At 40.4% G+C, this 144,179-nt stretch overlaps 2 protein-coding genes across 12 annotated transcripts; both read left to right on the forward strand.

The window, feature by feature from the left end:
• The first annotated feature begins 405 nt into the window (after positions 1-405).
• LOC117410695 (connector enhancer of kinase suppressor of ras 3-like) lies at positions 406-91,207 on the forward strand. Of its 4 annotated transcripts, XM_034017437.3 has the most exons (25): positions 406-809; positions 18,054-18,217; positions 26,572-26,774; positions 27,435-27,522; positions 28,926-28,967; positions 29,960-30,079; positions 31,245-31,304; positions 34,564-34,632; positions 36,053-36,199; positions 37,225-37,349; positions 37,780-37,976; positions 38,339-38,428; positions 40,704-40,960; positions 44,534-44,571; positions 50,432-50,480; positions 64,748-64,801; positions 65,350-65,386; positions 66,002-66,174; positions 67,294-67,367; positions 70,780-70,851; positions 71,958-72,010; positions 74,379-74,476; positions 75,235-75,601; positions 86,094-86,284; positions 87,175-91,207. In XM_034017437.3, the coding sequence occupies exons 1-25, from the start codon at positions 758-760 to the stop codon at positions 87,592-87,594; spliced, it is 3,240 nt and encodes a 1,079-aa protein (XP_033873328.3). In that variant the 5' UTR covers positions 406-757; the 3' UTR covers positions 87,595-91,207. The 4 variants fall into 4 exon arrangements, with proteins under 4 accessions (XP_033873328.3, XP_033873333.3, XP_033873332.3 ...); XM_034017442.3 differs by lacking the exons at positions 65,350-65,386; positions 67,294-67,367; positions 70,780-70,851; ... (3 more) ...; positions 86,094-86,284; positions 87,175-91,207 and having other exon boundaries at positions 410-809; positions 66,002-66,144; XM_034017441.3 differs by lacking the exons at positions 65,350-65,386; positions 66,002-66,174; positions 67,294-67,367; ... (4 more) ...; positions 86,094-86,284; positions 87,175-91,207 and adding an exon at positions 65,230-65,327 and having other exon boundaries at positions 410-809.
• Positions 91,208-97,614: 6,407 nt separating this feature from the next.
• Positions 97,615-134,393, forward strand: LOC117411335 (SR-related and CTD-associated factor 8-like). 8 transcript variants are annotated; one of them, XM_059025902.1, is made up of 21 exons: positions 105,748-105,831; positions 110,250-110,359; positions 114,345-114,389; positions 116,550-116,711; positions 117,366-117,434; positions 117,631-117,787; positions 119,167-119,297; positions 119,441-119,617; positions 119,755-119,834; positions 120,131-120,278; positions 120,500-120,631; positions 120,855-120,964; positions 122,791-122,984; positions 125,850-125,950; positions 126,177-126,290; positions 128,244-128,400; positions 129,681-129,811; positions 130,060-130,198; positions 130,428-130,490; positions 131,533-131,754; positions 132,637-134,393. In XM_059025902.1, exons 6-21 carry the CDS (start codon positions 117,709-117,711, stop codon positions 133,740-133,742), a joined length of 3,084 nt encoding a protein of 1,027 aa, XP_058881885.1. In that variant the 5' UTR covers positions 105,748-105,831; positions 110,250-110,359; positions 114,345-114,389; positions 116,550-116,711; positions 117,366-117,434; positions 117,631-117,708; the 3' UTR covers positions 133,743-134,393. The 8 variants fall into 8 exon arrangements, with proteins under 8 accessions (XP_058881882.1, XP_058881881.1, XP_058881883.1 ...); XM_059025899.1 differs by lacking the exons at positions 110,250-110,359; positions 117,366-117,434 and adding an exon at positions 97,615-97,775 and having other exon boundaries at positions 116,550-116,726; XM_059025898.1 differs by lacking the exons at positions 110,250-110,359; positions 117,366-117,434 and adding an exon at positions 97,615-97,771 and having other exon boundaries at positions 116,550-116,726.
• Positions 134,394-144,179: the final 9,786 nt, after the last annotated feature.

Raw genomic sequence — 144,179 nt, forward strand, 5'->3', positions numbered from 1 at the left:
CTCAAAGCGCTTTAGTGAGTGGGATTAAGCGGTACTGTTGCTTACTGATGTATACTATTGTTTGGGGAAAAATGAAAGCCTTAATCTTCGGCTCTTAAAAGAAAAAACACAAATATATTTAGAGAGAACGAAACTTGTATTGTATTTATAATAGACTAGGGGTACCTGTTGGAGAATGGGGCATTAATAGTAATAATACAGTTGATGGTGCATCTGCACTTTTACAAAGTAGGCCTATTGTGGAGTTTTTGGCAACTTTACACACAATAGACTTATGGGAACATACTAAGAAACACAAGTTATACGTCTGCTAGGAAAACAAAGAACAAAAAGCATTAGAGCAAAGGAAATAGCCGCCTCCCCTTTAAGCATTTGAGCCGCATGAGCTGGAAAAACAGCTGAAACTGCAACCTGATCCTGTGGGAGTTTCTTTTCTTTTATTAACGTTGCTATCCCTTCTCTGCTCTCATGCACTTCACGCTTGCAAACAGACCACGGTGCAAAGGAGTGAGTGAATGAGTGAGTGAGTGAGTGACGGACGGAGGGAGGGAGGGAGCACCGGGGAGACTTTCTACTGTGAAACGGACTTGGAAAACAAAGTGGAGTTTTTTTTAGTGCTTGGGGAAACTCGAACTAAACTGGAATTGGACAAGTTGGATACCGACAGAAAGTGCTGTAATATCGAGCTTCTTTGCAGGGATTCAGGGTTTGTCATTGTCGGTGATTGGAGGTCGCGTGAACACATTACACATTAGCCATGGATCCAATAACGAAGTGGACCCCTAAACACGTTGTGGACTGGATGAAAGGTAAGAGATATGTCGGTATATTGAAAGGTAAGGGTTATGTCGATGTGTTGAAAGGTAAGGGTTATGTCGATGTGTTGAAAGGTAAGGGTTATGTCGATGTGTTGAAAGGTAAGGGTTATGTCGATGTGTTGAAAGGTAAGGGTTATGTCGATGTGTTGAAAGGTAAGGGTTATGTCGATGTGTTGAAAGGTAAGAGATATGTCGATGTATTGAAAGGTAAGGGTTATGTTGAAAGGCAAGGTATATACTGGTATTACATTTTAGGGATAAAGGTGTTAATAAACAGCAATACCAAATAGAACGCACAAAGAAGTACTTCAAGGCAAAAGTTAAGAATTACTTTCGCTGAGTTTCGAGACTTCAATGAAACCAGAAAAACGGGAATTATAACATTTGCCTTCTGTATTATTATTATTATTATTATTATTATTATTATTATTATTATTATTACGTTTTAAATAACGTATGTATATTTCTGTAAATGTCGAACAGTAAAAAGTTCTATAAAGTTAGTCAAGCAAGTTCACCCCGTAATACCATTACTCCTTAACAGCTACTTTGTAATGCTGTAACCTAGTTAAGGATTTGAAGGTAACTTTCAAGCAATGCTGTCTGGTCTGCATTGTTACAATACTGCTACCACTGACTGCACGCACTAGCACATGAGTCTAGGTTAAACCTACTGAGCCGTCCACTAGTACTCTTTAAAAACCTACCAATTCCAGTCGTAATAACTGTGCCTTTTCATTTTCTTTTTCGAATTATTTGACAACACTTCTCAAATTACTGAAGCGAGCTAATAAAATTGGTAAACTTTACTTTTTGAAATGCCATCGTTAGTAAATAAACAAAAGCTGAGAGAAAGGAGGGTTTGGAGTCTCCTGTGTAGCAGCATATAACTGTTTAAACATGTAAGGCAGGCATGTCACTTTGCTGAAATAACATCCTGAGCCAAGTATGCTTAGTGGGGAAAAACGAACACAAAAATATATTTAACATTGGCCAAGTTATATAAAGTCGGCACAAAAATGTTCAGTTCCACCAAAAAATGTGCTACTTCGGGGTCTCTTCTCTTAACCCAAAGGTAGTTTGATGTATTTCTATCCCTTATGGGGAACAACACCTTAGCAATACCAGATAAGACTAGCGCGTGCGCACACACACACACACACACAATGTTTGCAATCCTGTATTTGTGGGGACATCTCATTGACTCTCACTATATTTGTATTTACTATTTCTAACTCCAGTCAGACAAAACTCCACACAGTGACAACAAACTAAATATTTTGGAACTTTTTTTTGGAAGGCATATTTAGTTCTAAAAACGTGTTTTACAGGGGACTTTTCAAGAGTTACTATCTTTCTGGGGACATTTTCTCAAATTGTGTCCGCACATTGACAGTAATACCTGCCCACACACACACACACACACACACACACACTAACACGGCTACAGTAAATCCTGGGATTGAGCACTGCTTGGGTTGTATGTCTTTGCTACCCGCCTCTCTTAACAGAACCGCTGACCTTCAATCCTGCAGAGAAAAGGTATTCATTTCATCATTCTGTGCCAGACTTGAGGGTCGGGAATGTTGCAGTTCACCCACACCTGTGCCATGGTATAGCGAGTTGTCACAGTGTCAGCTAGACTACCAAGAAGTCTCTTAATTTTGCTGAAAATTAGGAGCACAGTCACACAGCCATGCAAGGCCTCCAAGCAAGACCAGTGAGTAAGACTTCAGTATTGGAGAAGCAGAACTAGAACTGCTCAGAGGGAGTTCAAACAAACAGAAAGAGCATCACGACGTGGTTCAGGCTTTCCTTTCTGTGACGTGGTTCAGGCTTTCCTTTCTTGCTTGAGATTCCTGTTTTGAAGTGCTCTAAGCTTTTAATAACTATGCCTTTTGAGAACCTGTGGATTTGCTGCAAAAGTCCTAAGGGAACTGTTAAGTCTGATGTCATATTAGAACTCCGAACTTGTCTGTTTTCCATAAAGGAGCACGTATAGATTTTCCAGCTTAGCAGCCTTAAGCAGTTTCTCACGAGAGCCAGTGGAGCAGTGAATGCAGCTGGTATATGAAAGACTACGTTGGCAGCTTTGACAGTCATTGTGCCTGATCAAACTGCTTGCTGTTTGAGGGATGAAACTCAATATCTTTCTTGTTTTTGTAAGAGATTATTGCTAAATATGCATTTATACTTTTAAACATGTGTATCTTTGGCTGCGTTCCAGACAGCAGCTCATAAAGCCACAACAGCTAACAGATGAACAGGACTTTGTCCAGTAGCCACATTTGCATACGCATTAATGCATTTCCCATCCAGATAATCATGTGTCTTTCAAGGCAGTAACCTCTAATGTTAAATTGGGTCTTCTCAGAAGAGGGGGTTATTTTGACAAGTCACTGTATGTCGTGCCAGCAAAAAGGTATAAATAAATGAAAATTGTATGGTAAAAAAAGGCTGCAGAAATTCCCATTGCATCTGCACACAGGGGCAATGTCTTCCTAAACAATTGCTTTTGTTATCACAGTACTCAATCAGGCAATACCAAACATGTATGCTTGTACTGGACTTTCCCGATATGTTGCTGATGTGCTGTCTCCAGCAGTGTGTTACCGCTTACATGACTGGTATGTGGTGAGGAAGGGCTCTGATCCTGGCCCTGCTTACTCTGCTTGCTTCATATTTGTTTGTGTTTGGATAGATTAATACCATTGACTGACTGTCTACATACTATCAACAGTCTGCGCATCATGACAAAAGTAGACTGCAGTATGTGTGACGGAGGACTGGTAAATGTGGACAGCTAGCTGAAGCCCACTTTCTAACATGAGAAACACCCTGTGACGTTCTTCTACTGTGTGTCGAATGAGGTGTCAACTGGCTCAGGACAGGAGTGCAACATTTACATTTTGTTTGCATTCCCATTTGCATTTTGTCGTTTGACTGTTTAAAATAAACCATGGACTGGGATGCAGTGTGATTCAGTGAGCTGTGCTTTGTTTGTTTGATACTTTGTAGATTGCAATCGAGATGTTGGTAAAGTTAAAACCTTAACAGTAAAATGTTACTGTAGTAAAACTACTACATTGAGGACGTTGTAAATCCATTGTGGTGTCAGTGAAGTAGCAGGAAAACTCCACTTCAGTCTTGAACTGTTGTGTCAGCACAGCCCTGAGGCATTATGATGGGAGAGGAACCCACTCACATGTCCACCATACCAGATGTCTATTGTTTCAATCAATCTTTATTACTTTCACCCTCTTTTAAAATGAGTTGAAATTGCCAGGTCATTAGCCTGCCTTTTTTTTGTTTTTGCAGAATCGTTTCGACGGTTCTAACCTGAAGGCATGTTCCACTGTGTTTCAGTTTCTTTACTGCCTTAATTATGCAATGACCCAGTGAAGCGCTCATGGTTTAATAATTAAGAGCAACTTCACTTCAACAACCTTCTACTGTACACTTAGGACGGTTAGTAAATTTAAACATGTTTTTGTGGATTTATGATTTTGTTCATGATTATAAAACATTTTATTTCTGATCTATGTGTTTGTTTTTTGCTGGCTTGGCCTGTACATGACCAAATGCATAAAGCAATGCATGTAACAAACTGAGAGGGGTTGGGGATGTATTTGTTTGTTACAAACTAACCTAGTGTACCATTCAGCTAGTTCACGCGGGAATCCAAGCTTGCCCTTTCTTTCTGTTCTTGTCAGAGCATTTCAAGCGTAAAAAAATCCTAGAGATAATTTCAATTCAAATATGTAAACCCTTGCAGAACTCAATTAGGAGATCTGGAGCCAGCATTACACTTCAGCCATTAACACCAGACAGAAGGATATCTACATCATCATATGGAAGGAAACGTAAATGGATGGAGACACATATGGATCACATTAGTTTACTGTAAAGCTACGTCTTAGTTGGTGCTTATCTTGGCGAGAGCCGAGTTCAAATCAGCATGAAGTTTTAACATCTACTCTCGTGTAATGGAAATCATAAATCGGTCACTCTAAAATCTTCAACCCCCTTCCTGCATGTATTTAGTTTCATTGCATCCTCCAGTTACCCTCTAATCTGTCATTGTGTTAAAATTGCAAGAGCCACTCATAGCCTTGCTTCTGGCTTTGAAATCTGCACAGGATGGCAGATGTCAATAGGGGTGCTACAGTACCAGTCCGCATCACCAATGTTATATGGATCTCAGACTGCAGTCACAAACCAGATGGAAACGGAAAGAAGGATGTTTAAAATAGACAGAAAGCATGTCTTTGAAGTGTTGGAATTGAAATACAGTGATAATAACCTGTACTGTAGGACTCCTATTGCATCACTCCAGTTCTTCTTTCCAGTTGGCATTGGTTCTGTTGTCAGGATCTCCTCTATTTATTGCTGAACACTAGTTTGGTTTCATATCTAAAGTATTTGTTTATCTTGGCTCAGACACTGTAATCCTGTAAGGGACATGCTGTCCCACAACTTAAATTGCTAACATTCTTATTTTTGCAATCAGGTGCACGAAACAGGGTTTCAAATGTACTGAGGTTGGATCTGGTCATCCAAGATGTCAGTTTCCTTGTGATACTTGAGTCGCTCTCAAATGCATTTTAAGAACCTTCAATTCCTTAAGGGGTTAAGGTTGGCAGGTTTGTTTCATAAAAAAAATGCTGCTGCCTTTTAAAATGTCTCTTACCATCACAGATTGTTCTCCCTGGGCTTTCTCATTGGTTTAGCCCCGTTCTGAGTTTCCAGTATATGAAATTACAGAAGAGCAGTGAAAACGTAGCGGCACACAGCAACCCATCAAGCGCAATACGTAGAAGTATGTATTTGAAAATAATATATAATAAATAGATAGAACAAAATTGTGGGCTGATGTAACTTGTTCATTTTTTTAATTATTATTTGAACCATAATATCAGCATTTACAAAATAAACAGTGGATGTAGTTCCCTTCATTTTGGGTCCATGCTGTGTATGCTTTCTCCGGTATTTTTAAACCCTCTTTAGCTATGTCTGCACTCTTGGGTTATAAGAAGGAGGTGCACCTAGATACTTGTGTTTGTAGACATAAGGTTGTGGCTCGAATATCTGTAAAGAAAGGTTGCTGGTTCAGAATACTTGTCAAGCAAACAACAATGCCCTTGTAAAATAACGCTAGGAAAGTGTAGTTGGAAAACTTCATTCTGTTGGTGTTCATTAACCACACAAACCTCAAGCTGTCCAGCTTTCCTTACTTAAAGTAATTATAATGAAAAGTTGTGCAGCGAGGTAGAATAAGTGTGTTGCACTCTTACCTCGTGCTAATCAAATGTAGACAATTATATGTTTATAGCCAACAATGTTATTCCATTGTACTGAGGCCCTTGTTCTGTAATAATGTTTTGGGGACTGATTTCCACTGAAACGAACGAGTGGTGAATAATAGTCATTGTCATCTGCACCCTAAACAGTTTCCACATGGTAGGGATTGAATCTCAGCCAAGTCCAATTAAGAGAAGTTATCAAGTTCCTTCATGGGAGCCAAGGGCTGCTCAGATCAACCACCTAGTGTGGGAGCAGACATCAGAGCACTCCTTACTGAAGGGAGAGAGCAGGGCTGTGATCATTATTTAAACAAGCTTACCAAAAAAAAAGACAAGAAAAAGGGGGGGAGGCGGAGCCCGTGAAGTTAAACAGTGGGTTTTGTAACTAAATATTTCAGACATGTGATGTAGTCTTGGGACAAACGATGGCTTCTCCGCATTTACCACAGCAAACATACTGGAACATGTGTGAGGAATCAGTGCGTTAGTAACACTGTGCTTGTGCACCATGGCCCGGTGCAGATTGTTATGTGAGGAATCGGTGTGTTAGTAACACTGTGCTTGTGCACCATGACCCGGTGCAGATTGTTATGTGAGGAATCGGTGTGTTAGTAACACTGTGCTTGTGCACCATGGCCCGGTGCAGATTGTTATGTGAGGAATCGGTGTGTTAGTAACACTGTGCTTGTGCACCATGACCCGGTGCAGATTGTTATGTGAGGAATCGGTGTGTTAGTAACACTGTGCTTGTGCACCATGGCCTGGTTTTTGATTTCTGTTTATGATATTGGCACTGACACAGTGTCTCCAGATGAATACAGAGTTGACTGCATTGCTTGAAGTGATCTCTATTGTGGATGGATAGTGATGGAATTGGTTTTTGATTTCTGTTTATGATATTGGCACTGACACAGTGTCTCCAGATGAATACAGAGTTGACTGCATTGCTTGAAGTGATCTCTATTGTGGATGGATAGTGAAGGAATTGGTTTTGATTTCTGTTTATGATATTGGCACTGACACAGTGTCTCCAGATGAATACAGAGTTGACTGCATTGCTTGAAGTGATCTCTATTGTGGATGGATAGTGAAGGAATTGGTTTTGATTTCTGTTTATGATATTGGCACTGACACAGTGTCTCCAGATGAATACAGAGTTGACTGCATTGCTTGAAGTGATCTATATTGTGGATGGATAGTGAAGGAATGAATTGGACGAGCTCAGTTTGGTTTTATGGAAACGAGAGTGTTTTGAAAAGCATTCCACTTCCTGAGCAAGCCCAATACATGCACTGAGCTGGAAAACTCTTTAAGATGGGATCTGTGGAAAATTCACAGGTCAAAGAGCTAAGGGGATTATGACCCATGCTGTGGTAAAGAAAATGGCATTTCAGTTTTTTTAACCTGCTGCTAATGCTTAACATCACCTCTGCTGCGTGAAAACATACAGATTAAAGGGGCCCATCAGTCAGTGTCGGTTTTGCACAAGAGCACAATCACCCAGAGCACATCGTTGGCCTGGCCAGTGGAAATAGATCAGAGATAACCATACCCTCTTCAGTGCACACGCCACACCCCTCAGTGTCAATCCATTTGAAAGCTGTCGTCTCTCAGTGTAAACACGGGGAGGTACAGTGGGGTTCTACTGTTTTTACTGAAACACTGTGTTTGAGCCACATGGCTGCCAGGACACTATTATAAACAAGGAGCTTGCCATGATCATGGTCTGTACCGGCTTCAAACAGAAAAAGCATGTGTGCTCCAGTGCCTGTATTGCAGCGGAGTGCCAGCTTCAAACAGAAAAAGCATGTGTGCTCCAGTGCCTGTATTGCAGCGGAGTGCCAGCTTCAAACAGAAAAAGCATGTGTGCTCCAGTGCCTGTATTGCAGCGGAGTGCCAGCTTCAAACAGAAAAAGCATGTGTGCTCCAGTGCCTGTATTGTAGCGGAGTGCCAGCTTCAAACAGAAAAAGCATGTGTGCTCCAGTGGCTGTATTGTAGCGGAGTGCCAGCTTCAAACAGAAAAAGCATGTGTGCTCCAGTGCCTGTATTGCAGCGGAGTGTCGACTTCATGCAACCATTATAAAACATTTAAACAAGCTCTCTAGTAGCTGGGATTAACCCTGTAATGCCCATTTCTGTATCCCATGTGATCCAATGCTTAGTCACCCCTCTGTATTATCAGTTTTTTAAATCCTTCCTCACAAGCCAGAATTTTTCATATGCAGTACATTATGTGTTGCCGGACAGGAGGAAAAAAAGTGTTTTGTACAAGAAATGGAATCTATTTACACAAATAAAGCAGCTTTTCTCATTTAAGAAATGCTCGGGCATTACAGGGTGTTAATTTTAAAGACTCCTCCGACACACACCTAAGATCTAAGTGGTTCCTTAGCATCTTTTAAACATTGCATTTATTCTGTCACGCACACACAATACAGTGATGCACATATCTGCAGTGTTCAATATGAGCGCTTCATACAGGAAGCATTGTGACTGGTGTGTGCCATGCACACGACAGTGAATTCCATTGGGTCATGACTGTTCAAAGACCTCTCGGACCATATTCAGACACATTGCCCACATATTGGCCCTGCAGTACACCGCATTGCTCAAGACAAGTCAGCCTCATAACATTGCAATGTTATCAGAAGTTGCTGTTCAACAGGTATTGGATTAGCATGATTGTTAGGCGGCTCCCAATCTGATTTCAAATCACTCCACCAAAGACGTATATGCTGTGTTTGACCTGCTAGCAAGGCTGTACTTGCATGTGTCGTAGGGATCAGAACCCTTCTGTTCTATGGATCCGGTGTGCTCTTGACATGTGTAGATGAAATTGCCATCTTATGAAACCTTTTTGTAGAATTGTGTAATTACTTCTTGAAAAACATAGCATCTTAAAATGTTTGACTGAAGGGCAATAAAAAAAGTACTTTCTTTGATTAATTGCTGGGCTTAAAGGACACAATGAGTAGAAGCTACTCCCAGTTTGAGTAGCGTTTCAGGCTGGCTGCATGTCTGAGCGAGCTTGGGTATTTTTAACTCTGGGCAGGTGCAATTACAGATATCATTTCTACAAACGCTAATCTGCTGGATGTGTTCTGTTAATGAGGTTTTAACTTGAACATTGTGTAGGGATCAGAAGCCTTCTGTTTTTAATAGTGCTCTGTGAACTGTCCTTGTACTCAATATAAGCTATAATATGAAAGCTAGTTAAACATACCATGTCTTTGTTTGATCTGAAACCGTGCCTGCATAATTTTTCAGTGGGGGGGGGGGATGTGTTTTGTGTAAAGTAGTCTATTGGCCTACAGTTTCTATAGACATGTTCAGCTATATTAGTATGTATAATCTTTTTTTTTTTTTACAGTGAGGCCCAGTCTTAATTGCCAGATGAGTTTGACACCCCTGTCCTAGATAAATGTACGAGGGTGTATATTAAGTACAATATATATTGCACTTTTTTAATATATACATTTTATATTTAGGGCTAGTGTTCTATTTAATTTAAAATACAATATTATGATGTAAAGGTGATGAGATACAGGGTTTTTTACTGTTTGCCCCTGAAAAGTTGGTGCAGACAGGAGAACAAAACCATTCTGAAATCACGGAAGTATTTTTGTTCAGCTGTGAATGAAGCTGTCCAGACTTGCTTTAAACACAATGCAGGTGTTTTAGAAACTGCGTTTTAATAAGGTTGTGCTGAAACTGTTTTGATCAACGTTTAATTGACTGCTGGAAGACCATCTTACCTCCTTTTATTTAAAGAAACTATAATATTGTTTTCTTTTGTTTACTGTTCTGACAGTTAAGCACTTGATAATGAATGCAGACTGCTTTATTTCTGCATGTCAATATGGAAACCCAGCACTATGGCCATGAATATAGAATAAGGTAAATGGCACCAATTGCTTTAATTGCTGTCGTTTAAAAGTTGTTCTCACCTCTGGGCATCTGACCCTTTGTGCAGAATTACTGCGCTCACACTGTCTGTAAGTAAAGGAAAGTGCCAGGGCTGCACCAGGCTGCTTAATGACCCTACCCCCCGCTGTCTCCCCTGAAGCAAGTGAAGTCTGGTTCACACGGCACAACTCGGGCTCCTCGAGCACCTCTCAAGTTACAAGAGCTAACTCTGCAGCTTCAACGCTGCAGGGAGACTGACTGTGCTTCATTACAAGGGAGCATAAAAAGGAGTTTCCAGTCGATGCTGGATTTACCACTGATAATACAAATGCAGGGTAAACACCTGTGTGTGGGCTTTCCATTCACTCGCATTTATGAGACTGACGTATATTCTATTGTAATGCATACTCTATTGTAATGTGCAGCAGTGTGGAGTAGTGGTTAGGGCTTTGGACTCTTGACCGGAGGGTTGTGGGTTCAATCCCCAGTGGGGGACACTGCTGCTGTACCCTTGAGCAAGGTACTTTACCTAGATTGCTCCAGTAAAAACCCAACTGTATAAATGGGTAATTGTATGTAAAAATAATGTGATATCTTGTAACAATTGTAAGTCGCCCTGGATAAGGGCGTCTGCTAAGAAATAATTAATAATAATAATAAGTAATGTATATAGACAACAGTGTTGCTAGATCCACCCCGCCCACCCAAAAAATAAAAAATTGCCCCTAATACCTCTAGGAAAAAAATAGTTTAGTATGAGGGCTCAAGTTCCTGTTTTTCTAACTGTAAACACAAACAATTGGGCTGGTGAAGTCTTCAATACCTACTGAATTTATTAAGAGACACGAAAATCCTACTTCAGATAATTCCAGAAGCACATCATGTGAAGTCATATTACAGTAGATTCTTGTCGGAAGGTGTCGGTCACACGCACAGTACAATACTGAAACAGGAACACTTTCTTTAACCACTATACTGTACATGTAAAGCGCATTCAGTTTATTGCAGTACTCTCTTTGCATGGATTGCTGTGACGGAGCACACGGACTGTGGTTTAGTGCTGGAGGAGGGGCTTTCTCTTGAGGCTGTCTTGGCAAAGATTAACATTTCCTTCTGATACTCTAGTCTCCGTGTGCTGTACTGTGGTACAGGAAGGGTATATTATTGTTGTTATGACAAGTCAGCTGGATTTCATCAGCATTAGTCAGACTAGCACCAGCCTGGTTATATTCCCTTAAAGACTTTTCCACCTTCTTTAGAACAGTACATTTAATTTGAAGTTTATATGGGTGTATTTCAGCACATACAGTAGTGTTGTGATAAGTGGTTGTTAATTATATCTTTTACTGTACATGATTCACATGCTCGTTCCACTTTATATGTGGTTTCTGTGCAGTTTATTGAGACACGTACAATACGCTTCACTATGCTAAAAGAACAATACTTTTTGGAGCATAATCTATGTGAGAAAGGATGCACAGGACACCTTCATGGTGTTGTCACTGTAAAGATTGAAAATAAGACAGCAAGTGGAACAGGATCATCTCAAGCTATGCCTTGTTTAATGCTTTGTGTAATATTTTTCTTGACACAGGTGCTTCCTGTGCTTGCTTTCTTTCTCATTGTGCTCCACTGAAACTGAGTGGGCGTTGCAGTCATGCTCTAGTCTGTGTGGTGAACAAACCACACTGGGAATTACTATGATTTTGGTTTCTGTTTCCCTGGGGGTAGGGGCGTAAATTCAGGTCTTTTAAGAATGGTTTTGATGTTTTCCATCGATAAGATTTCCTCTGTACCTGTTTCATAGTGAATATGCAGACTGTGTGTCTTTTGTGTTCAGCAGTTTCTTTCTTTTTAGAAAAAGTGGACCTGACCATTAATTTAAATCCATGCGGATTGAAAAGAATTAAAGCAAGAAAATGGTTGTTGTAAGTCTGCTATTGCCAGTATAGCTGCTACCAGACTGGTCCAGTGGAACCGTGGGCAGATTGCCTGTGTTTACCCTGAAAACAACCTCCGCTGTGTGTGTGTGTGTGTGTGTGTGTGTGTGTGTGTATTATTTATATATATATATATATATATATATATGCTTAGAAGATTAGTGTTGGTTGTACAGTAGTTGTGTTTGGAGAGAGAACACTAAGCAGATTAAGGATGCATGTCCAGGTTCCTCTAGGGTTAGAGTTGTGTTTGGAGAGAGAACACTAAGCAGTTTAAGGATGCATGTTCAGGTTCCTCTAGGTTTAGAGTTGTGTTTGGAGAGAGAACACTAAGCAGATTAAGGATGCATGTTCAGGTTCCTCTAGGTTTAGAGTTGTGTTTGGAGAGAGAACACTAAGCAGATTAAGGATGCATGTCCAGGTTCCTCTAGGGTTAGAGTTGTGTTTAGAGAGAGAACACTAAACAGATTAAGGATGCATGTTCAGGTTCCTCTAGGTTTAGAGTTGTGTTTGGAGAGAGAACACTAAGCAGATTAAGGATGCATGTCCAGGTTCCTCTAGGGTTAGAGTTGTGTTTAGAGAGAGAACACTAAGCAGATTAAGGATGCATGTCCAGGTTCCTCTAGGGTTAGAGTTGTGTTTAGAGAAAGAACACAAAGCAGATTAAGGATGCATGTTCAGGTTCCTCTAGGTTTAGAGTTGTGTTTGGAGAGAGAACACTAAGCAGATTAAGGATGCATGTCCAGGTTCCTCTAGGGTTAGAGTTGTGTTTAGAGAGAGAACACTAAGCAGATTAAGGATGCATGTCCAGGTTCCTCTAGGGTTAGAGTTGTGTTTGGAGAGAGAACACTAAGCAGATTAAGGATGCATGTTCAGGTTCCTCTAGGGTTAGAGTTGTGTTTGGAGAGAGAACACTAAGCAGATTAAGGATGCATGTCCAGGTTCCTCTAGGGTTAGAGTTGTGTTTGGAGAGAGAACACTAAGCAGATTAAGGATGCATGTTCAGGTTCCTCTAGGGTTAGAGTTGTGTTTGGAGAGAGAACACTAAGCAGTTTAAGGATGCATGTTCAGGTTCCTCTAGGTTTAGAGTTGTGTTTGGAGAGAGAACACTAAGCAGATTAAGGATGCATGTCCAGGTTCCTCTAGGGTTAGAGTCCTTGCATTTTCAAGTAGTGTTGCAGAGCAGCATCCTTTGTGAAGCTGCGGGGCTCACCTGGAATCTGCTTCATATCACAGTCAACCTTCAACCTGGAGCTTACCCAAGAGGAGATCATGTTTCCATTGCTTTTGTTGTCAGACTGATCTGTTTGTTATTGGATTTATGTATTTGTTTTGTCTACCTAACGTCTCTGTCCACAATAGTGTGCTGTTTTAAATCAAGTACACTTTCACCACGTCTAAGGCAATTGTGAGCTGAAAGAGTGGCATCTTTCAAACCTAGCGATAATGGTCTTCCATTTAGACATGCAGCATGTGTGTAACTGTGTTTTGAGTCTACACTGGAGAGCATTTCCTGCTTGTTTAACCATGCAGCTGCCCCCCATGTCCTGCAGGAATTGGTTAAAAAACACCCGTTTATTTTTACACAGTACAGCCCTCCTACCATGTGTATTTTGGGGTTCCTATGCGTGTGAATACATATGGGAGGATATGTTCCAGTGTTATTGCAGGCGGCTAGTGTCTTTGAGCAGGGGAGGGTGTGTTTGTGTGTGGTCGAGGAGTGGACTGTTTTCCTTGCCATCTGTCAGTAACTTTCAAGCTGTTGTTGTCCAGTCCTGACGGGATCACTTTGGTGGACTTGCTCTGCAGGCAGATTGGCCGAGCTCTCACAGCTGAAGTCTTGAAACAGGGCGATATTGATTTCAAATCGATCCCAGGGAACCTAACTTGCACGTTGAACCTGTTGGAGAAGTCATCCCAAGTGGCTGCAGCTTGTCTGTGAGGTCCTGGTACAACGGGTCAGGTTACCTAGCTGAAAGGCACCGGACCTGTATTACATAGTTGTCCCTTTAGTATTAAGTCATGTTTGTGTGTACATTTAAATCGTGTATTGTTTTTGTGCATTTTATTAAGCTCTACAGTGTTTTTATATTTAATTTGTTGTTTAACTACAGTAAGCACATACTCAATTGATATCATACACATTGAAATGTCCCTTTTTAAAGTTAAAGTATACAGACACCTGAGTGAAAAACACCACCATCTCTGATGTAATCTATAACATTGTAAAGATTTTCATCGTGTCACTTTGGGTCAGCCAGACTGTTTGTAGTTTTGGTTGCATTGTGTTTTGACACTGCTCTGTTAATAAAGGAACATGTGAAAATTCTGTTTTTAAAGTGTAATGTATGCAGTTGTGAGCAGTGCAATTACAGTAGCATCCTCATTCACACAGCAGCATCGGATATCGACACAGGGTGATTTCAATGTGGTATTTCTAGACTATCATTACCATCTTAAAACTTAAACAGTCACCTTGACTGCACCCAACACCACTGTGTGAATACACAAATTGGCTTTCATTAGAAGTCGCTTCTGTTAAGCAACTGTTAAGTGTTTTATAGCACTCTAAGCTCTCTTTGAGTCTATGGGGTACATTCACAAAGCTTTAACCCATGAGTCTTTTTCAAAGCTTGTTTTATGAATACAGTAAAATTTTATATTTACTAAATCCTGTTCTTTCCTGTTGTAAATGAAACCATTAATAATCCAGATCAGTTTCATGGAAAATTAAAGTTGATTGTATTGATAAAGACAGACTTTGAGTTACTTGCTTGCTCTCTTGCTTCTAATATTGGTATTCACTTGTACAATTTGCAGATTCTGTCAGTCCATATACTCCAGGGCATTCACACTTAAATGTAAATTGTCCTTGATTTCAGTAGGAACTTTAAGGTTTCCTTCACACTTTACAACTAGTCTGGTTATGTTTTTATGTTGTACCCTAAAATTCTGGAAAGGGTACAGACCTGCAAATCCTCTACTTTCCATCGACAGGAAGACCTGGGGTTCCTTCCGAAACAGCAGGTTCCAGTCAATTAGTTCCCATTAGTGCAGGCATGTGGGAGATTCTTTATCTGCACACTTTTGTGGTTTGAAGTCCTGGGCACAAAAATGCTCCCAATTAGACAGTGTGCCCTGATAGCACAGCCCTCCAGGAATGCTGCACATGATCTTCAGTTATGTAGCATCTCTGCTGTTCATTGAGTCTCAGCGCATTTACACAAAGAGGAGAATGGTTATGTTTCAACACATGCAAATTGATAGCATTGAAATCTGTTGCTGCTGCACAGATTATTAAGCGTGATATAGAAAACGAGGAATAACAGTTAGACAAGAGCAGATATTCAAGCAGAGAGAACTGAATGAGCAGGGAAGCCTGATGCATTACTGATACCTTGTTTGCCATCACTATCCTTCTCTCCATCCTTGGAGCAGTCTTCTCCAAAATAGCCTGTCACTGTAATTCCACCAAAACCCAAAGGCATTGCCATTTTGGTGCTAAAAGGGGCATTTCAGTTTGTGTAGTTCCTGTCCACATTGGGTTTAATACGGGATTGAGAGAGAACTCTAGCAAGACTCCCTGCTGAACTTCTTTACGCCAGGGAGTAATCAGGGTGTGAGTAAATAGCCAGTCCTGCAAGGTACTTTTTGATATTGAATTTAAAATCCCATGTTAATCTGTGGGTGCCATGTGTATGTGGGCGAGGAGGAGGGCACGGGGTGTGTGTGTGTGTGTGTGTGTGTGTGTGTGTGTGTGTGTGTGTGTGTGTGTGAAGGCAAGCATACCGTCTCAAAGCAGTATTTGAATTGCACATGCTTGCTCGTTCCTTACTTCCTGTATCGGCCGTTGCCGTACACAGCAGTATAGTAGTCAAGTTATAAAGGGGGATTTTTGTCATAATTTGAAAGACTTGCCCCAAAATAAAAATTTTGTGGCATTGCTATCCTTATAGCAGCTTTTAAGAAGCACCAGATACTCAAAAACAAAACACTGCTGTCCAATATTTGTGGAAAGGAAGCTGTATGCCCCGTATTCTCTTCAATTAAAATACTTGTGAGGCTGTGCTGAAGCTGTTCTTTGTGTTCTTGAGAGCTGACAGTGTAATGGTAGCTGATGGAGTCAGATCTGGGAACCCCTGTGTAATTTGAGGAGGCCTCCGGTCTTATCTGATACAGTATCTCCAGTGCCTGCTGAAGGATAATAGCATTGTACAGGAAGTGCAGAGTTAAGCTCTGAGTCAGTATTGGGGAATTTTAAAGGAAAGTTATGGTAGATTTACCACTTCTAACCAACAGACACGTCATCATTGAAGAATGCATGGGGGCTTGTCAATAAGCAGGCTTTATTTCTGGTTCAGGGTTCGTTTTGAAACGTGAACTAGTGAGAAGATCCCTCCTGTCCTGATTGTTTTCCTAAGCTTGGAATGGATCTTGGTAAGGATGACTGACACAAAGAGCAGGCCAGGCCTGAGTTCAAAGGAGTGTAAAACCACTTCAGACATCATGGATGGAAATGTTATTTGCTGGTTAATACTTTGCCAAGTCCCTTGGCTATATAATGATTTAGATTCTAGTATATTAAGCAAACTTGTTAAATTTGCAGACGACACAAAAATAGGAGGAGTGGCAAACGCTGTTGTAGCAGCAAAGGTCATTCAAAATGATCTAGACAGCATTCAGAACTGGGCAGACACATGGCAAATGACATTTAATAGAGAAAAGTGTAAAGTATGCAGGCAATAAAAATGTACATTATAAATATCATATGGGAGATACTGAAATTGAAGAAGAAATCTATGAAAAAGACCTAGGAGTTTATGTTGACTCAGAAATGTCTTCCTCTAGACAATGTGGGGAAGCTATAAAAAAGGCCAACAAGATTCTCGGATATATTGTGAGAAGTGTTGAATTTAAATCAAGGGAAGTAACGTTAAAACTTTACAATGCATTAGTAAGACCTCATCTAGAATATTATGTTCATTTCTGGTCACCTAGTTACAAAAAGGATATTGCTGCTCTAGAAAGAGTGCAAAGAAGAGCAACCAGAATTATCCCGGGTTTAAAAGGCATGTTGTATGCAGACAGGCTAAAATAATTGAATCTATTCAGTCTTGAACAAAAAAGACTACACGGTGATCTGATTCAAGCATTCAAAATCCTAAAAGGTATAGACAATGTCGACCCAGTGGACTTTTTTGACCTGAAAAAGGAAACAAGGACCAGGGGTCACAAATGGAGATTAGATAAAGGGGCATTCAGAACAGAAAATAGGAGGCACTTTTTTACACAGAGAATTGTGAGGGTCTGGAACCAACTCCCCAGTAATGTTGTTGAAGCTGACACCCTGGGAACCTTCAAGAAGCTGCTTGATGAGATTGGCCTCCTCTCGTTTGTAAACTTTCTGATGTTCTTAAAACTTTTTAAAGGGAGTCTTGTTGGGATTTTCTTGTGGAGTTAATAAAGCCCACAGTGTTTACTAACCCTCTTCCAAAAAGACACTTCAGGTTCTATATGTGCCCTTACGAGAAACTCCTAAAACCTGTTTCTGAACAGTCAGTACTGTAATAACATAAAACAGATTTCCAGATTTAAAGCATTGATACCCTTCATACTGTGGAGCTGCTGGGTTAGCTCTCTCCTCCAGTAAGAGAAATGCGTTTCCGCACATTGATGTTAACAACCTTAACATATCTACAGCTTTTCTAAGCATTAACTAGGCACCCAGAACCGTCTCTGTATGCCTTGCCAATATTTAGGGTTATCATTTTGCAGTCTATAGTCATATAGCATTTACAGCACTCTACCATGTGTTAATTTTGGCTTGTACCATGGTGTACTACAGTAAAGATTTAATAAAGGACAGGATGAACAACTTTGGTGTCTTAAAAGTCCTTGAATTTAATTGGAGTAACTTCTCAAAAGTTTGTTTTAATTTTCCCACAAAGCTTTGATAACCCGTCTTTTCCAGAACCTATGCACTCCGTTTGTATTTATTTTTTTGTTTCTAAAAGGAAGTTGAGTTCTGCTTATTAAGGCGCCTTTCTTTCTTTCTTTCTTCTTTCTTTCTTTCTTTTCTTTGCAGGTCTGGATGACTCCCTTCAGCAATACATTTGTAGCTTTGAACGAGAGAAGATAAACGGCGAGCAGCTGTTGAAGATTTCTCACCAGGATCTGGAGGAGCTGGGAGTTGCACGGATTGGGCACCAGGAGCTCGTACTGGAATCGGTGGATCTGCTCTGTGCTCTGGTCAGTTTCATACGATTCCACAGCTTGTGGGAAAGTGCTTCCCATGGCTTAAAAACAGCTTAGAGCAGAACCTGTCGGAGCATCTGAACAAATGAAAGCCAGGGAGTTCAAGGGGCTCCGAAAAATTGAGTAGTCGGGGTAGTCTCTTTTGACAGGTCAAATTAGCTTCATTGTTCAAATTTAAAAAAAAAGGCTGTGATTGGAATGTTCAGTCAGCTATCTGCTTCACTGCTGTTTGAAGCCACGGTATTTAATTCCTTAATGCTATAGTGTGTGGAAAAGTCATGACCTTGAAATCTGAACCCAAATTCACAAACAAGATGGTTTTATTTTAACTTTTTTAGGAAATTAAATACATTTCCGTTGCAGATATTTATTTACTATTTGCACATTAGTTTATCTAAATCATGAAAAGCTATTTGTTACATAGCGACCATGTGTCATTTGAATAGATTCAGTCCCAGCCAGGCATCCCTGAACTGCTGAGATGATGGGAAAGAATGTTAAGTGAATCATGCTGCGTGAAATATCCAGCATTCCATTCCTTACAGCACTTTCTAGAAAATGTTAGCCCAGCTTAATAAGGAAAGGGATCGGGCCAGACAGGGTGCTTGACAACAGCATACACTGTCCATTCAAATGAGGGACAGCATAGCTACAGGGGAAGAGTCATTCAGCTGGTGCCTTTCTTTAATTAAGACAGTGATTGTCCCTCCCTGAATAATAAGTGGCGCTTTTTATTAGAGTTGCAACTATACAAAGACTTCTCAGAAATATGGATTATAAACGCAGCGTCCTAAAAAAAAAAAAAAAAAATGCTTAGTTAAGATGGTATTGCAAAATTTGTTTTATTTGTTTGAGGAAACAAAACTATGAATTGGTTCATAACTGAAGAATAGTAACATTGAATTGTCCCCTTTGTGCAGCCACATGATGCAATAGATCTACAAGTGCAGCATGTGGGTGCAGTTTAATGACAGTCTTTGTGTTCAGCACTACATGGAGCTTTTTTCAGGTTTCTATCAGTAGCATGTCTCTAGCTGCTTCTATAATGATCTGATTCAGCAATCTTTTTGTTTTTCTCCGTAGCATATTTTATTTAAAAAGGTACTTCACCAGTATCAAGCACAGATGAAGGTCTACCTGTAGACTGTAATTAAATATAATATGCAGAGCTTGTTTCAGAAGGTCCTGATGAATCTACCAGCTGAAAATGATGTACTGTTACATAATGCAGTATATGAACATTAAATTAGCTGCATTTGGCAAATGTGGACATGTCACATAATTCAGTAACATGCTAAGTTTTTTTTGTTTTCCCCCTCAGTGCCTAGATTATCACGATTACAGTATTGCAAGCAAGCACTTTTTTAAATTAAAAATTAAATGTAGCTCATGACACTCAAACAATATTAGGATGCATTCATTCACTGGGATGGAGGGGTGTTGGGGCTTGTGAATTTACAACTCTGTTTATAGAGGTATGTATTATCTTATGACAAGGAAGCAGAAAAAGGAGACATGTGCACCTCCCACCTCTCTGGGATATTAAATTAGGGCTTTATTGCTGCATTTCCTCTATGGAATATGTATGTGTTACGCATGTGGGTCATCACTTAACAATACCATGGCAGCCACAGAGCATTGGGTGTGGACATACCGCTCATGCATACAGATTTAATAAACACGAGTGTTGACACTAGGGTACCAGCAATGGTACTCATAGTGTCACATTTAATAAAGAAAACTAAACAAAGCTAAAAAATAAGTGTTTGCCACACAAATGTCCCACTAGCCCCACTAAAAAGAACGTCCCGCTCCAGGAACCTACTATCTATGCAAACCCTCTCTACACTGTTTCAACATCCCCTAAACTGACCTACTTCTGGGATCCCAGAGTCCTGGCATCCTCACAGCGACTCCTGCCTTTTCACATGGCCTCGGCTGGGCAGTGCCTTCACAATGCAGTGAATCTATTCCTGGTGTCCTGGCATCCTCACAGCGACTCCTGCCTTTTCACACAGCCTCGGCTGGGCAATGCCTTCACAATGCAGTGAATCTATTCCTGGTGTCCTGGCATCCTCACAGCGACTCCTGCCTTTTCACACAGCCTCGGCTGGGCAATGCCTTCACAATGCAGTGAATCTATTCCTGGTGCCCTGGCATCCTCACAGCGACTCCTGCCTTTTCACACAGCCTCGGCTGGGCAATGCCTTCACAATGCAGTGAATCTATTCCTGGTGCCCTGGCATCCTCACAGCGACTCCTGCCTTTTCACATTGCCTCGACTGGGCAGTGCCTTCACAGTGTAGTGAATCTATTCCTGGTGCCCTGGCATCCTCACAGCGACTCCTGCCTTTTCACATGGCCTCGGCTGGGCAATGCCTTCACAATGCAGTGAATCTATTCCTGGTGCCCTGGCATCCTCACAGCGACTCCTGCCTTTTCACACTGCCTCGGCTGGGCAGTGCCTTCACAGTGTAGTGAATCTATCTTTCCACGGTTGTCCAGATGGAGTACAGTACATATTGCAACAGATGGACAAGTTTACACTAGGAAGATAAGTTTTAGTCTTTCTGGGTGTAAGATGCCACGTTGTACCTTGTCCCTCATCTGCACTGTATTAAAGGTTATAAAATGAACACTCCAGGGTAGTGCACTGAAGAACAGTTTTAACATCTGTCTGCCCGATGGTGTGTCTCATTATGTAGTTACCAAGTTAATGATTAAGGAGGGTGGAATGTTTGATTTGTTCCTGATGACTAGCTCGGGAGTGCTTTTTGTTTTGACTCAAATTAAACCACACATGTGTACCTCCTAAACTGAAGGGGTTTTGATTTTTGTTTTGGTTTTTCCGCTGTAATTGTTTTCAGTTTATTTATTTATTTTTTAGTAGATTTTGCTAATTTGTTTCTCGACTGCTGAAAAAAATTCTCCTGCTTCCCCCTGTTTTTTTGAGAATTGTTTCCTGACTGTTTTTATGCATCGGTTGAGATTGATGGTGTTTAAGCATCTGGATATTTAATCTATATCGGGTTAACAGTCATCTCTACCTTTTTTGGCAAGCAGTGCAGTAATTGGTGAGTAATGTGAGAAGCCAGGAAATATCCCATTATCACCGTTAACCCTTCAAACAGCAAAATGACCAGACGAATCACAGTGCTCCAGATTACACACTTCCAACAGCAGAAAGACTGGGTGAATCACACTGCGATGCTGAACAGAGCTTGATCAGAGGGGAATTAGTTCTCTGAATTCAGCAGTTTTTAATTTAGGTTTGAACATGCTTATTTTTTAAACCTATTTCTGATCTGTAGATCTTACCAGTGGACCATTCCGATGCACACTTTTGCACTAGCATTGGTGAAAACAGAGATGTGTGTTTAGATAAGAAAGAACCGCAAGTTATATACCCTTCTGTACAATATAATGCAGAACTAAAAATACCCTTCTGTACAGTATAATTATGGCTTCTGATTTTCGGTTTTAACCGATAAAACCCGATAAAATCCCCCCCCCCCCCCCCCCCGATACAAAAAAATTTAATCGGTGGATAGCCAATAAACACCGGAAAACACCGGAAAACACCGGAAAACACCGGAAAAACTGTGGAAATGGTTAATCAATTCACGTTGACTTTACCCTTTCACATTAAAAAAATAAAAATACAACCTACTACAAAAATAATAATAAATACATTTCCCAGTGCTGCTGGGCAATGTCCCGCCTTCCTGACTTGTATCTATCATTGATTAGTTCTGAATACTTTAAGCCCGCCCCAACTACTGAGTGACAGCGCATTCCTACATTTCTATTGGAGACGCTTGTGAGATTTAAAACGAGATTACAATCAGGATGGAGGCTTGTTAGTGGGATTTAAAGCTGTATTAGTTAAGATACGGAGGATTTAAAACAGAATTGTGGTGAAATGTACAAAAATGCCTCCACACAAAACCCCAGAAGAATGTGCCCGTGACCACATGGATGCCGTGGAAGACGGCAAAGGAAAGAAGGTACAATTTAAGTGTGCAAGTACTGTCGAGGTAGTATACATATTTTGCCACACACACACACACACACAAAAAAAGAAATGTTCAAGCATTTTGGAAAGTAACCGAAAACACTAATTTCATACAGTATATCAAAAACGAAAGCCCTGAAAAAAACGATTTGCATAAAACTCAAAAATAGCTAAAAATAAGCACCAAAAAATACAATTAATAAAACCCGAAAAACAGAAGCCCTAAGCATAATGCAGTGTTAAAAATACCCTTCTGTACAGTGTAATGCAGTGCTAAAATACCCTTCTGTACAGTGTAATGCAGTGCTAAAATACCCTTCTGTACAGTGTAATGCAGTGCTAAAATACCCTTCTGTACAGTGTAATGCAGTGCTAAAATACCCTTCTGTACAGTGTAATGCAGTGCTAAAATACCCTTCTGTACAGTGTAATGCAGTGCTAAAATACCCTTCTGTAGTACAATGCAGTGATAAAAATACTTCAGTCTTTGGTGAAACACACACAATGTAAAATGACTGCTCAAGGGGATTTGTTTTCAATCGAGTTCTCAAGATTGACAGGGCCAAAGAACAGGTCGTATGTCTGTTCTTTCAAACCTGTGTGAATGCAGATCTTTGTGGGTTTGTGGCTGAAGCACAATAGTGCTGAAAGTGAGAACTGCCAGAACTGAATGAATCCCATTCTAATAGCCGAGTTGGTCTAAACAAATTCCTTCTGTTACATCATAGGCATTCAACAGTCTGGAGTATTGATGTCTTCATTGTACCCTGAGCTTCTCAAACAACATATTGTATTTTATACTGTAAGACATGTGAATGAATGAATGTTTAGCTTGATTTATGTGATGAAGTCTTTATGCTGCCCAAATGAAAAATGCTACTACGGGTTAGAGGTCTTCAAGTTTGATGCTTTGGCTGGAGATCCAGAAATTAGCTAGAATGTGTTTTTTGAGGTTCCAATCCCTCTGGGGCAGTCCCTGTAGAACAGCCTGCTCCTTGCCTGTCACTGATAGATTCAGTACAGTCTGTGCTCAGTCCCTGTAGAGCAGCCTGCTCCTTGCCTGTCACTGATAGATTCAGTACAGTCTGTGCTCAGTCCCTGTAGAACAGCCTGCTCCTTGTCTGTCACTGATAGGTTCAGTACAGTCTGTGCTCAGTCCCTGTAGAACAGCCTGCTCCTTGTCTGTCACTGATAGATTCAGTACAGTCTGTGCTCAGTCCCTGTAGAACAGCCTGCTCCTTGTCTGTCACTGATAGGTTCAGTACAGTCTGTGCTCAGTCCCTGTAGAACAGCCTGCTCCTTGTCTGTCACTGATAGGTTCAGTGCAGTCTGTGCTCAGTCCCTGTAGAACAGCCTGCTCCTTGCCTGTCACTGATAGATTCAGTACAGTCTGTGCTCAGTCCCTGTAGAACAGCCTGCTCCTTGCCTGTCACTGATAGATTCAGTACAGTCTGTGCTCAGTCCCTGTAGAACAGCCTGCTCCTTGCCTGTCACTGATAGATTCAGTACAGTCTGTGCTCAGTCCCTGTAGAGCAGCCTGCTCCTTGCCTGTCACTGATAGATTCAGTACAGTCTGTGCTCAGTCCCTGTAGAACAGCCTGCTCCTTGCCTGTCACTGATAGATTCAGTACAGTCTGTGCTCAGTCCCTGTAGAGCAGCCTGCTCCTTGCCTGTCACTGATAGATTCAGTACAGTCTGTGCTCAGTCCCTGTAGAACAGCCTGCTCCTTGCCTGTCACTGATAGATTCAGTACAGTCTGTGCTCAGTCCCTGTAGAACAGCCTGCTCCTTGCCTGTCACTGATAGATTCAGTACAGTCTATGCTCAGTCCCTCTAGAGCAGCCTGCTCCTTGCCTGTCACTGATAGATTCAGTACAGTCTGTGCTCAGTCCCTGTAGAACAGCCTGCTCCTTGCCTGTCACTGATAGATTCAGTACAGTCTGTGCTCAGTCCCTGTAGAACAGCCTGCTCCTTGTCTGTCACTGATAGATTCAGTACAGTCTGTGCTCAGTCCCTGTAGAACAGCCTGCTCCTTGCCTGTCACTGATAGATTCAGTACAGTCTATGCTCAGTCCCTCTAGAGCAGCCTGCTCCTTGCCTGTCACTGATAGATTCAGTACAGTCTGTGCTCAGTCCCTGTAGAACAGCCTGCTCCTTGTCTGTGCTTCCTGTTTTGGGACCCTTGAGGCTGAGTGAAATTGAGCCACTCCTGCAAGATCAACATTCCAATCACCTGGTGTCTCTCTGTGAGTAATATTATACGCTGTGCATGCCCCAGACATGGACTAAGGCTATCCTCTAATGCATCTAGTGCATGTAAGAAATACAGCTATGGCCAAACGTTTTGCATCACCCTATAGAATCAACTAATTTTGCTTCATAAAGTCGAATAAAACCTATTGAATAATGTTACGGCAACATGCTGAATTACATACCACTTTGTAGTTTTCCATAGACATGTACTTAACGAAAAACTGACAAATGTAACATTTCAAAGCATGAAATACTGTATGGCTTCCGGTAGACTTTTACAATGTCATTTTGTAGTTTCTTTGATTATACTGTGTTAAATAAAAGTTGTTCATTTTAGTTTTCGTTTTTTTTTTTTGTTATGTCTCAATCCTAAAAAAACTCATGCTAAATATTTGGCCGTAGCTTACATCAGTAAGAATATAGCAGTGTGGGGGCACAGGGTCCTGGTTACACGCTGGTGTACCAGCTGTACCTGGAGATTGGATCTGATTCCTGAGAGCTATACTGAAGCAACAGAAGTGCTTTTAAGAGAAGTGATGACGGAAACGGAAAATGATGCTAAGTGATACCAAACTAGAATACATTAGTTAAGAGTACTCTTTCATTGACATGCAGATCTCAGTTGAACTTTGTTTTCCAATCAGCCTCACATTGTCCAAACCCTCCCCTTTACTGTTTGAGGGTAAAACAAATGTTTTCTGAACCATTTCTGCGAGGTGTGTAAGTAAACACGTGTCAGGCAGGCAGCTGAGAGTTTGGAAAGTTGTGGAATGTGTACTTTGGCCTGTTTCTTTTGAGCAGTAGGTTCTGCATGTTTCTGTGGAGCAGTAGGTTCTGCATGTTTCTGTGGAGCAGTAGGTTCTGCATGTTTCTGTGGAGCAGTAGGTTCTGCATGTTTCTGTGGAGCAGTAGGTTCTGCATGTTTCTGTTGAGCAGTAGGTTCTGCATGTTTCTGTTGGCTGCTAGCTGTACATTTGCTTGTGCTGAATGCCAATAAAAAAGTTTTCTGGGCCTTGATAAGTATGTTTACCATCTGCTATTGTTAACAATTTCAGACACTTGCCCTGTGTGCCCAGTCTGGTTATGTAATGTTAATTGGTGCTGAGCTGCAAAAGTCTACAGTCCCACTAGCTGTTTCATATAAAGCTACTGTAGCTATAGGTAGGTAGGTACTAAGCTGTGTTTTGCATACCAGTAATGCTAAAACCTTTATTAAGGAAACCATAAACCACCTGATTACTGTAAAATGTATGGATATATTTTGGATATATTGTATTCTGGCAGAGCTGTAAACCTCTTTAACCTGATCAGGTGACACATTGTGTTGTGTGTCTTGCTATACAGTAAGTGCAGTATGGCATGTGCATTGCTCTGGAGTCTGGACCCAGAGCAGTGATTGGTTGTTGGTTGGTATAAGCTCAGTGCTTCGTGGTAAATCCAGTCAGATCTTTCAGGGTTTTATTTTACATATTTTTAGGAATGCCAATGGATATGGGCTTGCTTTTGTACTTTGTAGAACCGAAACCTCCACAGGGAAACAGGAGTATAATACATGCTGGGCTTCTGTCTGCCTCTCAGGTGGTTTGGTGTCCCTAGGAATCCGGGTTTGTACCCTGTTCTTGGTAATGATACAGACCATGTACTTGTGTTGTAGGGTTAACCTTGCAGAGAGCTCACATGGGGTAGTCAAGGACCAATGTGCAGTAAAATGCTATTTAAAATAGCAATGCATTAGAAATAAGATGTCCAACTGCACAATAAGGCTATCAAAGCGCTTTGTTTTTTGTTCTTTAAATCCGAGACAAACATCTGTGTAATAAATATTTCATCAAGGTTTAAAAAATCTGCATAATTACATTATATTCCCTGCACAGCATTCAGATACCATGCAGTACGGTACAGTAGTATTAGATTTAATTTTGTTATCTGAATATATATATATGTATATGTGTGTATATATATGTATATGTGTGTATATGTGTGTGTGTGTATATATATATATATATATATATATATATATATATATATATATATATATATATATATATATATATAATTTTTTTTTTTTTTTTTTTTTTCAGAATTATGGCCTTGAAACTGACAACCTGAAGAGTTTAGTTGTGAAGATGCGAGCCTCAATGGGCAAACTCCAGAACTCGATAGCCAGCAGGAGGAAAAATCCCTCGTATGATGGAGGCACATCTCGTAAGCCTACCAATGACTTCCTGACCTCTGTGGTTGAACTTATAGGCGCAGCTAAGGCCTTGCTTGCGTGGCTGGACAGGTAATACGTTAACTAATTAACAATGGTGTGAGTGGCTGATTAAAATGTATAGTTGCAAAACCATAAGTTCTGTAACAGTGACTTGAAAAGATCCCTCTACGTATAGTAATGTGTGTCGGCACCCCCTCTGTAGCTGCTGGCAGCTACAATTTGCACGCTGTCAGCTGTCATGACTGTGCACCGTTCCTACATAACTACAACTGGGGGCTGTCCTAGCAAACCACTGCATGCTGCAATATTGTGAGACACGCCCCAGTCTACCTGATCCAACATCACAGGTGAGCAGGGAAAGCAAACAAGATCTGGAAGACTACCAGAAAAACTACATCAACTAACATATTGCTCATAAACTACAAGTACTGTGTTTTTTAAATGTAACTTTGTCAGAATGTTTGTTTGTTTTATAATGTTGCGCATTCAGTGAAATACTATGTCATTTGTAACCCAAGGATCCTACTATAATTCGGTCAGATGCACAGACACTGAAATTGGCTTGGAAGTACATTCACTTTTTTTTTTTTTTTAAAACCACTTGATTATATTAGTTCATAACTGACACAGCACTGCAAATCTATTTAGGAAACCACTTCCAAAAGCTTGTCTATCTCTCCATGGCTCCAGTGTGTGCCGGTCTAAAAGGACTTTTCTGTTTGGTTACAGGACACCCCTGACTGGGATCAGCGATTTCTCATCAACAAAGAACAAAATCATTCAGCTGTGTCTGGATCTCACAACCACAGTTCAACAGGTCTGCATGCCCTTCTGTCTCTGTCTCCCCCCTCCCCTTCTCTGTGCCTTCCCTGTCCGCTTGCACAGTTCAGCAGGTCTGCATGCCCTTCTGTCTCTGTCTCCCCCTCTCCTTCTCTGTGCCTTCCCTGTCCGCTTGCACAGTTCAGCAGGTCTGCATGCCCTTCTGTCTCTGTCTCCCCCCTCCCCTTCTCTGTGCCTTCCCTGTCCGCTTGCACAGTTCAGCAGGTCTGCATGCCCTTCTGTCTCTGTCTCTGCCACCCCCCCCCCCCTTTCTCCGTGCCTCCCCTGTCTGCTTGCATACTTGCCTTGGGTGTTATTGTTTAATGAGAAGAAGGTATTGAAATGGCAGTTGGTCTGCATGATGTACTCTTGCCCACTGGTGTAAAGACTAGAAATGAGAAGATCCTCTTTCTTAATAACGACCTCAATAAAGGCAAGGAAGTTGGCGTGTGTTGCAATCAGCCTCAACTAGCTCATAGTTTTATTTTCCATTTTACAGCAACATGAAAAAAAGACAATGTATTGTATCGCTGATGGACATCAGGAAACACATTTCCTATATTATACAGTGTATTGAAGATACCCTGTATGTCATTTAACAGACCAACTACAGATTTCCTAAAGAAACACAAACGACAATGAACCCTTTATGAGGAATTCCCTAAGTATTAAAGTATTTTATTAAGTATTATCACCAGATGCTATATTTAAGGCTGTTCTCGTGGGATAGGTTCCATTTTGATGCAAGGGCATGACCAAACAAACAAACAGATTTTATAAGAACAAATGAATTGAACCAAAAAGCTTGCACACATACACATTAGGTGATCTTAATTATCATTTTAATCAGATTGTTTAATGGAAGTTAGTTATATTGGCTTTCACCATTCTAGTATGTAGCACTTTCTCTGGGCCTCACAGCAGCTTGTATGTATGTGTATTTGGATGTGTTCTTGTTCATTGCTGGCACTGTGCTAGGATTTATTACAGAGGGACTGATCCTGGAAGAAAGGGGCAGAATGTACATAGTCTTTGAAGTTGAATTGATTGTCCTGCAGATGTATTCAGTGTCAGCTGCAGTCAGATGGTGCATGGCGGGCCCGCTTCACTATTGCTGCTGTTTGTATTGAATTTGCTGCGCTCATCATACAGGGCCTTCTATTCCAATTCGTTTCTTCTGATTTTAAACCTTTCGATTCTAGTCCTGTATTTTATATAACATGCATGCAGACATGTGCACCGTGTGCCTCGGCCCTAGTCTTTGCAGACATGTCTGGATGACCAATGAACATACTCCATCTGTGATGTTCAGTCTTCCATACACAAAGTCTTTGAAAAAATCTATGTGAAACTGTTCAGTAAGCACCAAATTAACTGTAAAACAAATGTTCTTCGTTTTAGGATTGCACAGTGTTTGAAATGGAGGAGAAAATCCTTGAAGTCGTAAGTATATTCAGAACACAGCATATTTTAATGCATTAGTGGTCATGATAGCAATGTAACAAACACTGGATCAATGGGTTGTAGCAACACCTACAGTATGAAATAATTCTATACCATCTAGCACTGTGAAAAATGCACAAACTACTTGCTCTTCAGGAGCTGAACATTTTTACACTGCATGAAACGGCTGTTTTGACAATGGAGTGAATAAAAGATGGCAGTAGATAAGATAAAATAATACATGTAATGGAAACTAATTTAAAGATGAATTACGTGCACAAAATTTGTTAAAAGCTGGCACAATACCATTCTATGTTTCATATTCTGGCGTCTCATGGTTTTCTGAGGGAAGAATGTGATGATTTTACCCTGTGCTGGGAGGGGTCCTAGACTAGTTGTGACATGTCTTATCGACCAAAGCCTATTAGTTTAGTTAAACCTATTCAGAAAAAAAGACAGCTGAACTGCAGGATTATGAAGCTGTAAGGATCTGCCTTTTCGTTTATTTATAATGCATGCAGCATTTGGCTGCTTTATATAGTGACTGCAAAACTGTAACACCTTTAATTAGCACTTCCTGCTTGTGGCATTAACCAGACCGACTCCATTGCTGGTGGGCTTCCTCTTGCTGACTCTTATAAAAAGCTGCTGGTGGGGGTAGTTTATCTTCTTTAATACAAACAATTGCAGAACTGTATGAAGTTGCATGGACAGAGCTTCAGATCAAATGCTTGCCCAGTCAGCACTTGGAAGAAGTCAGCAGGAATGTTTGATAAACCAGTTCCTTACAGTCACAAAAAAGAACAAGGAATTGACTGACCCGATAAGTCTCCACAGTTATCAGTAAGATAGCAGGTGTGTTTAGTAAAGACAATAACAAGAGTGTCTTGTCACCTAGTGGATTTGGTTAAAAGCAGATCATTTCACAATTACAGGTTTGCCATGTACACTATATTGATCCCTTCCTGCTAACCTGCTTATGTATATTCCAGTCCAAGATTTTGAATGGGATTTGTGACCAGACGATGAGGACCACCTCTGACCCTTTAATGAGTCTGTGCACATGTGTGGAGGAGGTGCAGCTCACACACATCACAGCCGGGGAAGGGCTGGTAAGACATGCCTTTAATGAGTCTGTGCAGCTCACACACATCAGAGCTGGGGAAGGGCTGGTAAGACATGCCTTTAATGAGTCTGTGCAGCTCACACACATCAGAGCTGGTAAGACATGCCTTTAATGAGTCTGTGCAGCTCACACACATCAGAGCTGGTAAGACATGCCTTTAATGAGTCTGTGCAGCTCACACACATCAGAGCTGGTAAGACATGCCTTTAATGAGTCTGTGCAGCTCACACACATCAGAGCTGGTAAGACATGCCTTTAATGAGTCTGTGCAGCTCACACACATAAGAGCTGGTAAGACATGCCGTTAATGAGTCTGTGCAGCTCACACACATCAGAGCTGGTAAGACATGCCTTTAATGAGTCTGTGCAGCTCACACACATCAGAGCTGGTAAGACATGCCTTTAATGAGTCTGTGCAGCTCACACACATCAGAGCTGGTAAGACATGCCGTTAAGGAGTCTGTGCAGCTCACACACATCAGAGCTGATAAGACATGCCTTTAATGAGTCTGTGCAGCTCACACACATCAGAGCTGGTAAGACATGCCTTTAATGAGACTGTGCAGCTCACACACATCAGAGGTTTTATTATTATTATTATTATTATTATTATTATTATTATTATTATATATATATATTATTTTTTTTATTTTTTTTTTTAGCAGACACCCTTATCCAGAGCGACTTGCAAGATATCACATTATACATTATTTCACATTATACAGAGATCACATTATTTTTACATACAATTACCCATTTATACAGTTGGGTTTTTACTGGAGCAGTCTAGGTAAAGTACCTTGCTCAAGGGTACAGCAGCAGTGTCCCACACCTGGGATTGGACCCACAACCCTCCGGTCAAGAGTCCAGAGCCCTAACCACTACTCCACACTGCTGCCCTTTTTATTGAGGGTCCTAGTTTAACAGCCCATTTATATAATTTAACAAAGTTTAGTTAGTTTTAAGGTTGAAAGTTATGGATTCATATTTAATTTACTCCATAGCTTTTTGAATAGTGTGCTTCAAACTTGTATAACTGCTGACATTTACAGTGAATGCTCCTAATTTGTATTTTGACTTTTCTTCCCTAGATTTGGGATACCTAGATCTATGCTATAAAGTTATTGTTGCCTTTTTGTTTTTGTCTTCAGGGCATGTATATCAAATCAACCTATGATGGTCTGCATGTCATCACTGGAACCACAGAAAATGTAAGTAAAAGCTTTCACGCACAATATGCAGGTACAAGGCTTGTTTGTTTTCTTATTAGAAATAGCTAGTGAGACTTTGAAAAGGGGGTGGGGTGACACAGTTTCCTCCAGTTTTTTTATATACAACTTCTTTGGCTTAAAAACATCACACCTTGCATGATTTTATAGTCGTCTAAGTACAAACAGGCTTGCCATTAAATAAAAAGAGGGATAGCAAATCCTTTTTTCAAATCTAATACCGGCTAGTATTTTGTTATCCACAATGATGTTTCTGTTTGCTTTGATGTTGAATGCGTAGCTATTATTATTCTCCTAAACTTTGCTCAGCCTGGTTGTGTTCTGGTTCACCTTTTTACCTGTATAATTAGCTATTGGTAATTTCAGTTTGGTTTTTATTTTTGAGCATCTATCATTTTGGTTCCAAATGTAATTTCCATTAAAGTAGTAACTGAGTAATATCGTCGTCGCGGTGAATTAAGTTGTTTTTTTTTTGCTGTTGTAAGGTTAATCATACTTGCCTACAAAATATATATATATATATATATATATATATATATATATATATATATATATATATATATATATATATACAGTACTGTGCAAAAGTTTTAGGCAGGTGTGAAAAAATGCTGTAAAGTAAGAATGCGTTCAAAAAAAGACATGTTAATAGTTTATATTTATCAATTAACAAAATGCAAAGTGAGTGAACAGAAGAAAAATCTACATCAAATCAATATTTGGTGTGACCACCCTTTGCCTTCAAAACAGCATCAATTCTTCTAGGCCACTTGCACACAGTTTTTGAAGGAACTCGGCAGGTAGGTTGGCCCAAACATCTTGGAGAACTAACCACAGTTGTTCTGTGGATTTAGGCAGCCTCAGTTGCTTCTCTCTCTTCATGTAATCCCAGACAGACTCGATGATGTTGATCAGGGCTCTGTGGGGGCCATACCATCACTTCCAGGACTCCTCCTTGTTCTTTACGCTGAAGATAGTTCTTAATGACTTTCGCTGTATGTTTGGGGTTGTTGTCATGCTGCAGAATAAATTTGGGGCCAATCAGATGCCTCCCTGATGGTACTGCATGATGGATAAGTATCTGCCTGTACTTCTCAGCATTGAGGAGACCATTAATTCTGACCAAATCCCCAACTCCATTTGCAGAAATGCAGCCCCAAACTTGCAAGAAACCTCCACCATTCTTCACTGTTGCCTGCAGACACTCATTTGTATACAGCTCTCCAGCCCTTCAGCGAACAAACTGCCTTCTGCTACAGCCAAATATTTCAAATTTTGACTCATCAGTCCAGAGCACCTGCTGCCATTTTCCTGTACCCCAGTTCCTGTGTTTTCGTGCATAGTTGAGTCGCTTGGCCTTGTTTCCACGTCAGAGGTATGGCTTTTTGGCCGCAAGTCTTCCATGAAGGCCACTTCTGACCAGACTTCTTCGGACAGTAGATGGGTGTACCAGGGTCCCACTGTTTTCTGCCAATTCTGAGCTGATGGCACTGCTGGACATCTTCCGATTGCGAAGGGAAGTAAGCATGATGTGTCTTTCATCTGCTGCAGTAAGTTTCCTTGGCCGACCACTGCGTCTACGGTCCTCAACGTTGCCCGTTTCTTTGTGCTTCTTCAAAAGAGCTTGGACAGCACATCTGGAAACCCCTGTCTGCCTTGAAATTTCTGCCTGGGAGAGACCTTGCTGATGCAGTATAAATACCTTGTGTCTTGTTGCTGTGCTCAGTCTTGCCATGGTGTATGACTTTTGACAGTAAACTGTCTTTAGCAATCTCACCTTGTTAGCTGAGTTTGGCTGTTCCTCACCCAGTTTTATTCCTCCTACACAGCTGTTTGTTTCAGTTAATGATTGTGTTTCAACCTACATATTGAATTGATGATCATTAGCACCTGTTTGGTATAATTGTTTAATCATACACCTGACTATATGCCTACAAAATCCCTGACTTTGTGCAAGTGTACCTAGAAGAATTGATGCTGTTTTGAAGGCAAAGGGTGGTCACACCAAATATGGATTTGATTTAGATTTTTCTTCTGTTTCACTCACTTTGCATTTAGTTAATTGATAACTATAATCTATTAACATGTCTATTTTTGAAAGCATTCTTACTTTACAGCATTTTTTCAGACCTGCCTAAAACTTTTACACAGTACTGTATATTTGAAAATGTATCAAGAAGGGAGCCTTGTGTTCTGTGGCCCGTAGCAGATTATTTTTGGGATGTCATTTTTAAAGCTATGAATCAGAAAATTAGAATATCACTTAACTACACAGAAACAACAACAAAAATTCAGATGCAGTTAACATTTTCTTGAAGCATATTGTTTCCTCCTTGACGAAAGTGTAGCCTTAAGAATATATGGTACCAAACAATGCTATTTGACTACTTTTTAAACATTACTTTTTTAATAGAAATTGACAAAAAATAGACTGAAAATAAACAAGGCTGCCCTTTGCTTTGTGCCAGAAACCTTCCATGGCCAGTATATTGCCATGGTAACAATGAATGAAAGTGCTGTAATTAGGGTTAATCTCCGCTAGTCATTTAAAAAGTAGGGGTTATTAATGCCTGAGACTGCTTAAGTAAACCAATCTCTGTGGTCTCTTAAACAGAGTATACTGAGTTCAATGGCTAATGGCTGAAGGTCTGTTCTGAGCTGGTAGTTGCATTGCACAACCCTGTTTTAAAGCTACAGTGTTGCAGACATGATCTTTTGTGTTAAATGTGTTCCATCAAGTTCCATCATTGATTTTCAAAGGTTGATGTTGACTGCGCCACTCCTGGTCTGTCTATACTCACGACTAGTTTAATGACGAGGCATTCCTATGTGTGATTTACATAGAGGCATCCATTCCTCTCTTACATTCCTATGTGTGATTTACATAGAAGCATGCAGTATATTTTCTCTTTTCAATGACGTGCTTGTTGTCCCTGCCAGCGATGTACTGTATATCAGCCTGCCAGCAATGTACTGTATATCAGCCTGCCAGCGACAGTTGCAATAGTCTGTGTACCAGCGAGCCACAATTAAAGCTCCTGGTAATATGGTGTTGGAGGGAGTTCCAGAGTTGTTCATTCTTCTAGAGTTGTTCATTCTTCTAGAGTTGTTCATTCTTCTAGAGTTGTTCATTCTTCCAGAGTTGTTCATTCTTCCAGAGTTGTTCATTCTTCCAGAGTTGTTCATTCTTCCAGAGTTGTTCATTCTTCCAGAGTTGTTCATTCTTCCTGTTTGTTTTCAGTCTCCTGCTGACAGAACACACAAGATCCATGCTGGGGATGAGGTGATACAAGTCAATCACCAGACTGTGGTAAGCACTGCAACTGCGCTGTCCCTTCATAACTTAGAGCAACTCGGTACAGGGATTAAATATAATGGTGATCTGCATCTCATCCTCATGACTTTTCAGAACTCCGAAGGTTAAAGCACCCCTGTGGCCTTAGAGTGTAACCATTCATCTGCCCCCCTGCAATACTAGCCTGTCCCCCTGCAATACTAGGCTGTCCCCCTGCAATACTAGGCTGTCCCCTTGCAATACTAGCATGTCCGCTTGCAATACTAGCCTGTCCCCTTGCAATACTAGCCTGTCCCCCTGCAATACTAGCCTGTCCCCCTGCAATACTAGCCTGTCCCTCTGCAATACTGGCCACATTTATTGGATGTGATATTTCTTGCATCCACCAGAGGCAGTGTTGCAGGGTGACAGGGTTGCACTCTGATGTACCAGCTGTCCTTAGAGATTAAGCATGTTTGAGAGTTCTGTTGAAACAGAAAAAGAATACAATGTGAATGTAAACACGAACAATACATTAGTTAAGATAACTGGCATTTCATACCCATGCCAAGGTGCTCCTTAAAGAATAATGGAGAACCTCTATAACGTTTGATAATGCAGACTTTGGTTTTTCTTGAAGTTGCATTGACAAGGGTTCTGCTTTAGCAAGATTATTCTAGTTGCCAGCACAAGTTAGGTCCTAAACCGAAGAGGCATATTATGCTGTTTTTTTCCCAATAACTGGCTTTGCAAACTGAATGGTAAAATGTTAATTTTAAATCCTGTTGGCACACACTGTACTAATGTAGCTAATCTCTAAACTATAGTAACCCTACTGAAATATGAGAGATACAAATGTGTATGCTGTTACTCATGCTAAATTGCATCACAGAGTATTTCAGCCAGTCTTGCAAGCTAAGAGGGTGTGCATGAACCCTTTAGCATGTTAATCAGCAGGTACACCTCAGTTATCAGGCCCTGTGAAAACCAGGGGTTCATTAGTGCTGGATCCAAGATCTGGTACCTTTTTAATTAGAGAATTGAACCGTTTTCAAACGATAAACCGAAGGGAAAAAAAAAAAAAGATTGTAAAACAGGGCTGGGCAAAGGTGTGCATGCAACTACCCACACCTGCAATAAAGCACAGAGTCCTGATCCACAAGCAGATAAAAACTTGAAGCATATGTGGGAGCTGCTGCAATTCGAGGTCAGTACATTAGGTCTAAAAACAAAAATGCTATCCCTCTTCCTTAGTTCTAATATCCGGTACCTTTTTGTTTACAAATGGACCCCTGTTGAAGGCAATACCATAACATGAAGGGGGCAGAAAAGCCCTTTGGCTTGTTAGGCACAGCAGTGAAAAGCCACGGCTTCCTCTGAGCGATTTCTATACCATCATGCAATGCTTTCAGGGCTCTTTGTGTTTAACTCTTGGATCTTCCTGCTTTTGAAACAGGTTGGCTGGCAGTTAAAGAACCTCGTTGGCAAGCTCCGTGAAGATCCTTCTGGTGTTGTGCTTCTCCTGAAGAAAAGACCCACGGGCAGCTCCAACTTTACCCCTGCGCCACTGAAAAACATGCGCTGGAAGCCTCCTCTCGCACAGGTAACTGCTGTTTATGACTGGGGACCAATTGCATTTACACAAGGACTGGATTAGGACAATGCACTAGGGAAGTTATGGTCGTGATTCATCACAATTTGGCTCACATTAGCTAGCTTCGTGTAAACATTACACCTGACAGCTTGGAGTTTTAATTGCCACTTGCCAGCTGGGGCATGTTTAAAAACCACACCGATACTGCTGGGAGGGAAATGTGTACAATAACAAGTAATCTTTTCACATGAGTTATAATTTTAGATACTCATTTACAACTTCAACTTCAGTTTTTTGTACTGTACTTTTTCTTTCTGCCTGTATTATTTTTAGAATTGTCTGCTAAGAAATCAATAATAATAATAATTTTTGTAACAAAAAAAAAAAAAAAACCTTCTTTGAAAAGTAGAGAGTTGATCACCCAGCAGTCTGCTAGCCAGTTTGGCATTAGCCAGACCAGTACAGAGAGCTGATAACCCAGCAGTCTGGTAGCCAGTTTGGCATTAGCCAGACCAGTACAGAGAGTTGATTACCCAACAGTCTGATAGCCAGTTTGTCAGTTTGGGGTTTGCAGCTCTAGAAGGGTTCATAACTGGCAACGTTTTAAATATTATATTCAGTAATGATTGAACAGATTTGAGCTTTTCTTGAGACATGACTTGCAAAGCTACTGTTTGTTATTTTGTATGTTTATTTAAACAGCATTGCCAGTACATAGCATACATATCAGTACATGGTCCCCTAACTGTACACTGTCATGTTTGTACCAATATTAGATGTCGAAACTAAACTTTCATTGAAGTATCACAAAGTAAAAACATGGTGAAAATGGAAAATAAAAAATGAATCCCAAGCAGCAGCCAATACATTCAATGTGCTTTATAATTTAATTTCAGTGTAAAGTTGCTCTTATGGGTGAAAAGCAGTTGATTAGAGGCCCTTTGCCTATAACATTACAATAGCCCTCTTGAAAGATATTGAGGGCTTTGGTACTAAATGTTAAGATTTTCTAAACTGCCTTTTCCTTGTTTCAGACCAGTCCTTCTCAAAGCTCAGCTCAGTCCCCGAGCAGCACAATGGACACCTCCATGAAGAAAGAGAAGCCAGCTATTCTGGATCTCTACATCCCTCCACCGCCTGCTGTTCCATACACCCCACGGTATGCAGATTCCCACAGAGCAGCTCACAAAGGCTCATTTATACACACTTAGCTGCAGTCGGCACACAATGTAAGACCTAGTGAAATTAATGTGGGTGGGTGAGTTTTGAATTGGTTATGGGGATGCATAAACTATCGATGGTACTGTGTTAAAGTTTATATTGAGCAAACTGGCCAAACAAACGTTAGCTGTAATGAATGTAGGCATGTGTGTTAGTTTTTGTTTTTTGACTCTTTGCCAAAATATGCTGTTACAAATATAATGTAATATAATATATAGTTCTTACTTATTCATCAGCCCAAAACCCACTGAGAAATGGTAACCCCATAGAAACAGAACCTGTATTATAAAAACTTTTTTTCTTTTTTTTCAAATGCTGTGGTAATCAGATGTTTGTTTGTTTGTTTGTTTGTTTGTTTGTTTTTGAAGAGATGGGAAAGGTGGTCTTCACTTCTCTGGAGTGTATAAGAGTCCTTTAAAGCCAAAAGGCTCGGAGTCGCCCAATTCCTTTCTGGATCAAGAAAGCAGACGCCGGTTCACCATCGCTGATTATGATCACCTGGGCGTCTCCCCTATCGAAGCAAGTGTGCTGCCCACAAAGATGAGGGGAAGAAGCCAGTGCCACGGTTAGTCCTGTATAAAGTCTCAGTGGAGCTGCAGTACATTGAGAGGAGGCTGGCACAAAGCAGTCTCCATTGGTTCCTAATCTGTACATAAACAGAGACCCTTTGTTATCAGTGCTTTTCAATAGACTTTAATGCATAACACAATAAATCTGGAAAGAGCATTCGACAACTGGTGAACACCCCTGACCTTTACAATTTTGCTATTAACTGTTGCAGCCTCCTGGGTACAACGTATTGTTGCAGATTTATTTTTAAATGTAATTGCAATACAAATACATTTGAAACCATATAATAGAAGGCAGCTGAAATGAAAGACCAAGGGGTGTTTCCTAACACATTAAAATAATGTTGATATTCTGTAGGAAAGCCTCGTCCTCTCTCAATGCCTGTTGATGGAAGCTGGTTGGGGGCAGTCGATTCTTTTTCAAAGCCATGGACACAAGGAAGAAAAGGTATGTTACACAATACATGATGTGATCCAGGCAGCAGGGAACAGCAAATGTGGAAATAAATGCCTGAGAAGTATCAAGAGATACATAACCAAGCTGTAGTGAGTCTCTAGCATGGGGCTTTCCAAGATGTAGTGAGTCTCTAGCATGGGGCTTTTCTATGCTGTAGTGAGTTTGCAGCGTGCATGGGGCTTTTCCAATTATATATCGGTACAGATTTAAAAAGGCTTGTTAGTAGGTACTGTAAACGAGCTGCTTCCACTCGGGTTCGTTGCCCCTAACTGACCCAGACACAGGAATTGCAGTTTTAGCGCGGTTGCGCACTTTTATTCAAACACAAATAAACAAAAACAAAAATAAACACCTAGCTCTCACGAGCACTAATTAAAACACACAGGAACACACTCAACTATAAAACAGGACAGCTAAGCTGTTTACCTGCCAAAACAAAAAGCAAACAAAAACAAAACACACAGTTTTTCAACAAATAACACGATTCACAAACAAAAGGCTTCCACACAGTACCTTTCTCTTTATACGCTTGCACACACTAGCGGGCTCTCCACACAGCAGCCCCAAGCAGACTGGCTGCTTCCTTTACATACCCTGCACCTGGCTCTAATTTACAATGATTGCCAGGTGCAGGGGATAATTAATAGTAAAACAATTAACAAATTAGTTTTACAGGGAGATTTTAACACTCTCCCTGCCACAAACACACATTTTCCCTGCGCAGGGCTAGTTGCCCTGCCACAGTACATATAAATGTTTGACTTTCCAGGCTGTGCTATTGGAAGTGGCAGTGGCTATACACTTAAGTCTAAACAGTCCCTAAGCGGGACAGTGGCTCTGTCTGTGATAGGGTTACCATGTGGCTCCAGATTAACCGGACGCTGTGAGACAGAACGGGATTTCAAACTTGCCCCTAAATTGAAATAAATGAAGGTGTAAATGAACCATCCTTAGCTACAATTAAGAATGATGCTTAAATACCCGCATGCGCATCAAATAATTGTATTAAACTAAGAATGAATTGCAGCCAGTCGCTATTTTTTTCTGTTTGTTAAAATTCAGTCGCCCATATTATTCTGCAAATACAATCTCGTTGCTCTATCGATAAATTAGCTATTCATTCATTAAGATCTGATCAGAAGCAGCTGATCAGTGTGACTTGTTTGCTGCGCCCAAGCAATTCCACCACAGCAGGATTAATCTCAGCAAAGGTGGAGCTCATTTATACGTGAATTACTTTCAATTTAGGGGGAATTTTGAAATCCCGGTCTGTCTCAAAGCGTCCGGTTAATCTGGAGCCATATGGTAACCCTACTCTGTGATAACAGTCCTGGAACTATATAGCTTACAGGGCACCTGCACTTGTACTGTCATGCCTGTAAGTACCATCCATAACTATTACACACGCAATAGTGCTTCATTTAGAAATACTGAAAGAAACCTAAATTCAATGACAAAAGCTTTGACTAGAAGTCAATGTCTTCTATAAAAAGGCTTCTGGTCGAAACTTTGTCTTTGAATATTAAGTTTCGGTTAGTATTTCTAAATGTCTATGATTATACCTAGTAATGGACCTGGAGTTGACTAGAGGATCGATGTAGAATACAAGTTGAGGTATATAAATGCATTAACTAGTGGTGCCTCTCTGTCATGAGGAAGGAGGTTGGAAGCAGAGCAGCTGTCCTCTTGAGAGCTCCAGGGTGTGGATGGAACATGGCTTATTGTTCTAGATATTACAGCACAAAAAGAGGCTTCTTCTAGGAAACAGCTGTTTGCAGCTGTTAGATAGAAACGATCCAGTAGCTTGCAAAAAGTTTTTAGGGCTAGCTTATTAAACAGTAGAAATCTGAATTTCACTTGGTTACTGTCAGCAAGTTTTGTCAGCATGACCATAGCTATACCATACCTACTGTAGTTGGATCTCAAGTTTATAAGTGGGTCAAATCAGTAACAACAATCAATTAGAATGTTCATAAAACAACCTGAAACTTGGTACATACTCATAAACAACTAATGAGGTACAGAACCCTATTGAAAACCATTGGATCGTAAGTGAGGTCATTTCACAGGAACACACTCATTGACATGCTGTTGTTTAATCCCCCCTTGGATTTTTTGCTTGGGTATTTAATGTTTATTAACCAGCTTTACCAAGCAGTGTTTGCTGGTTTCTGAGTATGGACAGGGCAAGAAATGGAGGGCAACTTCTTTAGGAATCTGTGGTTCATTGCCTTAAAATGAAGTCAAGCCATTGGTTGTATTTCAGGAGAGGACGTCTTGTACAGAAACATGAGCAACGAGTGGATCCCAACGATTATGGAAGAAAGTCCCTCCATGCAGCAGCTCCACAGATCTGTGACTGAAAGGAATTTCATGCGAGGCGTGGATCACATCAGAGGCAGCAGATACTTTGTGAGTTCAGACCTGCACAGCAGCGCCACCATCCCCTACCAGGAAGAGACAGCCCGAAAGACTCCCGTCACCCCTCCCACCAAAACCGCCGCCGCGGAGCCCTCGTTACTGGTCAGTTGGATCACAAGGCTTAAGCTATTGACGCAGTGATTGTGTTGCTTGTGGGACGTCCCTTTCAGTCTCCAAGCTGCTTTGTTCTCCTGTCCCAGTTGTCTTTCTGCACCTTCAGTGTTAAGCTGTTGTGCTGGACTGTTCCTTCAGACTAGTCATTACCCAATGCCTGAAACATATCCGTGCTGCACAGGACTGTGTTGCTTTACCTTGATGGGGGGGGGACTGGCTGCTGTTGCTTCAACAAGTGTCTTGCTTTTGACTGGCTGCCAGTGTATTGCACATGTTTTCACAGGTGAAATAATTCTGATCCAGGACTCATCGACCTTGGTTACTGAAGTTAGCTTTAAGGTGTATACTTATTAACTTAATAAAAAAACTGTCAGGGGCCTTACTGTACAGCTGTGTTGATTTTCACTTGCCAAAGTGTTAAAACAGTTTGTTACATTTCAGTTGGTAGTTTGAAAGCACAGCTGTACACAGAAGTTTTATAATTTAGGATTTAACATGTTGTAAAACAAATTTACAAACTTTGTTTTCAAACTACTTTTTTATATTTAAATATAGTTATGTTTTTTGTTTTGTATTTGTGTGAGGTTTTTTATATTTTTATTTTTTAAAAAATGTTCAAACTGCCAATTGTTGCCTCTAGCACTATGCATTAAGGAAAACATTACTGTTACATTAATCATTTGCAACTGTTTTTCATCTTTTGATCCACTAAATTTCGGATTACAGACAGTTCCACTTTTTATAATATGGGTTACCGTTGTGGTCGTGTGCAGGGGTAGGTGCTCCAGTGCAGGGACGGGTTGTGGTCGTGTGCAGGGATGGGTTGTGGTCGTGTGCAGGGGTAGGTGCTCCAGTGCAGGGACGGGTTGTGGTCGTCTGCAGGGATGGGTTGTGGTCGTGTGCAGGGGTAGGTGCTCCAGTGCAGGGACGGGTTGTGGTCGTCTGCAGGGATGGGTTGTGGTCATGTGCAGGGGTAGGTGCTCCAGTGCAGGGACGGGTTGTGGTCGTCTGCAGGGATGGGTTGTGGTCGTGTGCAGGGGTAGGTGCTCCAGTGCAGGGACGGGTTGTGGTCGTGTGCAGAGGTAGGTGCTCCAGGGGTTAGTGCTGGCTCAGTCGCTTTAGCTCCCATGTTAGTACTCGTTTTGTTCTGTGTTGCAGACAAAACAAAACAAAAACACAGCAGCGTTCGGGGCCGTAAGGGTGTGTACTTGCGTAGCTGCGTCCCCTTTGTACTGCAAAACTCCTCCCTGTGATCAGTGTGGAGCAGCACTCTATCCAATCACCGCACGCAACACAGCTGATCACAATAGAGCTGTTCAGTAGTCTTATAGCTACAGCCTTTTCCCAAGATGGGCGACTTCCGGTTCCGTCCTACTATCGAGTCGGCCCATCCCTGTGAAGGCGTACCACCAACCTTACTTAGCGCCCTTCCTGGTCGGGAGGTAGATTTGCAGCTCGGATTCCTTCTCTGCCGTTCACACCACACTACAGAGATTGGGGGTGCTGCAGTTGGATTTGTTCGATTTAGGTGTTTATTTGCACCTCATGTGCCTTGTTAACCTCAGGGTAATCATCATCTCAATAATACCAAGGAAAAGAAAATGTCTTTTGTTAAACCACACAAATAATTGTCTTCTAAGATATATTCGAATTTGACACGGTATTGCAATCTTGCTGTTAAACTGTATTATACTGATACGCGAGGTGTACCTGAGCTTTCTTTGTAACAAAGCTGAAAATGGTTTATTAAAGGTGCTGTTGATTTACAATGAAGTTTCCTTGTTTTATTAAAAAAAAAATGCTCATCTTAAAAATGTTTACTCAATTTACATGGTATTCTGACTATACAGCGCCATATGTTCTTTCTGTTTTAAGAGCAGTGGGGTTGTGCTTGGGTTACTGTAGTGATCCCTGCAGGCTCTCTGGGGTCAGTAATACTCTTTCTGTACACCAGGTAGTCACAATACGTCTTCAGAGGCCAAGCCGAGGAAATATAAGCACTAGAGTCCTGACATTTGCTGGATTTTCTTTGACCTTCTGAAATGAATTGGGGTCCAAGTGTTCTACCAGATGGTGAAATTGGATATCCATACTGTGGTTGCCTTCTCCTGCTGACTCTAACTTTTTCCATTATTCACATAATGAATATCTGCAAAGATAAAGTCTCTCCTACTTTTTAAACATTAACTTGTGTGACTGTTGCGTAAAAGACTCTGATAGAGCCTGTATGATATATTATATATTTACTTAATAATTAATAATAGTTGAACTAGGCACCTGAACTAGGGTTCTGAACAGGTTTCCCTGCAGCTTAGAAAGTCACTCTCTCTCCACAGTCCTTATTTATGCGACACGGCACACACATACCACGCACATTCCACGGGGGTGGGTAAATCGTCTTCTCATGCTAAAAAGCTGTACAATTGGCAAAAAAACAGTTCTTTATTTTTATGTATTTATTAATTTATTTATTTTGCATGGAAACATGTCCGGAAGTCGTACATTATGCTTCCGAGACTTCGGCAGTGCAAATCTTGTTTGTGATGTAACCTCGCGCAACTTTCTACTATACGTAATGCTAAAGGCTGTACCACCAAGCAATCCTTTATTATCTGAGAGCTGCTGGAATTAGCCATGGGAAGGTTCTGGTGAATAGGAACACATACGCATACAGTAGAAGGGGTTTGGATACCTCTTCATTCAGAATTTTTTTTATGTGACATTTTATTCAAAGAAGCCCTTTACACTTACTTTTGTTATCTTTTTGATTGGTCACTGGATAGCTATTGCTTTAGCCTAGACTGTTCTGTCCCTTAGCAATAAGATGCAATTCATTGTACACTAGCTTTAAGTAGCAAAAAAAAAAAAAAAAGTCACATTTGTACTAAAATATGTATGTTGGCATAGCTGTATTTGTTGAAATCGTATGGACTACCGATATACTGCTGGTTCATCTAACAACAATAGCTATATACCAGTTTCTACTGGCGAGAGCCTTGCACTGTCACTGCGGGATTCAGATTCAAGTATTTATTGTTATTGTAGCATTTTGCAAGAGGCAGAAAAAAGGAGAGACGATTGGTTTCTTTCAATGCTTTTTATTAGCACACTCTCTCTCACACCAGAGTCCACAGCTCTGTCAGCAACGCAGGATACAAGACAGTGACACAGAATGCCGGACACAGCCCCTTTTTATACACTTAGCTCCGCCCCCATATATAAATCAGGGCGCAGATCCTACACACATCCTATTCCATTTACTGACATGTCTTTCACTTTTCTGCCGCAATGGCCCAGGATTTCAATTGTTAAATACATTACATGAAAATAATGTTTTTCCACTAATATTTTAGATCTTCTTCTTATGATTTTCTGGCATTTCAGACAGTTTAGTGTGTTTTTATAACACCTTATATTATTTTGCTGCTTTTGTTCCTAATTTGCAGTGAAATTTATAAGCATTTTACAAAGAATTAAATAAACACACATGGTGAATCTGTCTCACTCCTCACATTTATTTGGCTCTGATGTTGTGTTGAGATTTTCTTTTGTGTCTTGCAGGTGCTCAGAAGAATCCCCAATGCCACGCTCAGAAACGGGTGGGTAAACTTTAATTTGCTTTTGATGATTTCATTTGTAATTATATTGAAATGTCTACCACTTGCTGTAAATTGAAATAACAATGTTTTAATGATCTCTAAATACAAGCTATGTAGTACGGTTTGTAAGTGGTATCCATGCTTGAGTGTACTTGTCATGCTTGCTTCTTGTACTTCGGTAACATTGAAAGGAAATAAATTGGTTACAGATCCAGCATACAGTAAAAACAGATTTATAAAGTATTTGAGAAAGAACACGTGGTGTTGTAGATATTATATACTCTGCCCTGGAACTCATTAAGTCCAATACAGACCCCTTCTGTAATATGGACTGGGTCCTCTGTGTGTTATCTTGCACTACTTCAGACAAGATTTGCATTTGAACTGTGTCCTTATTCTTCGAGGCATCTGTGCAGCTTTTGACGGCATTGATCAGAATATCATTGGGGGTCATCTGGAGTCTGCGGTGGGCTGATCAGTCACTGCCCTTACCTGGTCTCGCCAGATGGTTATTCATTCTGCACTAGTCTTATGTACTCAGAGCTGCCTCAGAGATTCCTATTGATTTTCAGTACTGATGCCAGCGGCTGGTGTGGGTTTCATCAGCAGTCCTGCAGTCCCCAAACTGTCTCTGTGCTCCCTTATCTGTGAGTCACACAACATTCTGCAACTGAAGCAAGTCTGTGGTCTTGCTGCTTGTCTCTGTGCTAATTTAAAGGCATATCACACATCCTACTGTGGTATCTGTTGGTCATAAACTCCTCTAACACTGGCTGTCAGGGACCCAGGAGACACCATCGATCCATCATGTGATGTTCAAGTGTGATCTGTCTCCTGTTACCATCTTCTCATTCTATTCCAGAAGTGCACAGAGAGCCTAATCTATTTCTGCTCTGGCCTTTTTTTTTTTTTTTTTTTTAAAGGGGCTAATCTGTCAATTCAACATTCACGTGCATTTCCTAAATGACACATTTAAAGAGATACTTGGCTTGGATCCAGATCATTATGAATCATTTGATTATAGGCAATGGAATGCACACAACTCTCAAATGACACGATATGTTGAGCTTCAGTGGATCCACATATGGACAAAGAGCTACACCTCTGAGAAATGACTGGCAGATGGTGGAGTAGGGTTTTATCCATATGTGAGGCAACCCTATTTCCCTGTGCGTTGGTCCCTCATATTCTCTATTAGGATATTGTCTTACCTGTTCTGTAAATAAATAACTTGGCAGCTAGAGCACTAACTCTGAAGTAGGGAGGTTCTAGTTGGGCTTCATGGGGTTACAATGCCACATATAAAACGAAAAATCATTACAAAGCAAACAGAATGACATTTTTTTAATTGTGAGGTTTATACAAAAAATACTTTAAATAAATACTTGCAATCGTAGTTGTGAAGGCTTAGCCGTTACCATAGATACGGTCTGAAGTGAAACGGAAGCTCTGACTAGTACTTGCGCAGATGTATAGTGTGGAGCGAGTCGTTTGGGAATTCAGATTGTGATGGAAGAGAAGAGATGTTTGTTTCTAAAATGCCTGAACCGCGCATAGCAATTAAACAACGCTGCAAAGAATTTCTTCTGACGTCTCTTGGCCATATGTTTAATCCAATGGAGAAGCCACTCGGGCATCAGTGAATACAAATATGTTGTAGGAATGTATTGTGAACGTGCCGCTGCTGAAGTGGAAATACGTTATTTTGTGTTGTGGTACAGTGTGAAAGATGCAGTTCTGAATGATTTTGACGCTCTGTAGATATTATTAACGTGCTGTCTGTGCGCATGCACCAGAATGCCAGCTTATCCAATAGCGTGATTTCTTGTCTCATGTACCCTCTGGGCTCCGTTGACTGTGAACGTATTCCCTGATTGTAAGTGACAGATGACAAACCATGAAAAAAGAAAACGTAGAGTTGTGTTGTATGCTTGCGTTTAATTTTTTTATTTAAATATTTGCACTAGATTGAAGCTCCTTATGAACACATGCGTAAAATATCCAAATTCTTTCAGTAACCTGCTTTTTGAGTTTATGCAGATTTGTACAACATTCTGAAATGAGCCATTTTTTGTGTTTGTTGATTTAATATCCTTCATGCTGATTTGATTTCCATTGTGCAGTAATAAAAGTATTTTTGCATTTTTATTTGACCTTATTGGAGTTTTACAGAGGGCATGGGCAGTAGTTACTGTAAATAGGCAGTTAATTAAAAATAGTGGGGGTACATTACCGCTACTGCCCCTAATGAGAAATGATTGTAACTAAATTTATTTTTCTGTGCTAGGTCTGTTTATGTCAAAATAATTTTAAAAAACTGATAATGTTTAATAAAAAATATGTATGTAGTTAAAACATGATGTATACTTTGTATTTATATACATCTATTTGAGTTATTTTATTAATGTGTATCTAATAAAATGAAACAAAACAACTTTTTTAGTAGATAAAATGAAATAAAATGAAATTTGTGAAATAAAACTTAATTATAAAAAATAAAAAGGATTTCATGGGGCTTTTATATTTATATACTCATATATATATACAAATTATGGCCATTTCTTAAAAGTGAAAGTTCATAATAAGAAACACGGTGGATCAGACTGCTGATGTATTCGGTGAAATGTTTTTCTAGTTTTAAGAGGAAAATCATTTGATGCCCTTTTGATTTTGACTCTGGTGTTTAAATGATAGATATTTCCAGTAAGACACTTTCCACCACACAAAATGTTTTTGTCATTGTCTCAGGCTGTGTGGCAGGCTTGTTTCAATCGAGATTTTTTATGCTAAATAAAGACTGAAATACATTGGTGTCTTATGTACAATTTATCCATGCGCTCAAACATTTAGCTCAGCTGATCCTGAACGGAATGTGTACTGAGCAACAGGTGAGGCTAATTCATGTAAGAGTCAAGCCATTTAAAGCATCCCCGTTACTGGAGGTGGAACAGTAATACTGGAGATGAGTTGCCCAGACAAATCTAGTTTTCTCAACACCTCTCTCCTCAACACCTCTCTCCTCTCTGCCCTCTGCCTTCAAACAAGCCTCTATCGACCCCATCTCCCTCCAGAACTACCATCCTGTCTCCCTTCCCTTTCTCTCTAAAACCCTTGAGCGGGCAGTACACCGCCAGCTCTCTGCTTTCCTGTCTAACCACTCTCTGCTCGACCCGCTCCAAGCTGGTTTCTGCTCTACTCACTCCACTGAAACTGCTCTCCTGTCTGTCACTAACTCGCTAAACTCTGCCCGTGCTGCCTCTCTCTCCTCTATCCTAATTCTCCTCGATCTCTCTGCTGCCTCTGACACTGTCGATCACTCTATTCTCCTATCCTCTTTCACTGACCTGGGAATCTCTGGCACTGTTCTGGCCTGGTTCACCTCCTTCCTCTCCAACCGCATTTACCGGGTAACCTGGCGTGGAGCAACCTCCACACCTCGCCCTCTCTCAACAAGAGTCCCCCAAGGATCAGTCTTGGGTCCTCTCCTGTTCTCTCTCTACACCTGCTCCCTTGGCCCCCTCATCGCATCCAATGGTTTCTCATACCATTTCTATGCTGATGATGCTCAGATCTTCCTCTCCTCCCCCCCCCGACCTCACCATCCCCTCCCGTATCTCTACCTCCTTTTCTTCCCCTCCTCATCTTCCCCTCCTCTGATCTCTCTATCTCTATTCCTCTGGAATCTACCACACTCTCTCCTTCTCAGCCAAGAACCTCGGAGTAACCCTGGACCCCTGCCTCTCCTACTCCCAGCATATCTCCACTCTAGCATGCACCTGCCAATTCTTCCTGAGCAACATACGAAGAATCCGACCCTTCCTCACTAACTACTCCACGCAACTTCTCGTCCAGGCCCTGGTATTCTCCTGCCTAGACTACTGCATATCCCTCCTGGCCGACCTCCCTGTGTCCGCCGCCCGTCCGCTCCAGCTCATCCAGAACTCCGCTGCTCGCCTGGTGTTCTCTCTGCCTCGCTTCTCCCACGCAACTCCACTGCTCCGCGCACTCCACTGGCTCCCGATCACCGCTCGCATCCAGTTCAAGACTCGCCTACCGATGCCTTGACCAGACTGCAACCAGCTACCTCCAGACCCTCATCTCTCCCTACACCCCCACCCGACCTCTCCGCTCCGCCTGCACTAGAAGACTGGCTGTATCTCCTCTACGCTCCCCTGCCTCCAGAGCCCGCTCCTTCTCCACCCTCGCCCCACAGTGGTGGAGCGACCTTCCTACAGATGTCAGGACTGCCCAGTCCCTGACCACCTTCCAGCGCCTCCTCAAGACACACCTCTTCAGACAACATCTGTAAAACTCAACTCTTCCCTTCTGGACAATATAGCACTCTGCCTTTAATGCACTTTAACTTGCACTTATCTGCTCCCTATTTTACTGTAATTATTCCTGCACTTAATCCAATCTGTAGTATTTAGTATTTCACTTGCACTCGTATCTAACCCTGATGTAACTATCAACACTGTTATCAGCTCTTGAACTGCCCCGATATCAAATCGTACTGTGTTTTGTATTTGCTCTTATTAGGACTGAAGTCATTGCATTTTGTATCTTGCTCTTAATTGTACTGTAATTCTTGAAACAAATCTGAAGATGTTGGTTTAAAAAAAAAAAAAATTGAATATTATAATAAGTGTGTGTTAGACTTTGTGTAAGGGGTGCATTTAAAAACCATGTGGCCGCTAAAGATGAGCTCTTTACTATTTTTGAGCTATTTCTATTGTTGTTATGGTCACTATTTCACTGAAAGCTCTATTAAGTTTCGTTGGTTGTAATTGGCATACAAAATGTTACATGGTTTTGCCATTGACCCAGAAAAAAAAAGTTTCACACAGAAAACTATTCGTATAAAATGAATGCGTGCGCTTAATTGAGTGAGCTAGCCTTGCAGATTAAAAAACTGTATGGTTCTTACTTTGAGCAATATTAATTATAATAATAACACTAAATCTGTAGATGTTTGTGTTCTTTAAGTGCCTAGACAAGGATCCTGGGAGGCAACACAATGTCTGATTCTGCTGGCAAGGAATCTGAGGAAATGAGGTGCAGCAAAATAAGACAAGCTAATTAAACCAGCATTGAAACTGCAGGGTGTGCAGCATTGTATAGCTTCAGTAATGAACACACCACTCTGCACATCCTTACTGTGTAGCTGAACTGCAGTCTTTATAATGTCCCACTGCATTGTGTATTCTACCCCATCATTATTACAATAGCATCACAATTCTGAGACTGTTCTTGAAGCCCATGTTTCCTGCAGTATGTGAGAAAATCCTGCAAATGAGGTGCACCTCATTGTGTGCAGCAGGCTAGGGTGTCCCCTGTAAACACAGTCTGTATCTGTAAACAATCTGGATTGTTTGGGCCAAATCACAGTGGCAACATTTTAGATGTTGACATATCTGTGGTATCACAACAGTGGGGACCAATAAACAGTCCCATTGTAACACTGACATTGGGAACATCTGTTCCAAAGCCATTGTCTTTTCAGCAATGTGTGGTCATTATGGGCCAAAGATTCTCACAGCAATTTACTGTGATGCAGCAACAGGAAAGTGTTTTTTTTGCTGGTCCAAAGAATATTTGGATAGCAAGTAAATCTACTCGCATATTGTTTTTAACTACTAACTACTACTCTCTTTTATGTTTATATGTTAGGTATTGAACCCAGTAGGCCTGGGGTCCCCTGTGGAATATAACAAGGGGCTAACCCTATGTCTAACCTTTTCCTAAGCCAATGCATCATTTCACTGTATATTTAGTAAAATAAATATTTGCAGCAATTTACTGAAATCACAGCTTATTTGAGTAGCATTGACCTGACTTCTCTTTCTCTTTCTCTGCACAGATACAGCTACCCAATGAGACTCGGGGCCTCTTCTGCTTATCTAGAGCAGGTGAGTGACTTCGCTGTTGGTTCCCTTTGCTCTGTGTGAGAGCTTCTTGCAGCTGCTCCACTCTTGTGGAATTGTGTCACACCTTAAGATTTTCATCAGTTTCCCCGCACACCAATGCTCAGGAATGCAATTGGTTTATCAGCTTTATGGAATGTGACTGGTGTTTTACTGCTTTGAGTTTTTTATGTTCAGTTAATTTGCTCTCTCATGATCAATTCTGTAAGTACACACTCTGGACAGTATGGTTTATGAGAAGGCTTCCAAAAAGGACATGCATCCAGTTGGTTTAATAAATGACAGCTTCAGAATGAGGTTAACTTAATAAGTACTAGTTACGTTGCCATTGGTATTGATAGCATTATCTGTTTCTATTAACAGATCCCTCTTCTGCAGCTTGTGATTACTGAAGCCCTTCTGACTTTCAGTAATTATTAGATGGAAATCAATGGCTTGAGTATGAAATCAACAGACGTGTGGTTCCAAAGAGAACATGTGCTCAGTTTGTGGTTTAGTAGTGCAACATACTGCAACAGCCTTTCACTGTACAGATGTAATGGGTATCCATTCAACAGATTTCAGTTTGAAGATTTGCAAATGCATTGAAAACACACAAGGATTAAGTAAAAATGCTTAGAAAACATGAAAAATAATGTTGAATTAAAAGAAGTTTATATTTTGATGTTCTGACTTTATTTTGACTTTGACTCTGGTGAAGCCAAACCACTCTTCAACGCTCGTGCTACAGGCGATAAGACCTCATCTGGTCTTTAGCCAAGTTCCATAAGGGGGTCCCTGTTCACTGCAACACAACATGGGAAGGGGAGAGGACAGGAAGTACTCCCAGCAAACAGAGCCACATGAGCATGTTAAAAGGTCTTCGCCAGTCGAGATAAAGTCTCAAAAATATAATATAAAAGCAGACCAGAGAGGGAATTGTGGTACGGAAAGCCTTGGCTACCCTTAGAATTGATTTGAGCCATCACTATATTTGTGTGTACCCTAATACACATCACAGGTGTTGTTTTACTGGGGAACAAGCTGGGTTTGTGTTTTACTTTCTTTCTCTTACTCTCTTTTTGTATTTATTTTTTGCTGACTGGCTCAACAGTCTGTAAGCACCAAGCACTTCGTATTACCCAAGAGCTCCTATTAGCACTTCGTATTACCCAAGAGCTCCTATTAGCACTTCGTATTACCCAAGAGCTCCTATTAGCACTTCGTATTACCCAAGAGCTCCTATTAGCACTTCGTATTACCCAAGAGCTCCTATTAGCACTTCGTATTACCCAAGAGCTCCTATTAGCACTTCGTATTACCCAAGAGCTCCTATTAGCACTTCGTATTACCCAAGAGCTCCTATTAGCACTTCGTATTACCCAAGAGCTCCTATTATTATTATTATTATTTATTTCTTAGCAGACGCCCTTATCCAGGGCGACTTACAATTGTTACAAGATATCACATTATACATTATTTCACATTACATACAATTACCCATTTATACAGTTGGGTGTTTACTGGAGCAATCTAGGTAAAGTACCTTGCTCAAGGGTACAGCAGCAGTGTCCCCCACTGGGGATTGAACCCACGACCCTCCGGTCCAGAGTCCAGAGCCCTAACCACTACTCCACACTGCTGCCCTAACCACTACTCCACACTTCGTATTACCCAAGAGCTCCTATTAGCACTTCGTATTACCCAAGAGCTCCTATTAGCACTTCGTATTACCCAAGAGCTCCTATTAGCACTTAGTATTACCCAAGAGCTCCTATTAGCACTTCGTATTACCCAAGAGCTCCTATTAGCTCTTGCAATGCCTTAGTGTGCAGTCTAATTTCAACAGCTCAGCTTTAAATGACATTACATTGGAAGTGAGTAATTTCGACCTACAATTTCAACCAGCCCTGGTTAATTTTCAATAAAAGACCCAGGTGGTTAGTAACACATTTCCCTTGCCTCAGTATTGCACTTTAACATTATTGAAGGCAATTTGACTGTGTTTAAAGAATCCCTCAAGTTTATTCCTGGATTTGTCGTTCCACTGTCTCGTATAGAAGTGTGGTATCGTATTCCCTGTCTTTTACTTTATTCCAGGATTAGTCGTTCCACTGTCTCATATAGAAGTGTGGTGTCGTAGTCCCTGTCTTTTACTTTATTCACTGTAGACGCAGCGTATAGACCTTTGGTAAAGATTTATTTACACCCTACAAAGAGTGGGAATGTCAAGAGTCTGTATTGGTAAGACTTCTTTTCATTTGTTAATCAAGGATTAAGAAAGGTGATTTAATATGAAGAAAATATTCTTGGAATGGAGAGCGCTGCACGACCATCTCTCACCCGGCTCTGCTCCCAGATAACAGCATTGGTTTTTAAATAAATAAACAAAATAGTTTTTGTTCACATTGCAAAATAACAACAAAAAAACACAATGTGATCATCTTGAAGGACTAATGCCAGCGATACCTCAGTGATATTCATTCCTGGACACGGCTAGAAATCCAGGATTGGAGTTGTCAGTAAAGTGAAGAAGAGTCGCCTCCATATATACCCCCAGAATCTCATCCTCTCAAACATTTGTGTTAAAAATATTCAAAGCAAGGGCTCCTGAGTGGCGCATCCAGTAAAGGCACTCCGTGTTGAGTGCAGGATGCGCCTTATAGCCTGGAGATCACAGGTCCGACCGTGACCGGGAGTTCCTAGGGGGCGGCGCACAATTGGCTGAGCACCGCCCGGGTAGGGAGGGATTAGGTCGGCAGGGCAATCCACGGTTCACCACGCACCAGTGACCCCTGTGGCCGATAGGGCGCCTGCAGTTCTGCAGTGGAGCCATTCAGATCTGTGTTGTCCCGCGCCACTATAGGTCTGGTGGCCTCGCTGTGGATCTGCAGCGCGAAAAATGACAGATTGGCAAGAGTACGTTTCGGAGGACGTGTGTTCCAGCCTCCGTTTCCCAAGTTGCCAGGAGGTTGCAGGGGTGAACCGGGATCAAATAATAATTGGGCATTCCAAAATGGGGAGAAAACTGGGGTAAAAAAACATTGGAGACGACTAAATTTTATATTAAAAACAAAACAAACAAAAAAAAGTCCAAACCAGATTTCATCACAATTGAATAAGTGATTCTCTAGATATGTGTAAAACTGGTAGTGTGTTATACATGCATTCAATGTGTTATACATGCATACAATGTGGTATATATGCATACAGTACATTTCATGCTGGCTATGTGTCGGAACTGATTGTCAGGAAAATAGAAATTTAGTTTAAGAAAAAAAACAAGAAATGCTTCAGGGCATGCAAGTGCTTATTGAAAACAGACTGCATGAATATCCCTAGTCTGTCCAAATCACAAAGCTGCTATGATTCCTGTTCAGCTCGGGTGGTTTCAACACATGCTTCTACCAATTCTTTGCAGGATTTAAGTATTTACAGCACAATCTCCCTTCTTATTTTCTATCTGAATGTAGCAACACATGACACATGCCTTGGTACGACACATGCCTTGGGTCTAAAAGCTCATTAGTTATTCCTTCAGCAAGTTTAGGGGATATTTGAAGTACAACTGGAAAACCTATTTCCAGCAACAACAAAAACAAGCTCAAACTGAGCAGCCAAGCAATCTAATATGAGAGATGTATCGGGGAGGCCAAAGGTGACTATTGAGTTACTGCACAACCACATTTAAAATGCTTGAGTGACGAGGGTCAGCCTGCAAAAGTGGAATTTGCGATGGCATTATTGACAGCAGAGAGAGCTTGAAAGGTTATTAATGTGTGGTAGTCTCAGATGTGGTTTTATGCCGCTGCCAGCACACTACACTCATTCTGGGTATTTGGACCCGTCTTTGAATGTTTGTTTTGGGTATCGTGAGCCTAATAGAAGTGTTTGTCACTTGGCAAGTTCCATCTTCCTTTTGAACTTCTCAACAGGGACAAATTATGTCAATTATTGCAAAAGAATCCCACGAGCTTATCAATACAGTGGCTGGGATTTGTAAATGGTTCCACTTGATCAGTTTATAGCAAGTGCTTGAGTGCTAGTGTTGGATGCCATATAGCAATGTATTTCTGTCTAATCCGATCCCATCAGCAGAGTAGACTAGAGAATGGCCCGGTTGCTTCATTCCTGCTAATCTCAAGAATCGCTGTGTGCTCTTTATTAAGAGAAGGCTTTCAACCCCTTTAATAATGTAGAGGCAGCATACTGAATAGGTTTGCACGTTGCAAGTGTATGAGAAGGTGTGAGCCAGTGTCTGAGTGCTCCTACAGTATGAGTTTAATGTAGCGGCAGCATACTGAATAGGCTTGCACATTGCAAGTGTATGAGAAGGTGTGAGCCAGTGTCTGAGAGCTCCTACAGTATGAGTACGAGGGCTTGTGGCAGGCTTCCTTTTGGCACTATGAATTTCAACAGCACCCCACTGGATTGGAATGGAAGCAAAGACACATTCGAAACTAGTCCCAGTCAGCATGTCATTCCACTCATGTGATCCCACTGAAAAGGAATAACAAAAATGTATCCCACACTAGATATATGCCGCTTGTGGTATTAATACTGTTTAAAATACTGTTCTTTTTTTAATATGTTGATAAAACAGTATAATTAAAGTGAATAAAATAAGTCAGAAATATGAAAGCCATCAGTAACACATTACAGTGGTCAGTCATAAACACAAGACAAACAGAAAAGGGAGTGTACTATCTGTCAAAACACTGTGTGTGTGTGTGTGTATGTATGTGTATATATATATATATATATATATATATATACATATATATATATATATATATATATATATATATATATAAATCAATGTGATGCTGCTTTCCGCTTGGCCAATCTACAACAATCACTAATTTGTGCAAGAATTTCCTGTGACATCTGACATGCTCTTATTAGTCTGTGGAGCTGTGTGGAGTTGCTGCTTGTGCAAATTACTGGGTATGTGATCTCAACTATTTCCAGCAGCTGCATTGTGTCTTGTGGTTCTGTGGTATGTGAAGGGGAAATTGTTATGCTGTTGGGTTTGATTATTGTTTTTATTATTTAGTTCTTTTGTGAAGTTCTGATCTCTTTTATAATTAGGAGCTGCCGGCGTATTGTTCAGTTCCTTAAAACTACAGTATAAGGGAAGTGAGTAAATGCTGGTGAAAGCATGATTAAACGTAATGAGGTTGTATCCAATAGCGATGAATGTACAGTGCTATGTCATGTTATTAGGAGATGGCAAGGAGTGCACAGTATTAAGGAGCATAGGGGACATCATTTACTCGCACACTGAAGAAGGACGTAAAGGTTCATTTGGGCTGGGTTGCCCTGACGGGGTCAGGCAGGAAGAGAAATCAAGCCTGTTCGCTGCAATAATCTACCTCTTTTATTCTGGTGGGACTGGGAAGATGCAGAGTCAGAAGAGAAATGAAGCCTGTTCGGTACAGTAATCTACCTCTTTTATTCTGGTGGGACTGGGAAGATGCAGTGAATGAGAGGGTGTGTGTGGGAGGGCACTGAGTTGAGCAGAGGGTCACATCAGTGGCGGAGGAAGAGGAAGATGGGCCCCGGTGCAGGACCTTATTGTGGGCCCCTCTCCCCAAACGTTAATTTAACCTTTATTTATAAACATCAAACATACCAATTCAAGTGTTCGATATTGAACTACATTTAATTGTCAGAATGTTTTCTACTCACCTACTTTCATTTTATTTTGCGTACATCTTAACATCCAACACAACACTATTGTTAATCATAAACAAACAGGTTTAATCACCAACCCTACCAGGATTCCCCAATTCTGCGATCACAGAAATGATTACAGAATTCACAATTCTGCACAGACATTTGCAGAAATTGTCTCACATAGGAAACCGTTTCATTATTATTATTATTATTATTATTATTATTATTATTATTATTATTATTATTATTATTATTATTATTATTATTAAATCAGAAATGCAGGCATGTTGATTTGCTGTAGTTTATTTTGGTGCCCGCAGCAGCACCCAGCAGCTTCTGTCTAAACTACAGGATGAATCGCACACGCAGAATATAACTGCACATGTCTGTGCTGAATACTACCCCAAAACCTTCCATGAAGACGTCCCTCGTACCAGCCTTCGGGGGGAAAAAAGTTAGGATAATTAAGACGGTAGCGATACCTGTTGAAATGAGGGAAGATACAATCTGAATTACTGGCACCGCACACCAGCAGCTACAGTGATACAAATGTGTAACATCTGCAAATATAAATGTGAAGGATAGTATCGTTGTTTAAAAAAACTTTGAACCCGTCCGGGGCCCTCTGAGTGCGTGGGCCCGAGCGCAGATGCACCTGCTGCACCTGCTGCTGCTCCGCCACTGGGTCACATCCAATTAGTGAAGGACAGAAGCGGGTGTGATGCAAGGAATGAATTACAAAGATGTATGCACTGTAAAAGGATTGTTTCACCAAAATGAAATAGATAGATAGCAGTAAACCATGCTTTATAAACTCAGAAAGAATATTATACACCATTGGGGTGTCTCTTATTGTATACAAGATCTCATGCAGTCTGGGTGAGAGGACTACAAAGTGGATCTGGCTGCTGAAACTGTGTGTAAAATATGTCTCTTATAATAAGAAAAGCCCTGCACACAGGACTTTAACTGATTACAAATCCTTGTACTCAAAAAAAGAGTTGTGTTTTTAACTTTCGACATGGATGCAGTGTGTTCTGCACACAGGTTACACGCTGCACTGGGATTCTTACTAATCTGGAACAAAGATTTGTGGATTTTGTGTACTGTAGAGCATGCTTCTGAAATGGTCTTGATTACTTTGTGATCTGGATTTGAATGTCATCTTTGTGTGTGCGGTGGTTAAAAACCCAAGACACGCACACCCTGAGAGTCTAACGCTGCTTCACTCTCACTTCTCTCAACATGTGTTGTGTTGCCTAGGCTGCAGTGTTTGAGTGGAGAGCCCTGCTAAATAAAAAAGGAACCAGGACCAATGTGACAGCCGCCATTGTAGGGTAGGGCTGTGAAATGGGATATGAAATGCCTTACACCTTTATTATTATTATTATTATTATTATTATTATTATTTATTTCTTAGCAGACACTCTTACCCAGGGCGACTTACACAGCTGTATACAAAAAATACATATCAAGAATTGCAGTAGAATTAAGAGCAAGACACAAAGTACAATAACTTCAGTCCTAATAAGAGCAAATACAAAACACAGTACGATTTGATAGTATATTTAGCTTCTTTCCTCAGGTTTGTGTCTCCTGTGTTGCTCATCCATAAATCTCTTGAGCAAACATTAGCTAAATCGTCTTGTATTCTTTCCTTCAATTCTTTCATGTAAACCAACAGAAATGCAGAAGGGTGATGTGTCTCAGAAACACTTTGAAGCACAGTTCATGGAAATGTATCTGTTAACTACTGGACAAGAGTAAGACAGTGTTCATGATATTCACAAAGTGTTGATAGTTACATCAGGGTTAGAGACAAGTGCAAGTGAAATACAAGATACTACAGACTGGGTTAAGTGCAGGATTAAATACAGTAAAATAGGGAGCAGATAAGTGCAAGTTAAGTGCATTAAAGGCAGAGTGCTATATTGTCCAGAAGGGAAGGGTTGAGTTTTACAGGCGTTGTCTGAAGAGGTGTGTCTTGAGGAGGTGCCGGAAGGTGGTCAGGGACTGGTTAGTCCTGACATATGTAAGAAGGAGAAGGAGCGGGGCTCTGGAGGCAGGGGAGCGTAGAGGAGGTACAGCCAGTCTTTTACTGCAGGCATAGCGGAGAGGTTGGGTGGGGGTGTAGGGAGAGATGAGGGTCTGGAGGTAGCTGGGTGCAGTCTGGTCAAGGCATCCATAGGCGAGTATAAGAGTCTTGAACTGGATGCGAGCGGTGATCGGGAACCAGTGGAGTGAGCAGAGTAGTGGAGTAGCGTGGGAGAAGCGAGGCACAGAGAGAACACCATAGTCTAGGTGGGGAGAGTACCAGGGCCTGGACGAGGAGTTGCGTGGAGTAGTTGGTGAGGAAGGGTCGGATACTTCGTATGTTGCTCAGGAAGAATTGGCAGGTGTGTGCTAGAGTGAAGATGTGCTGGGAGTAGGAGAGGCAGAGGTCCAGGGTTACTCCAAGGTTCTTGGCTGAGGAGGAGGGAGAGAGCATGGTAGATTCCAGAGGGATGGAGATAGAAAGATCAGAGGAGGGGGAAGATGAGAAGGGGAAGAAAAGGAGGTTAGATTTAGAGAGGTTGAGTTTGAGGTGATGCGAGTGCATCCAGGAGGAGATAGCAGACAGACAGGTACAGATATGGGAGAGGATGGTGGGGTCAGAGGGGGTAAGAGAGGAAGATCTGAGCATCTTCAGCATAGAAATGATATGAGAAACCATAGGATGCGATGAGGGGGCCCAGGGAGCGAGTGTAGAGAGAGAACAGGAGAGGAGAATTAGGACAGAGGAGAGAGAGGCAGCACAGGCAGAGTTTAGCGAGTTAGTGACAGATAGGAGAGCTGTTTCAGTGGAGTGAGCAGAGCGTAAACCAGATTGGAGAGGGCTGAGTAGAGAGTGGTTAGACAGGAAAGCAGAGAGCTGGCGCTGTACTGCCTGCTGAAGGGTTTTAGAGAGGAAGGGTAAGAGGGAGACAGGACGGTAGTTCTGGAGGGAGGTGGGGTTGAGGGTAGGTTTTTTGAGTAGAGCAGCAGCTTGAAAGATGTGTGTGGGGAGGGGGTCCAGGGTGCACATGGTGGGAGAGGTCAGAGTCTGAGAGGGGAGAGAAGGAGGATGAGTTAGTAGGGGAGACAGAGGGTGTTGGGGTTGAAGCGGGAGGGGGAGGGAGAGGTGTTAAAGAGTATGAGGATATCAGAGATTTTAGAAGAGAAGTAAGAGGCAAAGTCGTCAGAGGAGCTAGAGGAGGGAGGAGAAGGTAGAGAATAGTTTCTGGGGGTTGTTAGTGGAGGTGGTGAGGGGAGGTGAGGGAGGAGAAGAGGGTGGAGATATCAGAGTCTACAGAGAGTTGGGAGAAGAAGTTGATAGAAGGGAGGTGAGAGAGAGCGGTGGAGGCAAGGACAGAGGGGGAGAGAGAGCAGAGGTTACGACGAGAGGTGACAGTGGAGCTAGGTGGAGTGGGGAGAGACAGAGAAAAAGAGATGAAATTGTGATCAGAGAGGTCCAGAGGGGTAACAGAGAGGGTGGAGGGGCAGCAGGCCCTGGAGAAGAATGAGGTCCAGTTGACGGACAGCTTTGTGGTTAGGAGAGGATGGATAGAGAGAGAAGTTGAAGGAGTGAAGGAGAGGAAGGAATCCAGCAGAGTGGGTGGGGTTGGAGAGATGGATATTGAAATCACCTAACAGGACAGTTGGTGTAGACACAGAGGGGAGGGAGGAGAGGAGATAGTCGAGTTCATCGAGAAAGTGAATGAGATGTCCAGGGGGACAGTACAGTACAAATAGCAGGAGTTGACAGGGAGAGGTTAGTTGGACAGCATGAAATTCCAACGTGTTGACAGAGAGTGAGGAGAGGTCAGAGGGGACAGAAAAGAGTAAGGAGGGAGAGAGGAGGAGACCAGTCCCACCTCCCCGTCCAGTGAGACGCAGAGTATGGGACAGGACGTAGAGAGAGGACAGGGCAGCAGGAGTTACAGTGTTATCAGGAGAGAGCCAGGTTTCAGTGAGAGCAAGGAAATCGAGACAGCGGTGGGAGGCAAAGGCAGAGATGAAATCAGCTTTGTTAGCAGAGGAGTGACAGTTCCAGAGGGCACCAGAGAGAGTGCGGGAGGGGAGAGAGTGGGAGGGGGGGGAGAGGCAGAGGGATGAGATTAGAGGGGTTAAGGGAACAGCGGCAGAAAGAGGACAGAGAACGGGAGTGAGAGGACAGAATAACAGGGATGTGAGAGACGGTCATAGCAGGACAGGTGAGACAGATAGGTACAGTCGTGTGGGAGCAGGAGCGGGTACAGACCTGTCTAGTAGTTGGCGTCTTCCAGAGCGCTGCTAGGTTCAGAATTTCTCCAACAGCCTCTCCTCGCTGGGTATAGTCAATAGGGTAGGGCTGTGAAATGGGATATGAAATGTCTTACACCTTACACCTTTTTTAATATAGCATTAGCACTAAAGGGTCAGGCCACAACTATAAAACACTATAGAAATACCAAAATATTTTTTTCAAAGAATTTTACTAGTTTATTTTGGACATTTATATAACCACCCTTTAACACTGGTAAGAACTTCGAAAGTCCATTGTGTATTGTTACTCATAAGACAAACAGTGATGCAAAATTATACCATATTTATTTCATGCTGTTCTATACTGTCCACATTCATTCCATCCTCAGTAAATCTCCTAGGGATGTAATCACCTGTTTGTAGGATATAGTGAGGATAGGAGCCAGGGTATGTTAGCCATAAGTGAGAAAAGGTGCGTTACATGAAGCTGTATCAGTGACTGTTGCAAAAACAACAACAGGGGTTATTACGTTTTTTCCACAGCATTTTATAGCCCTAGAAACTGCATTCTTCTGTTTCAAGAGGCAAAAATGTGGTATTAATTAAAGGGAAGGATGCGTGTCAGACACAAGTAGATCTGCTTTTGAAAAGAATGACTTTTTAAGGATTTATATGCCAGACTAGACACGTGTAATAATAAGACTCCCAGTACCTGGAGGACTGCTGTTCCATATATATGTATAATAGAAGGACTGCAGGGAATTACAAGGATGGAATTCAATCAAGGGGTTCTGGTGACATTGCCACAATTAATGTATTCAAGAAAAATGCATTTTTGTAATATTGACAGGAAAGCTCATGTACCAGAAGACTGTATGACCTAATTGTAGTCCCGGGAGCATTGCTTCCTCTGGCCAGTATTCCTATCAATCAGCACTAGTTACCTCTGTTTGAAGAGCATTCCAGTTACGCACTCCAGGGAGAATGCCACTATTTCATTTCACAACACTCAATGCAATTCATAACTCCTGGAAAGCTGACCCAAGAGCAGGGTTTTACACACTACAGTATGACATCTTCAGCTCAGATATGCAAAGCACTGTTATGCATATCTAACATTCTTTCCGGGTTGGTTGTCATTTTTTCCATTCACAGACACGAAATGCCATATAAAGGTAAGCAAAAACCACGAAGCGCATTTGAAAAAGGATTATGTCTAATTATGACAAGTAGTTCAGTATAGTTATCTCCAGAGAGCGTGACATACCAGACACACTCCTTGACCCAACAGCACAACAACATGTTAAAAACAAAGGGCCAGTATAAGTATCAGTATGGGGTCATTACTGTGATATTTGACATGCTGCGCTCTCATCACTTCTTATGAAATAAGTAAAGGGGTATCCATTTATATTGTGAAGAGGGGTGGGGGGGATTGTCCAGCAGCCCTGTAGGTTTGTGTAAAACGTCACCACTGGGAGTGTGATTGAGCAGAAACTCTGTGTGAGACGCTTGTCTTGATGCTGGCAAAAAAAAAAAAAGCTTAGGCAACACCCTTTTATTCTTCATGGGAATCGTGTGGTTTAGTGTTGAGCATAATTGTGGTTCCAACTTCCTGTTCTTCATATGAACCCCACACAGTATCATGGGTTGGTGGTCTAGTGCTGCGTTTCCCAAAGTGGGTTTCTGACGGGTCGCCAAACAATCTACAAAATAGGACATTCAGTGCACACTATTAAGATTGTGCTTCACTATACAACTTCTTGTGCTTATATTTAAAATAAATGTAATCTGCATACAAATCATTAGCAGTAATTATGTAAACAATATGTTTTTGTTTTTTTATCACCAGTCTTCTGCTTTAAATATGAACTGGAAATAAAGCATAAGAGGACATTTTATATGCGCTTACTTGTGATTTTGAAAACAGGTGTTAAAGTGTATCCAAAATGAAAAATGTCAACTCCTACTTGCAGCTCAAAGAAACAAAAAAGTCTCGCAATTGCCAACCTTCTTATATTAACTTGGGTTTTTCTTCCATTGGAAACAAGGATGACCCACGTCCTCAGTGTGTCATTTGTTGTGTAGTACTGGCTCATGAAAGCCTTAAGCGGCATCTTGAGACACCGTATCCAGATTGCATTAGAAAAGGACACGAGTTTTGCCAGAAGAAAGCTGATCAGTTAGCTAAACGCCAAGATGTTCTTAAAAAAAAATCAGTCACTGTCTCTGAGAAGGTGATGAATGCATTCTACCTGGTTGCAATGTATATTGCAAAAAACAAAAAAACTGCACACAATTGCTGAGGAACTAATATTAGCAGCAGGAATCGACATGTGCAGTGAAATCCTGGGTGGCAGTGCTGCAGAAAAGTTCAAAATAATTCCACTGCTTTCTACACCGTGGAGCTCTGACCTGTACATGCCTGATGAGCTTCATGATGTTTTAAATGCAGCAGTTAAGGTTGTGAACTATATTGAGACCGGTGCTTTACATGCACGTTGCTTTTAGGATTTGTACTGTGAATTAGGAGCCGATCACGAACAGCTATTAATGCACGCTGAAATACACTGGCTTTCCGGTGGGAAGATGCAGCAGCGTCTGTTTGAGCTTCGAGAAGAGGTGTGTTCCTTCCTCGCTGAAAAAAGCACCCCCTTGCTGATTTTATTGACGATAATAATTGCCGCCTTTAGCTGGCATACCTTGCAGATGTATTCACTTACCTACACAAATTACATTTAGCAATTCAGGGGAAAGATGATAATATTTTTGAGCAGCACTGCAAAACTGAGGCATTCAAAGTAAAGCTGCAACTGTGGCAGAAATGAATGACAGAATGCCGTTATGAAATGTTCCCACTTCTGTCTGAATTTCTTGAAAAGAACGTGGAGTTTGATGTCTCCATTACCAAACGGGTAATTGACCAGCATTTAAAAACCCTTTATGATAAGTTTCAGGACTGCTTTCCTAGAAACCCAGCTGGGCTGCTGATCCTTTTGCTGTGGATGTAGCAAATCTCTCTTTGCCACACCAACTGGAGTCACAGCTTATCGATCTGTCATGTGACCGCTCAATAAAAGGTACATTTAACAATTTACCTCTGAAGAAGTTGTGGCTGCTTGCTGTAGGCAAATACCCAGAACTCGCTGGTAAGGGAATTTCAGTTTTAATTCCATTCACCACCACCTGTAATGTAGTACGTGTCACTAGTGACTGGCCTAATCATTGACAGTATGTTTGCAATGCTTGATGTTGAATTGAACATTAAAACTGGTATTCGGTGTGTTGCAACATCATTTTAAATTGATATGTTAGTTTAATACCATTTTGTACTAATAATTAATTTGATAAAAGCAAACATTTTATCAACCTGTAAAACTATCAAAGCCTGAATGCTTATATAGTGTAGTTACAAATAAATGAAACGTCGCTTTATCATTGGTAAAGTATTTAAGTTAAAATACCGAATAGTGAATCATTTTGGGTCACGAGTTCATTATTCTTGTGTTCATTTGGGTTGCCAATCAAAAAGTTTGGGAAACACTGCTCTAGTGGTTAGAGAAAGGGGCTTGGTATCAGGAGGTTCCCCATTCAATCCCAGCTCAGCCACTGACTCACTGTGTGCGAGCCTGGGAAGGTCACTAAACCTCCTTGTGCTCCATCCTTCGGATGAGACGTAAAAACCGAGGTCCTATTGCAGCAGTTGTGATGCATAGTTCACCCCCTAGTCTCTGTAAGTCGCTCTGGATAAAAGCATCTGCTAAATGACTAAATAATAAGAAGAATTTATTAATAGTAACAGTAGTAAGGTCCTTCCTTAATACTTGATTTGTATATGAATGGTGTAAAAACCAGTCCTTCAGAAATATTATTGCTGTTTAGTTTTTAAAACAAATGGTGCAAGCTGTGTATCCGTCTATCCCTACACGACAGATTCACTTTCTGTCAGGCCGTATTAAACAAGGTATTTATTTTATTTTAGAACTAAGCAGTCTACAGGAAAGATGCTTGTTTTTTGTTCAACCCCTTGTTGGTTACACACTTGTAGACTTTACCCTGCAACGTTAGAAGTGAAACTAAATATACTCTATCTTGGTGTGTGCGTTTCCAAATGAAAACATTTGCTTGTCTGTGACATCACTTCCTTCCACAAAGCTGACCACAGTTGGCTTCATGTTTAGCAGGACCAGCCAATGAACCAAACCTTCAAAGCAGATAAAAAAAGAAATATAGAAGGATACTGGTTTCATCTTCATCATCATCATCATCATCATCATAATAATAATAAGCAGGTATAGTTTTTCATTTTAAAGCATTGTTGTTTCTTTCAGTCTGCTTTTCCCCTCTCTCTGGTGACCCCGATGGCAGCTGATTCCTACAACCCTGTAAGTAGATGTGATGTTCTCTATCTTATCATCCTTAACATCACAGTTCTGCAGTGTTCTTAGAAGCCAGCCTATCGGAATGCTGTAGCTGGAAATCTGAAAACTGGGGAGAAATGTGGCTCCCTAACAGTCAGCCCCCTAACCCATGTAGGAAATGTATTACTCCACTTCTCCATCTGCTGAGCTGCTCTATGCTGGGTCAGCAATCATAATTATCTGGAAATGAGTGTGGCTTGTTACTTTAAAACATTCAATCTGCAATGTCTGCTTAAAATAGACATTTTATTTTAACTGCAGAGCTCTGTTTTGAAGTTATAAACAGTGGTGTGAAACAGGATGTTCCAGTAAAACCCCCAAATCAACTTTGTGTGTCAGTGGCTGACAACAGATCTAACTTATAGACTGTGTGCACACGCTTGCTGCTACAGTGTGCCTGGATTGGCTGTGAGCTCTGATGTCAGGGTTTTCCTGGCTGCACATCATCTATCCATCCATCCATCCATCCATCCATCCATCATCCCACAGCCTGCATCTTCTCCCTCTCACAGGTCTCCTTGCGTAACAAGTCGAAGAAGAAAAGTCGAGGTAAGATACAGTGAGCATGCTCTCAATGTGCTCAAGGATACGCCGTTTGAAGCCGTTGTTTTGGTGTGAGGTTTTGGGGTCAAACTGTGAACAGCTTAAAATAGAATGCAGGTCTTAGTTGCAATACACGACTGTACTGGTGTTCTGAAGTCATTTGGAATGTGAGGGTGAGTTTTATATATATACTCTGTTCATTTGATAGTATGGAATGGGTCATATAGTTGTGTGTGTATGCACCATTTTTTGACTGTTGACAAAAATGCAATTTTTTTTTTTTAGCTAAAAAAAGATGCATTTTCAGTGAATTGACATTTTAGAACCGGGAATAAACAGCTCAGCATGCTAATTTTAATGTGTACCTAAATTTGTTCCTAACAATTGTTTTCTGTTTATAATAAGAGCTTGTTCTTAGAATACAGATTTGTCAAACCCTACCCTCCCTAGCATACTTTTTGTTTTATTGTTCCTCATATATCCCCTTGGTTTCACTATGTCTATGATGTACGTGAATGTTCTGCCGCTCAGTTCTGTTGTGTGTTAAACGTTTGCACAGTGGTAGGTTTCTGACTCTGTCGTATCCACTGTATGTTGATTACTGTGCTTGTGTGGCTGCAGGGGATGCTGTAACAATGAGCAGGCGGAGGATATCGTGTAAGGAACTGGGACATGTGGACTGCCAGGGGTGGCTCTATAGGAAGAGAGAAACCAAGGGCTTCATAGGAATCAAATGGAAAAAGTACTGGTTTGTGCTAAAGAGAACCTCTCTGTACTGGTACAGCAGCCAGATGGTGAGTAAACTGCTGGATTAACATGTAGATGTAAGTGTTTACTAGGATACAGGTATGAATGTCAAGTCTTTTCCAGCCATGAAGAGCGAGATCACTTTTTCTGACAACTGTTAAAGAAACGTGTAAAAAACAACCAAGACTGTCTTCTACGTGTGTAAATCAGACAAGGGTTACCTTTTGTCTTAATGCATTTGAATAGGGTTTGGTGTTGTTAACTAGCATAACAGACTGGTAATAAGCATGTCATTGTGTCGTTCTCCATACACAGCAGAACACAATATATTCCACCTTCCTCCTTTCTGCAGCGATTTTATTTTAGAACTACTGGTTTTGTGTTTTTTAGAGAAATGGAACATGGTGTTTATTCCTTCAGTAATGGGCTGTTCCTTTTTAATTTTTTTTAAATAATAAAAAACATCATGCTGTTAAATTAATATGAAACAACTTAAATATCAAATGAGATGTGTGAGTTGGTTGTGTATAGTTTTGTAACTTTATTGCTTGTGTTATTCCTTTCTGAAAAACAATATATACTAGGATAAGAAAAACGCTTGAGAATGTAGCCCAATATTATTATTACATTTTTATTTATTTTATTTTTAAATCACACATACATCAATTGTTATATTCAGGCCATTAGATGGAAAATCAAAATCTATAACCATAACAGGCAGCAATGTAGGTAACAATGGAAACTCCCCTGTCTAAATGTTTGAATATACATTTACTAAATTAAAGTAGCATTGAGAAAGCAAACATTGTGATGCTTTGCATGCAACAATAACCAAACATTAATTATAATACATTTGCATTAAATGGTTTTGATAACGATATGAAAAGTGCATTGTTGCTGTCAGTTCAGTAGCTTATTTTGCGATGGCTTTAGATTATATTTCCTGTTATTTTTTGTATAATTGTCGTTGCTTTCATGAAAGCCCTTTTTGGGTTCTACTTACTCTCACATTACTCACAGGGTGTTAATGAAGCAGGTGCTTCTTCGCTATGCAGTTCACACATCATTGCAAAGTGCACTTTAATCTTGTAGCCACACATGCTCATTCTTCAGTAAGGTAAATGCTGTCTAAGCGAATGTTAATAATCTGTATATTTTTATTACAGGCAGAGAAAGCAGAAGGGTTCATAAACTTGGCTGATTTTACAGTGGAGCGGGCAACAGAATGCAAAAAAAAGAAGTAAGTGTTTTGTTTGGTTTTTTTTTCTCATGAAAATGGAGTCCTCTTCATCTTGTCATAGCGAGAGCCCAAAGTTTCACACCAGGGTCTTCAAGGCTTGCGTTGTCATGGGAAAGCTCTTCCTTATCTTGTTATGCGGTCCTTAGGGGATAGCAGCTGACCTGTCACAGGTAATGATAATGGATGTCTTTACTGAGAGGTCAAGGGTCACGTGATCAGTGAGGCGCGAGTGATTATCTCAGCTCTTGGCGAGTTTTCCTTCAAGGCCAGGATGGAAGCTTGTTTGTGGGGCATTATGGGAAGGTTTGTGCTTGGCTCTTGTGATTGGCTCACAGCAAGCAGTCTGCTATCAATGGGTATGACACATGATGTGATAAATAACTGAGCTTACATGCAAGCTTTGTGCAACATGTTTCAGTGACAGGGCTGCTGTTTATACCAACTGCAGCAGACAGGAGTGCGAACTATGAAAGAGCATATTGCAGCAGACAAGAGGCTGAACTGTGAAAGAGCATACTGCAGCAGACAGGAGGGCGAACTGTGAAAGAGCATACTGCAGCAGACAGGAGGGCGAACTGTGAAAGAGCATATTGCAGCAGACAGGAGGGTGAACTGTGAAAGAGCATACTGCAGCAGGCAGGAGGGCGAACTGTGAAAGAGCATACTGCAGCAGACAGGAGGGTGAACTGTGAAAGAGCATACTGCAGCAGACAGGAGGACGAACTGTGAAAGAGCATACTGCAGCAGACAGGAGGGTGAACTGTGAAAGAGCATATTGCAGCAGACAGGAGGGTGAACTGTGAAAGAGCATACTGCAGCAGACAGGAGGGCGAACTGTGAAAGAGCATACTGCAGCAGTCAGGAGGGTGAACTGTGAAAGAGCATACTGCAGCAGTCAGGAGGGTGAACTGTGAAAGAGCATACTGCCTCAGGCTAAGTGCATCCTGTTTATATCATTTATCCATGACATCCATGGTACTTTTGATCTTTTGTTTTCCTTCTGCATGTCGCAACAGGCTGATGTTCAGGGCACTCTACACTGCAAATCTGCAGAACTAAATATGCCAGTGACCTTCAGTATGGGTCTGGTAACACAAATGCAACACAAGATTGACTTTGTTTAAACCAGGCAACATGCCGTGCAGCACATGAATTCACGTTACTTGTTCAAAATGAATTTGTTCTGAGCATTACACAATTCGATATGCTAGTAAACTGGTAGGTACCACCGGAAAGCAACATGCTTCTGTTGTATATACTGCATGGAAAATAATGATCACTATGGGGAGATTTCAACACCCCACCCACCTCCCTTTCTGACCTGATATTTCAAGTGCAGTTCTCAATCGCTGGAGGAATGTGATTAGAATTACCCTAATAACCACAGATATGGTTAAGTTAGTCTCCCTACTAAAGATTGAGATAGAGACAGATTTACTAAGATTCACTTTTGTAAAGTTTTTATGGTTTTTTTTTTTTGTTTTTTTATAAAAGTGGAGCAAACTTTGCACTCATTAGTGAGATTACCCACTTCTCATTTGGGGAAAATGCCATTATTATTATTATTATTATTATTTATTTCTTAGCAGACGCCCTTATCCAGGGCGACTTACAATTGTTACAAGGTATCACATTATTTTTACATACAATTACATTATTTTCTTTACACATTATTTTTACATACAATTACCCATTTATACAGTTGGGTTTTTACTGGAGCAATCTAGGTAAAGTACCTTGCTCAAGGGTACAGCAGCAGTGTCCTCACCGGGGATTGAACCCACAACCCTCTGGTTAAGAGTCCAGAGCCCTAACCGCTACTCCACACTGCTGCCAGTTTCCTGTGATAAGCAAATCCTGCCTATATCAAGGGTTAAAGCCCAGGCATATTCCATTTTAACTTTAAACCAACAATCCTGCACGATCACAACAATGGGGCATCTCTGCTTAAGGGCTTCTCTGCACAGCCTTGGGGTGACCATGCCACTGCCTGGTCGGGAACACCAACACAGATCGCTTACCCACTTCATTATTCACCACCACACCACTGGGAACTCCTGCTAAAGCTAAGTAAATCTGTCCCACAATGTTTTGACTAATGCCTTTTGATGCAGTTTATTACTAAACAGGTTAAAGAAAACCTGAAGAGAAAAGCCGAGTTCTGAAAGTACTCTTGTGTTTAAAACAAGCTATGGACAATGAAGGGACCCTGTTGCCACAGTAGACTGACTTGTGTAGACTCCAGTACCCAGCATATACCAGCTGCTCTACATGGAGCTGAAAGAGAAGGCCCAGCTAGCTAGTGTACTGCCTACAACACTGATCACTGAATTCCAATGAATCTGCTTCCCCTGAAACGTTACCTGTGATCCAGTTTCCGAGTGGACTGGACTAAACACCAGAACTCCTGCGCTCTATTGAAACCCTTACTGGCTGCAGGCTGTTGTTCACAGCAGATTCTTCACATTCGTTCTTTGGTTTAGTGTTGTGGAAAATACTGAGTCTGCCAGGATTGTGTTAAGTAATTTACCTTGAATATGAGTTGTAAGCACTCTGGTCTCCAGAGGCAGGCTAAAAATGCTACAGTTGCTTCATATAGAGTCTTAAAATGATCAAGGTTGAAGACCGATTGTACTCAGGGTGTATTATTTAGTACCTGAGTTACAGCTTTAAAACAGGCCAGTATTATACAGATCATGTGTTGACACAGAGGTTCAGAGTGCTGTGCTTGCTACTGTGTGAGCAGCTTTATGCAAATAGCTGTTCCTTTTGTAACAGGAAATACCGGGGTAACAAGCTGCTGAACAAACACATTGCACTTCCTGGTATTGGTTTTTTAAGCAGAAAAAACAGACTTTCATATAAAAGTAAGTCGCTCAAATAAATAACATACATTTGTATTTGAAATGCTGGATGGTTACATTATTATAGCATCTTCATTTCCACCAGTACAGTTTAGCAAGTACAAGAGCAGTTAAAGCACATGTAAAGCACATAAAGCACTGGTCATTACTGCACATGCAAATCATTACAAACATAGAAAGTTACTCTAAGACCAGTTCTCTATGTTACTACAACATATTATTTGATTCATTTAAAAAAAAAATCTGAATTCAAGTCAAACTTCAGGATAAACAGACCTATTTTGAAACAAGTACAAAGGCAAATTTTCCAAAAGGAATAAAATACCTTTTACAGTGAACTCTAACACTAGCAAGGAACTACAGAGGGCAATCATAACTGCTCTTTCTAGTACGGAAACAACAGATATATAAAAACAATACCATCTCAGTACTTGTCTTCCTCATTTTAGATGGATTTGTTTCTTTGTCTGCATGTCATTGAAACAGTCCTGTTTCATTTCTCAACTTTGTTTTATTAATGTATGTGTGTATATATGTTTGTTGTTTAGTGCGATAAAGGCCAGACACCCTCAGATCAGGACATTCTATTTTGCAGCTGAGTCTCCTGAAGAAATGAACAAGTAAGTAACAGACATCCAGCCTGGTCTCAGAAAGCTCTGCTGCTTTAACTGCATGTTTTGTGGTCTGGTTTCAAGTGGTTTGAGATTTAAGAACAGAAAAGAACAAAACCCCTTTTTGAAAAGAAAATAAAACATGCAGATATCAACTAACTACATGAGCCATTGTGGTAATCCTAAAGTATTGATATTGGTCGTTTGGTACCTGCCAGGTTTCACTGCACTGCTGTGGATCATTTGGCAAATACAGCAACACAGAGAGAGTTGGGAGTACTTCAGACTTCACACATTCTGTAGTTATATAACCATCATGTGTTAGTTTTGGTTGTTTTTTGTTGAACATTATGGCAAATCCCATTAAAGTATTGTGGTTTTTTTCAGTCTTTGATTTACAAAACTGTGTGCCAAATTTCCTGTGTTTGCAGTGTTCTGCAACATGAAAAGGAACCCATTAGAAAGAGACTTTCAGTTTGAAATAAGAGTATTTGTTAAAACTTTTACTTGTGTAGTGTTACTATGCTATTACTTAGTGTCCCATACAAAAAATATATACTGTAGCACCATTACCGCAGTGTTTGCCAATTACACATATTATTCAGGCTGTACTTCATGCATTAAAAATAGAGCATTACTGCAGTATATTTATATAAGGGGTAGATTTTGAAGTCCTTAAATTATTTTTGAGTTTCTTGTGTCTGGAAGCTGTACCGCTTTGGCTGATTATAGTGTTTGATGGGTTAAGTCAAACACAGTGTCCAGGTAAAACTAACAGACTTCTGTTAACTCTAATCATATCTCTTTGATTTCAAATGAAATTGTCTAAAAGTTAGTATAGTATGTATAGTAGATGTATAACATTTAGTTATTCATTGCTCTCAAATGGTATACTCCTGGAAAGTACTATTCTACTATATGAAAAAGCACATGCAAATCATTACAAACACAGATTAGCTTCTAATACTAGCAGGTGATGCAAGGAAAACTATGATCTACACTACAGTATGATAAGTATTCAAAACATGAAGCGAGTGTCAATTTATATGTAGGACACCTTTTCATTGAAAGGATTTTTTTGATTAAAATGATCTTGGTCCTTTTCCTCCACACAGATGGCTTAATAAACTTGGACTGGCTTCAAATGGGTGTGAGTCGCCAGCTGAAGGTAAAGTCTTTAGAACAGGAAGACGGTCAATACGGCCTGGTCAATACGGCCTGATCAATAAGAAATGTTATTTCTAGAAAACTCAATAACCATTCGATGCTTGTCTACACATATTTTCTGTAGCATATCGTCAGCTGTCAATTACCTCACAGTTTTCCAGAATATCATTAATTAAGCCAGCCTTGGCCCAAAAAAGGCCTGATTGACGCCTTTGTTTTTATATTCTTTACATACACTAGCGTGGCCCTTACTCATAAAGCATCAGCATGTTAAATGCATAGCATTGCAATGCACTGGTTCTGTGTACATCCTACCCAATGCACTGGTTCTGTATACATCCTACCCAATGCACTGGTTCTGTATACATCCTACCCAATGCACTGGTTCCGTATACATCCTACCCAATGCACTGGTTCTGTATACATCCTACCCAATGCACTGGTTCTGTGTACATCCTACCCAATGCACTGGTTCCATATACATCATACCCAATGCACTGGTTCTGTATACATCCTACCCAATGCACTGGTTCTGTGTACATCCTACCCAATGCACTGGTTCCGTATACATCCTACCCAATGCACTGGTTCTGTATACATCCTACCCAATGCACTGGTTCTGTGTACATCCTACCCAATGCACTGGTTCTGTGTACATCCTACCCAATGCACTAGTTCTGTGTACATCCTACCCAATGCACTGGTTCTGTATGCATCCTACCCAATGCACTGGTTATGTGTACATCCTACCCAATGCACTGGTTCTGTATGCATCCTACCCAATGCACTGGTTCTGTGTACATCCTACCCAATGCACTGGTTCTGTGTACATCCTACCCAGTGCATTTGATTAAAGGGTTAATTGTGTCAGCTGGAGAGTGTTTGGCTGTTGACTCAGCCAGCTGGTAGCATACAGGTTCAAATACTGCTTTGGTTCTCCAGTGGGAGTGTGTTGCAATAATACTAGATGATAAGCATAATGTATTGTGTCCTGGAATAATTCACTGTATAGAGATGGGTAGAAAACACTGCCTGCCTGTGTTACTACAGCTACAATTAACTTCTGAACAAGTGTCTTCTGTAAATGTTAGATGTACTGTACAGTATCTGGGTGTGTTGTGTAAATATTGGTTATTTAAATAGCCTTCTTTCCTGCCTTGGTTGCTGACATGAATAACCCATTAAGATCTTCTATTCTGTAAGTATATGACGGTTAAAAACACTGAGCACTTTCCATGTACATTTTGGCATCCATCAGTTTAGAGATTTTAGAACTGTCCTTTTTTCTGTTAATTTATTTTGGAGAAAAAACTTACTTTTAATTAAAAAACAAGAAACAGTGAAACCTCTCTATTAAGAGAAGGAACCAACTAAACTTAATACACCTAATACTACTGGAGGGACATATACTTTCTTGTAACAAATTATTACCAAGATTCTGACATCTTTAAAAAAAAAATAATAATAAAACAAAGTGTTATTAGTTTAGCCAAATTATGAAACTCGTTAAATGAATGCAAAGTGTTCTAATGTACTGTTTTAGTCTGTTTTCAGTTTCAATTCCCAAGAGGTTGGTAGTTTACAGCATGCGGATTGATCAGAGTGTTAACTCTACAGAGTTTGATATGCTTAGGATGACTTTACATTATCACCAAGAGCATGCAAAGAAAGTGGCCTTAATTGTGAACGGGGTTCAGGCAAATACAGCGTTCCATGCCCCCACGTGTTGCTACAACTGTTTACATAACGGGCCTGTCGTTGTTCTTTTCATTGTCAACATCCTGACAACGTTTTACACTTAGAACTTTAAAGTCTGTTTCAAAGCTGTTTTCAAAATGGCCGTGCACTGGGGTTTGAGATCTGTCCTCTAAATCACTGATTTAAATAAAATAAAATAAAATAAATAAGCATAACAAGTGTTGTGGTTTTTCTGTTACGTACCACATCATGGATCAGTATTGCTGTGTCACCTGTTTGACAATGTAGGCAATAATCCTGACACTAAAGTTCTAAGTGTAAAAAACTGTCCGGATGTTTACAGTGAAGAGAGAAATGACATCATGTTGTATTAACAGGTGGGGATGTGGAGCGCGATGTTTCCTGAACCTCGCTGCTTCCTCTTTACATAAGGCTTTCCTGTACCTTGACATCACATGCACAGATAGTCTCAATTATGAATGAAGAAATGATATAATCCTTCACTAGGGACACTTTTGTGGTATTTCTACTGTGTGCTTTTGGTAACTTCTGTCAACGTTAAAGCTGATCGATTTGAGCCAATTACAATACAATAAATGAGTGTAATACATCCAATAAATGAGTGTAATACATCCTGACAGGCCCGGGGCTAACTAATGTTGTATTTTCAGTGAGTCAAGACTGCTGGAGTGAAAGTGATCATGAAGAGTCAGACCTGACAGTTGACACGCCACCCCCACCCTATTCAATGCACTCTGCAGTTAAACCTGTATGTATTTTCTTTCTGTTTGGTTAAGCTTTGTGGTCTTCATTGGACTTCTGGGGATAGCTGCATAGAGCTTTCTATCATTACAGTGAGCACCCGGCAGAATGACATTCCTATAATACCTGCTGTATAAACGAATATCCTGCCCTCCAAGGCAATATACACAATACACTACATTGGGTCAGATGTATTAATGTCTTTACCACAAAGCTCAATTCGCCACATTATTAATAAAGGGAAAACAAACTGTTATATTGTATTACTTGTATTGTAACACTTGAAATGTATTTGCTTACGATTGTAAGTCGCCCTGGATAAGGGCGTCTGCTAAGAAATAAATAATAATAATAATAATAAAACTAGTATGAAACTGCATAGACACACTTTTCAGCTCTTCTGAAGTGCGTGTTTATATATATATATATATATATATATATATATACACACATATAAATTTCATTAAAAAATGCAATGGCACTTTAGAGTAAAGACCTTTATGAATCACCCTGTGTCATGAATACACACCTTTCATCAACTTGTTATTATTTGTAATTGTTAGATGTACATTTAAATAAATACATTTCCCACCTACTGTTTCACAATAGACACACATGCCAATACTGCTAGCCAGAGATAATCATACAGCCCTAACATGTTTTTGAGGAAACTGTGAAATCGTGCTTCAGCTTCATATGTGTGTTACTGAGTGGAGCAAGTGCTTTTGCATTGACTACAAGTATCTGTGTACTTTGTGCAAACAGGAGGAAACCCTCCCGCCCCCGTATTCCTCAACTCCTCCCGGTGCAGCCCCCGGCCTCACTGCCTCCCCCAGCAGCACCCTCACATCTCAGGGGTCTGACGCTTCTGTCTCTAAAGCAGTCTGTGAGGATCGCCAGTCATGGCTTGACATCATTAACAGCTCACAAGCCTCCAGTGCTGGGCAGTCGCTCACCTGCTCTGTGCAGATTCACTCCAAACACCCTCAGCCTGACAGCAGTGATCCCGCGGGGGACTCTTCACTAAATCCAATAAGCGGATCTCGGGACTCTATCCATGAAGAGCTGCTCAACCCCACCAGCTGTGCAGACCCTGAGAAGGAGGTCTCTTTGCCTGGATCTGTGGAAAGTGGTAAGCATGTCTATTTTGAATAAAAGCATCTACCTCTTAGATACTGGTCTGCTTGGGACATCTTAATCCAGCATTTCCTCATTCTGTATCTGTGTTGCCTTCAGAAATAATGCAAACGCCACATACAAGGGTGGTCAGCTTTGTAACTGATACAGTTCATTCATATGTTCACATTATTACAACTCAAAAACAGTGACACCTTCACATTCTTCACATAAGTAACATACTAGGGCAGTGTTGTCATGAAGTTAGCTTCGTATAACTCTTAACAATACAGACCTGTATACATGTCTACAAAAGAGAACTCCCCTCAACACTGCAGAGCGCTCTAGTAGTACAGGAAATAGAACTCAAGTCAACACTGCAGAGCGCTCTAGTAGTATAGGAAAGAGAACTACAGTTAACAAATCTAAATATACAATAGCTTATATGTGCCCATTTTTACTTTATCTTCACATATAAGACACTAATTAGCTGTCCTAGGCTGGTCTTTTGGTAAACTTGCTTAGTGCCTAAAGAGTTCAAAAGGTTTGTGAGGCATGATAGAGATAGACTGTGGGCTTGGTATTTTAACTTCTGTGGTAGGTCATATATTATACCACCCACGTTTTTTCACATCTACACATAGAAACCAAGATAATAGCTGTAGGTGCAAGATAGTCTGGTGAGAAATATACAGCAAGCAACAGATTTAGATTTTATATTTCCTGGGAAATGGGTCAAGATTTGTAAAAACTGTCACACAACTTGACAACATTTCAATATGTCTTTTTTTATTGTTACTAAAGCAAGGTGCTTTTTGAAACTTTTTCATGGTAGACCAAGGGCCTTTGTCTGTCTGGTTTGTGAATAATCCTGTGGCTCAGTTTACCAGTAAGCTTTGCTTGTTTCAGAGGGCTGTATAACTATTTCTGATCCTAGTTTGATCTTTTACTATGACACACCACTTGGTGACAGACTGGTTCATTGGGAGTGGGGCATGCCTCCAGATGAGGGTTTCATTAGGGCCACCCTCCTTCTGCTTTGTGTCACCCTACATATATATATATATATATATATATATATATATATATATATATATATATATATATATATATATATATATATATACTGTTGCAGTATTGTCCTCATTTGTTTAATTCTTCTTTTAAACTGTCCTTTCAAACACCCATGCCCCTCATTGGGAGCAATTCCAGAGCGTAGAGCTTTCATATTCCTGTCTCCTCAAAGCCACCTGAGCGGAGTCATTTACAATGAAGCACCAACCCAGTTTGGGTCGCAAACCTGGAAAGGTGTTGGAGGGAAGTTAATTTGATAGCTGTTCAGACTGTGGACAGGGATATTGGGTTGTCAAAAAAAAGCACAAATAAAATAGACGTTCACTCCCCTAAGACATGGAGACAACGTCTCCATTCATTGAACTCACAATTTGTGCCTCTTTCTTTATGTTGTAACGATGTCTTTAACAGACATGTTCAGACACAACCCCACCACAGATCTGTGTAGCCTGGCCCATAAATTCATATTGATAAACAGGTTTGGTACCAAAAAACAGCAAGAGAATCTGTTCACAAGGTGTGGTCTGTATGCCACAATGTATGACACTGCCACTTTAATACAGCTTTCAAAAAGGAATAACTTGTACATTGCATTAAAACCTTTTCAAAACATTTCTCTGTGGTGCTATATCAAACACACAGATGTCAATTAATAACAATAAAACATGTTACCAACAAATTATAGTAACATAGAAACTATACACGTCTTCCTCCTTCAACACAGATCGCCAGCCCCTTTCACTTTACAATAGTTTGAGGGTCTACTTCTAGACTCAGCAGATAGAGAGATGCAGTCCCACAGTCTGGGGCTATGTGAGAGGGGTGGAGCAGCACTGTGAATGCAGGATCTACTAGACTCAGCAGATAGAGAGGTGCAGAGGTATGGCTATTGTATGGCAGTCCATGTGAAGATGACTTTGGGGTCTTTGTTAATGATCTAAGCAGCAGTAGATCTAGATATCACTATGCAACCACTACCACATACAGCACAAATACAATGACAAAAAAGGCTGCAGAGAAACAGCTTGTTAAATTGGTATTCAAATCTGCCACTGTATAGATCATTAAATTAGACCCCTTTATGTCTGACTGCTGCCGCCACCTAGGAATCTATACTGCAGGAGAGGTGCCCACCTGTGTATTGCAGTGCAGTGTTAGGGACAGGACATGTGTGGACAGTTTGGAAGGTGCTATGAACACCTTCAGTCTATTGCACTCCTGCAGTAGGTGACATCAATTACATTGTGTCCGGAAGTTTATCGGTTTTCTTTGTTTGCTGCATTTGTATATTAATAGAATTACACAATACAGAGAAGGGAAGTGCAGAGACCACACTTCCTGCAGCCAGTCTGGCTAAGGTCAGATTTCACTAAAAACAAAATAATAATTTCAGAAATCAGTAAACAGAGATAGGTTTGACCATTTCACTTGGAGCTGCAGAGCTGTCAAGTGGAATGTGAGCTTGCTTAGTAGTGCAGGAGTGATCTCTTTCCAGGCAGTGGGGAGGCAGACAGAACACTCGACTCAGTGTGGGTATTTTTGGCTCCAGGCTTTTCTGTTAACGATGGAAAGTTTGCTCCTATTACTCATTACTTACTGTTCATTCACTATGGTAGCAGCCAAAATAAATGTGTGCATGTGACATTGCTGCTTGATAGCTGTGGTTCTGTGATTCCCTTTTACACAGCCATTGACCAGGCCTGAACCCAGATCTCTATCTTAAAACAGTTTGCAATTAGGACCTGAAAGCAACCCTTATTGCTGCTTATGTTATTAGAGTCAACTAAATTAGCCCTCGATTACAAAAATTGATATGTAAGGTTTTTCTGTAAACACTAGATCTACGTTTTGCCAAAAGGTTTGGTAATTATAGGGTTTTGAAAAACTGTAAAGGAAAAAGCTTTGAAGGCTAAACATACACCTTTAAGGAGGTCTGCAGTAAAACTCCAGGCAGCTTTTTCTCTGGTCTACACGACTCACAGTTCCAGTTCTTATCGGAGTGGCTTTGAAGTTGCTGGAGCTGTAGTCTCAAAACAAGGTCCTCTTTTCACATCCTGGCTGATGCATCATAACTGTGGGGACCTGTACAAGCCAGCATACTGTATTAATTACATTTCAACCAATTTACTGAAATATTATTTCTTACATAGTCAGATGAACTCCACACACTGACTGAACTTCCAGTCTCCATGTTGTTTGGGTCAAACCGATCTCTTTCCCAGAGATCCTCAAATAATCCTTGTTGGAGACAGAATATTGTCCCTCCTCCATAAAAACCTGCCCCGTTTAGTAACATTGTGCAATTTTCTCCTGCGTAGCCTGGGTACGAACTCATTTTATAGTTTCGCGCTCGCACTATTTTCCTTTAAATCCCTTTATTTTGTTGTTTTTGTCAAAGTAGCTAGTTAGCTAGTTATTCACTTTTGTTTTTCGTGTTTATTGCACACATGGCCTCTGTCTGTTCTCAGTGTGGGTCACCCCTCTCCCTGTCTTGTGGTAGAGGTTTGTATTGTATGTGTGTTCACATGTCTGACGCACTTACACAAGGTGGTGGGACTCCTTCACCTCTTATACCTCATTCTGATTAATCTTGTGGTTCATCTAAAAGACCAGCACGTCTCCCCCGAGAAAAAGATCTAGCAAATCTTCTCATTCTCACGACAGTAGAAAGAAAGAGGCACCAACCAAAACACTGGCAACCATTGCTGAAACTTCCACAGTGAACGCGCAGCCGACTCCTGCACAGGTGATGATGCCCTCTGACTAGACAGTCTAGACAGGCTATGCATCCACAGCGGGCCCCAGCGAAGGCTTCCGGTACTACAATACAAGAGAGTTTTTATCCTCCAGAAACAGAGTTTTGAAGATGATGATGTCATGGACCCCGCCCCTGATGATGACGTTCCAGTGGTTGGTGAAGATACTGCACCAGTTCATACTAATGCAGAAGGAGTATTAAGAAGGCTGTCCAGAGTTTTGAAGACGATGACATCATGGACTCCACCCTCTGATGATGATGTTCCAGTGGTTGATGAAGGTACTGCACCACTTTATACTAATCCAAAAGCAGTATTAACAAGGATTTCATCCTCCCTTAATGTAATTACCCAGACTTCAAAGGATGAGGATGATTTCTTGTGCATCATCAATGCCAAGGATAATAACGCCTTTGAATGGTTCCCCTTCCATGAGGCAGTCTGGAGGCCCGTTCTGGCTTTGTGGCAGAAACCTGCTAATACTGCACCATGTCTCCCAAGGGCAGATATATTTTACAGAGTTCCTTCAAACCATAAAGACTGTCTTTTTAAGCAGCCTAAATTGGATACCATCATGGCTGTTCCAGCTGCTGGTACGTCCTCTAAAGTTTCTGTTCCTGATCGGGCAGGCAAAAAGATTGATACCTTTTTAAAGAAGGACTATTCTGCCTCTACTTGCAGCATGCACATTACTATTTACCAAATATATGCTGCAAAATACCAACACAAGCTGTGGAGCCAGGTGTCTGATTCCCTGCAGTCCCTTACAGCTGAAAGTATACAACTCGCCATGCAAGAAGGTGCCTACAGTTCAGGTCATCACCTTTAACTCCTGATGCACAGACACAAATAACGGAGTTACCCTTCCAGGATCTGAACGTAAAGATTCCCTTTCACACGTGAGAGAGGCAAGACAGGCTATCACATCTTGCTCTAGAGGAAGAAGGGGTGCATTCCCCTGTATAGGTTACTTTAATAGATAGATATCGGCCAGACATCAGCCATTCAAATCATCCTATGGAGGGTAGGGCCATTTCCAATGAGGTCAAAGCTCCAGATCACATGGGTTTCCCCGGGGTTACAGTAGAGGTGGAGGTAAACCATCATCTACTTCTTGACTGTGTCTTCCCACTTCCTCACCTTTGTTAGTAGGGGGGAAGAGTCTCCAATTTTTTTGAAAACTGGCAGCAGATAACATCATATCCCAGGGTCCTAGGGGTAATACAACAGGGCTACAAAATACCTTTCCGACATCTCCCACCATCAACAGGTGCTGTTTGGACTTCACTGGACTGGTCAGGCCCACAGTGCGTCTTCCTACAGGAGGAGATCAAATCAATGCTCCTTTCTCTCACTACAGAACTGGTCCCTTCATCTTCTCAAAACCAGGGCCACTGGTCCAGTTATTTCTTAATTCCCAAAAAGAACAGGAAGCTCAGACCCATCTAGACAGGTGTCTAAACAAGTACATTCTAACAGAGATGTTCAAGATGGTGTCTCTGCCCAACGTCATCAAGGCAGTTCAACCAGGAGATTGGCTGGTTTCTGTAGACATTAAAAATGCCTATTTCCATTTTCCCATACATCAAGACTACAGAAATTCATCATAATTTCTGGGAGAGTATATCTCAAAGAAGAGAGGGTGACCACCATTCATCGACTGGCAGGTCAGTTCAGCATAGGTGCCAGACCAACAGCACACTCCTTTCAACAGTTTCTAGGGCACATGGCTGCAGCAGTCTCGCTGGTAAGGGACACACGATTACATGTGAGACACACTCAGACGTGTCTCTTTTCTTCTTGCAACTAGGGATGCACCGAATCCAAGTTTTGGGGATTTGGCCGAAAACTGAATCAATCTCAAAAGATTCAGCTGAATACGGAGCTGAATACCGAATCTACAAAAACAGTCAAGAAAACTGAAGGAAACTGTTGAATGAAAAACAGCTACGAACAAGGGACGCGCAGAACTGTTTGCTGTAACTTTACAAGAAAGGAGAGCTGCATCTTTACCACAACCCACTATTTTCTTTAATGACGTTTCAACCTGTGTCACCTGACACGGTTGCCAACAGGCTCCAGAATCTCGGGACACTTTAAGGAAAGTCAGGTTTTGTAACTCGCCTCTCTAAACTGCAATGTATTCAGTGAAGTGAGTGTGAATTGTGCGAACTGTCGCTAAATTAATTGAATTGTTTTACTTAGTTGTTACCAAAAGCACACACATGCCTGCCAGGATCGTTTCCAGCAATCAGACCTATACAGCAGCTGACTGGCTTTCTGAGTCTCTGACTGGGCAGGACTGTGTGAAGCAAGAAATATTAAACAAATAGAAACTTTACCTGCTGTCACAAGGTTAAATGAAAGAGTGCAGGTGAGTGCGAAGTTATCTATAATAATGGTGTTACGCTGTTTTGATAGATATTATTTACTGTATAAAAAAATTCAAGCAATATGATTAATCATGGTTACGAGGCTCACCGGATAGAATCGCCACCACAATTAAACAATTAAATACATTTACTAATGTGCTCAAGCAATTCACACTCACTTTACATGTCAAATACATTGCAGTTTAGAGTGGAGCCTGTTGACAACACTATCTGAGAGCTATGAGGAAAACATTACCGTGATGAGTGACCTGAATCTGCCTGCGAAATAAAACCGACGTTGATTTAAATGCACTGTGTGTGTAACACATATCAAATAGGCTACAAAATAGTTATAGTTTATTAAAATTATTTTAATAAAACACAGCAGTTCCCAAATGGTTTAACTTGTATTGGCACATTATAGTTACATAAAATGTAATATACTAAAGCATATTGTTCAACAATGTCTTGCACAGATTATTATTATTTTTTTCTCTCAGTATGATCTCTAGAACACGTCTCAGACAAAGCAACAAAACACAAAAGTCTACAACAGTTTGCCGTTACTATATATTACAGGTTTACTGCATAACTTTACTCCATGAAAAGTGTGATGTGATGTGCTGCTGCATACGGGGGTATGTTTGCATTCAGCAGCTGCGTGTGTTTAGCGCATGCGCCACCAGTAATAGGTAGTTGAGAGCCGCGACAGAGTTCATCAAACGTGTTCTTGTTATTAAATATAACAGTTACATTCAATACTGGATTTGTGTCTTTTATTTAAAGAAGAACCACACACATTGGACGGATATATTAAAATGGATGTGCGTCTGGGTGGATCTAGGTTTCTGATTTGGTTCACTGAATCCTAAGTATTCGGCCGAATTGCTGCAACAGAGAATGCTCAGAAGGAAGAAATGTCAACAGACGGTCTGTCCATTTCATGGTCAACCACATTGATGTATGCATTCCCTCCCATACCTCTAATTCCAGCGGTACTCAGGAAAGTGAAGAGGGACAGGGCCATTATCATTCTAGTAGCCCCTTATTGGACCAAGAGGTTATCGGAGATTCAGGAACTAGCAGAAGTGGGACCTTTGCATCTACCAGCAAGGTGCAATCTGCTGTCTCAGAACAAGGGAAGGATGTTGCACAACAACCCTTCATGGTTACAACCAACTGCCTGGAGATTGAACGGCAACAATTAATAAGTCAAGGATTATCAGAACAAGTAGTCAACATCTTACTTGCACCTAAGAAGCTGCCTACTTTTTTTTAACCTATTCAGGGAAATGGAGAGAAATTGTTCTTTGGTGTAACGCCAAACAACTGGATCACACAGATATCTCTCTAGCTACTTTTCTTACTTACCGTAGCCACTTATTCCACAAAGGTCTGTCACTATCGTCTATCAAAGTGCATGTAGTTGCAATATCTAGCATTTTACCCAGATGGGAAAATCAATCTGTGGGCTCCCATCCTGCGGTGTCAACCACTTAAGACCCTCGAAGTGACATATCACTCCTCATTCAGCTCTCGTTCCCGCAGCATCCTCTGAGGAGCCTTGTGAAGAGCTCTATCCCCAGTATTGCAGCTCTCGTTCCCGCAGCATCCTCCGAGGAGCCTTGTGAAGAGCTCTATCCCCAGTATTGCAGCTCTCGTTCCCACAGCATCCTCCGAGGAGCCTTGTGAAGAGCTCTATCCCCAGTATTGCAGCTCTCGTTCCCACAGCATCCTCCGAGGAGCCTTGTGAAGAGCTCTATCCCCAGTATTGCAGCTCTCTTTCCCGCAGCATCCTCCGAGGAGCCTTGTGAAGAGCTCTATCCCCAGTATTGCAGCTCTCGTTCCCGCAGCATCCTCCGAGGAGCCTTGTGAAGAGCTCTATCCCCAGTATTGCAGCTCTCGTTCCCGCAGCATCCTCCGAGGAGCCTTGTGAAGAGCTCTATCCCCAGTATTGCAGCTCTCGTTCCCGCAGCATCCTCCGAGGAGCCTTGTGAAGAGCTCTATCCCCAGTATTGCAGCTCTCGTTCCCGCAGCATCCTCCGAGGAGCCTTGTGAAGAGCTCTATCCCCAGTATTGCAGCTCTCGTTCCCGCAGCATCCTCCGAGGAGCCTTGTGAAGAGCTCTATCCCCAGTATTGCAGCTCTCGTTCCCGCAGCATCCTCCGAGGAGCCTTGTGAAGAGCTCTATCCCCAGTATTGCAGCTCTCGTTCCCACAGCATCCTCCGAGGAGCCTTGTGAAGAGCTCTATCCCCAGTATTGCAGCTCTTGTTTCCCACAGCATCCTGAGAACCCTTGTGAAGAGCTCTAGTGTACAGTATTGCAGCTCTCGTTCCCACAGCATCCTCCGAGGAGCCTTGTGAAGAGCTCTAGTGTACAGTATTGCAGCTCTCGTTCCCACAGCATCCTCCGAGGAGCCTTGTGAAGAGCTCTATCCCCAGTATTGCAGCTCTCGTTCCCACAGCATCCTCCGAGGAGCCTTGTGAAGAGCTCTATCCCCAGTATTGCAGCTCTCGTTCCCACAGCATCCTCCGAGGAGCCTTGTGCAGAGCTCCATCTAGTGGATAGACCAGTGGCACTGTTGATTCTGAATTAAGACTGCTGTCCAATGGCTGCACACTGTGAGGTGGCCCTTTTGAATCAATCACTGGATTACTTGATATTTCCATGTAAGGAGCTTATTACAATTCCACTAAATCCTTCCACTTCCAGACGGTTTGGATATATTTATTTGATTTATGAATTTATTTAACCATGAGTTTTACCCACTGAGACCAAGGCCTTGTTTACAAAGGGGGTCCTAGAATACTTTATATCCCTTTGTGAACTTTGAAAATACTGCTATATACTCTTCATCAGTAGTTGTGTTCTAATATGAAAGTTTGAGATTCTTTATTAAATCTTAGCGAGTAAGTAGTGGGGTGCCGACAAATACAGCGTTATACATCTGCATGTGTTGCTACAACTGTTTAAATAACGTACCTGTAATTTTTCTTTTCTTTGTTCACATCCTGACAACTTTTTACACTTCAACGTTAAAGTCTGTTTCAAAGCTCTTTTCAAAATGGCCGCTGTAGTGCACTGGGGTTTGAGATCTGTCCTCTAAATCAGTGCTGTTTTTTCTGTTCTGTATCACATCATGGATCGTTATCGCTGTGTTACCTGTTTGACAATGTGGGCAATAATCTGCACACTATGAGTGCACTAGAGTGGACATTTTGAAAAGAGCTTTGAAACAGACTTTAAAGTTAAAGTGTAAAAAGTTGTCAGGATGTGAACAATAAAAAGGAAAATTACAGGTACGTTATTTAAACAGCTGTAGCAACCTGTGGGGACGAGTAACGCTGTATGTTTTGGAACCTCACTACTTACTCTTTAAGGTTTAAAGTGTTTTTTTTTCACTTAAACACTAAATAAAATATGACTCTTACCTCTCATAAAATTCATTGTAATCTGCATAATAATAATAATAATAATAATAATAATCATTGTTAAGATGTATTTCTCTTCCAACTATTAAAATGTCTCTTGGAGTTTCTGTGCTGCAAAGTGCTTTTGGATGTTGCTGTTTTAAATGAGTAATGTCATCTGTTATATAAGCCCTAACAATCAGTGCTACATACTACTTAACTAACATGTGTTAAAGTTTCCTGCCTGCTGTTAATTTGTAGAACAGATTGAAAGTACTAATTAGATCATCATGCTATCTACCTTTGCTTTTGATTGTATTCTCCTCCCTTTTAGATGCTCTTGGTTTCACAGGGCTGCAATTTGTGAGATATTACAGTAGATAGGGAGCCTGTCCTAAACAGTGGTTAGTGTTAAATTGATAGAAAGGTCTGCCAAAGCCACATGTGATAATCACATAAGGATTCCCTAGTGTACAGTGAAATGCGTTGGCTGCTGTGAAAAAGCATACATTACATTCAAGTAGAAATCCAAACAGACTCAACCACTCCACCAGGGATTTCACCAGAGATGTGTTATTCACCATGCAACTGCTGTAAGAGGAAAAGAGTTTAACAGGAGATGTTTTTTTAATGGACAAAAACGATTTGATAGCAGGTAATAAATAACATGAAGTCCTAGCATTGTTTTTAATGGTGAAACTATTCCTTTAAATGGTAATGTAATGTAATATGTTCATCTCAGCCAGGCCTGAATGAACGTGGTGAGGGTGAATGAACTGCATGCTGGTGAATAAAACCCTTGATCCTGTAAATACCCTCCCAATGTGTTTAATGCCACTGTGGTAACAATGCTGTTCACCTGTGTGCTGCATATTAATGGGGTGCATTCTATACAGTTCCAGAATCAGCCTCTTCGGATGAAATGGAAAAACTGTACAAGTCCTTGGAACAAGCAAGCTTGTCTCCAATTGGTGCACGCAAGCCTTCAACCCGGAAGGAGTTTAGGAAGTCTTTTATTAAGCGCTGCAAAAACCAAGCTGTCAACGATAAGCTGCACCAGATCAGGACCCTCAACAGTACTCTAAAGGTGGGTAGGTGTGTTACTTCAGGTATCTATATAATCCACTGTGTTAGGCATGGATGAGACTGCTTTGTTAAGTTAGGGCTGGAGGACCCTGAGGGCCACAATGATTTAAGGGGGGCCGCAGCACAGACACAAATATCCTCTACCGAATGAACTGACGCAATATTCCCCCAGTTTATTTATGAGCGCTGTTGCTGTGATCAGGGTTCATTTGAAAGTAACACTTCTGCTACCTTGACACCACCTGTATTGTGCATTTCTAATCTTCATTTCCTGGGCTAGCACTAGCAGCATGTACCATGCAACAACATGCGGTCCATTGCGAGGAGGACTTCATTCCTCGTTCCAATGGATTCTGTTATTGTTATTGATTCTGTTGTTACAACAGTATTCCTGAGTCCAGACAAGGTGGGTGTCTATGGTGTGTTTTACAGTGTTTTGCCCCTAGGTGGCAGCACAACCTAAAACATAGAACAGGGGTGGCAGTATTGAGTTTCACTTCCTGTAATTTAAATAACATTCAATGTGGAAGTGGTGACAGTCTCAAATGGGAATAGTAGAAGTGCTGTTTCTGACATTCATTAAACTGTTCCAGGCTCGTGTTTTCCTTTTGTTGTTTATAGCTGAAAGTTGTTACAGGGAAACTGAGATATCTTGCAAAGATGAAGCAGCAATACTTGCATGCTTGCAGCTGCCTTAATCCCAATCCTCTAGCATGTGCAATGTAGCCAACCAGGAATGAACAGTAAACGTGTGGGAATTGGCCATAAACGCTGAACTGGGCCATTCACATATATCCCCTCAACAAAGAAAAACTGTGCAGTGGCTCAGGGGATTGACTGGCAGACATGCTTTGTTGCTTACCTTTCTGCTTTTCTTTCTCTACGATAAAGGCCAGAGAAGCTGATTTAATGACGATTGCGCAGGTTTTGGAGAAGCCCAGTCTGACAGCACAGGAGTATCGGGAGTGGAAGGAAATCAATCTGCTGTTACTGCAGGAGATCTGTCAGAACTACCAGCCTCACACTGAGGGAGAACCCAAAGCTCCAGACACACAGCCTCAGACCTGCCCTGAGGGAGAACCCAAAGCTCCAGACACACAGCCTCAGACCTGCCCTGAGGGAGAACCCAAAGCTCCAGACACACAGCCTCCACACCAGCATCAAACTGAGGGAGAACCCAAAGCTCCAGACACACAGCCTCAGACCTGCCCTGAGGGAGAACCGAAAGCTCCAGACACACAGCCTCAGACCTGCCCTGAGGGAGAACCCAAAGCTCCAGACACTTCACACTACATAGAAACCAATGTCTAAATGCCCCAGACCCTCCACAATACATTCTGGGCCCTTGATGTTGTTTCACTTTGTGGAGAAACAAAGCGGATGCCGTTTTTGAGAACTTCATCTGAACATTTGTGACAAAAATATTGAGCGCTGGCCTGGATAATCTTAAAATAACTAGTTTAGCCAAATGTTTTTTTTTTTTTTTTTAATTTACGTTTATGCTTTTTTTGTTCTTCATCTTATTTTTAAGTTCTGAAGTTGTCATACAGCTTTATTGGATCAGTGTGGACTATTTCATTAAAATCCCATGCATTCAGTGAGAGAATATTCAAATAGCACATGTGTCTTGGTGACTAGGCTGTGTGGCATTGCACAGACAGCATGCATGCAAGGGTTGTTTGAGCAGCAGATGTTTTCTTATTTCAAACTGTTGTCATATAATCTTCCTTGACATAATAACTTATTGTTGCTTTGTATGTTTTCATTTAGAACAAAAAGAATAATGCATTTAGTGACTTGGGCTAAGTCTTGTTAATTTAGTGCTGCAAAGGTTAGGGGGGGGGGGGGAAGTAGGGCTACCAGACATCCCAGGAAAATTGCATCACAGTCAGAACAGTAAATTGTTACATCATCCCGGTTTTGCTATTATATTTACATTATTTCTAAGTACAAAACTGTAGCAGTGTTCTCAGCAAGTTGACAGTAGAGTAATTTATTATACAAAAACAAAATAAAGAAACGTATAGATTACTGGTTTAATAATTCTGATTATGTGTTTAATAATTAATATTCTGTTTAACTTCCTGGACCATGGCTATTTTTATTTATTTAAAATAATATGCCACCACCCAAGTTAGCATTTTAAGTTAGTCCCTGTTGGGTTTTGATTAACACAGCCATTTTCTTTACCTGCCATTCCGTCATTACCATAAGAGTGTGCTGTGATGAATGTCCACTGGGGGGCAACATTGAAACCACCAGGATATATGTTAATAAATAAGCACTACAGAGCCCTTGAGATGTTGTTCCTGAAAACGTATGTGCCATAAAAGTGAATGTATCTGGCACTGTGCTCGCAGGATCAAACGCCACTGTGCGATGTGTACAATGTGTTTTCTCAGAAGGAAAGCTGTTTCTGCTAAATGTGGAGTACAGCTGTTCTTAAGTTCATAGAAAATGGTGTGTTGAAGTATTGGTAGATGGTATAGATGGGCTTCTACTGGTATTGATAAACAATAAGACCATTTTATTACTTCTTAGCTTTTGGATAGTACTCCCTTTTTTATTATATAATACTCAAAAACCTGTCTAATCCAGACCCTCTACATACCTGCATTCTGTAGAATTCGGACTGATTTTTGTGTTCCAACTAATGACTGGAGTGCTCCCCTCTACAATCCCTATTGAAATGAATGGTGTGCTCCCCTCTACAATCCCTATTGAAATGAATGGTGTGATCTCCTCTACAATCCCTATTGAAATGAATGGTGTGCTCCCCTCTACAATCCCTATTGAAATGAATGGTGTGCTCCCCTCTACAATCCCTATTGAAATGAATGGTGTGCTCCCCTCTACAATCCCTATTGAAATGAATGGTGTGCTCCCCTCTACAATCCCTATTGAAATGAATGGTGTGCTCCCCTCTACAATCCCTATTGAAATGAATGGTGTGCTCCCCTCTACAATCCCTATTGAAATGAATGGTGTGCTCCCCTCTACAATCCCTATTGAAATGAATGGTGTGCTCCCCTCTACAATCCCTATTGAAATGAATGGTGTGCTCCCCTCTACAATCCCTATTGAAATGAATGGTGTGCTCCCCTCTACAATCCCTATTGAAATGAATGGTGTGCTCCCCTCTACAATCCCTATTGAAATGAATGGTGTGCTCCCCTCTACAATCCCTATTGAAATGAATGGTGTGCTCCCCTCTACAATCCCTATTGAAATGAATGGAGTGCTCCCCTCTACAATCCCTATTGAAATGAATGGTGTGATCTCCTCTACAATCCCTATTGAAATGAATGGTGTGCTCCCCTCTACAATCCCTATTGAAATGAATGGTGTGATCCTGTCACAAAGACGGCCGGAGTGGGTGGCATCAGACCAGAAGCAGGGAGTAAACAGACAGAGACTTGGGGTTTTGGTGGAGCTGAGCGAATGGTTTCGCTCAGCATTTAATAAAACAGCACAGAAAATAAAAGGTTTGAACAGACAAAAACACGGGACACGGCACTACACGCCAAAATAAACAGACATACAAAACGACTAAACACTTAACAAACGGTGCACGGAGACAAACAAACACGGTGAGTGAAAACACTTATCTTTACGCTTTTGCTTTCTTTTACTTTCTCCTTCTCTCTCTCCCGTTCTCCACTCACCGAACACCAACCTCGACTGAGTGAAAATGTGCATCTATATATACTGTTGTGCTGGGATTCAATTACTAATTAATTATTCACTTGAATCCCAGCACGTGAATTAATTCTGTGCAACCCCGTGCTCACATATTACATTTAACCAGCACGTGAAGTGATTTGTGCTCTCCTCGTGCCTAAATACAAATCTACACTTTAAATACACGTGAAACACAGACCCGTTTATATCCCGTGTACCAATCTATACACCAACATTTACACACGCAACATACAACACATAACACAAATGCACACAGGGCCGGGGCGCTTTGCCACAGATCCCCTCTACAATCCCTATTGAAATGAATGGTGTGATCCTCTCTACAATCCCTATTGAAATGAATGGTGTGCTCCCCTCTACAATCCCTATTGAAATGAATGGTGTGCTCCCCTCTACAATCCCTATTGAAATGAATGGAGTGCTCCCCTCTACAATCCCTATTGAAATGAATGGTGTGATCTCCTCTACAATCCCTATTGAAATGAATGGTGTGATCCCCTCTACAATCCCTATTGAAATGAATGGTGTGCTCCCCTCTACAATCCCTATTGAAATGAATGGAGTGCTCCCCTCTACAATCCCTATTGAAATGAATGGTGTGATCTCCTCTACAATCCCTATTGAAATGAATGGTGTGCTCCCCTCTACAATCCCTATTGAAATGAATGGTGTGCTCCCCTCTACAATCCCTATTGAAATGAATTAAAAGCAACACGGAGAAACCCTGAGTGCAGCAGAAAGCACCTGAATCTGCTTGCAGGTTCAGTACTAATGCGCGACCAAGTCTTTCCAGGGAATGGGTTAAACGGCTTATGCGAGTAACAGCTCGAGATTGTGTTGCGCTGTTATTATGTTTAAAATTTGCTGATGCAATATTGTGTTTTATCATACTCTATCTACAGTAATACATTTATTTTTAAAGCCTTCAGATAATTGCCACTTTACCTTTTTTAGGTACAGTATTAGATTTTTTACAGGAGCTCTCAAATCCAGCACACTGTCTAATCCGGCACACTTTTAAAGTCTAAACGATGCCAAGTTTTACCGTACTGCGTGATAAAATTGTAATACTAATAGTGTTTGTTTATTGTACAGCTGTAAAAACATTTCTCTGTAAATATTGTAGGTGTTATGCCCTTGTGTGTGTACATTTACTATCTGCAACATGTAAGGGCCTTAAATGAAACAAAAAACCAAAAATCCAATAAATGCAATAATAGTTTTTTTTGTGTTTTTTTAATGTCGAGATCTTTTTTTTCTACAAAAAAATGTCTAATTGAAATGCAGCTGTGGAAGACTATTTCATAATTATTGAGAAAACAACACATGCAGATATTTATAAATACGACCCATGATGTTATACAACAACCACTACCTACCAGTTCTGTTACGTTCAACACCACTGATTTACCTTGAAAAATGTCAATGACTGGCTTATGAATACTTATGCATTTATGTAATTCATAGAAAACAACCAATTGACGCTTGTAAAACTGCACCTGAAACACGGGCCAGCATCCTTGCTTTAACATGAGTCCAATGAAGAAAGAAACGTCCATCCAGACCCTGAAGGAGATTCATTATTTTAACATGGGTCCAATGAAGAAAGAAACGTCCATCCAGACCCTGAAGGAGATTCATTATTTTAACATGGGTCCAATGAAGAAGGAAACGTCTATCCAGACCCTGAAGGAGATTCATTATTTTAACATGGCTCCAATGAAGAAAGAAACGTCCATCCAGACCCTGAAGGAGATTCATTATTTTAACATGGGTCCAATGAAGAAAGAAACGTCCATCCAGACCCTGAAGGCGATTCATTATTTTAACATGGGTCCAATGAAGAAAGAAACATCCATCCAGACCCTGAAGGAGATTCATTATTTTAACATGGCTCCAATGAAGAAAGAAACATCCATCCAGACCCTGAAGGAGATTCATTATTTTAACATGGCTCCAATGAAGAAAGAAACATCCATCCAGACCCTGAAGGAGATTCATTATTTTAACATGAGTCCAATGAAGAAAGAAACGTCCATCCAGACCCTGAAGGAGATTCATTATTTTAACATGGGTCCAATGAAGAAAGAAACGTCTATCCAGACCCTGAAGGAGATTCATTATTTTAACATGAGTCCAATGAAGAAAGAAACATCCATCCAGACCCTGAAGGAGATTCATTATTTTAACATGGCTCCAATGAAGAAAGAAACGTCCATCCAGACCCTGAAGGAGATTCATTATTTTAACATGGCTCCAATGAAGAAAGAAGCGTCCATCCAGACCCTGAAGGAGATTCATTATTTTAACATGGCTCCAATGAAGAAAGAAGCGTCCATCCAGACCCTGAAGGAGATTCATTATTTTAACATGGGTCCAATGAAGAAAGAAACGTCTATCCAGACCCTGAAGGAGATTCATTATTTTAACATGAGTCCAATGAAGAAAGAAACATCCATCCAGACCCTGAAGGAGATTCATTATTTTAACATGGCTCCAATGAAGAAAGAAACGTCCATCCAGACCCTGAAGGAGATTCATTATTTTAACATGGCTCCAATGAAGAAAGAAGCGTCCATCCAGACCCTGAAGGAGATTCATTATTTTAACATGGCTCCAATGAAGAAAGAAGCGTCCATCCAGACCCTGAAGGAGATTCATTATTTTAACATGAGTCCAATGAAGAAAGAAACGTCCATCCAGACCCTGAAGGAGATTCATTATTTTAACATGGGTCCAATGAAGAAAGAAACGTCTATCCAGACCCTGAAGGAGATTCATTATTTTAACATGAGTCCAATGAAGAAAGAAACATCCATCCAGACCCTGAAGGAGATTCATTATTTTAACATGGCTCCAATGAAGAAAGAAACGTCCATCCAGACCCTGAAGGAGATTCATTATTTTAACATGGCTCCAATGAAGAAAGAAACGTCCATCCAGACCCTGAAGGAGATTCATTATTTTAACATGGCTCCAATGAAGAAAGAAGCGTCCATCCAGACCCTGAAGGAGATTCATTATTTTAACATGGCTCCAATGAAGAAAGAAGCGTCCATCCAGACCCTGAAGGAGATTCATTATTTTAACATGAGTCCAATGAAGAAAGAAACGTCCATCCAGACCCTGAAGGAGATTCATTATTTTAACATGGCTCCAATGAAGAAAGAAACGTCCATCCAGACCCTGAAGGAGATTCATTATTTTAACATGGCTCCAATGAAGAAAGAAGCGTCCATCCAGACCCTGAAGGAGATTCATTATTTTAACATGAGTCCAATGAAGAAAGAAACGTCTATCCAGACCCTGAAGGAGATTCATTATTTTAACATGGGTCCAATGAAGAAAGATAGTAATTAACAGACAGAGAGGTTTGTAATCCAGTTGGAAATGGTTTATTTTATAATCCAGGTCTGGTGACCAAATAATAATCCCCGGCAATACACAACAACGTGTAGAGCACGGAGTAAATAATAACAGGGTTGCAGTCCCAAATAAAACACAAATATCTGTCCCACAATATACTAACACCAGTCCTGGGTGCGTGCAGTAGTGCTCGTGGTGGGTGATACAGGTTTATAAGTGACAGTAGTGCAGTGCTGTTCCGGGTTTTGTGCTGGCCCTTGGCGACAGTTCCGGAACGTGTTAGCCATCTAATAATAACAAGAACAATTATAGACAAACAAACAAACACTCACGATACTTTCTATCACTGGTTCTCTCACGGGTCCTTTCAGGTTCAATCTCATTAACCGAAGCGAAGGAACAGATTGCGTCTCTCCGTCCCCTTTTATGCCATCACACATGACCTCTTGGTAAACGAGTGCAGCCACCCCTCCAATCCGCGACTGCCACATCGTTTCCCTTCCGGGTCGATGAGTTAATGCACTGGAGTTCCGCCCCCTTTCTAGCTGGCCGACTTCCCTTGAACCCTGGGCAAGAACTGTCGGGCCAGCCCGTCCAAGGTACTCGCTGCTTAGCGCCCTCACAGGTCGGGACGGAGATTTACTACCAAGAATCATTGTATTTCTGTCACAATCCACAATAGCAATCCTTCGTGCACTACACTCTCTAAACGGGGGGATGGTGGTGCATGCCTGTGCTGTGCAGTGAGGAGAGTGCTCAGGGGTTTGTGTTGGCTCTGTGGCGGCAGCTCCCGTCTCCCAGTCTTCCTCTGCAATCATGGCTGTAACTAGCTATGACGACACAGAGGTCGTGTCCTTGGTTGTTTTTTTGCATCATCAATGCTGATGCTCATGTAAAAATTCTGGTAAAGTAAAAAGGACTCCTTAATTTTCTCTTTTGGTTTGCCATATAACATAGATTTGGAGGTTGAATAGTAAATACCAAGCAGTCATATAAATACTGCCAGCTTGAAACCTACGTGTGACCTCAGTAGAATGTCAGCTCCTGGTTATGACGCTGTGTGCAATACAAGACAAACAAAACAAAACCATACAGCTCCGGCTGGTTAGTTACGTTTTAGCGTCAGGGGGCAGTATTCACGTAGCTGCGTCCCATTTGTACTACCAAACTCCTCCCTGTGATCAGCCCGGCGACGCAGGGTATCCAATCGCTGCATGACGTGCAGCTGACCACAATGGAGTTCTTTAGTAACCTCGTAGCTACGCGCTCTCTCCAAAATGGCTGATTTTCGGTTGCCACCTACCATGATTCGGTCCGTCTATGGGAAAGCATACCACCAACCTTACACAGCAACACTTTCTGGTCGGGAGGGAGGTTTACAGCTCAGATTCTGTCAAGTGGTCCAATCTGGAAAAAGTGTCCATCCAGACCCTGAAGGAGATTAATTATTTTTGTCATCTTCTGTTCTAACAGACACTTGTACACACACATACACTCTCACACATGCCAGAAATCTGTTATGCCTTGTGGGCATTTTTTGTTCAAGGAAACAAAGAAGGAAAAACAGTTTTTTGGCTTTTTTGGCAAAATTACAACAAACTAATAAAAATGAAATACAATTCATCCACCCTCACAGTTTGCAAAAACAGCATCGGCGTGCTGAACTCATACAGAGCTAGATCAGGGTTTCTGTGAGACCCTTAAAGCAAACCAGCCATATATATATATATATATATATATATAATTTTATTTTGCAGACGCCTTTATCCAAGGCGACTTACAGAGACTAGGGTGTGTGAACTATGCATCAGCTGCAGAGTCACTTACAATTACGTCTCACCCGAAAGACGGAGCACAAGGAGGTTAAGTGACTTGCTCAGGGTCACACAATGAGTCAGTGGCTGAGGTGGGATTTGAACCGGGGACCTCCTGGTTACAAGCCCTTTTCTGTAACCACTGGACCACACAGCCTCCTCCTATATATAGTAGCAATCCTGGGGGGAGGGGAAAGAATCAGGGTGTAAAGGGTGTGTGTGTGTGTGCAGGGGTTACATGCTGTGTGTGTGCAGGGGTTGCATAGTGGGTGTGTATGCGTGTAGGGGTTACGTGATGTGTGTGGAGGGGAATTGGGGTGCAGGTTTGGCTCGAAAGATGGGGGTGGGGGAAGCGAGGACATATAAAGGGGGTGCAGGGAAAAGACATGTCTTTCAGATCCACTGTTGTAAACCAGTCGCCAGGCCAGACAGAATGGAGGATGTGGCAATGTGTGACCATCTGGAAGCTCCTCTCCCTTAAGAACGTGTTGAGGTATCTCAGGTCTAGGATGGGGCAAAGGCCGTCATGCTTTTTTGGCACCAAGAAGTATCTCGAGTAGAATCCCTCTCTTTGAGAGGTGTGTTCTATGAGACGGATGGCTTGTTTTAGAAGTAGTGTTTCTACTTCTTGTTTGAGAGCCAAGACCTGGAGAGGGTCATTCACGCATGTGACCGTGATCCCTCGAAAGGCAGGAGGTCCCGAGTGGAATTGCAGTGCAATCTAGCCGGTGTGTATGGTGGCGAGCACCCAAGAGTCTGAGATGCAATTGCGCCAGTATTGGTGTTGTGCAAATGGGTGGGTCTGAGGCCAGAAGCCTTCAGGGCCCTTGCTGAAGCTGCCTTGGAGGCTGCCAGGGGTGGTTCCATTGGAACGGTCTCCCTGAGCGCTGGTGCGCTGGGGCCCCACGTCCGGCTTTTCCCTGTCCTTGCTGACGGTCCCATGTGTTAGCTGCCGCGAAGGCCTGGAGGCGGTGCCTCAGGTTGCCCCATGGCGCTGTGGGGATTGGAACAGTCTGGATTACCGTAGTAACTACCGGACGCCGTCACCTCCCCCTCCCCATGCAGAGGCATGGGAGGGGAGCATTGCAGCCACCTGATGAGATGTCTCTCGCTCTCTGTGAGAGCGTTGCAATATCTCCTCTACCACTGGTCCAAAAGTATGACCAGGGGAGAAAGGCGCATCCAGTAAGGCGGACTTGTCCGCATCTGCGACCCTCGCAAGAGACAGCCACAGCTGAGACAGACGTGCATGGGTGAAAGCCCAACATTGAGGCTGACAAACGGCAAAGCGTCGATGCTCCAGAGCGTCAGAGCCGAAGCACTGAGGCACTGAAAACTTCGAGGGAATAGAGCGTGCTGATGCAATAAGTGATTTGGGACTGAGGGCGTCGATGCACTGAGGGTTCACCGAGGGTTCAAAGCACCAAGGCTCCGGGGTACTGAAATCACTGAGGACATCGCTGCAGGGAGCTGTGAAGCACCAAAGGCATCGAAGCACCGAGGCGTCGAGTCCTCAAGGCACCGAGGTTGTCGAAACACTGAGGTACCGAGGCTATGGAGCACCAGGGACCCGAGGGTCTCGAAGGTACTGGAGCACAAGCTTAAAAGCCTCGAAGCATCAAAGCACTGAGGCGTATAGTCCTCAAGGCACCGAGGTACCGAGGCTATGGAGCGCAAGGGCACGGAGGGTGCCGCTGCACAGGGCTCAAAAAGCCTTGAGGCTAAAGCACCAAGGCACTGAGCTGTGTGTCTTTGTCTGGGCTGCTTGCAGTCACACAACCAGGAATAAGCGCGTCGCTTGCAACGGTGTGGAATGTAGCCTTCAGACAGTTACAGTGCAGCCACACCACCAGTGCAGCATGAAGCTTACTGTGGAGTGGAGCACCTCAGTTGGCGTCTGGATCGCTTGCAGCACACGGCCGGTGCAGCGCGTAGCTTGCAGCGGGGTGGCACAGCCTACAGACAGGAGAAAAAAAAGACAGAAGAGAGAGAGACTCTACACACTGCTTTTATGGGTGAGTGGTTTGAATGTGCATAGGGTCTGCTCAACAGTAGGACCAGGCCTAATGGAGGAAGCATGCAGTTTTTTTTTTTTTTTAAACTGCAAGGCAGTAGCACAGACAGACACTCAACAGCAAGCTGCAGTGTAAGGGTCTGTTTTTTTGTTTTTGTTTTTACTGTAAGCAATAATGATAAAACAATAGTAATTCACAACCTGTAGGGGCACTAGGCCGCGCACAGCGAGTGGGCGTGCCAAGGGCTCCCAGAGTCTTCGAGTCAACAGCAGCGTGCAGCGGAGCAGGGGTCTCCAACCCTAGTCCTGGAGAGCCCCTATCCAGCAGGTTTTATAGGTGTCTTTACATCATCAGTGGCTAAAAATCTGGAACACCTGCTAATCTTGACTAATTAAGCCAACAATTTGTTCAATTAAGTAACTGAGAGATTGGTTGAAATGAAAACCAGCAGCCACAGTAGCTCTCCAGGACCAGGGTTGGAGCAGGTTCTCCCTTCTCTTAATTATACTTTTCAAAAGAGCTGAGGAAAAGATAGAAAACGCAAGCAGCAAGCCTCGGGGTTAGTGAAGCAGACTACAATCGCCAGGCGACGTAGGTTGTTGAAAGTTTTGTTTTTTTTAAACGAAACGCAGGGGTAGCATTAGCTCAGTCTTAGTTCAGCTGCCGAGTGGCAAGCCGACTTCCAGCAATAAAATTGCAAGGGAACTACCGACGAACTCGATAGAGAGAGCTCTTAAGAGTCAATCACACAACTGGAGAAGGGTAGTTTATACTTACCTTTTTTACTCACCTGTTCGTGAAAGGCAAAAGAGACTGAAGTCTCCGTGCAGTGACCGAAGACGTCACTCCACGGAGGGGCCTATCGGCAGCTTTGATATAAAATGCTCAGTAAATACCCGACAAACAGGCATATCCCAAAAATATTGTTGTGGCAGTCATCTTCGAATTGAAAGGGAACCATAAGATCGCTGTTGAAATGACAAGTTCATAAGTTATCTAAGATCCTAACATTTATTTCATTATTTTAAAATGATGTGGCATGATTATTTTGTTGTATTTGTTTGTTTTAAACTATGGGTATAATATTACTTGCAAAAAATGTATTGGTAGAACGCTAGGTGGTGCGCGCTTGGGCAAATCCTAAACTGCTGCTGTTGGTGTCCGTCCCGCTTCAACGCAAACAGTAGAGTTTCTGCGGTGGAGACGGGACTGTATTTGATTCTGTTCGCTGGGCTTTGGTTGGAAAACACGTAGAAACAAAATGTTATTTTTTTATATAGAACTGTAATTTAATGGATATTAAAAAAAAAAAAAAAAAAAAAAAAAAAACTTTCACGTCCCATAGTAGGAACGTGTTTTTGTCACAACGGATTTAAAATAAAAACACATTCTTGTACTGTTTATTATTTGACTTGTCTTAATCTGGTTTACCATGAAATCTACAGAGATATAATGCTGTGTGTTAGTGGTGACGCTGTGGGGCGGACAGAGTGCAGTGGCTGTGCCTCGTCGCTTGGTTCCGCTGTGTACGACACAGCACTCGGTCCTGTCTTTCTTTCCAGTGACGGGCCGCCATATTGGCTGCGTCGTCCCCCATCTCGCATTGCAACCGATTCAGACCATGCAGCAAACCGGGCAATGAAGCCAACATCGTTACCTTGAAATCACCATTGCACGGCCAAATACAGCAGCATGGAGGCCGTCAAAGCCTTTAACAGCGAGGTCTGTATCTTTTATTGTTTTATTTAACCCCACTAGAAGTCTGCTAGGTGGTACCAGCACTTAATTTTCCGATTCTGAATGAGAAAGGAGAGAAAGTGCTCTCTGGGCCTGCCTTTCTGTGCAACAACAAACAAACAGGGGAACATTGTAATACAAAATAATAATAATAAACATCGCACAGAAGGACCTTTAATAAAGCCCCCATTGGCGAGTTAGCATGTTTTTAGAACAGCGAGGATTTTGATGTTGCATAAAGGAAAGAAACTACAAAAGTTAGAAAGTGTAAAGTTGAGTGCGAACGCTGACCGATCTTGTGTGTGTGTGTGTTTGTGTGTAGGCAGCGCAGCACTGTGTAGCAAAATACAGACTGAGTGAGTGTAAATTGCAAGGTTTAAGAGCCAAAAGTGGAGGTTGTACAAAACATGCACTGCAAAGATATCATTTTTTTACAAATTAGTATTGTACTGTCAGGGTTATCGTAACAGGAGCCAGTTTAAACAAAAGATAATTGACCGGTCCTGCAGTAAAATAAAACCACCTACGTACGACGCACAGAAGAGCATCATAAAGACGTCATAAACCGGCATGACTAGAGCTATACAGATTTAAAAAAAAATGTCAATCGGCATTAGAAATATATGCAAACACTTGTACTGCATTTTATTGAATATTTTAAGCAGCACGTTTACTACTAGTAAAATAGGTGAGCCGCCATAACATGGTGCCTTATTATTGCCACATGTTTGATAGGCCTGTGTCTGAAATAATTAAGGGGGCACTGGGGTGTTGAAACTAGTCATTTCGTAAACATATATACAGAGCACATTTGCAGACACCTTTATTTTCTTAAATAGTCAATGCTCGTAAATGCTTAACTACTGCAATAGATTGAAGTTGCTGCTTACAGTATATCATATACAATATTTTGGAATAAGATTTCCTTTTAAATAAAGAATGAAAGCATGTAGACCTTGTAATGTTCTTTTTAAATAGTTTAAGAGTGAAATAAAACATCATGGTGAGTATCTAGTTGCTTTATTGAGAAAATAAAACATATTTATAATTCTGTGTAAGAGATTATCAGAGAAAATCATTGGGTATCCCAGAGAAGTTGCTGTGCCCTGCAATCATTTTACACTTAAAGTAAATACAATTCACTTTTTTTATGTTGCTGTATTCCTCCATAGTTTACTCTTCTATTCACTGTACATCAAAAACCAGACCTTGCTAGCTTTCATACTACTTTGAAGCCTTTCTGGTCTCTGTGAACTTAGTTATTTGACTTCCAATTCATACAGTACAATAAACCTGTAGGGATGCTGTGTGAAGAGCATTGCTTGTGGCTGCCACTTGCATTTCCTGGGACATTTGGAGTTGATGGCGGTAGTGTGGAATACTCGGACTGTCTGCACAAAACAGTATCAGCATTCGCATACTTGAGGAGCACGCTACACTGTATGAGGTCCGCTGCTACTTGCAGAAAGAGAAGCGTGACCTGCAAGCACTCACAGCTCGGGGAAGCAGCATACGCATAAGTGTATACAAAGGAAAAGAGCAGATCTGTACCCCAAAGTTCTTTAAAAATAAATACATGATTGGGGGTTCAATCAGATTCAAGTGCACTGGCCATTCAGATTAGCACCTTATATTAAGTTTGACTTCCAGATATAAAAGTTTAAGCAAAATGTATTTTATTTAATATTACTGAGTTGTGGATGGTACTGATACTTTTACAGTTTTTAGGTAGGAGATCAGTAAATTACAGGAGACATTTCTAAAGAAAAACACATTTCCGAGGACATTTTAAAACTTATTTTTTATATTCAAACTAGGTAATCGTAGGATATTTTATCGTAGAGTGAGTGTTATTCTCTTATTCTTCTGATTCTCAGCTGTTTCGAAAGGTAGGATGTTTGTCAGCATACACAGGCCGAAAGTCATGTTGTCAGTCAGACCTCAAACAGGTAGAATGTTCACTGGAGCGGAAGGGTTGAACGGTCGACTGAACTTTAGGGCATGTGTCAGACCAAATATCTACTTAAAGTATACAATATTATACATTTCTAAAAAGCTGTTCTTTAGATAACTAAATAAATAATGGTTTCATTCTATGGTCACATATACCCTGCGCTGACCCAGTTTGAATGTGAAAAAAAAAGTTTAAAAATGTATTTCTTTAGAAATGTCCATATAAATGTACTTTACTGATCTTGTACTTAAAATATGTAAAGTTATCAGTGGTATCTACAAACCACAGGAACTAGAATTTGAAACAATTTATTTTAGAGCTTATTATGCAAGCTAGTGTATCTATACATTTAAAGCATATTGTTATACCTTTTTGAAAAGCTGAGTGTCTCTAGAACCTGAAAATACCAAGGGTTACACTCTGACATTAAGTACAATTTAAATTTACCCAATTAGAAAGAAAAAATGAAAGCAGAAAAAAATGCACAATTATTTTTTTTAAATTGCTTTAGAAATATGAATTCATAAAAAATATCATCAGTATACTTGTGCACATATAGTTGTAATAAACAGATTATATACCCCAATGGAAATTTTATAATTTCTAGAAATTTCTCAAACAAAGAATTTTAGGAAAAGTCTTTTGTGGCAAAAGTTTTGCTTTTGTGGAAAGTTACAAGAAATAGATTTCTACAATTATGATCTATTTCAGCAATATTTTTTGCAAAACTCAAAAAATACTAATTCAGAAGTGCTCATACCCTTTCAATATGATAATGCAGAACCTAATTATAGAAAAGTAGAAAATGCTGGATTGTAGGTTAACATTCTTAGAGTATAAAAGGGATAGGTATAGGATGATTGCTGTCATTACCAATAAGTCAATATGGGGAAAAAGTAAAGAGCCATCTGAAGACCTTAGGCAAAAAATGATTTATTGTCATAAAACTGGAGAAGGATACAAGAAGATTTCCAAGCATTTGAGTATCCCAATTTCAACTATTGTTTCTATTATCAAGAAGTACAACACTCATGGTACTGTCACAACGCTCCTTCAGTCTGGAAGAAAGAGGGTTCCCTTTCAAATAGGGAATATTAACTTGTTAAGCTTAAATTATATATATATATTTTAGAATATTATTTGAAAATATATTATTTAATAATTGTCTAATTATTAACTTACAGTATTATTTACCGTGTGTTTTGCTTTGCGTTTTGGTTGTGTGTGTATTTCTTACAGGAGGTAAGTATTGAAACCCGAGCAGCTACTGTGTGCGTTCCTACTTATCCAGCTGCACTATTATAAAGGCTTGTTCGCAAGAAAGCTATTTCTAGTCTCGCGTTTGTACTGACTAAGAAATTAGCGAGTGGGCATCCCTGCTACCCGCTACATAACAGTAACTAGCGACCTGTTACCCCCGATCCTAAGGGACCGAGGTTACTGTTCCGGTGCAGGCTACTGCTAGTCTCATGTTTGTACTGACTAGTAGTTTAGCCAGTGGCTGACTTGCAGGTGGCTAACATGCCACTAGCAGTGACTGCGTGGACTGCGGCCACTCAAGGACATTTACTTTTTTGTTCCTTAGCCACTCCAATGTAGCTTTGGCTGTGTGCTTTGGTTCCTTTTCATGCTAAAAGGTGAACTTCCGTCCCAGTTTCAGCTTTCTTGCAGAGGGCAGCAGGTTTTTCTGTACTTTGCTCCATTCATTTTCCCTTCTATCCTGACAAGTGCCCCAGTCCCTGCCGATGAGAAACATCCCCATAACATGATGCTGCCACTACCATGCTTCACAGTAGGGATGGCGTTCTTTGGGTGATGCACTGTGTTGGGTTTGTGCCAAACATAACGCTTTGCATTTAGGCCAAAATGTTCCATTTTAGTTTCGTTAGTCCACAAAACTTTTTGCCACATGGCTACAGAATCTCCTGAGTGTTTTTCTGCATACTTCAAACGGGATTCAAGGTGGACTTTCTTGAGTAATGGCTTCCTTCTTGTCACCCTACCATACAGGCCAGATTTGTGGAGTGCTTGGGATATTGTTGTCACATGCACACTTTAACCAGTCTTGGCCATGAAAGCCTGTAGCTCTTGCAAAGTTGCCATTGGCCTCTTGGTAGCCTCTCTGATCAGTCTCCTTGCTCGGTCATCCAGTTTTGAGGGACGGCCTGATCTAGGCTGGGTCTTGGTGGTGCCATACACCTTTCACTTCTTAATAATCGTCTTGACCGTGCTCCAAGGGGTATTCAAGACCGTTGATTTTTTTTTTTTATACCCATCCCCTGATCTGTGCCTTTCAACAACTTTGTCCTGGAGTTCTTTTGAAAGCACCTTGGTGCTCATGGTTGAGTCTTTGCTTTGAAATGCACTACCCAGCAACTATTTTAATGCATTTTAATTCCAGGCTATAAGGCAACAAAAGGTGAACATTTTGAAAGGGGGTGTAAACTTTCTATAGGCACTGTAAATAATGTACCCAATCCGAAACGAGTGTATAACTTGCCTGAATATTAAAGTAAAACATAAGTATTTTAAAACTAGCAAGAAATGACTTGCTGCACTAGCAGCAGTTACATTATTGTTTTACATTATTGTTTTGCCCTATGGACCATATTTAGAAGCAAGCGCAAAGGCACAAATTCTTAGAGCAATAAGAACACCATTTTAATGGTGTAAAACAAGAAACAACTCTTGACTGGTCCTTCCTGCAACTAAGTTTATACTGTTGAAATTGTTTTCAGCAAAAAAAAGAGGTTATTTTGCATTTGCTTCAGAGAAGTCTTTTTTTTTTATATAGTAAAACAGTGCTTTTGACATGGCAAGTATTTTGAACTGCCTTACTTGGGGAATAATTACCTTCTAAAGAACAGTACTTGCTTTCTTTGTTTAACACTTTCCTTTAATAAACTACATGTGGGAATTTTAGGTGTAGCTCTGTGCAGAGACTTGCATGTATTTGTATTTAATGCGTGCTCAGTAAATACATTTTATGGTGAAACATCTACCCAATTTTGTAGGTTTGCAATTACTAAAACTAACTTCACAACAGCAAGGTTTGCTTGGTTTCTTAAGCTTAATTGTAAAATAAAAAATTGCTTCTCTACACTCAGCAGTTTGCCCCCCTACTGTTTAACAGTTAGGCGCCTTTGATTGAGACACACAGTTCTTTGACCATTGCTTCTGACATTGATTAAAACACTGAATTGCTGTACTGCTTTTAGAATGAAACACTCACCTATAGATAACAAAACTGACTTGGGTTACAGAATAAGAAAGGTTACTGGTCCAGAGCTTATCTATAAAAGTGACTATAATTTAGATTTTTGTTATTATACAGTTAAATAAACAGTTAATGCAAAAACTTTATTTTTTACAGTTGGTTATTAGTTATCAACATAAAAAATGATGCCAAACTCAGTAACTGTATGAACCCTGTATTTACAATATCTGATTGAGTTAAGCAGAGATTGTATATGATTTTTGCGGCTGTGAATAACATGTGAATTGGGCATACATGTAAAAGGTTTGATCGGTAACATTTCAAAAACGTTAGCTAGCTAGGAAATTTATCAGGTTGATCCATCTGGTAAAATGACAAGTTGTAAGTGAAGTCATTTTAGAATCTCTTTTTCTACAGTCAGGTTCAAATTTGCTTCTGAAAGTGGTCCAGAATGGCTGAGAATGCATCTGAGAGCACGTACAACCCCAGAGCTTCGGGGAGGGGGGAGGGAATGGTTTTGCCCCAGGAGTTTCAGTCAAAATGATCATTTGCAACTTTCACTCATGAATATAAATAATGCCTGAGCAACAGCAAACATACAAAAACAAATTCACATTTTAACAAGTTTTTTTTTTTCAGGAAAATGTTTAAGTGCACTTTGTCTAAAATATTTAAACCCCTTTTCAATATAAATAAATTCTACTTTCTAATAACTAATGTAATAGCTATACAAGTAATATACTACATTGGACCACATTCATAAATGAGAAAATGAAAAAGGAGACAATAATATAAAAACAATAACAGTTAACACTAACAGCAAAGTTAACTGATGCATTATGTAAGTGTAACACTAAACAATGCTACCATGTACTATCCTTATACACATTAGTGTGCTGTCAGGTCATTCTTTTTCAACGAATCACAGCGTTGTGTGCAATTACGTCACCAGACGAATTCATCTGAAATTATAATGGGCCGTCTGCAAAGGGTTAATACAGTTTTGGTTTCCTATGTGGCCATTCCATAAAGAGAAATCATTTTGTTTTGTAGTCGTTTCAGTGGGCGTTGTGCTGTCGGTCTTGCAGCCCAAAGTTGTATTAAAAATAATTGTCAGTAGTTTCACAAACCTACTGCCAACCACCCGATTTTTAAGTAGTTTTTAAAAAAAGAAATAAATACATTGTTAAACCGTTGCATATAAAATAGTTTAAAGGTTTTTGTCATTTTTATTATGTTAAATATTCTTCAAGCTGGTGGTCAAACTTTACTGAGCTCCTACTGTATATAAAGGCAAGGTAATATTGTTGCATTCATTTAAATATGTTTGCTACTGTGTGCGAGGTGAGGGTTTGTGAATTAAAAGGATATGTGTATTTGTGTACTCTGGGATATATTCTTGCTTTGAGGTTTAGAGGTACGGAAGTTTGATTTATTTATTTATTTTTCATTTGTATGTGCAAGGCAGTTGAGTTTTCAGGACCTTGTGTCTAGCAACAGAATGTGTTGATATTCATCTTTGATCTTTGAGACAATGGACCATAATAAATGTGTGTGCGTGTAAACTGTATATTATGAAGTAACATTAAAATTCCAATATGTTTTTATTTTTTTATTTACAAAAACATGAATCAATTTTTCCTTTTCTTTTTCTTGCAGTTGTACTCGTTGAATGACTACAAACCACCAATCTCCAAAGCTAAAATGACCCAGATCACAAAGTTAGCCATTAAAGCTATAAAGGTAAGTGATTAAAGAACAGCCAGAAGTTATTTTGGGATGCGATTCAAAACTAGGCTCAAAATGTTAGTCTAATTTCACACCGGGTTGGCTGATTTTTAAATCAAATTGATTTTAAATCATGATTTAAAAAAATATTAATTTGTCTAATTCGTTTTTTCATTTATTACCTATTTTATATAGTTTCTCAAGGAAAAGACAAAGTGTGTTTTAAAAACCTTTTATTAACACAATCATCTTAAACTAACTTGTCTATAAACTAAAACTCTTAGGGCTGTATTCTGATCCCAGCGCAAATGCGAGTGCCAGCGCAATCGGCGCTTGCCCCCCATTCTGTGACGCATAAATGGAGCGAAGATGTAAAAAAAAACTGCGCTGAAATGATATTCTGAAGACATCTCTTGCCCCGTTCTAGTGCGCCTGCATTATTATTTAAATCAAATCCGAATCTTAAAAAAAAAAAAAAAAACCCGCCAACCCTAAAGCTGCACACAATGCTGCAAGTTACTGTTAGCACTGTCGCAGGATTTTACTTTCTTCTCTTATTTTTCTTTCATTTCTGGAAAAGGTAATTACCAGGAATAAAATAACACAATATTTTGGAATTGTAAAGAGCACTGTGACTGATGTTAAAAAGTCTGCCTCAGAGATTTAAAAGTTTGCGGTATTTGATAGTAGGGGTGGGATTTTTTAGATCAATTGTTTGAGACGAGTACTTGAGCATTACAATTTCTGAGTACTTGAATCAAACGCCACTCTCCTCTGCATACTGTACTAGTCTACATAAACCACCCAGACAGTGCCACAAGTCCTATTTTAAATGCCAAATTAACACACAATCAAGTAACATTAAGTAATTAATGTAATGTTTGCCTTCTTGTGCAGTTAATTGTATATGGTCAGGTATTACAAAATAACATAAAGTATTCAGATTCACGTATCCACACAACTTTACATTAAATTGTAATAAGAGATGCCTGGCCTACCTGTTTGAAGTGTGTCTCACGGGGTCCTTTACTTTAGAGCAGTAGTTCCAACATACAAATAAAAACTGTACTAAACATAAACGACCGTTCGGTCCAAAAGCTTACAGAACAATTTCAAGTGAAAAAAGCCTTCCACCTATGGGAAGATTGGGGAATGGGGTCCTCGAGTCTGTGGTAATTGCAACTTTTTCTCCCTTTTGAAAGTTTTGTCTGAACAGCTGCAGCACGATTTTCTTTAAGTTTTTCCAGCCTCGCTGTTATTGTTTTATGGGTCGGCACAGTATTGGGATAATCTTACATCGATTTCAAAACTGCAGCATTCACGATTCACACACACTGTCCTCATAGGGGATAACGTGATCACGCCCTGTTCGGCCAAATCTATAGCAAATGTTATGGAGGTTTGCTTTTTATTGCCATCAGTAACTCCATCCACAATAATTCTGAATGTTTTCTTTTCAAACTGTAAAACATTGAACTTGTGTTTTTGTGGTATAGCAATTTTGTTTGGCATTTATTATTATTTATTATTATTTATTATTTTCTTGTCCGGTTCCTCAAAATACTTCCAAATGTGGCTTCCTTTGTTTAGAGATGCCATTTTAAATATAGAACAAACTCTGAAAAAACGCTGGTCATTAACGTTATTACCCTGCTGTGGAATTGATACCATACCACGCCTACTACAGGCATTAACATACACACACAGAGCACCAATGAAACGCCAGATCCACCGAGAATAAAACCCGCCCCAGTGTCAATCTTTCTGTTGCACCAATTAGAAAAGCTACTTGGAGGCAATTGCCAAACCCCTTCCTTTTTATAATATCCGCCCTTACTGTGGCACTAGAGCAGTCTGATACGAGACGGACTACCGATGATAAATTACTAAAATGAGTGCTTAAAAAAATATGCGTTTGGTGACATTTGTCACGTGACCGGTTATACGTGTAGCATATTATTAAACGTTTAACCACTTCTTTAGAGTTCATACCTTTAAACGTTTAAAATTCTCATCCCTAGGAGATATGTCAAAGGCAGCTAACTGCACTGTAGCCAATGATTATCTTTCTGCTTGAGAGGAGAGTCTGGATCCAGAAAGCACATTCAAGTCATCCAATCATCTGGTTCACAGTGGTTCAGCCAAAATGTGATTTGTATGTCTTTTTTTTTTTTTTTTTTTTTTTTTTTGAGCCGGTGAAGACAAGAAATCTAGAACATCTTGCAGACTGCTATAAAAATGCATCATGCATTCTTTTTTCAAATATTTAAAAATATATATTTTATACATTTTTAATTAAGCAATATAATGAATATTGTTATGCGGAAATAATGACCGGTCGTATCAGCATTGAAAAGATTAGAATAAACAAATTTTGTGAAAAAGCCTGAACCTGTTGACATCAAAGTGGGATGTACCCAAGCCTGTTTGCCTCATGAGAACTTCAATATAAATACAGGGACCGTAAATAGAATTGTAGTTGTCGTAGACCGAGAGCAAGGAGCAGGGAAATTCGAGTTGCATAAAGGAAGTGAAAGTAAAGATGTAGGTACAATGAACCATATAGGAAACACTGTAGAGTTAAAGCAGGTTTTTTCCATTTCTTTTTTCGCTACTTAAACATTCAAGCTGGTTGCCAAAGTCAACTTATTACTTGTGTTTAATTACCTTTTCCCTTCCCTCAGCAGCTCTCGAAAAGCAGTGAAAGTGAAGCAGGAGGAGGGGAGTGAGAGTATCTATCAGGGAGATAAGAGAGTCCTAACCAGCTTAGGTAGGCGATGGGCTGTTTCAAAGGCAGATAGAGAGGAAGTTTGAGAATTCACTTAGTGTTAGATGCAAAATACTCAATACAGATCTTTCTTTTTTTTTCTGGCAGAAAACTTTTTCGTTTCTGGCAGACCTAAATACCTGAGGGCAGCGTTTCTTGTTCAGATGTAGTTGGGTGATGGTAGAGAATTTGAAAAAAATTTTGGTTTTTTTAATATTTAGTTTAATTGGGTTGCTACTACGAAAATAAAACAGTGTTTCCTCTAATACAGTTTTTAACTTGTTCCTTTTCTCCGGTTAATGACTTATTATTTCTGTTCTGATTTGTTCTAGACGGTCTGCAACAATTGATTTAAAAAAAAAAAAAAAACACCCAAAGGAGTTCTATTGAAGTTCTGAGAGTAGCTCACTGTATTGCAAAATAAATCTATTTGCTATAACTTAACAGCCATTTGTTCTGTTGTTTTGGGGTGTTTGGTGTTTCGTGGAACCAGTACTGTGTGCAGTGGAATTCAGTTGTGGAGTGCAATGTTTCAGCATCTTTGTTGCTGGTTTAGATGTGCTGAATCTTGATGTAGTGACTAAGCCAAAATGAAATTAATTACAGATTTAAGTATTATAGGATTTTATTCTGTATTAGGATGTCAGGGTTCTCCCCAGGAATTCTTTATAGCCGGGACGGCAGAACATTATAGCCGGGAGCACTTTTAACGGAAAAATAAACTTGCCTTCCCTTAAATATATAATACGACAAAGAATTTGAATAATGTGTCGTCTTTGGTTGACTCTATCTGGTTGCATTTTTCTTTCTTTTTCATTTCTGTTTTTTATTATGGTAAATTATCGTGCTTATTTAGGCACTCAATTATAGAGCTTATTGCTTCATTTAAATGGTTTTCTTTATGTTAAGTTTTCAGGGCATTTTGTTAATGCACGTCTATTTTTGTTTTTTGCTGTTCTGCATTTTTTGAACGCAACTGTTCATTTTAACCTTTTTTTTTTTTTACACAACAGTACTCGCACACGTTTGGTCACCATCATAACTGTTGCATGAAACCGGAGTGTAACAATCCAGCACCTCTGCCCTTAAGCATTTGTATGTCAGCTGACAAGTGTTCAGCTGATATCCCATCATGCCTTTCTTCTTAAAGGCGTACAACCTCTATACATGAACTCCCAATATCTCTCACAAGCACCTCAGTACATATTATTACGATATCACAACAAAAGGAATATGCTTTTTTTTGTTTGTTTGTTTATTTTGCTGCATATGTATAGCTATTATGTACATTACAGTACAATAATATGACAAAAAGGGGACTGAATGATAATACCCGAAAATAATCTTAATATTTTTATAATAAAGTATCCGGCGCAAATATAGTATTAGGCGGTGGATTGTGCTGATCGCCGGCTTATTTTGACCCCCTGCGTTCATTGTCACTATTTTTGCTTTGAAAATAATTGGTTATTTTTTAGCAGTCATTTTTAACGTTTTAGCCTCTCGAAGTGCTTAACACAGAAAACCCGCCCCTTCAACTCTCTGATTGGTTAAATGTTGTGTCAAGACGTAACACAGCTGTCATGTGGTTCCAAGATTTTTTTTCACCCAGCAACGCACAGGTGATCTAGTCTTCTAGAAGTGAAATCAATCCTTATTGTTAAAGGCACAGGAGCATCTGCAAGACGGGCGGATCGGGTTTTTCAGCTGGGCGGTGACAGCTACTTTGCCGGGCAGCCTGGGGAGAACCCTGTAGAACAAGGAAACCAAACTTAGGTAACATTGAAATTAGAAAGCTAATTTAAATTTGATTTAATACAAAGACATACTAAATGCTAAGCAGAACAATGCAGCGACTAATAAGAAAAAGCAAGATACTTAAAGAAGTTATTTTTAAACGCTGGACTGCAGTTCAGTGTAAAACATCTACTGTTGACTGTCGTTATAGAATTCCAGCCATGGGTAAATCTTCAGCCCACCTGCCTGAAAATCCATCTTTTTGTTTTTTATTTTGTTTTGTTTTTTAACTTTCCTTTCACTGACATGACTTATTTGTGCTGCTGTATCTAAGCCTCTTGTCTAATCTATGTATTAGTCAGTAGTGTGTGACCGAGTTTAGTAAAGAAAACCCTGAATATTTATGCTTTGCCAAATTACCCTTTGTGTTTTTCCATTCTGAAAGTTTGTTGTTTTTTAAATTTGATTTTTTTATCCATTTTATTTGTAAACTGGAAAAGTGGCCTCCCATTTTTGTAACAATTAGTGTGTGAATCACTCAGAAAACATTGATTTGTGTTTATTTGAATTAAAGTTAACATTATAGGCTCTCTATTTCTTTTTAGTTGTTTTATGAATGAGTATGAAATCGCCTTGGTGCCCTTATGTTGGATTTATGTTTTGTCTTTCTGCTCCCTAGAACTGCCTTGGTGCCCCTGAATCTTTACGCCCAGCGAAGGCAGCATTGCCTTGCCCTTCATGACCTTAAAGTCATGCCCTGCTGCTAACATGCGCGATTAAATAGTGAAAAATTTAAGCATTAGAAAGTTAAGCATTAGATTTAATGCTACATTTCTAAAACAAACGGGGCACTAATGTAGATGCCTTCCTCTTACGTGCTCTTAGAACAGAATTCTGTTTAAGCGTATTGAAGCCAAATGTCTCTGTCAAAACAACGTCCCAGTGCACCTATAAGAGTATAAGATATTTTACCAGCGAGAGGAGGCCATGTGGCCCATCGTGCTCGTTTAAGTCTTGCAAAAAAAGTAAATTATTCAAAAGACAACCATTGTGGCTACTGTAATAAACTGTAAGTGCTTTTTATTGCGTTCCTGCTGAACCTGCAGCTGTCTACGTTGGCAGACATTTTCAGTGTGACTTGGAAGCTTCTAAAGGTCCTGCGCTTTCCTCTGCAGGTGAAGTGTCACATTGATCTGTTATCTGCAGGGAAACTGATATGCTGGCAATGAAGTCTGTTCATCCTTTCCACTGCTAATGCATACAATTCAAAACACAGGAGTTTCACAGCTATCACATTACATATCCCTAAAATACTGATTACCACAAAATCCAAAGAATAGAAAAACGTTGCTAACATTTGACATACGGTAGATTTTTCATGACAAATGTCTGCAAAGTGAATTTTTACAGCAGATGCACTGTAATGACGAAATAAACAAACATCCTTGAACTCCCTTTTGATAAGCTGCTCGCACATTCCTCTATTATTTATCTTTTTTTAAAGAAGTAATACGCACTGGGGATTCACTTAAACTAAAAAAAACTGAAGAAACTACAGTAAAAGAAAAAAGTAAACTTCGGCAAAGATCAGGGTGGCGACCTGAAAGATGCTTCAATAAATTGTTGGTGTTTCCACCCTTGTTTTTCACTTCTTTAAAACACTTTTGCCATTTTGCCTGTCCTCCTTCAACCGGATTGCCGTTGTCACCTGGTTGAAATCCAGAACAGTTCCACACCAAGCTTCTTTCTCCGGCATTCGCCATGACTGCTGCAGTAATCGAATTTCCTCAGAGCGTGCAGGGTAGTTTGTCATTTCCGCTAAGAGGAAATGAGTAAGCTTAGTTCATATTGTTTTTAAAGCACACAATTACAGAGTTTTGTTTTAAAAGCTCAAATAACAATAATAATAATAATAATAATGGTTTTTGAAAAACTGCGTTACTTGTATATTTTTATTTTTCCTCTATATTAGGTATCGTAGGATTTTGGTGTCGTGATATACCATAGGTTTCGATATACCGCCGAACACTACTTGTTACTGTGCCTGGCGTTATACTCCGGGGCTAAGAATTCAATAAGATGTTTAATGTTTACAACCTCATATTGAATATGGATATTAACTAGAATTGCTACAAATCACAAATTTAGTTTGACACAATCATTGTCAAATAATGGCATAATATAGATTGGGTAAAAAAAAATCAAGCTACTCTTGCCTATGTTTTGGTTTGTCTTGTCCTGTGTCGTTGTGCATCGTTTGCATATGGGTACGTGGAAATAGGGATGTAACGATATGTATCACAATATGCAGGTCACAATACGAAGAAATGGGTTAAGGAGAGTATGTATTCATACTGACTATAAAACACACAAGTGTTCATTCAAGAACCACTTTGTGAACTACAATGAGCTATGCTGTGCTTTTGATCTTGTATCAAGATGCAAACAATACCTCTATTGCGATATATCACGTAAAGACAAAACACAATGAATTGTTACACCCCTATTTGGAAACAAGTACAAAGTAGTTAAGTACATGCAAGTGGATACGAAACTGGTTAAAATGCAGGAAGCAGAGAGTACTTATTCAACTGGGGCAGTGTACTCAGTGGGGTGCCACAGATCTCTGTTCTTGGTCCACTCGTGTTTATCTACATCAGCAATTTAGATCGAGGGATAATTAGTAAACTTGCCAAATTCTCAGACAACGCAAAGCTCAGGTGACAGACATGCTTACAACCATCCAGGAAATCCAAAAAGACGCTGGTCACAAAAATGTATAATCCAATCAAAAAGGCAAACCGAGTGCTTGCGTATATAGCCAAAAGTGTGGAGTACCAAAGAGGTTGTGAAGAGGTTATATAATGCACTAGTGAGACCGCACTTGAATACTGTGTCCAATTGTGGTCGCCATAGCACCAAAGGGACAGGTGCCCTGGAGAGAGTCCAAAGAAGAGCAACCAGACTAATCCCAGGACTTAAAGGACTGAGCCATGAAGAAAGGGTGAGAGAATAAATTCGTAGCCCAGAACAAAGAATTAGGGAGGAACATGATTGTGAAGTCTTTACAATCTTAAAATGAGGTGACATGGTTAACCCATACCATTACTTCAAGTGCAGTACAGACACCATGACCAGAGGACACAGTTGGAAATGAAGTTGATATAGACACGGCAGAGAGGAGACGACACTTCTTCACACAGTGGTATGGAATGCCCTACCTAGTCATGTTTTTGAGGCAGAAACACTTGGATCTTTTAAGACCCAACTTGACAAAGTTCCGAGATCAGTCAGCTGCAGTACTAGGAACCGGACGAGCTTAGATGGGCAGGAGGACCTCCACTCGTTTATACATTTTTAAAAATGTTTATTATGTTCCAAGTCATATGAATACTTGTCCTTCGACCAGCAATCCCAGTTAATGTACAGTACCAGTCAGTTGCAGGACAGTTCTGCACTTTGTTTTTAGTTAAATAATGGTAATACTTGATACAATGAACTGGAGATTAATAACAGCTGGTAAATAATACATAATTCCAAATGATAGATGATATAGAACTGTATAGAAACAATTACAAAAAAAGAATAAAATAATAATCCAATAAGAAATGCTTTGAAGATAATTATTTAAAATGATTGTCTGTCAGTCATGGCACTACAGCAGAACCTAATGGGCAGGGCCTGGTGAGCTCAAGGGGGCCCTTCAGGGCTGGACTGGCCTTTGTCCTACGAAGGCTGGTAGCTCACTGACCTCCACTGTGGAGCTGCTGGGTGTAAAGAAGTGATTGGCACGGTCGTGGGGTCGGAGGACGTGCAGTAACCTTCAGCTCACTGTCTGCTGTGGTGAGGGAGCCGAGTTGAAGTTCTCAATTGCAGAGCAAATTGGATCAAATCTGCCACCATTCAATGTACATGATGACCCTGGGATGCTTCGGTTTGTTCTCGCGCAGTGATTAGTAGTAGAACTTGGACTGGCTTTGTGTGTAAAAATCTGTTTTTAATTTCACATCTTTTTCTCTTTCAGTTTTACAAGCATGTTGTACAGAGTGTGGAGAAGTTCGTTCAGAAAGTAAGTAAATGGAATATTTATTCCATCATAGCAAGGATTTTTCTTGTAAATCTCGATTTTAGTTTCATATTTGTTTAATAGTTTTTTATTAACTTGATTTTTTGAATGTTGTTTAAGCAGGCCCAAGTCAGTTTGCTCTGTTTAGTGGTAGTATGTGTTTTATTATTTATTATGTTATATGCAAAATGTAACTCATATTTTCTATAGATATAGTAGTCTGTGCCAATCCTGTCTGTTGCCTTAATTTCTTCTAAAGGCTCTGATGCAATTAGCAAACAATATAGCAAGACAGTGTAGTATGATGTACAAAGTGGCATTTTTCAAAGTAGTACATGTGCCACAGACAACACAAATCAGGTGAACTATACTGTTCTGTTGCACACAAACAAACATCTTGTATGTATTCTTTGAAAAATGTAGGAATTTGAAAATTAAAAATGAATGTAATGCCAGGAAATGGATCTAGTCACTTCTCTCCCCACTGGACTCATTCATGTTTGAATACTGTACTATTAGGCTGGCAGAAATTTTATCTACAGTGTTGGTGTTTTATTATATATATATATATATATATATATATATATATATATACACACACACACATACATACACATGATATAAATTACGGGTGTACCGATAAGATTTTCTTGGCCGATGGTTGTCTACCCATGTCGTCTGATACAGATAATAGATGCAGGTAATCTATTGTAAACTACTACAAGGCATAGGGCCCATATTTAAACTGTTTTATACTTAGAAATGTAAAAAAAAACAAAAAAAAAAACAGGTATTGTTTACTTGTTGCATTTACTTCAGAAAGTGAATACAAACAATAACGTAGTATTGTATTATGTGCTTGACAGTAATTTCTACATTTGTTTTACAACAGTCACACAAATAACATTTTGCGTTTGTACTAGTAAACACACTTCTGTAGAAAAAAAATATGTAATGTGACATTAACTTTTATAGCCACTTGCTGTCAAACATTGCGCATTATAACTTCTACCTGTACAGTAGAAAAGAAAAATGTAACCTACACAATGTCAGTTACAACGTTTGTGAGTTTTATTTTAAGCATGCACTGCTTAAAAATGCAACACAGCTTAAATTGGTCACTTGAACCAAAAAAAAAAGTCCAGTTACAAAATTCAGTCGAACTTGATTTTGTTACTTAACAAAAGACAGCACAGTAATCAATTCCTGCTTCAAAATGCCGCCAAATACACCTGCAACCAATAAGCAAGAGTAAACAAAAATTACAAAAGGCCATTTTGAAGTACGTTGTGTAATAATAATAATAATGTAACAACGTGGCAGTCTGCACTAACTAAGAGGACATTTGTTCCATGTGATTACTTAAACTATTAGTAATGTATTTAAAATGTGAACATTTGGTATTATATATGAGATGAGACTTTTAAAACCTCAAAACACATCTCAAAATAATGCAACATTCAGCATGACACCGTACTTAATAGCTTTAAATGTGTCGTGTATTAGAGAAGATTAAATTACTTTTGGATTGGCTAGTCTGCGCAGTGAAGTACAGTATATAAATATTTCAGTTTTGAGGTAGCTGATGGCATGGAATAGTAAAACAATATAACAAGACCTTGTTTTTCTCCATGGATATTAAGATACTAAGTTAAAGTAAGTTATTGCTTTTCTTATATAAATATCTGTTAACATCTATATTATGTATGTTTCATATTAAATTGTGTCATTAGTTTTGTTTTTGGAAGACTTCGAAGACATATCGTATATGCCATATTATATATTATATATATATAATATGGCATTTATATCGCAAAACTATACATACTGTATATGCCAGAATGACATACGTGATCTAAAGCTTTGCTGTTGAAGCACAGTGTTGTATGTTCATTTTGAAAAAAGATAACATTTCAGAGATGCATCATGCCAAAAGGTGCAGTCCCTGTAAATCGGGGCTCTCCAACCCTGGTCCTGGAGAGCTGCTGTGGCTGCTGGTTTTCATTTCAACCAATCTCTGTTACTTAATTGAACCAATTATTGTCTTAATCAGTCAAGATTAACAGGTGTTAAAGACACCTATAAAACCTGCTGGATAGGGCCTGGAGACCCCTGCTGTAAATGATAATGATTCACATGCAACTTGTGTTCATGTCTTAACAGTGCAAACCAGAGTACAAAGTTCCAGGGTTATATGTCATCGACTCCATTGTACGTCAGTCACGCCATCAGTTTGGCCAAGAAAAGGACGTGTTTGCTCCACGATTCAGCAAGAACATTATCAACACCTTCCAGAACTTGTATCGATGTCCTACTGATGACAAGGTACTGACTGAGAAAGTAGGTGTTATTCCTTTAAGAGTAAGCATTGGAATGTGAATTGTGGTGGATCAGCAAACGGGGGTGCAGGTCTAGTCACTGAGGATTTTTGCACTATATACATAAATGTGGTAAATATTGTATGTTTAATAAAAAATGTGTTTGGCAGCAGATACAATTCATTTAATATTGTCTTTAGATTACTATGAAGTTGGTAAATAATACATCAATAAAAAGCTACTGTTTGTGACTGTGTCTGTTATGCTGCCCGTTTCAGTCTGTTGGGGAGGTGAGATGATTTTGACTGAGGTGAAAATTGCTTTTTAACCTTTTGAATAAAATATATTTGTAATTTCCATATACCATGCACAGTTTATGGTAGTTTACAAATAAATGCCAAGAAATCCCCACCCCAGTGAAGATATGTGTTTAGTGTGTATCGAGTAAGGTCTTGAGTCCAGCAGCAAAGGTAGGTGAGCTATCTTGAGAGGATACTGTTTCTAGCCAGGAAATGCAGGGGATATAGCCTCTATAGCCTTTGCCCTGACCACCTGATAGAGTACAACCATCACCTTTTTTTACAGTACGTTTTTACTTTCTTTCACTTCTGGATTAATTCCTCTGATGTTTTGAATTGGTTTTCTTTGAACTTCGCTTTAGGAAGATCCTGTTTTCGTGTTTGATAGTCTTTGGCCTCATTGACGATCTCTGACTTGCACCTGTGAAAATGTAAGCATTGTGGGAGTAGCCTCCCTAGTTCAGTACCGTCACGTGGGCTAGTTTTGTTTTTTCTTTCTGACCACATTCTGATTTTTCTCACCGTGTTTATTGCTCGACTTCAGGGATAGTACTGTATATTTCCATGTAATTTTAAATGTTATTTGCAAAAAACAAAAACTAATACATATTGTATTTGTTCTTTTAGAGTAAAATTGTCAGAGTGTTAAATCTGTGGCAGAAGAATAATGTTTTTAAGAGCGACATTATTCAGCCTCTGTTGGACATGGCAGCGGGGCTCCCTCCTCCCAGCCTGACTCCTGTCATTGCCAGCACTGCAGCCACTGTCAGCAGCAACACACCAGGTAAGAGCAGAGGACACCACTGAATGGGCCAGGGGAATGAAAACTGTTGGGGCTGTTTAGTTTTCATGGATACATTTTAAATTGGTGAAAACAAACATAAAATCCACTAAATGAGGTTTGCTTGCACTCAATATTGTTTGTTGCCTTTTTACATCCCTTGGGTTATATTGACTGGTGGCGAAAGGTGCTAAAATGGGTAAAGTGGCAGTTTCTGTATCAAAACAGTTTGGGTGCTAATAGGTTTAGTGCTGCAACTTTCGAAGAGTAAAATCACTGAATAATCTATACATTTTAATACTTAGATTATTCGATATAATCGAAATATTTACTCATTTACAGCAGATATTGCTTGGTCACAGTACTCCTACCATCAGTAATTTTGTAATGTAAGATTTAACACCTTCACATAATGTAAATAAGACAGATTCAGTTTGATTTTGTTTTTAAATTTATTTTTGGTTGGAATATATATATATATATATATATATAGTTTTTTTTGTTTGTTTTTTTGTTTAAATGTATGCACATCAATAAAAAACACATTTTTTCGTTTTTAATATAGTTTTATAGTAAATAGTAAGTGCCGGAGACTACTGTCTAACATGGAGCCGTCACAATGAAAATGCTGAACATTTTATCAATCGAGTATGGGGCAGTCTGTTATCTACCATACATATTTAAAATGTATTTTTGTTTTTGGAATATAATTATGCACGGTTCAAATGTGTGTCGATCAGCTGGTGAGGGGGAAGAAGGGTTGCACAAAAGCACACACTGGCAGCGCATTCCAGTTTGTCTTCCCCTAAACACACACACACACACACACACACACACGTGGTATATATATAGTATATGTATATTATTATTATTTGTGTAGTATATGTATACAGTTGTAGTCTACAGAAAAAAGAGGTTTCAAATGTTTCAATTTTAACAGAACCGATGAAAAGTAAAACCTGTAAGGTCTTCCTTGCCCGACTCGGCCTTCTGCGCTGCAGGCAAACATGTAGGTGGGCCGACAACAAGCTTGTGCTATTGTGATGAAGTTCTTTTTTGCGTATTTTGCAAGACACCCTTTCATTCAAGGTATTTGTAAAGTAATCCCACGCCTTTTTGAGGTTTTATTTCTGATTTTGCTGCGTTCAGCTAAACCCTGTATGTGCATCATCCGCCATCTTGAAAATATGGCAAATACTCGATTCATAACATTTTATTAAACTTTTTTTTTTCAATCAGGTATTCGAATACTTTGAATAACTGTTGCAGCACTAAATGAGTTATTTGTGTTTTTACACGCTGTGGGGAGCATCGTTGTTTCAAAACTGGGTTCATTGTGTGTGCTTCTGTGTTTTACATAGAGCCTCTCTTCTATTCCATAGGAACTCCAGTCACCCCTGCTACCCCTGCTAACACTGTCCAAGGCTTGCCTGATTCCTGGGCCTCTCAGATCTCCAACACAGATACCATTGCTGCCGTTGCACAGCTCCTGCAAAGTCCTCAGGGTCAACAGGTAAGATGGGTTACCTGTGAATTTCACTTTTATAATGTATGTAAAAAAAGGTTGCTGTTCTTTTCTTGTGTGCAGCCCATTTTTAATTTTTTTCAAGGCTTCAAACATTAAATACTGAAGTGAAATGTTTTTTTTGTCCATAGCTACAGCAGTTAGTACAGACCCTGCAGATGCAGCAACAGAAGCCCCAGCCTTCCTTACTCCAGGCCCTAGACGCAGGGCTCGTCGTTCAGCTGCAGGCTCTCACAGCACAACTCACAGCTGCGGCTGCTGCTGCCAATACACTCAATCCACTAGAACAGCGCGTCTCCTTCAATAAGGTAATGAAGCTTTCACTGCTGCATTGAGGGCTGTATCTTGTGAACTGTTCACCTGAAATTGTATACAAGTATTGGTGTATGTAATATAAGCTGATGTATAAGGATTTCAAGTGTTTTTTGTTTTTTTTTCTTTCTAGAAGTTGTTGGACCAGTTTGATTTTGGGGAAGAATCTGAACACACTGATGAATCCATAAAGGATGCTCCTTCATCTCAGCTGTAAGATCCAGTCCATGAATTCACGCTTTCAACCTCCTTGGCATTTTGTGCGGCTCTCATGTCCCTAAATCTGTTACACACTTTGGTGTGTATTGTTTTTCTGCTCTGTGGGTCTGCAATACAGTGTATTGAAGGTTAAACTTGACTGATCATTTAGTGTAGTGGTATCATTCAGTGTAGTGGTGTCATTCAGTGTAGTGGTGTCATTCAGTGTAGTGGTGTCATTCAGTGTAGTGGTGTCATTCAGTGTAGTTGTATTACTGGTAAATGTAATGATCCTGATACTCTTTTTCCAGGCCTAGTGTAACCGAGTCCATAAACAACTCGATTTTCCATCAGCTGGCAGAGCAGCTGCAGCAGCAGAATCTGGAGCAGTTCCAGAAACAGCTGCTAGAACACCACCACCAGCAGCAGCAGCAGCAGCAGCAGCAGCAGCAGCAACAGGTATGAACTGCTGCCCTCTGGTGGGTACTTCAGAAAAATAAAATGTTAATGGTGTAGGAAATCTTTCCAAATAATGGGGAAGGGGAATGGGGTTTTTTTTCAGAGAAAATAGGTCAGAATTACTTATTTTGCTTCTTTAGTAGTAATATCTAAAGTTTATATTTACATTAAAAGCCTTGCTAAAATAACCTAATACTTTTTTCCTTTTTTTTCTATTGAAGGCAATATTGCTGGAGAGCCAAGAAGGGATTTTTGGTTCAGAGAACTCTGCCACACCCTCACAGGGCAGTTGTCAGCAGCAGCTCCTGGAGACTGACACTAAACTGGATGATTCAATTGATAATCAACAGCAGGTAAGAGAAACGGTGGGAGAAAACATAGTAAAAGCACCTTCCCTTACAATGAAACACATCTTTGAGGGGCGGGGGCTGTGTAAAGTCTTCCCACACTGACCAGTCAGGCAGACCCAATCCAGTAGTAAAGCTAATTCTAAAAAAGATTATATTCCTCGCTATGGATATTTTTCGGATTTTAAATAAAATAAATAAGTGAGATTAAGCTGTATTTCTTTCTCAGGACATGGAAATTGATGAAGGACAGGACATGGCTGATGGAGATATTTTTGAACCTCAGGAGCCACAGCCTGTCGAATCAAGGTCAAGAACCCGATCCAAATCCCGTTCAAGGTTAGATTAAATGTCTGTGTGTATATATTAGGGGTGGGCACCAATATCGATATTCTGATACGATTTCGATATCGATAATTTCCATATCACGATATCGTGGGATTAAAGAAATTCACGCTAAAAATATAAATGCAGAATAATCCAGTTTATTTTATATTAAGATACAACAAACTCTATACATACCAATCAAAACACCACACATTAAAGTATTATTTAACCCAGGGGTCTCAAACTCAATTTACATGAGGTCCAATGTCAATCCTGATGGTGTTTGTTAAAAAAAAAAAAACTTCTTTCATTAAGTATTAAACTGAACTGTCTTAGAACTTTTTTACAATTTGGGTTTGCCAGAGAGTTCTCAACGTTTGCCAGACACCTGGCAACGCTTCAGTTTTGTGAGTCTGTTGATGTTTGGCCTCAGTGACTGAGCAGTTGAAACCTTCAGTATTGCAGTAAGGTGTGTATCAGATCATTTTGTTCTGTACTTTGATTTGTTTATATTCATAGTGGAGAAAAGTTTCTCACAAATGTATGTGCTGCCGAACAGAGCCGTGGTTTTTCTGAAGCTTTTGCAAAGCTGTGGGAAAGATGATGGCAGCTGCTTGAAAAACTGTGTGACATCTCCTTGGGTTTCCTTGAATTTATTCCATGAGCTCCATCTGTAAATCATGTTGTGCTGTTTCCACATCAACTGAAAATGGATCACGAAACAACTGGAAGCTTGCTCTTTGCTTTCTGAAATCTGCAAACCGCTGATCAAATTCTTCCAAAAGCAGGTCAAGTTTAGCAGCATATTCAGCACCACTGAACTGCATCTCAATGTCCAACACTTAACCCTTTCCAGTCCTATGTCGGACCAGGTCCGACATTACAATTCTCCCTTTCCGGTCCGATGTCGGACCCTGTCCGACATCATCAAAAAGACATAAAGCACAGGTTAGTCGTTTTTTCTCCGGAAAAAGCAGAGAAAACCATTCAATGGCAGAGTGAGACCGATAGGAGTCGAGAAAAGCCGAAAAAAAAGGGTGCGGATCTGAGCAATACACATAGCCCCGACACCACAGAGATAACATGGCCATAAACAAACAAGATAGCTGCTTCCGCATCCAGGGTGATCAGGAGGTGATTTTTCAGTATGCACGGGGCGGGGCTGGAGATGCAGTACTGAGTGTCCTGTTGATATGCAGGGCCTTTTAAACCTGTTTTACTGTGAAAGAAAATACTTTTAAACAGCGCGTGTAAAATAAACTGCGCATGTGAAAATAATTTGGACCCGACGCGCCCGACACGCAGTGAATAAATGGACCGCAAAGGTTTAAGTGACCTGCATGATGGGTGAGATTTACTCCTGAGAAATCTGATTTCTCCACAGTTTGTTTAGTTGTGAATGCTTCCACATCATCAGACACTGTTGTCACAAGCTGACCATGACCTTGTAGCGTCAGGTTTAGGTTTTTCAACTCTTGGGTGATGTCAAGAAGGAAAGCAAGATCTATCATCCATTGTGTGTCTTCAAACTGGCAGGGGCATATTAATCTCCTCCAAAAGTGTCTGTGCTGCAAGCCTCTGGAGAGAGTGGAGTTCACCCATTTCACAACAACGGACATGACATTGTCAAACTTCAAAGATTTAGTGCACAGTGCCTGCTGGTGAATGATGCAGTGTAATGCTACTGGTTGCTCTGCGTTTTGTTATTCCATCTTTTTTTGCACAAGCACCACCAACCCGTTCTTTTTCCCAATCAATGTTGGGGCTCCATCTGTTGTTATATATATATATGTTTTAATTATTTATTTATTTATTTATTTATTTTTTACCACCTGCAGATCACCAAGGAAAAGAAGATCCCGTTCTCGTTCTGGCTCGCGGAAACGTAAACACAGGAAGCGCTCTCGCTCCAGATCGAGGGACAGGAAGAGGAAGTCTTCACGCTCGTACTCCAGTGAGAGGCGAGCCAGGGAACGAGAGAAGGAGCGCCAGAAAAAAGGATTGCCTCCAATACGATCAAAAACACTGAGCGGTGAGACCAAGTGGCATCCGCATGCTCAGGGATTGGAATTAGTGGTCAACAGGTCCACATGAGGACTCGAATTTGAAATGCAGACATAGTAAAGTAAATACATTGAATATACATACATACATACATACAATTCTCATGGTGCAATATGAGAACTATATCTATCCATCTGTCTCTGCCTGTGTGGCGGCCGGTGTCCCAAAAAATGGGGAGGCAAAAAAAATGCAGAGGGCTCGAGGTCCTCTTAAGCTGCTGCTGCTGCTGCTGCCTCTTCATATATTTAAATACAGTATATTTTACAGTAGGTGTAAATAATACTCATAAAATGCAATAGGCTGTAACAAGTTAGGATTACAAGAGGTTTATCTTCAATGACATAATAGTAGTGCAAGGATAGTGCATTAGCTGAGGATCCAGTAAAGTGCGTAGATCAGGGAAGTCCAGTGAATAGTTGAAGAGGTAGATCAGAGGTCTGCAAGTGCAGTCTAAACAGGTTTACCCCAATTTGGTTGTGAAACCAAATATTCTCCACTAGCCAACAGAGAAAAGAAAACAGTAGCACATCCTAGTTTATTCTAATATACTTAACTGGTGTACGCTGTCAGTGTGCAAGTTTAAAAATGCACTGTATACAACATTGATATGGCCGTTCAATTTCAAGACCATGTCACTAACATACTTTACATAAAACAAAGTTGTTATGGCAGGAGAAAGGTAGACAAAAATCAAGCACATCCTATATAAACTTAATTTGTTAAACTTAAATAAATGACCAACAAAATTATTATATGCTGTACCGGGTGAAAGAGTTTACCTGCGCTGGGGAAAATAAACAAACCCTGCTGGGGAAGGGCTAGAATAATACAAATACAACTTCCAACAAACACTAATAGAGAAACACAACACTAGCAACTAGATTAGTTCCCAGAGAAAGGGAGAGGTATCCTAATATGAAACTTAAAGTATCTCACTTAACTGACTCTTCTGGTGTGGCAATGCAATGGGCATACGGGCACGGAGTGTCTTCTGGGAATAGTAGTTTATCTGGGACACGTTGAAAGGTGTTTCCAATCAGCAGAAATGCAGAGAAAAACTACAACTCCCATCATCCATGCATGTCAACAACATGCTGGCTTCATAATTAAATTCCTGTCAAGTTTAATTTGGCCTACCGTTGTGCTGGATACTTTTTTTTTTTTCTGGTCAATTTTTTAAAAAATTGAATACGAAACCAAATTACGTAATTTCCATTATTCAACACTTCACTCATAATCAAGCAAACAATAGTAGTGCTTCAGCAGGGGACGGGAGGCTATGATCTGCTCCTCCAACTAAAACCAGGGCCCAGACTACATCACCTGTCATTGCTAGTACTGTGGTTATAGAGATAGGAGTTTATAACGGCATGTCTCCTCTGCTGGGCTCCTCCAATTAAAACCTGTGCTCAGATCACGTGATCTGCTACTGCTAGTACTGTGGTTATCGAGATAGGTGTTTGTAACGGAGACGCCTCCTCAGAGGAGCCAGAACTGCTGTTAATATAGGAATGATGAATCTAGGGTTTTGGTTAATATCATTTTTTTCTTGAATTTTAGACAGTTTTTGTTTTATTGAACATTATTATATATTATAATGCTATATCTATCTATCTGTCTGTCTATCTGTGTATCTGTCTGTCTTTCTATCTTTGTAATCCAGGACTGGCAGTGGCATGTGAAACAAGCAGTGTGATTGGTCAAGCAAGGTTCCAGCTGTCCGTATGGGTACGAGCAGTTGGAGCCTTGTCACATATTCTAAATCACTGCGCTGCCTAACAGAATTTACAGTATCGGATGGTAGCCGTCTTGCTTTTACAGTTAAAGATGTACAGCTGTAACTATGAAACTGAGTGACCAATTACCTGCAAAAAATTCCATAGTACGTAGACATGCTGATTTGGATGAAGAACAATTAAATGAACTGGAAGATGGCAAAAAAAAAAAAAAAAAATTGCTGTCTTTTTTACTTAGTAACCACGACTATTTTTAGCGGTTTGTAAACATTACAGAAAAATAGACACTTGGCACATTGTCCACCCCTCTCAGACACATACCTTGAAATAGTATTGAAATACGAGACGTCGTTGTATTTATTTTTATTCCTCCCGTCTGTTCTGCTCAAACAGTGTGTCTGCACTGTCAGTGATGGGGAAAAAAAACTCAGTGGCGTCTCATCTCCACCCCCTGGTGTATCTTTTCAATGGCAATGTCCACAAAATCAAAAATACAGATGTACTTTCTTTTGCAATAAAATTAATTTACTCTTAACTTGGTGTGTAGTTCAAAGTTAGAAATGGGACTACTTTATTGGCGTAAGGATATTTAATAACAAAAATCATTGTTATGCTTTTTTTCCTTCAATTCCACTGTTTGACCTGGATTATAAATGCAATAAGGCCCTTCAGGCTGTATATTCAACGTATATGGACAGCCTGCTGCTTGCATATATATCAGTGGATGCTCCTTAGAGGAGGCAAGGAAGGCAGTACCTCCTTAATTTCAAAGTGAAATACAAAATTATATAATATATATATAGTGTGTGTATGAAATCGTGTTTTCAAAACCATTACAATTGATCCATTTTAGTGATGTTATCTGACATTTTCCTTTGAGCTGGACTGATTGCCATTTCAGAATTAAATAATTTTTTATGGGGAAAAAAATGATGTATAATGCCATATTACAGTAATGAAATCTCAAAAAGGAGAAAGGAGTGAAACGCTCTTCTGTTTGTTTTGGAATTCATTCATGCACTAGTCATCTTTTGCATCCCCATTTTTTTGTCTGTTCTATGACATATGGTCTCATGTGTCAATACATTTCTTTTCAGTGTGCAGTACAACACTCTGGGTGGGGCAAGTGGATAAAAAGGCCACACAACAAGATCTTACGAACCTGTTTGAAGAATTTGGACAAATTGAATCAATAAATGTAAGTGAACTTCATTTTTGTTCAAGATAGTTATGGTCTGAGTTTTCAGTTTAAACAGTTTCATTTTATTTATTTTTTTCTATCATATGATGTATTTTGAAACCTATACGTGAAATATAGATATTTACAAAGTTCAGTTTAATGTGCTTGAATTTAAATGTATGAATTATTTTCTGTTGCTACATAGGATTTAACGGAAGAGAATATTTCTTGTATACTTTTACAGATGATCCCTCCTCGAGGCTGTGCATACATTTGCATGGTTCATCGACAGGATGCGTATCGTGCCCGGCAGAAACTCAGTACCGGATCTTGCAAAATTGGCTCTAAAGTCATTAAGGTGTGTGTGTGTGTGTGTGTGTGTGTGTGTGTGTGTATATATACAGTGCCTTGCAAAAGTATTCGGCCCCCTTGAACTTTGCGACCTTTTGCCACATTTCAGGCTTCAAACATAAAGATATGAAACTGTAATTTTTTGTGAAGAATCAACAAGAAGTGGGACACAATCATGAAGTGGAACGAAATTTATTGGATATTTCAAACTTTTTTAAAAAATAAAAAACTGAAAAATTGGCCGTGCAAAATTATTCAGCCCCCTTAAGTTAATACTTTGTAGCGCCACCTTTTGCTGTGATTACAGCTGTAAGTCGCTTGGGGTATGTCTCTATCAGTTTTGCACATCGAGAGACTGAAATTTTTGCCCATTCCTCCTTGCAAAACAGCTCGAGCTCAGTGAGGTTGGATGGAGAGCATTTGTGAACAGCAGTTTTCAGTTCTTTCCACAGATTCTCGATTGGATTCAGGTCTGGACTTTGACTTGGCCATTCTAACACCTGGATATGTTTATTTGTGAACCATTCCATTGTAGATTTTGCTTTATGTTTTGGATCATTGTCTTGTTGGAAGACAAATCTCCGTCCCAGTCTCAGGTCTTTTGCAGACTCCATCAGGTTTTCTTCCAGAATGGTCCTGTATTTGGCTCCATCCATCTTCCCATCAATTTTAACCATCTTCCCTGTCCCTGCTGAAGAAAAGCAGGCCCAAACCATGATGCTGCCACCACCATGTTTGACAGTGGGGATGGTGTGTTCAGGGTGATGAGCTGTGTTGCTTTTACGCCAAACATAACGTTTTGCATTGTTGCCAAAAAGTTCGATTTTGGTTTCATCTGACCAGAGCACCTTCTTCCACATGTTTGGTGTGTCTCCCAGGTGGCTTGTTGCAAACAATAAACGACACTTTTTATGGATATCTTTAAGAAATGGCTTTCTTCTTGCCACTCTTCCATAAAGGCCAGACTTGTGCAGTATACGACTGATTGTTGTCCTATGGACAGAGTCTCCCACCTCAGCTGTAGATCTCTGCAGTTCATCCAGAGTGATCATGGGCCTCTTGGCTGCATCTCTGATCAGTCTTCTCCTTGTATGAGCTGAAAGTTTAGAGGGACGGCCAGGTCTTGGTAGATTTGCAGTGGTCTGATACTCCTTCCATTTCAATATTATCGCTTGCACAGTGCTCCTTGGGATGTTTAAAGCTTGGGAAATCTTTTTGTATCCAAATCCGGCTTTAAACTTCTCCACAACAGTATCTCGGACCTGCGTGGTGTGTTCCTTGTTCTTCATGATGCTCTTTGCGCTTTAAACGGACCTCTGAGACTATCACAGTGCAGGTGCATTTATACAGAGACTTGATTACACACAGGTGGATTCTATTTATCATCATTAGTCATTTAGGTCAACATTGGATCATTCAGAGATCCTCACTGAACTTCTGGAGAGAGTTTGCTGCACTGAAAGTAAAGGGGCTGAATAATTTTGCACGCCCAGTTTTTCAGTTTTTTATTTGTTAAAAAAGTTTGAAATATCCAATAAATTTCGTTCCACTTCATGATTGTGTCCCACTTGTTGTTGATTCTTCACAAAAAATTACAGTTTCATATCTTTATGTTTGAAGCCTGAAATGTGGCAAAAGGTCACAAAGTTCAAGGGGGCCGAATACTTTCGCAAGGCACTGTAATATATATATATATATATATATATATATATATATATATATATATATATATATATATATATATATATATATATATATAATGTGTGTGTGTATATGTGTGAATAATATATATATATATATATATATATTAGTGTGTGTATGAACCTTGTTCATTACAGGAGTGTATTTGTTACTTCATTTTGAGATTTTAATTTACAGTATGCCTGCCTATTTAGTCCCGATTCTGTGAAAACTTCTGTTGCCTTTTTTTTTTTTTTTTAATTCTTATTGTTTTCTGCAGATTGCATGGGCACTAAACAAAGGAGTAAAACAAGAGTACAAACAGTTGTGGGATGTAGATTTAGGTGTAACGTATATACCATGGGAGAAGGTGAAGATGGATGATCTCGATGGCTTTGCTGAAGGAGGAATGATTGATCAAGAGACTGTAAACGGTGGTGAGAGCTTCATTATGGTGGAGGCATACATGAGTGATACCTACATTTGTACATATCTATTGTAATTCCAATTGTGACAACTTGGTAAAAAAAAAAGAATTTTCTTTATATTTTTTAATGGTGTACCATTATTCTGTTTCAGAAAAGGTGTTAAGGCCTCCACACACAGGACGCGATGCAATTTGTCTATTTGACTGACGATAAAATTGTATTTTCGCTGCGACACTACCTTTCACACAAGTGGCGATGTCATGGCAAATTTCGTGTTTTAGGTTTTTTGGTTTTACAGTAAAGGTTATGTAGTTATGTATTTAATCACACGCAGATCAATGTAAAGCATCCAGAGATGATAACAAAAGCTAGAAAAGTACCAACATTATTAACCACTTCAACTCCAGATGTAAAAATGAAACCTTCCCAGCTACCAGATTTTGAAAATAATAATAATAAATTTTAACATATGATGAATATATATAAAAAGTAATATACTCTGATTGCATCATCACCTGGAAAAATAGCACTCTTGTTTTTATTGTTAGTCCTGTTATACAGCTAATAAAAATGTATACATAATAGCGCTTCAGAATGCTTTCAGTAAAGGTAAACTAATCATACACGGTCATCCAGGTCCCTGGAAATGGACTCCCAGATGCTCACTCATTGCCGTGTCTATCATTTTTGTGTCCTTTATTGTACATCTCTGGTTATTTTGATACTGCAAGAAAATCTTTTCTTCACCATTGTTTACTGAAGCCTTCAAGGCGTGCAAGGAAGCCATTCTTCATTGGTCAGTTCCCCAGCTGTCGCGCGTTAACATTGCAAACTTGCACACCAATCCTATTTTTCTCGCATCACTTCTGTGTCGTGTCTGCATCGCCTCGGTGTCGCCCGTCGCAGCGCAGGCAGTGTGAACATCTTGTATCATATACATGTTTTATTTTATTTTGTCATGGTGTGGTTGTCGTACGACACATTCGCTTGGCGCATCGCGTCCGGTATGTGGAGACCTTTACAAACAGATAAATACAAGTGAATGCTGAGTGCCATGCAGTTCATTTGGGGTTTATGGAGATTGCATTCAAGCACTCCTAGTCTGATGTGGAAACCACATATTTACCCCACCATGTGGTACCTGCAGGTGTCATTTTTTTTTTTTTTTTCACAACCACAGCATATCTGTCTTTTAAAATCACCTGGGATATAGTATGTTATGTATGGACTTGAAGAAATTTTATGAAATTACCTTTCAGTTGAATTCACCTGAACGTTTGTCTTTCTAGAATGGGAGGCAGCGAGGAGCTATGACTCTGCAAGAGAAAGCCACACTCAAAGTGTTACTGTGGATACCAGTAGTATGATTACTACACAGGCAGATGCCTATACTCAGCCAGTCACCATGTTACCTGTACAGGTTAGTAGTTTACATAACTACACTAAGCATGGGGCAGTTTAAATTGATGGTGGTCTGACATTTCTGAAACACTCCTGCGTTTGGAGTGAGATCGAGACTTACTGATCTAACTTGGGGGTTCCAGAAATGTATTTTTCACATTGATAAGTATAAATTGAGGATTTTTAGTAAGAGTGAAAAAAAAGAAAAAACTACCTGTCCAAACCTTTTTGAAAATTAACCTGTATCTAAATGTTCATGCATTTCAGATGCCAGTGGCTCAGGGAGTCCCTGCTGTTAGCTTGATGCCACCAGCCTATCCAGTGACAATGGCTATGCCTCCTCCAGGCTTTGGCCACCTACCTCCGTTTTTAAGAGCTGGTTTCAATGCCTCTCAGCCACCGCCTGGTAAACAATTAATACAAATATTTTGTTTAATTTTACATGAATATATTTTTTGTGCTGTACTGTTAAAGCTGGGTCAGAAACGTGGCCCCTTGCATGCTATCAGACATGCTTTTTAAATGTGTATGTAAATATGGGGGAAGCTATTCCACTTTATTTTTAGTGCAGTTCAGTATAGAGGAAACATGTTGAAATCCTTCAGTTTTATGATTGCTTTTTATTTTATTTTAAGGTTACATGCCACCACCTGTTCCTCAATCAACTATAGGACCGGGAATCCATGCCATACCAACATGTAGGTATAAACAAAGGACATGCATACTGTAGAAATTAGCATGAATCATTGGACTGGTACTCTTGTTAAAGTAATGCCTTTTGGGTACACTTTGTCTGGGGTAAGTAGTGTATTGGAGCTCATTTTGGCCAGATGTACCCAACATGAGTTGTTTAGGAAAACTAAAATAAATTACTTTTAAAGTAATTTTAGAAAAATCTTTTTAATGTGGAACATTACCAAATATACCATGCATGTAGGGCTTGGACAATGCATCGATGCATCAAATCATTGGAATAACCATCGATGGTTGAAAAAATGCATGTATCAGTTCATTAATAGGACTGTTTTTTATTAGGACCGGCAAAATGTAAATCTACGCTTTTATTCCTTGCCTTTCCTTTGGTTCCTCTAAATAATAATAATAATAATAATTTAAACAAAAAAAAAAAACCCTACCCGCGCACTACGCAGTATGTACGTTATCAGAGTAAGTGTGACAAAAAAAAAAAAAACCTAGAGAAGAGATTAGAGGTAGGCTGCATTTCAGGATTGGATTTTGCTAGTTTAATTGTCAATTTAATTTTATTTAAAATAATGCTTTAAGTTCAACTGGAGAAACATTTACTTCAAGAAAATATATTTACTTATGTGGAGTAGTGGTTAGGGCGCTGGACTCTTGACCGGAGGGTTGTGGGTTCAATCCCCAGTGGGGGACACTGCTGTTGTACCCTTGAGCAAGGTATTTTACCTAGATTGCTCCGGTAAACACCCAACTGTATAAATGGGTAATTGTATGTAAAAATAATGTGATATCTTGTAACAATTGTAAGTTGCCCTGGATAAGGTCGTCTGCTAAGAAATAAATAATAATAATAATACATGTTGCATTATGAAAAAACGGATCAATGCATCAGGTCTGTATGAAAACGATGCATCGATAGTATGAAAAAAAAAAAAAAAAAAAACTAGTCCTAGCCCTACATGCATGTCTTATTGTTTTATTGTTTGATGGCTGCAAAAAATAAGAAATTGTAAGCATTTTTTTTTTTTTTTTTTGCAGCTTTGGTTCAGCCTTCAGTTTCCACTGCTCAAGAAAATGCAAAGGATCCTGCCTTGGGCAGCCTTGTGCCATCATCAGTTAACACTGTTCCTGGAACATTCATTTCCCACGCCATCCCAGGGTGCGGTGACTATAATCAAACTCAGCAAGTCGGCCACAGAGAATTGGATGACAAAGGGTCACAGGTTGCAGAGAATCGGACTGATAATAAAACTGCACAAGGTAAGGGACCATGCACAAAGCATGGAGCTAAAGTTAAACTTAATGTGGTACCCTGAAACTAGCCAATTAAGAATGACTGACTATGATCTGAAAACCTACATATTTAAAGTTGGTTTTTAAATAGCAAGTAGATCTTAAAGGTTTAAAGTCAGCACATGGATTCAAATTATATAAGGTCTCAATTTACCTTTTTTATACTATTTTAAGTTTGTGTTTTTTGTTGCATTCCATCTTTTTCACTTAACATGCTAGGGTTCTGACTAGAACGAAAATACGGGCTCATAACTCCTGTGTTGGCCTCATTGCACTGGCTTCCAATACATTTTAGAATTGATTTTAAAATCTAAGAGAGATTCTGTCCTCGTATAAACCTCTGCACACTTTAAGGTCGGCTAACGTTGGACTTCTGTGCCTCCCAGTAGTAAAATTGAAAAGGAGAGGAGGAGGAGTGCGTTTTGTTTTAATGCTCCCAAGCTGTGGAACTCTTTGCCTTCCTCTGTTAGAGATGCTGCTTCGGTCAGCATTTTTAAATCAAGATTTTATAGATCAGCTTTTTTTAACCTAATCTAGATATAAAGTTTCTGTTATCTATTTTTATCTACTAACTTTGTATTTTATTTGTTATTCTTATTATTTTATTTTTGTCCTATCTAGATATTTGCTATGTATTGTTATTATTAATCTCATTGTATTTTGTTAATTGTGTGATTATACTGTTCTGTCTTGATTCTTGATCATGATACATACTGTCTGTAAAGCACTTTGACATACCATGTTATGAAAGGCGCTATATAAATAAATAAATAAAATGAAAAATGCCATTAAATGAGGTAATGAAATCGTGTATACCAAAATCTAACCATTACATTTTGTTTTTTTCAGGAATCCTAAGTGATGCTCGGAGCTCAGTTGGCCTCCTGGGAATGCACCCGTCTGCAACGTCATTGCACCATCCAGATATTCATGGCCAAAGGATGCCTGGATTATTGCCCTTGGACATCCGCCCAGGAATGCTACCCCCCTCACCTGGGGCACGTTTTTCTATGTTGATGCAGCCTGGAATGCCTCCTCAACCAAACATGCCTCCCACATCAATGCTTGACCCTTCCCTGCAGGCTAGACTTCGCGGGCCATTCCCACCGCTTGACCATTTCACCAGGTCTGAAAGACCTTTTGAGAGACTTGGGAACCAGGCTGACAACAGTGTAGGCAAGCCTGATGAGGGGATGCCAGCTGGGAATGACAGCATCCAACAGGAATGTGATCAAGATTATCGATTTCCCCCCATGGAGAAACGCGAGAGCCTTTTAAGACCCCCAGTCGAGCCGAGTGACAACGTAAATAGACCTCCCCCGTTAGACGGAAGGGATGGGTTCAGGGGGCCGCCAGGGGCAGGAAGAGAGAACCTTGGTAGAAGGCAGTCTGTAAGTGGCTTTAGGCCAGAGAGCCGGTGGGGTCCCCCACAAGGAGACTTTGATGAACGTGAGCACCGGGGGATGCCCTTTGCAGGTCCAAAAGGTTTAAATGATGATCGTCCAGGCCCTGGAAACTTCCGCTTTGATGGGCGTGGTGGGCCGACGTGGAACCGGGGTTTCGAACCAGACGTTCACCGTGATTTTGATGACCGTCGTCGTCACTGGGAAAGGCAGAGGGATCGGGACGATAGAGATTTGGATTTCCGAAGGGAAATGAACGGGAGCCGTTTTGCCCGTGAACGAGACCGTGAGCCCTGGACTGCCCCTCCTGCTCCGCCACAAGCGTTTAAGTTTTTCGAAGGTGCAGCTGAAAGCCAAAAGCGGGACAAGCCACCACAGGTAAATGGTGATGAAATGGACATTGAGCAAGACCAGAACCATCCTGAACTAGCAGAGCAAGAGGCTTCTCCTGAGGATGTAGACAGTGAGAAGAAGAATGAGCCAGAAACCGGAGTAGACAAACAGCCAGTGGTAGAGAAAACAGAAACTGAGGGGACAATCATCACTCAGTAGGTAAAAGATACTTTTGTAAAGTTGTCAATTCTCTGTAATAGGTAAATGGCTGACTGGACCTTTTGAGTAATTCACGTTTGTCTGACACAAAGTTAACAATTTCTTCATCTTTCACACAATGGTGTACAACTGACTTCTGTAGAGCGCTCTTTTAGTTGATGAAAAATGGTAGGTAATTGTTTTTAATTATTGTTATGATGAAAGCCACTCCCACAACTTTTAATTAGGTATATTTTAATTTAGCGCGCGCCATTTTAAAAAAAAAATTAAACACAAAAAACAGTTTGACCTTCCTATGGAAGAAAGTAGAAGATCCTGGCTGTTTCCAATGGTTTCACTGCAGATGTTGTAATACTTGAAGACAGCAGGTGCTGGCCTGTGTTCCTCGATTTTTAAATGCTGCTGCAAAATTTTAAATAATGCCTAGGTGTGTTATGCTTTTATCTTTTTATGGAAAATATTCCTAAACCAGGTACTGAGGTAATAGTACTGAGGTATATAGAAACTGTAAGAACTTGTGAAAATAAATCTACAACATGCTCTGTGTTATCCCCAAAATGAATGTCTGTGATTTGTTCCTCGTACTGCAGTGAGTAAAAGAAAACAAAGTGAATGTTTTTAGTTGCTAATAAACATTATTTGTTTGATAAACATGTTCTAGGAATTGTATTTTGTACACAAACATACCAAAGAATATTTGAATGTGAAATTAATTGCACACATGCTTTCAGTCTCGCTAAAGAGTTTTCTGCTAGACAGGGGCCGACACTTCTGTCGCTGAACTTACAGGTGAATTTGGAAATGAAAGAGAAAGGTCAGAGACCCAGATTTAGACTTTGCGTAGAAGTGTAGCCTACCCTGACAGACGTCGTCTCTAGTCGTACACATTGCAATTTGTTCTTGAAAGACCAAAGTGGGATAAGCTTAGTAGATATATGAATGGTTTTTCTAAGTGTATGTTCTTTTGGAGTCTGTATTTTGTTATTTATAGTTGCTTGTAGGTTTTCTGGGGAAACCAGATGGAAATTCCTCCTTTTCATAGCCCTGTCAGAACCCAGTTCAGCAGAAAGCTGCACAGGTGAATTTTTAGTGTGACCTGGGCCTCCCTAGGTCACACAGAGTAGACTTGAAAGACTGTACCCTTTTGTGTGTGTTTTTTTTTTTTTTTTTGAAATGCAACAAAATAGCAGGTTTTAGCGTTTTATGTTAGTATACTACATATTTATGCAGCTTTAAATGTGGCGGCCTTTGTTCTGACATGTAAATCTTCTGGAGATGAAAAGTGGAAGGAACATTGCAAAAACCTGTACTTCATGATGACTGATCAGTAGTTTACATGTAGCTACTGTTGAAGAACTCAATCTCGTGGTGTTAGTCTTTCATTAGGAAGAAGGAATAAATGTATCAGTAGTCCTAAAGCACTACTTTTGAGTTTAGTTGAATTTTGAGCAATCTGTCAAGCATAGGACAGAGGGCATATGAAACTGCACAATTTTGAATTTGGTAAATGTTTTTTTTTTTTTGGGGAACTCTTTAGACTCTTTCCCATGCAGTGTGTTCATGAAAAGTAGTCCTGTGTGCAGGAAGTGTGTTGTTTTCATCACCATTTTTGTACTGAAAAATGTTTAGGTATTGCCATCTCTGCCACAAAGTTTGTTATTACAGTGATGAAGGCACTACTGGAAACAAGTTACTGTGTAATTCTTGATCGGGTGTTTCTAGGAAGTCTGCAAGTTAGGAACATTTGTAACCTTCAAAAACTAAATTAACGTCCAACGCATGATAGATACATTAGCACATTATAATTCATGTTTTAGTAGCTGTCTGGTTATTTGGAAATCCAATTATTAGATGGATTGTGGGTAATTAACTGAATATGTTGCATATAATGTCTATTGTTTACACGTCCTGATTAATCTGACTCCAGCCCTTGTAATCAACACACCATGTAAATAGTAGGTTAAATAAACAATTGGATACACCTTTGATGCACAGTAGCACACTTGTAAATAATCATGCCTTATTTATTTGTTCAGCACATAACCCCCCCCCCCTCCACCACACATGTATTCTGTCATACTAGTATAGCAAATCTGTCTGCCTTTGCAGTGTTGATTGTACCCTGAACAATAAAGTATGTAATGGGTTATTCTGCACAACCTACAGCAGAAATGTAACCCCTATTGCCTTGAAGGAAGACCATAATCCTCGAGCGACGGTTCTTTCAGAACAGTTTTCACCTTGGAGATTTGGTGCGTTCAGTTAGTTCCACCCTTGGTGGCCCTGCCAATCAATCAGGGAGGTTTAGTATGCTGCTTAAAATGCTAGGCTGGACCTTGGCCAGTGTTCATATAGCACATACCCCAAGCCAGGCTCCCTGGGGCAGTGTTATCCTGGCCAGTGTTCTTATAGCACAGACCCCAAGCCAGGCTCCCTGGGGCAGTGTTATCCTGGCCAGTGTTCTTATAGCACATACCCCAAGCCAGGCTCCCTGGGGCAGTGTTATCCTGGCCAGTGTTGTTATAGCACAGACCCCAAGCCAGGCTCCCTGGGGCAGTGTTATCCTGGCCAGTGTTCTTATAGCACAGACCCCAAGCCAGGCTCCCTGGGGCAGTGTTATCCTGGCCAGTGTTGTTATAGCACAGACCCCAAGCCAGGCTCCCTGGGGCAGTGTTATCCTGGCCAGTGTTGTTATAGCACAGACCCCAAGCCAGGCTCCCTGGGGCAGTGTTATCCTGGCCAGTGTTGTTATAGCACAGACCCCAAGCCAGGCTCCCTGGGGCAGTGTTATCCTGGCCAGTGTTCTTATAGCACAGACCCCAAGCCAGGCTCCCTGGGGCAGTGTTATCCTGGCCAGTGTTGTTATAGCACAGACCCCAAGCCAGGCTCCCTGGGGCAGTGTTATCCTGGCCAGTGTTGTTATAGCACAGACCCCAAGCCAGGCTCCCTGGGGCAGTGTTATCCTGGCCAGTGTTCTTATAGCACAGACCCCAAGCCAGGCTCCCTGGGACAGTGTTATCCTGGCCAGTGTTCTTATAGCACAGACCCCAAGCCAGGCTCCCTGGGGCAGTGTTATCCTGGCCAGTGTTGTTATAGCACAGACCCCAAGCCAGGCTCCCTGGGGCAGTGTTATCCTGGCCGGTGTTCTTATAGCACAGACCCCAAGCCAGGCTCCCTGGGACAGTGTTATCCTGGCCAGTGTTCTTATAGCACAGACCCCAAGCCAGGCTCCCTGGGGCAGTGTTATCCTGGCCAGTGTTGTTATAGCACAGACCCCAAGCCAGGCTCCCTGGGGCAGTGTTATCCTGGCCGGTGTTCTTATAGCACAGACCCCAAGCCAGGCTCCCTGGGACAGTGTTATCCTGGCCACTGTTCTTATAGCACAGACCCCAAGCCAGACTCCCTGGGACAGTGTTATCCTGGCCAGTGTTGTTATAGCACAGACCCCAAGCCAGGCTCCCTGGGGCAGTGTTATCCTGGCCAGTGTTCTTATAGCACAGACCCCAAGCCAGACTCCCTGGGACAGTGTTATCCTGGCCGGTGTTCTTATAGCACAGACCACAAGCCAGGCTCCCTGGGGCAGTGTTATCCTGGCCACTGTTCTTATAGCACAGACCCCAAGCCAGACTCCCTGGGACAGTGTTATCCTGGCCACTGTTCTTATAGCACAGACCCCAAGCCAGGCTCCCTGGGACAGTGTTATCCTGGCCAGTGTTCTTATAGCACAGACCCCAAGCCAGACTCCCTGGGACAGTGTTATCCTGGCCGGTGTTCTTATAGCACAGACCCCAAGCCAGGCTCCCTGGGACAGTGTTATCCTGGCCACTGTTCTTATAGCACAGACCCCAAGCCAGGCTCCCTGGGACAGTGTTATCCTGGCCACTGTTCTTATAGCACAGACCCCAAGCCAGGCTCCCTGGGGCAGTGTTATCCTGGCCACTGTTCTTATAGCACAGACCCCAAGCCAGACTCCCTGGGACAGTGTTATCCTGGCCAGTGTTCTTATAGCACAGACCCCAAGCCAGGCTCCCTGGGGCAGTGTTATCCTGGCCAGTGTTGTTATAGCACATACCCCAAGCCAGGCTCCCTGGGACAGTGTTATCCAGCTCTCCACAGACTGGGTCTTCCACTTGGAATGAAGGGTTTTTATTAGAATTAATATATGCACAAGGTACAATCCGGGAACGGACAAATGTGCTGATTTTCTGGGTTGCTTCTACCCTCCATAGCACAGCATAGCTCTGGACTCTTGACCGGAGGGTTGTGTGTTCAATCCCAGGTGGGGGACACTGCTGCTGTACCCTTGAGCAAGGTACTTTACCCAGATTGCTCCAGTAAAAACCCAACTGTATAAATGGGTAATTGTATGTAAAAATAATGAATAATGTGTAAAAAAATAATATGATATCTTGTAACAATTGTAAGTCGCCCTGGATAAGGGTGTCTGCTAAGAAATAAATTTATATATATATATATATATATATATATATATATATATATATATATATATACATACATACAGTGCCTTGCAAAAGTATTCAGACCCCTAACCAATTCTCTCATGTTACTGAATTACAAATGGTACATTTTTTATTTTTCTTAAAAATATTTCCCAACATAAAACCAATGTCACCTTACAATAACTGATTTTGAGTTTCAGTGTTTTAAAATAAAATATCAGACAGAACGAAATTTCAATGTACCATTTGTAATTCAGTAATATGAAAGAATTGGTCAGGGGTCTGAATACTTTTGCAAGGCATTATGTGTATATATATATATATATATATATATATATATATATATATATATATATATATATATATATATATATATATATATGAGCTTTCTAAAAAATGTCTATTTGTCTATAGATGTCTGTTTATTATAGATGTCTTTTAGAAAGATTATGTATAGTGTTAGTTATAGGACAGCGAATGTCTGTGTAGAATGCAGCATCAGCAGAAGTGAATGGAACAAGGCTGGCATGCAGCATTTCAAACATGTGCTCAGACTGCCTGAAAGATACTCGGCAGTCTGTAATACGGATTATACAACTGTCTGGAATTGACTGCCCTATATTATTCTCATAAACCCAACGTAGCACTTTATACCAGAATAAAACTGACACCACCCTCTAATTTAAAAGGCTGCCTTGCCATTGACTGCCTTGTTGTATTTTTTAAAAACACTTGTTATTTTGATTCGTTTTAATTTGCAAAAATAGGCTGATGTGTGAGTTTCCCCTTTGACCAAGACAGTATCTGGATAGAAATCCCTTCAACCAAAAAATTCAACCACCATTCCAGATCAAGAATAAGCAGCCCAAAACTGGCCTTTGTAACTGCACTACTTGTATGAGAGGATCCACAGATTAACACACTCCTGCACCGCCTCAGATGCAGCTTTTAAAATACACATCAGTGTATGAAAACGTGATGACTGTGGATGTTAGGTAGACCAAGATTAATGAAACCAGTCATATAGCTTCTGCTGGAGAAGGTCCTTTGCAAGTTTAATTACAGCTGGACAAGAGGGTCTCAACATACATGCAGAACTGTGATGTGTGATGCACAGTACATACACCTGTCCCCTATATTTAATAAGACAGAAGTAAAAAGACAACCAGAGTCGGGGGGTAAAAATTACCTGTATATTCAGATACTCTTAGGACTCGAGCGTCCTTAGCATGTTTCGTTAATAAGAGAAGTGGATCTCTAGATGTATATAACACATATAAGACAGTTCTCCCAGGTCAGTACTGGCTTGCCTTTATTTGACAGTAAGGGAGTATTGCTGTAAATGCTGTACACCTTATTCTATTGAAAACGCAAATGCTTGCTACATGCTGACACAAATATGAAGTCTATTAAGCATATTCAAAGCCACAGAAAGGCTCCACTGTGCTCCCAGTCTGAACAGATGGGTTTGAATTAGTAGCTACCCAACCTCTGAATGAGATGCTAGTAAAACAAGTGCGCTTCTGTCAAGCTTCTTTAATGTCACAGCCAAAACAAACAGTTTACTCATTTGTCATCTTCACAAAACTTGAGCTCGCACTTTAGGTAATTAAAGCCTGTTTTGATAAACTAAATAGGGTTTGGAACTCTTAAAATCTTTCTTGCCTGTCGACTGGATTATTCTAGTCAATCATGAACGCAGGCACCTAAAACCCCTCTGTGTGTATGTGCAAAAAGGACCAAATAAGGTTTCTTTAAGCAGCACTTTGAAGGGCACTTATAGGACTGTCATTTTACTTTTATTTATCGTAAACTTTTTGAGAAGTCGACTTCCTATTTTCAGTGTAAAGCAACACCTGCGGTGTTTTTATTTTGACCGGTTACCCCAGATGATATTGTGGTTTCTGTAGTATAAAAACCCTGTTAAATTCGATAGTGGGTATCCTACATAAAAATGTGACCTAATTTTACAAAGCTTTCCCTGGCATTCTGCATAAACTTATTTTCTTAAGCCTGATTTGCACAGGACTAAAAATCACCCCATAAACATGAAGTTTCTGAATTGCTACCAACATCGGTGAAATTTAGTCCTGTTCAAACCATCCAATTCTTTCTATGCTAGATCATTTTTACAGGACATTGGGACCTTCTGTAACATTTCAAACTCGGGCGTCCTGTGCGAATCGACCATGTCAGTGTTATGTTTGAATTGATCTAGCATTAACAGGATATTCGCCTCAAAGCAATACCAGCCTTCACAATAAATCATAATATAATATTTCAATTGGTACGATCTGTCCTGAGATTCTGCAGCTCAGTAAACTGCTACTACTGGGCATGACTACATTGGGGACGGGTGGAAATCCAGGACATAATCGTTGACTTTTAACAGTGCATTTAAAGTAGGGCTGCTCCGATTAACAGATTAAGGGGACTGATTACTAGAGTTGATCGCAGATTAATTTTATTTACAATTTAATCGTGCAGAATTAATTTTTTTTTTTTTAATTAAATAAAATCAACCAATAGAACTGCATTTTCTCTATGGCAGTCCAATCATAAGTGAGTGGAGGGGGAGGGGCATAAACAGTTAAAGGTATTGAGTAAGTTTAACCAATGGGAGAGTCAAAGATCTGCCCCTTGTTATGCAGCTGTCCAATCATGAGTGAGCAAAGGTGGTGTAACAATAGCTGAATTTTGCACAATATTGCTTATTATAGAGCGTTATTGAGAATTATATTAAGAACATCAAAGTATATTTCGAATTACTTTTTACAAATAAAAATAATTTTTCAGAAACTTTCTCAGAAAAAAATTGAGATTTCAATAGAAATTAAATATGTTTGCAATTGTAACATTATAACAATATAAATGAAAACATAATTATTTTTCCAATGGCAGCATTATATAAGTATACATTTTTTTTTTTAGGATTGCAGCATTATAAGTGCAGCAAAACATCATTGTGCAGGCATATCACTTTTTAGAAATTACTTTTTGTGTGATAGATTTCAAAGCAGACACCCTTCAACTCTCATCAATGCGAACATCTTTATGTAGCACATATACATCAGAAAACTTGTTGCATATTTTCAATCATGTCATATACTGTATCTTCCACAGTTTCAGGTACGGCTGTGTATCGCTGTTGTATGCATTATCTGTGAAGTGAAGGTTACTTCATCAGCAGAATGAATGGGTTGTTTTGACCAGTACCAATCCTGACAAGGTTTCCTTACAACTCCAACAAAGAAATAAATACCCTCCTCTCATTCTTTGTAGCAAACATCCATTTCTTATTCCCAGCTGTGCTTATCTAAGGATGGGCCGGTCTGTCAAGCACTTCTCAGGGACACCTGTCAGTGAAAATCAAAACTGCAGTATATATTCTGCTACTTGATTTAGTGTAGCACGTCAACAAGACGTTAGAAACTTTGCAGATGCACAGAGAAGCACCTGCACGCTGTTCTCACAGGAGTGAGATTTGGACTCGTGCTTCACGTGGAAATCATGGGATAAGCAGCTGGGTGGTTAAAGGTATCTGTGGCTTACCGGTAGCTGTCAATTAAAAAAAATAATATAGCTGGAACTATCTTTTGTTCAGTACAGAAAAGGCGACGTGGAATAGCACTGGCTACAGCAATCCAGGATGCCTATCGAAGCCAGCGCAAAAACACGAGCATTCCCAAAGTCACTCGCAAGCCGCTGTAACACTCAAAACTTTTGGACAAGCCCGGATTCAGAACGATTTAATCTCTTCTTCATCTCACGTTTTGCTAGATGCAGTAAAGGAGAAGTACAGGAAGCTGTTTTGTGTTTTCAGGTATGTGCTGACAGTGGCCCGAATGAACGGTTGTTCTGTGAACATTTGTTGCATTTACTAAAATAATAGTACTATTTTAAAATTCCCATTGGACTGTTTTTTGTTTTTTTTTGGTTTGTTTTTTGTTTTTCGATTCAGAAGTATTACTATGCAGGACAGTCACTTTAAGATAGTTACCTTTATTAAAAATGTGGACAGATTACTGATTTAATCCACCAACGCCCATAAATTAATCAATCAAATTTTAATCGAGTGACAGCCCTAATTATATATAATTAAGAATATAAAGTAATGTATTTCTAAGTTTAAATCCATACATTTGTTAAATTATTAAAAACTGAAAATAGAGCCATGATTATAAGTAAGGCCCTGTGTAAATTGCAATTTCACGGGCTGCAAGGAAATTGTGAAATTAGCCCAATACCATGATTTTTTTTCAATATTCCTAAGAAATAAAAATTAATTTGATCATAATCATTTGCATTTCCTACAAAAATAAATCACATTAACTAAACTGTACACCTCTGCTGTGTGCCTGCATGTACTGTTCGCCATACACATAGTGCTGTGCAGTGATTGTCATGTGACTATGCAATCTAGGCGAGAAATTTAAATACTACACACTAAACAAGACAATCGGGCTCCCGAGTGGCGCATCCAGTAAAGGCGTCTCCACATGGAGTGCAGGATGCGCCCTATAGCCTGGGCATCACGGGTTCGAGTCCAGGTTATGCCATCGCCGATCATGGCCGTGAGTTCCCAGGGGTAGCGCACAATTGGCCAAGCGCCACCCCGGTGGGGAGGGTTCAGGTCGGCAGGGTAATCCTTGGTTCACCGCGTATTAGCGTCTCCTGTGGCCGATAGGGTGCCTGGGTCTGCTGTAGAAGCCACTCGGATCTGTGTTGTCCTCCGGCACTATGGGTCCGGTGGCTTTGCTGTGGACCTGCAGCACGAAAAAAGCTGGCTTGGCAGGAGACGTTTCGGAGGACACGTGTGTCTGCCGCCGTTTCCCGAGTCGGCGCGGGAGTATGCGGTGAACCGGGATAAAAATAATTGGCATTCCCAATTGGAGAGAAAACCAGGGGTAAAAACCATTGCCGATGACTAAATTTATAATAAATAAATAAATAAATAAATGTCTCTAAAAAGGCTCAAAATGTGTCTGCAGCAGATCTTGTAAAGCAGTATCCAGTAGGAGTTTTATACAGCGATGGAGGTAAGCTCTTCTGTATGTCCTGCAACGTTACTGCAGTGAGGTATGGTAGAAAATACATTTTTGAAGCAAAAATTAAGCATTTGTCAATCAGTGATTTCAACCACACACAAATATAAAATTATAACTAAACGTGTCTTTTTTTTATTATATATATATAATTTTCTTTGTTGCTAAAAACACATTTAATTAAATATTCACATACAGCCATTTGTTAAATAAAGGGGGGAAAAAAACATTCAACGGTACTATCAAGCTCCTGAAGATAAAAATAAAGTAAACATTAATTTACTTCATACATAAGACAACAAATGTCATATTTAAGAAAAAAAATAATAATAATGTGGTGTTTCGGTCCTGTATCTTAATTAAATTTCCAACTAACCCTCATTTTAATTTCAGAAAAGACTCTCGCATGAGCAGTATAGCCGATATCTGTTTTCCTTTTCCAGTATTTTAAACAGCTTAGTCAGGGTAAATTACACTACAGCCACTGTTCTAATTCAGTCCAATACTGTATATAACAGGGTTCAGTGTTCAAAATATCCTATTGTAACTATAGCAATGTCCACCACATACAGTAGGCTGGTCCTATTCTACTCTGTAGAGTTTGTACATACTGTGAGCACATAACCGGTTCAGGAGAAACCAGCATGGCTGTGACGTGTCTTTACAACCATTAGGTGTGTCCAGCAATCTTTAATATATACTAAACTTGCTGTTTAGTACCTTCGTTTTCTGTAGGCACTACATCATTTATATTACAGGAAGTGGTGAAGTTATTTTTGTTATTTAATTACGGTATTAAAAAGTTGGTCACCCTTTAGAAAGAGCAAATGCTGTTTCAATTTATTAGACATGCATCACTTACTTTTACACCTACCTCATATACACTTAGGAACTGAAGTGTTGACTGCTGAAAAAAAGTTAGTCCCCTCAAA

The sequence above is a fragment of the Acipenser ruthenus genome, chromosome 6 (assembly GCF_902713425.1).
Source record: "Acipenser ruthenus chromosome 6, fAciRut3.2 maternal haplotype, whole genome shotgun sequence".
NCBI lineage: Eukaryota > Metazoa > Chordata > Actinopteri > Acipenseriformes > Acipenseridae > Acipenser > Acipenser ruthenus.

Bases quoted from the DNA above. Each gene is read 5' to 3' on its own strand.
- LOC117411335 (XM_034018688.3), top strand. From the start codon at position 98,873: ATGGAGGCCGTCAAAGCCTTTAACAGCGAG. The intron at 129,812-130,059 runs GTTAGTAGTTTA...CATGCATTTCAG, and splicing joins TCACCATGTTACCTGTACAG to ATGCCAGTGGCTCAGGGAGT. The intron at 130,199-130,427 runs GTAAACAATTAA...TTTTATTTTAAG, and splicing joins TGCCTCTCAGCCACCGCCTG to GTTACATGCCACCACCTGTT.
- LOC117410695 (XM_034017437.3), top strand. From the start codon at position 758: ATGGATCCAATAACGAAGTGGACCCCTAAACACGTTGTGGACTGGATG. The intron at 64,802-65,349 runs GTAAGTAGATGT...TCCCTCTCACAG, and splicing joins CAGCTGATTCCTACAACCCT to GTCTCCTTGCGTAACAAGTC. The intron at 74,477-75,234 runs GTATGTATTTTC...TTGTGCAAACAG, and splicing joins TGCACTCTGCAGTTAAACCT to GAGGAAACCCTCCCGCCCCC.